Genomic DNA, 144,179 nt, shown 5'->3' with positions numbered 1-144,179 from the left:
GGTGGCTTTTATTGTTCATTATTTATTCGCAGTAAGCAGGAGATGGAGAGTAAACTGACCTCACTCTTGGACCTCAGATGGCTTGAGATGTCAGGGAACTGTTAACAGTTCTCATTACACAGAATAAAGAATTACAGATTATTTCCACTCCTGATACAGAGAAAGCTCAAGATCAGTAGCATAGCGTAAAAGGATGAAAGTAAAAGCAGTTAAAACTCCATAGTTTATTTTGATGTTGTTGAGGGCCAAGCCATGTAAATTAAAAAACAAAAAACAAACAAAAAAATCACCCCTTCTTGATTCTTTCCAACCTATTTTACAGAAACTATTTCTTGCCATGTCCCCTCTGAGTGCTTGAGCTTACTTGGAAGAAATGGCTTTGGGCCAAGGACAGAGGAACTTCTCAAAATAAATACACCCATATACCTGTACCCAGGCACCAATCATTCTAGTTCTTTCCCAGTCTCGTCATCTTTATAGAGCTTTATAGAACATCTGATATCAGACAGGGGAAAATTTTAACCATCCATTTCTTAAACAACACCATTTTTTTCAGCAGACCTTTATATTTAATAGAACCGTTTAAAGATTTTACATTTTACAAAATTACCGACAATCAAATCACTTTCTTAATTTTTAAAACTGTATTTAGACAAGCCTGAAGGCTCATCAGAAACATGTTCAAATTTTGCGACCATTGTCTCTAAAGAGCCATGCACTATGGAGGATACTGAGTATCTTGCTTGCCTGTAGCATTTATGACCCAGGACCAGTGACACACTTTAATGGAAAACACTGAGGTCAATAAAAGGTACAGAGATTTTTCCCATACACCCTCTGCCCCCATATTATCAACACCTCCCATCGGAGTGGTACACTTCTTAAAGCTGATGAAACTACATCGACACAACACAATCACCCAAGTGTATGACAGGGTCTGTAGTTTACTTTAGGGCTGACTCATGGTGGTGTCTATCCCATGGATTTGGACAAATCCCATGTATAATGATGTGCCCCCATAATTATGGCATCACACAGAGGAGTTTCACGGCCCTAAACATCATCTGTACTCCTCATGTTCATCCCATCATGGCCCTAAACATCATTTGTACTCCTCATGTTCATCCCAGCAACCCTTCATCTTTTTTTGTCTCAGTGGTTTGGCTTTTTCCAGAATGTTACAAGTTGGAACCAGACAGGATGCAGCCTTCTCAGGTTTACTTCTTTCACTACCTAACACAGACTTAAGGTTTCTCCATGACCTTACATGGCTTGAGAGCTCATTTCTTTTTAGTGCTAAATAACATTGCAATATCAGTAAGTGCAATTTATTTATCCATTCTCACTTACTGAAGGGTATCTTGGCTGCTTCCAAGTTTTGGCAATTATAAATAAAGCTGCTATAAACATCCACATGCAGGCTTTTATATGGACATAACTCTTTTCAACTCCTTTGGATAAATACCAAGGAGTGTCATTGCTGGACTGTGTGGTAAGAGTATGTTCACTTTTCTGAAAAAAAAAAAAAAATAATATCTTCCAAAGTGGCTGTACCATTTTGCATTCCCACCAGCAATACATGAGAGTTCCTGCTGCTCCACTTCCTTACCAGAATTTAACATTGTTAGTGCTCTGGATTTGGGGCATTCTATTTTTTTTTTTTGTATCTTTTTTTATTGGAGTTCGATTTGCCAACATAGAGCATAACACCCAGTGCTCATCCCATCAAGTGCCCCCCTCAGTGCCTGTCACCCAGTCACCCCAAACCCCTCCCACCTCCCCTTCCACTACAGCTTGTTTGTTTCCCAGAGTTAGGTGTCTCTCATGTGCTGTCACCCTCTTTGATATTTCCCACTCATTTTTCTCTCCTTTCCCCTTTATTCCCTTTCACTATTTTTTATATTCCCCGAATGAATGAGACCATATAATGTTTGTCCTTCTCCAATTGACTTATTTCACTCAGTATAATACCCTCCAGGTCCATCTACATCAAAGCAAATGGTGGGTATTTGTCATTTCTAATGGCTAAGTAATATTCCATTGTACACAGAGACCACAGCTTCTTTATCCATTCATCTTGCGATGGACACCGAGGCTCACAGTTTGGCTATTGTGGACATTGCTGCTATGAACGTTGGGGTGCAGGTGTCCTGGCGTTTCATGGCATCTATATCTTTGGAGTAAATACCCACTAGTGCAATTGCTGGGTCGTAGGGCAGGTCTATTTTTAACTCTTTGAGGAACCTCCACACAGTTTTCCAGAGTGGCTGCACCAGTTCACATTCCCACCAACAGTGCAAGAGGGTTCCCCTTTCTCCACATCTTCTCCAACATTTTTTGTTTCCTGTCTTGTTAATTTTTACCATTCTCACTAGTGTGAGGTGGTATTTCATTGTGTTTTTTTTTAATTTTTTTAAACTTTTATTTATTTATGATAGTCACAGAGAGAGAGAGAGAGAGAGGCAGAGACACAGGCAGAGGGAGAAGCAGGCTCCATGCACCGGGAGCCCGATGTGGGGATTCGATCCGGGGTCTCCAGGATCGCGCCCTGGGTCAAAGGCAGGCGCCAAACCGCTGTGCCACCCAGGGATCCCTCATTGTGGTTTTGATTTGTATTTCCCTGATGGCAAGGGATGCGGAGCATTTTCTCATGTGCTTGTTGGCCATGTGTATGTCTTCTTTGTTTAGATTTCTGTTTATGTCTTTTGCCCATTTCATGATTGGGATTTGGGGCATTCTAATAGGTGTGTTGTGATATCTCATTGTTGTTTTGTGTTCATTTGTATTTCCCTAGTGACATTTGATGTGGAGCATCATTTCATATGTTTATTCACCATCTCTATATCTTCTTTGGTGAGGTGTTAAGATCTCTGGGCAGTTTTTTAATCAGGTTGTTTGTTTTCTTATTGTTGAGTTTTAAGAGTCCTTTGTATATAATGGGTAACCATCATTCATCAGATATGCTTACTCTGATAAATTACATTCACTGCTGACCCAGTAAGTTTGGGGATGAAACTTGGCAAGCTAATGTTATGGCTTGCAAAAACGGTAAGACTTAAGACCTCACAGTTCCTGGCCACAACCACTTTGAAAAACTTGCAGTATCTCTAACCTGTCAAATCTTTTATATGTGTGTATGTATATGGGTTTATACTCAACAAAGTAAACACTACTGTGTACCAAAGGACATACACACAAAAATGTCCATGACAGTTTAAAATATTCCAAACTGTAAACAATCAAAATATCCACCCACATAGAATAGTTTAAAAAAATGTGGTCTAATAAATAAACTTCTGACACCTGTAAGAATATGGGTGTATCTCAGAGATATAATGTTAGTAAAAGAAATCTGACACAAAAGAGAATATACTCTACCATTCCGATTACATAATATTTAAAATAAGGTAAAACTAACGTGATGGTAGCGATCTGAATAGTGGTTGATCTTGGTGGAGTGTATGGATTAGGACAGACAGGATAAAAGAGCCTTCTAGGAGAGTGAGAAAGCTCCATATTTTACCTGAGTGGAGGTTGCATGGGCGTATATATATGTGAAATGCCATATAACAGTGGAGCTTAGGTTTGTATGCTTAATATTCATTATAACTCAAGTTTTAAAAAATCTAAAGTGGAAAACAAAGAAATGAAAATGCAAAGAATGTCCTTGAGGCCCTTTCTTGTCTATCAAAAGTTTACAAGTTTGACAGCCTGCTATTGACAGGCTATGAGGAAGAGACACTCTCACATATGCCTGACAGTGTATAGAACAATCCAGTGGCTGTGAAGCTAATTGACAATGTTTATCACAGTCACAGATGCACATGCATGTGCCTCTTCACCCAGGCACCCCACTTCTGGGAATTTATCATGTATGAAAGGATGTGTATATAAAGTCATTTACTGTTGTATGTCAGCAATAACTAGAAAAGGCCTCGAGACCTCCCAAATGTCCATGCCAGGTAACTGGAAAGACCTACCCTGAGAGCTCCACAAAACAGAATAGTACTCAGATGTTTAATAGGTGGAAAGCTCCCTGCACACTCACATGGAAGAGGATCTAGGAAAAATGGTTAGCTCAAAGCCCTACGTTTAAGCCGCCATTCACATTTAAGAAAGGGAAAATAAGAGTATCTTTCCCTATTTGCTTTGTTTGCACAGAGAAACTCAGAACAACATGGAAGGGTGGAGAGGAGAGGGTACTTGAGGTAAAGAGAAGAACAAGATCACTCAATATGCGTTTTGTAACATTATTCTGATCTTCAAACCATAAGAATGTGTTACCTACTCAGAAAACTAAGCTAAAATTTTTAGATGGTGCTAGCTCAGATGGCTATATGTATTAAAAATAAAATGAAATTAGATCTCTCTTACTGTACTAAAAAAAAGATAAGAGGAAGAAGAAAGAAAAAAGCAACCTTGCAGAAAGAAAACTTTAGGGTTTAAAAGGAAATATAGGAGAACATTTTTATAACATAAGAACTAGGAAGGATTTCTTTAAAATATAATAGATAAGTCAAACATGAAGTACAATACTGCATTAAATTTGAAATACATGCAGAAAAAAAGGCACCATAAATAAATTGAAAAGCACAGATTGTGAGATGGTATTTGCAATGCGAATAAACCACAAAGTATTTTTGTAGAATATTCATAAGCAGCCCCTTCAAACCAATAAGAGACGGACAAACAACCCAAGGGAAAAACAGGCACAAATATGAGCAAGGCAAGAGGGAAAGGAAGGGAAGAGACTTGAATGACCAATAAGCATATGGGGGGAGAAAGATACTAGTGTAATCATCTGGGAAACGCAAGATAAAAGTGAGATACTTAAGACACCTGTCAGCTATGTAAAAATTTTAAATATGATAACTAGAAATATTCATTAGGATGTGGGAAATGGAATTATACTTTGTAAAATAATACCAACAGTTTTGGGCAACTTGACAGTACTAGCAAAGTTAAAGTTGACTTGTGATCCAGCAGTTCCACTTCTATGGGTCTCCCCTAGAGGAATTTTCACACATTGCATGAAGAGACTCCTCCTCCAAAAAGTGAACACAACTTAATCTAACTCAGGAGGGGGATGGATAAAAAAACCCAAGATTTATTCAGTGAACCACTGCATAGTGGTTAAATTAAGGTACTAAACCTACAAGTATCAACATGGATTAATCTTAAAGACATTTTGGGATCAGAACAGAGAAGCCAAGTTGCAAAAGGATATGTAAAATATAGTATCATTTGTGTGAAAATTTCATACTCGGGTTTACATGAAATCTATATGGGGGGGGGATCCCTGGGTGGCGCAGCGGTTTGGTGCCTGCCTTTGACCCAGGGCGCGATCCTGGAGACCCGGGATCGAATCCCACGTCGGGCTCCCGGTGCATGGAGCCTGCTTCTCCCTCTGCCTATGTCTCTGCCTCTCTCTCTCTCTCTCTCTCTCTCTCTGTGTGTGACTATCATAAATAAAAATTAAAAAAAATAAATCTATATGGGTACATAAACATGTAATAAATATAGTAATTTGGAGGTAGGCTTAATACAAATCAATTTAAAAACAGTAATCGATTTTGGAGGAGAGAAAGCTAATGAGATCTGGTCACCCATTCAACAAGTGTGTATTAAGGACTTACGAAGTGCCACATGCATAGGTATGAGGGATGCTGTGGAGAACAAGTCAAATTCAGGAAGTTTATATTCCAGGTCCAGGGATGTGAGAGAGACAAACAATAAATTTGCAATGATCTCAGTTGTTTATATACACAATAAAAAAAAGAGGAGCTGAAGGAGAGAATTTCAGCAGCAGTGCAGGGGATCCATGTGGGAATGTCTCCCAGAGGACGTGCCATCAAGCAGGGATCTGAGGGAAGGAAGGGTGAGGGTTAGTGAAGATCTGGGGAATAAGCTAGCCAGACAGAAGAGCCCAAAGCAGGAATGAACTTGATGTGCTCAGGAAGCAGCAGCTAGGCCGGAGCTGGAGGGGGACAGGAGGCCAGACAGGCCACTGGTCTAGATCATGTTGGACCTTGGTAGCCACTGTGATGAATGTGGATCACTTCTGAATGTGATATGAGGAGTGTCTCAGTCTGTTCAGGCTGCTCTAATAAAATACCACAGACTATATGGCTTATAACCACAGACATTTATTTCTCACAGTTCTGGAGGCTGAGAGCCCAAGATCAAGTTGTGGGTAGATTCAGGGTCTGAAGAGAACCCCCTCCTAGATGGCCATCTTCTCCATATGTCCTCAAGTGGTGGAGGGATCTAGGGAGCTCTGTGGGTTCTCTCTTTAGGGCCCTAGTCTCATTCGTGAAGGCTTTGGCTTCATCCCCAAAGGCCCTACCTTGGGGATTAGGATTAGGCTTCAACATGAATTTTAAGGCACAAATGTTCAGTCCACAAGCTGGCAGTGAGATGATGTAATTTGCTCTTTAGGCAGCACTGGGTTTCTGTGTGACAGACTGACTGTAGAAGGTGAGTAGAAACAGAGGGGCAGCTGGGAGGCCACCAGTGAAATCTGGGGAGGGAGATGATGAAGCAGGGAGGTTATGGATTGGGAGAAATCTTGGATCAACTGGTGCACTGGGCAGGGGAAGGGGATACGAAGCAAAGACAGGAGTAAGGGAGAGATCATGCTAAGCAAGTGCGGGAATGTGGACACCTTTTATAGAGATGGAGGAGTCTGAGGGATGAACATAACTTCATCAGAAATCAGTTTTGTTTTATAAAGTTGATTGATCTGGGGTGAACGGTAGAGTCTCAGCCTAACCTGAAACACCTAATTTCTTAATTTAAAAGTTATTGGGGAAATACCACAGGATAGTAAAACACGTTAAAAATCTCAGCAGTGGGGTCACGAGTATCAATAACCCTCAGTGTTCAAACTATTTCATTTGGAACAAAAGGAATGGTTGAGCTAACAATGGAGTGATGCTTTCCTGGTATGGGCAGCTGATTTACCCATGCCACGGAAAGGTGCATGAACCATAATGCCTTTTCTTTTTTTTTTTTTTTTTTTTTAAATTTATTTATTCATTTGAGACCCAGAGAGAGAGAGAGAGAGAGAGGCAGAGACACAGGCAGAGGGAGAAGCAGGCTCCATGCACCGGAAGCCCGACGTGGGATTCGATCCCGGGTCTCCAGGATCGCGCCCTGGGCCAAAGGCAGGCGCCAAACCGCTGCGCCACCCAGGGATCCCATAATGCCTTTTCTATCCAGGAATTAGGAAGAAGAGAAGGAGGCGGGAAGAGCAGAGAGGAGGGCAAGTAGCCGAATGTGGCTACTCCACCAGGTGCAGTGGGCAGTGGCAAGGAAAGCACGTCAAAGCTGGCGGGCAGAGCTCCTCCACGTGTGCTCTTCAGGGCTACTGGGCAAGGCTTCAGCATGAAGCCTCTCTTGTCCCAGTGTCAGAAATCACACCATCCAGCCCCATGCTCATGACCCCTATAGACCCATCTGTAAAACCACAGGCCTGTTTCCGGTTCAGTCCTGGAGCAAGAAGCCTGACTTCTGCATGGCTCGGCCTTGTCATCTGGAGACAGACCTCGCTCCGAAGGGCTGCCACTGGGATGTGTGTGCCGTGAGGCCTCAGTAGGACGCCCCCACCCCCACCCCCCGCCCAGAGGAAGCACTCAGAGAATGTCAGATGTAGGAACCATTGCCATGAATGATGCTGCACTTGCTGTGTCGCTCCCGTAGCCAACACCAGATCAATAAAATGGGAGAATTATGAGGCCATCTGACCTAAATGTGCCACCAAGCTGCCTCAGGAAAGCAGTCTTGTGGGATCACATCACGACATATTTACAGAGAAGGGGCCTTGAACTCAATTCTTGCTCTGTCTCTGCCGACTCTGTGATCCTGAACAGTCACTAACACGTTCTCAGCACCAGCTGCTTAATCCGGAAATGAAGATACAATCTGCCCCATCTCTTCTCCGGGCTTTGGGTATCAGGAGATAGGGGATATTAAAGCGTTTAAAGAACAAGTGGGAAAGCATGACTGCCTCCTCTGTCAGAGTTTGAGTTTTTGCAACGGAACACAGACAGGTGTGCCCAGAAGTGCCTCAAGCGCATCAACAGCCAGGTGCACACAGCACTGACTTGAGAATCAGTAGCTACAGGTCCAATTCCCGCCTTTCCACAGAAATCCAACATGGCTTAGAAATGCCCTAAACGTCTATCTCCCCACACCATACCCAGCGTTGTGTTCTCTCTCTGCAAAAGAAAAATGTAATTCTCAACATCATGCCAATGCGAGGAGAAACCTGCAGCCATCGGCCCAATATGGCAGGAGCCAAACCTCCATAAATAAGAGGTTTGAGATAAGTTATCAATTGTTTCCAAATTCCATAAATGGGGAAAAGTGAAACTTCACATATAGGAGAGTTGGAGGCACTAAATATAATAGTTTGGGTGGATCGTTTTGGGTCATGTTTAACACGTAGTAAGTTCACAATAAATTTGTGATCCCTTCTCCTGAAAGCTGATTGTGATACTGTCTCTCATCGTATTCCATAACCAGGGGTTTCTCTTTTCTTTAGGTCAGGTAACATAGCTCTGGGAATGCCTTCTTTAGAGATAGATAGATAGATAGATAGATAGATAGATAGATAGATATAGAGATAGAGATAGATAGAGAGAGATAGAGATATATGTGTTCGATTTGTCAACATATAGTATAACACCCAGTGCTCATCCCGTCAAGTGCTCCCTTCAGTGCCTGTCACCCAGTCACCCCATCCCCCTGCCTGCCTCCCCTTCTACTTCCCTTTGTTCGTTTCCAAGAGTTAGGAGTCTCTCGTATTTTGTCAGCCTCTCTAATTTTTCCCACTCATTTTCCCTCCTTTCCCCTTTAATCCCTTTCACTATTTCTTATATTCCCCGTATGAGTGAAACTATATAATGATTGTCCGTCTCTGACGGACTTACTTCACTCAGCATGATACCCAGTTCTAGCCATATTGAAGCAAATAGTGGGCATTCATCCTTTCTAATAGCTGAATAATATTCCAGTGTATATATACCACATCTTCTTAAAATCAAAGTGAAATTAAATGAAGCCAACACACACCTACTGGAACAGCTAAAACTGAAGAGCATGGTAACATCCCTACCAACATAAAACAACTGGAACGTCAGTAAGAGTACTATTGATAAAACTGTTGAGAGATGACTCTCAGGAGAAGTATGAGGTCATCAGTACACCAGCAGTAAGCCATCTTAGCTTTCAACCTGTTTATCACATTCTTTTCTAGCATTTGCCGTGGCTGAGAGCAAAAGCTGAAAGGAATGACGTTTGATGCTTTTGTAGTGAGGGTAAAAGTTCTTCTAGATGGAGCAAGAAAGGCTCAGATCACAGAGAAACAGATGGGTGAAGGGAAGAAATCCTTCATGGGTACCAAAGACAGGAGACAGCAGGTGGGGAGAAACATGAAAATGGGCATAGGCATCAAAAGGGAGGAGGTGAAAGCTGAGAAGGAAAGTACCCAACACCAACTTGACAACCCAGATGATCTATGACGCACCCCCCAATTACAATGATAAGAAAATCAGTATGATACACATTCCTAGGTTGAAAATATTTTTTGTGCACAACCCGGAAAATAAATGACAATTTGAAGAGCTTAATTTACATATGCACAGTGCTTTACAGTTTACAAAGTATGGTGTAATACTAATTTCTGAACGCTCTGAATAATGGTCATTAGTTCAGTTTCATAGATGAGGAAACTGGAGTTTCCGGGGCCCCAGTTACCCATGATCACAGAGTTAGTAAGTGGCAGATATACCCTTGAGCAACCTGCCAATCCTAAACCAGGGATTCTTTCTTCTGTGCCTGTGGTTCTCAACTGGGGGATGATATGGCACTGCAGGGGCCACTGGCAATGTCTGAAGACATTCCTGATTGCCACAACTCGGAGGGAGTGGTGAGTGATGTTACAGTCATCTAGTGGTAGAAGCCAGGGATACAGTTGTTACTCTGACAATGGGTAACAGTAGCCCCTAGAACAAAGAATTATCCATCCCAAATATCAATAAAGCCAAGTTTGAGAAACCTTGCTTTATACAACACCTCACTTCCCAAGTATATGTTGCAAAACTGGTATTATAAACAGCCTTTTCTCCAGCTTCCAAGCAAAAATAATAGAAGTATAACCAAAATATATGAATTTTTGCTTCTTCTTCCCTTTCTTATTGGTTTCACATCACCCAGGACCAATGCTAATCTCTATTTTCTTCTACCTTTAAGTCACAGCTAGTAGCTGCTGTGTGGTTGCACATACTCCCGTGGACTGTGAGTCAGCCCAATGGTCAAGATTAAATGGCAACAAAATAAAAAAAAAAAAACAAAAAACTAAAGTAGTACAAAGATTAATTCCTGATTCACATTATATGCCCAAAAAGTGTTGATGAGATTCCCATTCCACAAATATTCAGGGACACAGGACACGAGAGGCTTCACCATCTGTAGCATATGGGTCCCTCAACTGCATGACAGGAGACAGCCTGAAGGCTGCACACTAGTCTTAAGACTTCGCAGCCCACCACCCAAAACTAAGAGAGTACAGGGAGACTGGAAATAAACACTGGGGGCTGCTCCCCTCTGATACAGTGAATACTTTGGACTCCTTCTTTAGAGATGGAGTCAGAGCCCAGAGTGACACAAGGAAAGGATGTTCTCTCTGGGCCGAGGTGGGTTGTTAACCTAGTGCGTGGGGGCACAGAATGAATCCTTGTCCCTTGTATGTCTATGGCTTGGCCCTCTGACCAACCAGCAATGGCTTGCACCTCACAGAAGTTGAATCTGTAGTTGTGCACTCAGTACAACATCGCTGAACACCCTGTGTGTACAAGGCAGTGTGTGCTTCATAGGAACATACAAGGAACACGGGGTATCCATAAAGTACACGAAGGAACTGGAAGTTCACAACTGCACAGAAATGTGATGATGTGATTTTAGACTATGTGGATAATTGCAACAGGTAATTTAAGTAGGAGCTGGGCATTTCTCGGCGGATTTTAAGCACAGGAGTTCTAGAAGAGGATAAGAGCTGCAAAGAGTTCTCAAATGCAATTCTGACTGCTATAGTGGCTGCCTGTTAGCCTTGTGCTAACAGGACTCTGAGGCTGTGCTCCAGACCAGCAGGTACCTGGACTCAAAGTCCAGTTAAGGGCACTGCCTTCCAGGCCGCGACATCTGTCCAAGACTTCTGCCACCAACCACAGGAGCTCAGCTTCCCTGCTGACAGCCTCCCTGCAGACCAGCTAACTGCAAATTCAGGCATGCCCATGGACTCTCTCAGGTTTGATAATTTCCTAGAATGACTCACAGACTTCCGGAAAACACCGTACTCACAATCACAGGGGCTTTTTATAGCAAAGGGATAACAATCAGAGCCTGCCAGAGGAAGAGACGCTACAATAGACTGTACATCTGTGTCCCTCAAATTCATACATTGAACACTTAACCCCCAGTGAGATGGTATTAGGAGGGAAGCCTTTGGGAGATGACAAGGTCATGAGGGTTGAGTCCTCATGAATGGTTAAGTACTCTCATTAGAGAGGCCCCAGAGAGTTCCCTCACCCCTTTCACCGTGTGAGGACATGGCAAACATCTATGGTCCAGGAAGCTCTCACCAGATACCAAATTGCCAGTACCATGATCTTCGATTTCCCAGAGTCCAGGACTGGAAGAAATAAATTTATTTATTTATTAACACATATATAACACTCTGTTGTTATAAGCCACCCAGTTTATGGTATTTTTGTCATAGCAGCCCAAATGGACTAAGACACATAGGGGTTAGGAGAGTTCCATGTCCTCAGGGATGCCTCACCCTCTTGGCATCTAACTATGGCAGTTTGCACACACAGCGTTAACACCTGGGGTCCCATGAGTTCGGTGTCCATAGTCTGTGCTGGAGTTTCATTAGACAGACATGATTGAATCATTGCCCACATGGCTATCCAAAGTGCCTTCCCTTAAATCACATGGCTGGCCTTTCTGGTTTGGCCAGCCCCCACCCTGAATCATCTACTTAGCATGAGCCATCAGGTGTGGGCAAGGAGCCCACCATAAATCATGAAGATCCTCCTATCACTCTGATAATCCCACAGGTTAGAAGTTACCTCCAGGCACCAGGGACGAGCGCCAGACATCCCTTTGGGTAGAGCTAATTCTTCACTAAGCAGCAGAAAGTACAAAGAATGTTAGTAAGGATTTTATTATTAATGAGTTCACATGTAAATAATTTCATAAAAATTTTATTATCAGTGATACAATTTATTAAGAGCAAATTATATGCCAGGTCCTGTGCTAAATATTTTATGCAGTGATTTCATTCACTCCTCAGAAAAACCTTCGAGATGGGATTATCTGCAAATGAGGAGATTTAGTTTTGTAGGGTAACGTGCCCACCTATTGTTAGAGGAGGAGATGTCAAAGCCACAGGCCTGACTCCAGAACATGTGATCTTAACCACTCTGCTCTGCGGCCCTGACCAATGACCACTGTCCACCTCCAGCACAGGAGTGGCACACAGGGCACACAGCTGCTGTGCCTAGGACAGGTTTCTAGAAGGCAAGGAGTGGATGTGTGAGGCTCAGTGCCCAGGCTCACACCAGCCCCTTGTTTGCTCTCAACTCTGCAGTGAGTCTTCGCCCCGCGACCCCACAGTATCTCAGGAGGCAGCACAGCCCCTGCCCCCACCAGCTAACAGTCTAGACATGCTCAGAACTGATGAGAAGGGGCTCTGAATTGTGTCATACAAGGCAGCCGCTTGGAGGCTCCTTTTTCCTCCGTGCACATGGTCTGTAAACCTCGATCTTTCAACCTCTTTTTCACATGTCCCTGGAACCCCCACCCTAGTCAGTAGCTGGGGTCTGATTTCCTGGCTCATCTCCAGCCCCTTATCTTCTAAGTTCCATTTATCCTCCTCCCTTCATTCCAGGAATTCCCAGAGTGACCCACTCTAATAGAGGGAAGATTTTCCTTCTACCCCAGAAGCAGTGCTCCACCCCCACTGCCAGGCTCAGCCACCACACTGCTCGCTGAATGTCTCCCACTGAATTGAGTCTTCCCTGATGTCACCTGGACGTGATCTCTGCATGCTGCCCCTCCCCATGGCTGCAGTCTGCACGCTAGCTGGCTGTGCACTCCTGGTTGGTTTTCTCCTACCTACCCTTCCCTTATTCTCTCTGTGCCCCGAGAAGCCTTTCTTCAGCTTGTACTGGTTCTCCAGACATGCCAGGGTTTTGACCCCTTTGGAACAGAAGGTGGGTGAGAAAAAATTAAAAGATGAGAATGTTTTCAAATTAACTCCCAGTTTATGCCAGATGCTGGAAAATTACTATAACCATAATGGTCAAAGAATAAAAGGTCTCTTCCTCAATTTCTTTCAGAAGTGTTCTATAGTTTTGAGGGTATAGATCCTTTACATCTTTGGTTAGGTTTATTCCTAGGTATCTTATGCTTTTGGGTGCAATTGTAAATGGGATTGACTCCTTAATTTCTCTTTCTTCAGTCTCATTGTTAGTGTATAGAAATGCCACTGATTTCTGGGCATTGATTTTGTATCCTGCCACGCTACCGAATTGCTGTATGAGTTCTAGCAATCTTGGGGTGGAGGCTTTTGGGTTTTCTACGTAGAGTATCATGTCATCGGCAAAGAGGGAGAGTTTGACTTCTTCTTTGCCAATTTGAATGCCTTTAATGTCTTTTTGTTGTCTGATTGCTGAGGCTAGGACTTCCAGGACTATGTTGAACAGCAATGGTGAGAGTGGACATCCCTGTTGTGTTCCTGATCTTAGGGGAAAGGCTCCCAGTGCTTCCCCATTGAGAATGATATTTGCTGTGGGCTTTTCGTAGATGGCTTTTAAGATGTTGAGGAATGTTCCCTCTATCCCTACACTCTGAAGAGTTTTGATCAGGAATGGATGCTGCATTTTGTCAAATGCTTTCTCTGCATCTAATGAGAAGATCATATGGTTCTTGGTTTTTCTCTTGCTGATATGATGAATCACATTGATTGTTTTACGGGTGTTGAACCATCCTTGTGTCCCAGGGATAAATCCTACTTGGTCATGGTGAATAATTTTCTTAATGTACTGTTGGATCCTATTGGCCAGTATCTTGTTGAGAATTTTTGCATCCATGTTCACATGGATATTGGTCTGTAATTCTCCTTTTTGGTGGGGTCTTTGTCTGGTTTTGGAATTAAGGTGATGCTGGCCTCATAGAACGAATTTGGAAGTACTCCATCTCTTTCTATCTTTCCAAACAGCTTTAGGAGAATAGGTATGGTTTCTTCTTTAAACGTTTGATAAAATTCCCCTGGGAAGCCATCTGGCCCTGGACTCTTGTGTCTTGGGAGGTTTTTGATGACTGCTTCAATTTCCTCCCTGGTTATTGGCCTGTTTAGATTTTCTATTTCTTCCTGTTCCAGTTTTGGTAGTTTGTGGCTTCCCAGGAATGCGTCCATTTCTCCTAGATTGCCTAATTTATTGGCGTATAGCTGTTCATAATATGTTTTTAAAATCGTTTGTATTTCCTTGGTGTTGGTAGTGATCTCTCCTTTCTCATTCATGATTTTATTAATTTGAGTCTTCTCTCCCTTCTTTTTCATAAGGCTGGCTAATGGTTTATCTATCTTATTAATTCTTTCAAAGAACCAACTCCTGGTTCTGTTGATCTGTTCCACAGTTCTTCTGGTCTCGATTTCGTTGAGTTCTGCTTGAATCTTTATTAACTCCCTTCTTCTCCTGTGTGTAGGATCTATTTGCTGTTTTTTCTCTAGCTCCTATAGGTGTAAGGTTAGCTTTTGTATTTGAGTTCTTTCCAGTTTTTGAATGGATGCTTGTATTGCGATGTATTTCCCCCTTAGGACTGCTTTTGCTGCATCCCAAAGATTTTGAATGGTTGTATCTTCATTCTCATTAGTTTCCATGAATCTTTTTAATTCTTCCTTAATTTCCTGGTTGACCCATTCATCTTTTAGCAGGATGGTCCTTAACCTCCACGTGTTTGAGGTCCTTCCAAACTTCTTGTTGTGATTTAGTTCTAATTTCAAGGCATTATGGTCTGAGAATATGCAGGGGACAATCCCAATCTTTTGGTATCGGTTCAGACCCGATTTGTGACCCAATATGTGGTCTATTCTGGAGAAAGTTCCATGTGCACTTGAGAAGAATGTGTATTCAGTTGAGTTTGGATGTAAAGTTCTGTAGATATCTGTGAAATCCATCTGGTCCAGTGTATCCTTTAAAGCTCTCATTTCTTTGGAGATGTTGTGCTTAGAAGACCTATCGAGTATAGAAAGAGCTAGATTGAAGTCACCTAGTATAAGTGTATTATTATCTAAGTATTTCTTCACTTTGGTTAATAATTGATTTATATATTTGGCAGCTCCCACATTCGGGGCATATATATTGAGGATTGTTAAGTCCTCTTGTTGGATAGATCCTTTAAGTATAATATAGTGTCCCTCTTCATCTCTCACTACAGTTGAGGAAGACACAAAGAGATGGAAAAATATTCCATGCTCATGGATTGGCAGAATTAATATTGTGAAAATGTCAATGTTACCCAGGACAATATACACGTTTAATGCAATCCCTATCAAAATAGCATGGACTTTCTTCAGGGAGTTAGAACAAATTATTTTAAGATTTGTGTGGAATCAGAAAAGACCCCGAATAGCCAGGAGAATTTTAAAAAAGAAAACCATATCTGGGGGCATCACAATGCCAGATTTCAGGTTGTACTACAAAGCTGTGGTCATCAGGACAGTGTGGTACTGGCACAAAAACAGACACATAGATCAGTGGAACAGAATAGAGAACCCAGAGGTGGACCCTGAACTTTATGGTCAACTAATATTCGATAAAGGAGGAAAGACTATCCATTGGAAGAAAGACAGTCTCTTCAATAAATGGTGCTGGGAAAATTGGACATCCACATGCAGAAGAATGAAACTAGACCACTCCCTTGCATCATACACAAAGATAAACTCAAAAAGGATGAAAGATCTAAATGTGAGGCAAGATTCCGTCAAAATCCTAGGGAAGAACACAGGCAACACCCTTTTTGAACTCGGCCACAGTAACTTCTTGCAAGATACATCCACGAAGGCAAAAGAAACAAAAGCAAAAATGAACTATTGGGACTTCATCAAGATAAGAAGCTTTTGCACAGCAAAGGATACAGTCAACAAAACTAAAAGACAACCTACAGAATGGGAGAAGATATTTGCAAATGACGTATCAGATAAAGGGCTAGTTTCCAAGATCTATAAAGAACTTATTCAACTCAACAGCAAAGAAACAAACAATCCAATCATGAAATGGGCAAAAGACATGAACAGAAATCTCACAGAGGAAGACATAGACATGGCCAACATGCATATGAGAAAATGCTGTGCATCACTTGCCATCAGGGAAATACAAATCAAAACCACAATGAGATACCACCTCACACCAGTAAGAATGGGGCAAATTAACAAGGCAGGAAACAACAAATGTTGGAGAGGATGCGGAGAAAAGGGAACCCTCTTACACTGTTGGTGGGAATGTGAACTGGTGCAGCCACTCTGGAAAACTGTGTGGAGGTTCCTCAAAGAGTTAAAAATAGACCTGCCCTATGCCCCAGCAATTGCACTGTTGGGGATTTACCCCAAAGATACAGATGCAGTGAAACGCCGGGACACCTGCACCCCGATGTTTATAGCAGCAATGGCCACTATAGCCAAGCTGTGGAAGGAGCGTCGGTGTCCATCGAAAGATGAATGGATAAAGAAGATGTGGTTTATGTATACAATGGGATATTACTCAGCCATTAGAAATGACAAATACCCACCATTTGCTTCAACGTGGATGGAACTGGAGGGTATTATGCTGAGTGAAGTAAGTCAATCGGAGAAGGACAAACATTATATGTTCTCATTCATTTGGTTAATATAAATAATAGTGAAAGGGAATATAAGGGAAGGGAGAAGAAATGTGTGGGAAATATCAGAAAGGGAGACAGAACGTAAAGACTGCTAACTCTGGGAAACGAACTAGGGGTGGTAGAAGGGGAGGAGGGCGGGGGGTGGGAGTGAATGTGTGACGGGCACTGGGGGTTATTCTGTATGTTAGTAAATTGAACACCAAAAAAAAATAATTAAAAAAAAAAAGAATAAAAGGTCTCCTTGGACTTTCCAGCATGCCTATCTCCTAGTCCTATGGGAGATTATGCACATCAGCAGGGCCCTCATTCTGCACAACTCTTTCTTCCACACTTACTTGTCTACCTTTAGACATGTGAGAGCCTACCTTGTAGGAGAGCAGGCTTTCCATGGACACACTCGGACCTCGCAATTTAATTCAGCAAAGAAACAAAAGATCATATCACAGCACATGGAAAAGAAAAAGGATGTTCATATTCTGACATTTTGCTCTAGTGAAATAATCTCCAAATGCACAGGATGGGTATGTTGGAGAAAAGAAGCCAAGAGTGGGCTCTATTGGGCCAAGGATTTCTTCTGTGCTCCCACACCTGTTCAGAGGGTTACCCATGTCATCAGGGATGAGTTTGAGAAATCAGCTCAGGCCACATTTGCCATTATTTTTGATCTTCAGAATTTTCTAGAGGTTGGCATTAGGGACCCTAAGTATTTCTGTCTAAGAGTTGAAGCACTTCTAAGAATCCCTCCTGGCTCAAGCAGCTATTTCAAATCTCCTAAAAGCAGCAAATTTGGCAACACTGTGAAGCAGCCCGAGGTTAATTGTTTACTTTGGACAGATGCATCAAAGATTAATCCAGAGTGGCATTTATCTGTTGTTCATTGGACACTAGTGGTCAAATGTGCCCAAGCTGGGCAAGATACCCACAAGGGGAAGAGATCCCAGAGACCACGAACCACAGTAATCCTCAAAAGAAAGCTATTTTCAGTCAAGACTCAAAAGCCTATCTTTCCCATCCTATTTTTTAAAATCATGATATGCATTGTAAAAGTTGTGCTTTCCTCAAACCCAGGCACAGCCACTCAGAAAATTGTGCTTTTGTTGCATCCTATCCATGGGCTGCTCCCTTCCTCAGAATTTTTCTGATTATGAGAAACTGATTCAGTCATTCTTCCTCAGGATATTGTCAGAGTTTCTTGGAAATAGTCCTTTCCTGAATAACTAACATAAGATTAAAAATTGGCAAAGGTAAAAGATGGTAGGGAAGACATTGGAAATGTGTCTGCCGTCAATTCACAGCCCTGTTCCAACTTGCACAAGACCTATTGCAATGAAGGTTATCTGGGTTTTCTGTATCCAAGATAATGTATGACATGGCTTCACATTTAGTGTTCATTGGAAGAGTGGCAAAAGTCATGATAGAGGTCTGGTCTGGTCGACAATGTTCCCTTTGGATTAGAGGGAAGATTTCCATGGATGCTACTTTCAGTAGAAAGCTGTAAGAAACAGAATGGGGAGCTCTAGATTCAAAACTAGGGCTCTGAGCATCAGAATTAGAACCCAAGGAGGAGGGTGGCCTGGCAAGGACAGTAGTGAAGGGCAAGACAGAAGATGCAGCCCCACTTGGGAACAGCGACTCATTGTTAGGAAGGCCTGGGTCTGAGTGTGTCTCGCATACCTGCCCCTCACACACTAGCTCCTCACACAGTTCTGGGGAATTTGCCCCAAGCTCATAGTTGGCACTTCAACTGGAAGTGCCAGGCTCCTCTGTAGGAACACAAAAGCTAACTCAGGGGGCAGCTGGGGTGGGCCCTGGAGGAAGGAGCTGCAGGAAGACTCCCTGGGCCATTCAGAATTGGCCCTTTATTTCAGTAAATCCTGGGGGATCATGAATGCCTGCCTGAGAGCCCCCAGAGACAGAGACAGCAGCTGGGACAGTCAAGTCACCAGATGTGCAGCTCAAGTCCTTCCAGAGAGAAGTTGGAAGGCTGGGGGGGTCTTCCCTGGAGCAAGCGGAGGATGGGGAATCATGCAGACTGTCAACATCATTGGGGATGTCTGAGGTCTTTCTGCGCAGTGGGGGAGATTTCTCTCCAATGGCTAAGGGATCAATGATGGTAAGAAGAGGACTGAGCAAATGTGCACACAGTGTGGCCATGAAGGAATGGCACAACCACGGTGGTGGGAAAGCCTCCAGGCCCAAGGCTGAGTCCACCTCCTGGGACCCATGTGAGGGAGTGGGAGGGACAGGACAGCCCCAGGAATCCCACTGAATGACTCCCACTGTCACAGCAAAGCACTTTATTTCCCCAGGAGGGCCTCAGTTTGGAGACTGGGCTCATCAGGAATAAAGAGGACAGAATAAGGGTCAGTTAGATCCCAGACAAGAGCTTTCTTTTGATGTGACTCATTGTACATCTTTTATTTCTTTTCCCATGGGACGAAAGGGACACATTTAAAAACTACCATTTTATTATTTTATTTCCAATAGATACCTTTCGTCATAAGCATCTGTAGTGGGTTGAGTTGTGCCTCCTACGAGGATGTGTCCAAGTTCAATCCCCGTGGACTCTCTGAATGTGATCTTATATGAAAATGGGATCTGGGATCCCTGGGTGGCTCAGCAGTTTAGTGCCTGCTTTCGGCCCAGGGCGTGATCCTGGAGTCCTGGGATCGAGTCCCACATCGGGCTCCCAGCATTGAGCCTGATTCTCCCTCTGCCTGTGTCTCTGCCCCTCTCTCTTTCTGTGTCTCTCATGAATAGATAAATAAAATCTTTTTTTAAAAGAAAGAAAATGGGATCTTTGTAGATGTGATCAAGTTACAGTGAGATTGCAGGAGCTTAGGGTGGGCCCCAATCCAGTGATTTTCCTGATAAGGGGAGAAGTTCAGGTGCAGAGACACACAAAGAAAAGACCTGGTGAAGGCCGAGACAGACTGGAGTGTTGGGTCTGTGTTGTTCCCCTGATAAGGGGAGAAGTTCAGGTGCAGAGACACACAAAGAAAAGACCTGGTGAAGGCCGAGACAGACTGGAGTGTTGGGTCTGTAGGAAAGAGAATGCCAGGGTGGCCAGCAACCCCCAGAAGCTAAGAGAGGCATAGAAAGGATTCTCCGGAAGGAAGAAGCAACCTGCCTGACACTTGATTTCAGATTTCAGCCTCCAGAACTGTGAGAGAATAAATTTCTGTTGTCTTAAGCCACCCAGTTTCTGATCATTTGTCATGGCAGCTCCAGCAAACTAATACAGTGTCATTTGCATTTTTCTCAAAACTCATAAATTATAGGGTTATGAAGCAGTGGTTAACTCAGTCATCACTTAGGTGAATTTAGTGCATGTACTTGTCACCCACCGTTTTGTCCATTACTTTACCTCTGTCCTCCGTAATTCCTGTCTCTGACCCAGCTGTCACCCTGGCCTGAGACATGGTACTTCCCTGTGTCTCTGTCTCTCTCTCCCTCTATCTCTCTGTTACTGACTCTCTGTCTCTGTGTCTTTCTCCCTTCTCTGTGTCTCTGTCTCTGCCCCCTTCTGTCTCTCTCTCTCTCCCCCCCTCTGTCTCTGTCTTTCTTTCCCATCTCTCTATTTTTGTCTGTCTCTGTGTCTCTCTCCTTGCTCTGTGTTTGTCTCTGTCTCTCTCCCCCTCCGTGTCTCTGTCTCTCTTTCCGATCTCTCTGTTGCTATCTCTCTCCCTTCTATGTGTCTGTCTCTGTCTCTTTCCCACTCTGTTTCTCTGCCTCCCGGCCCCATGCTGCATGCTGAATGCAGGGGCATGAAAACAGGGGGCTCAGCTCAGCCCTCAAGCAGCTTATCCCTGGAAGTTCTTCCAAGCAATATCTCCATTTGTCAGGCCGGGGGTGGAGCATGAAAAAGTCATTCTGTCTTTATTTCCAAAACAGAAGAGAAAGCATGTACATGACAGTCCTTTTATCAACAGGAAATAGATGCCAATCGCTATCTTTCTCTTAAGATAGCTCCTTTTTAAAAGAAGGCAGGTGAAGAAAGGTTCAGATGAGTAACAAAGGAGTAACGCGGGTCTGGAAGCAGAGGCAGGGTTGGGCATGACTGCTGTGGGCCACCAGCACCTCCCAAGTGTTTACTTGGAGTAGTTTACCGGGCACTGGGCCCAGAGGGAGGAGAGATTCCAAACAGATCAAAAAGTAGCTGATACTTACAAGAAAGTCACCACTAATACAGAAGGAAGAATTCCATCAAATTAAGTTTTTCTGAACTTGAGATGTCCTTGGGGACACAATAAACAAATGAAAAAGAGAACACATGAGAATACTCACAGGAGAAAACCAAAAATAAGCACAAATCAATATGTACAAACCCTTGCTGAGTTGGGCTAACTGAAAGGCCAATATTAATTAGTGAAAGGTCTGAAAGATAGAATCTCACCTAAAAATATCTGTTCATGGCTCTCAGGTTCACCAACCTGTGCCTGCCAATAACAGGAATGAGAAACCAGTATAGTATGCCCAGTGATCTACAAGTTTAACTGGATCTGGGTTCTGAAGAGTACATGGAGAGAGTGTGGGGTGGTCCTGGCAAGAACCCAGGGTCTAGACCGGGAGCAGTGGGATTCCAACAGCCGGGCTCCGGGAACCTCACACGCCTCACAGAATGAACCAACGCCATCAGGCAGTTGAGAGTCCAGGCCAGGAGGCTGAGGTGGGGTTCCAATCCCAGCTTCTTTGTAGCCAGCTGTGTAAATGTGGGCAAGTTGCCTAACTGCTCTTTGCCTCAGTAGATGGCCATGATGGTAGCACCCTGGCCCACGGGGGTGCTGGGAGGCACACAGTAAAGTTAGCCACTTCAGCACCGCCTCTGTGACATCTTTGTAACTGTGGCTGGACAAAGAGATCCAGCCAGAGCAGTGACTGTAGTAACCCCACAGGCCTACTGTTCACAGCCCCCCTTGAGCCAACTGTGATCCCAAAGCCTCTCCATAGAACTGGACTTTCCCCCCCATCCCTGGGACCCTCTCATCCAATCTCCTGGCAGAGTAAGCAACCCACGGTTATCCCAACTAGGGCAAAGCTGGCCCACAGTGTACCATCTGCCGCCAAGTGGCTGGCCCCGAACAGAGGCCACCAGACAGCAGTGGTGGTGGTGTCTAAACCTGCCGTGGTGTGGGAGCCATGCTGACAGCTTGTGTCTGGCCATCATGCCCAATGCCCTGGACGCTCCATTCATAGCCCACTCTAAAACATTGGAACCAAGGACAGAGGCTGGCTGACACCCATGGAGCAGGCCCCCTTTAGGACAGATGTCGTGTCCTCAGTGCTGTGTTCTTGGGCACCATCAGCATTTCACAAGGTGCTTACATATGTTTCTACTGCTATGAGACCACTGACATTCTCTTCCTTCCCTGGTGTGCCACCTGTCCTCATCCTTCGGGTCCTTCACCAATAGCCAAGCCTGACATGGGCTAGAAATCTGCAAACACACTAGTACCTGGAGCATATTCACTTCATCCAAAGGGGATGACTGAGTGCCCCACACTGCCCCTGACTCAGGCCCCAGTGTGGCCCATTCTCTTCTAGCTCCCCAGTATCAAGCCCACTATCTGGGAACTGGGCCCAAGGGTTTCTTAGCCACAGCTGTGAGCTGAGGTGTCTCTGCAACAGAGACACACAAGTGCACGAATGTGTTCATGTAACTGGGCCTCTAGACCTGCTTGGGAGTGATCTTCAATGTAGGATGTGATCCTACACCTGCCTGGCCCAGTGGCTTGACAGATCTGACAATACCCAGGCCCCCACAGACGCTTCCAGCCATGCTTTCAGGCCAGCAACGTGATGCCTTTCAAAGTGGGGAGTAACTCCCTGCTGCAGATGTGCTCTTGCTCCAGATCTTGAGGGGTCTGCACTGACTCTTCCGTTTGGGGATTCCCAGACCTCTACCCAGCACCTCCATCTACCATGGATACCTCTTGAACCATCAGACTTGCTGAGTCATACACTATGATCAACAGAGCTGTTTGCACTGCAGCTGGACCTGCTGCAAACCTCAGTTTTGTTCTGGGAAAGTTTCAAAACTGCAAACATTTGAGTCACCTGATAAATGGGTTGAAACAAGACTCTGCTTCCAAATGCCAGAGAGTCTTACCCAGCAAGATGCCTCCTTCTTAATAGCAGGGAAGGTGAATGCAATCACTTGCCACTGTCATTTACCTGAAAGAGGATAAGGCGATATCCCCCCAGACAATGGGCCCCTAAAATTTCCTCGATGTGGCAGGCCACTGACTCCGCATGGGGTCCATCTCCTGCCTCATGCATTTGTGTCTTCTTGAGGTTTTCCAGGATTCTTAAAGGCACCAGTGTTTGTCCGTCTTGCTTGGGTTCCCATACTACTTTATTGAAAGGTGTGTCCTCTGAGCCCATTCAAGGAACATAATTCTGATGATAGATTTTCTGCTCTCACATAATCAACACATCCCTACATCTTTTCCACCCTGAGCCTCCCTTCTGCTCCCTTCTCAAGACTACACCAAGGCATTTGGAGATCTCTAGGTCATGTCTGTAGTGCGTGATGTGTCTCAGCTTCAAGGGCATACTTAGCAGCACCGCGGGACCTGCCCCAGTGTCTGTGGAAGGATGCTAAATCACAAAGCAAGGCAAATGCTCTCATGCCTGTCATCGTCTCTTACCTGCAATTTATCCCAATTCCTTGTCAGCGCAGCCTTAATCATTGTGATACATGTGATCCAGTTCTAGAACACCATCCCTACCACCACTTTCCCCTGGTCTTTTCCAGAAAGCATACCCAGAGACATACCTCAGTGCAGGTACTACTTGGAGACACATGATATCAGAAACAGAAGTGGGGGCTGAGAAGCACAGAACAGGGAAAGAAAACTAACACACAGCAGTGTTTTTGAGCTGTTCACCATCGTGGACATGAGCTCAATTCCGCTGAGACCCCCTGAGAAATGATGTGGAAAGTGCATCAGGACTGTTCAGAAAAAAGGAAAGCTTATCCACCAGCTCAGACTTCATTTGTCAGTTGTGACCCAATAGGTGTGAACCCCTATACTGTTGGGTTTGCACCTGAGTCCAGGTGCGAACCCCTCACACTGCCAGGTTTACATCTGTGCCCCACACCTCGCCTCAGAGAAGCCATGGAGCAGAAAGAGTATGTCATGAATCCATGTGAAATTTCATTAGGTTACATTGTGTGGAGTCATTTCCAGCAATATGAATGGAATAGAAGATAAGCAAGCAGAGAGGATGTGAGGCACAAGCCATGTCTGAGCTAGGAGTATAGAAAATTAGATATAAGAAAATCAAAGAGGCAAAAAAGATAGTAATAGTTTTTTTGTACCATCCAAGTCTCATAGCAGAAGGAATCTATTCGTGGACCTAGATACAGCAGGTTACCCTCATGTGCCATGAAAATTTGAGTCATGTGACTGACTCCCCTTGCTCTCAATTCCATGCTCACCATGCTCACTGTCTAAATATAATTTGGCCTCCATGTGACTCAGCTTCAGGAGAATGCACTAGAGAGAATGTGATTTTCTTGTCCTTATGGCAATTACAGTCTTCATTATAAATTAATTAGGGCAATAGGATTTGATACATCAGGCTCTTGTGAACTATGAGACTGAGTCAGCACTCTCAGGGCCAAGAACCACAAACAAGATTGACTTTTGAGACCAAAATGCTTTTGCTGTGAGCAGGGAGAGAAGGGGGAAGAGAGAATTTTCCAGGGGTCCAAGTTACTAAGGTTCTAATGAGCCTGGAGGAGAGGGGCTGGTGAAATTGCATCATTTGACTTTATCTGTGTCGGTGGATTGTTAAATCTTAGAAAATCTCAAATTATAACATCCACTAGCTAAAAGCCTCCTTTGATCTTTGTAGGTAAGGCCCAAGAGAAGGTAGCATGCTGTATACAATGACTCCAGAGAAGAATTCTGTGCATGTGTGTGTGCAGAACACTTAACAGAAGATCTACTCTCTGAACAAATTCTTAAGTGTGCTCTACAGCTTTGTTAGCTACAAGCAGGTGGAGCTCCAGGGCTTATTCATCAGGCATCACTAGCACTTTCTACCTGCTGGCAGTGACTTCCAGTTCCCTCGCCCAGGCCCCATATCTACCAACCTACCCTCCTGTTTCAGTGAGTCTGACTACTTTCGATCCCTCAGATCCCTCACGTAAGAGGGATTGGGCTGTTACTTGTGCTTCTGTGTCTGGTTTATTTCTCTTAGCACAATATCCTCCAGGTTCATCTTTGTTGCTACAAACAGCAGGATTTCCGTTTTTTAATCCCCTTTGCATGGATGTACCACATTCTCTTCATTCATTCATCTGTCCATGGATATTTGAGTTGTCCCCGTATCTCAGCTATAGAGAGCAGAGCTGCAAACATGAGAGTGCTAATATCTCTTCAAGGTCCTGATGTCAATTCTTTCAAATAACCAGATATGGAACTGCTGTATGATATGGTAGCTCTATTTTAATTTTTGAGGAACCTCCACATCTGTTTTCCACAGTGGCTTCACTATTTTACATTCCCCATCAGTGCACAAGGGTTTTAACTTCTCTACATTCTAACACTTGTTATCTTTTGCTGTTTTTTTTTTAATGATAGCCATCCTAATTTGCATGAAATCATCTCTCATTGTGATGTTGGTTTGCATTTCCTGACAATTTTCCTGATGATACAGGACCATTGTTTCATATATGTGTTGGCCACTTATATATCTTCTTTGGAGAAATGTCAATTCAAGTCCTTTGCCCATTTTTAAATCAGGTTCTTTTTGCTGTTGAATTGTTGGATATTCACCTGTTATCAGACACATACAGTTTATAAAAAATCTCCCATTCCATAAATGGCTTTTTCACTCTGCTGTTTCCTTTGCTGTGCAGATTTTTAGTTTGATGCAGTCCCATATGCCTATTTTTGCTTTTGTTGCCTGTGTTTTTGATGATATATTCAGGAAACTTAATCATTGCCTAGACCAAAGTCATGAAGCTTTTCCCTAGTTTTACTTGAAGAGTTTTATAGATTCCTGTTTTACCTTTAAAGCTTCAATCCATACTGAGTTGATTTTTGCATATGGTGTAAAAGAAGGGGAAAAAGAATTTCATTCTTTTGCATGTGAATATCCAGTGTTCCCAACACCATTTGTTGACTACGGATGAGGATTCTTGAAGGCTAATACATTGGCCTCCCCTGGCCTTCAAGTGAGTCTTTTAATCGGTGTTTTTACAACCTGAGAATGTGCAAAAACAAGCCAGAAAGGAGTCAGAACTTATTATATGCAAAATACTACACATAAAAGAAGGAAAACACAAGAGCAGAGGGAAAGAAAAAATACACACTGTGAGGTGAAGATGTGAGTATGAACAGCATCATATTGGGGTTCCAGACATTCTGATTTATGTTCAGAATCCTAGGGCCATAGCACATCAGCCTTCAGAGTATAATTTGCAATTCATATAATAGCCATGAGAGCTTTAGATCCATCCTATCTCCCCTTGCTTTCACATTTCCTCCTGTTTCCATTACAAAAGAGTAGCCACCTTGGCCAGAAAAGAAAGAAAGAAGGGAAGGGAAGGGAAGGGAAGGGAAGGGAAGGGAAGGGAAGGGAAGGGAAGGGAAGGGAAGGGAAGGGAAGGAAAAGAACTCATTTCCCAGATCCTGATAAGAGGATTGAAGTTCTTTTGGTAAGTATAGATGTTTTGTCGCTATTACAGAAAAGGGTCCATTTGCCAGGAAAACAACCATGCCCCTCTGCTATCTACAAGCATCCTACACTTCTGGGTATTTGGGCATAAAGGGCTATTTAAACAAGCACTTCTATTGCTTTTAGGATGTGAAGCAATAAACAACAGCTGTGATTATTTAAATGCTGAAGTGGAACTGAATCAGTTTAATTAATCACAAAAGACATTTACTGCAAGTAAGCTGCAGAGGCAAAGACATGACTGTGATTATACCAAATGGGGGAAACCAGAGAACGTTGCTCTTAAATTCCTTGGAAGGGGTTTGAAAATACAGATGTATCTGCCCTTCTCATTTGCCCTGGTAATTTATTGTACATATTTCGAGAATATATTGAATGCAGTCAACAACGTTAACTGGATAGGAATGAGTGAAAATCACAAGAATTTCACGAAGGTAGAGAGTTTCTTCCTCGATAATTCAAAATGAAGAGTAGAGATGAGCCTTCTTAGCAAAGATCTTGAGAAAAATTATGATGGTTAACCTGACAGAGGATGAAGCAGAGAGAAAAGAATCCTTATTGTCAAGATATTCTTAGACAAAGCGTCTCATAGAGTCTGTTTGGGTATTAGCTGTAGAGGTAGGATTGCTAGATAAACTTAAAATTTTAAGGGGCAAAACATGCTGTTTGTTGCTTATCTAAAATTTAAATTTAACTGGAAGTTCTGTATTTTTTCTGCGCTATACCTGGCAACCCAACTTAGAGGTCACTTAGTCTAACTGGATGACTCTCCCAATAAAAGATAACATGTACTGAAAGAGTTGGTACGCTACTTAAGTATTTCGGCCACTTCCAAGAGTAACATGTGTCACAAAACAAGAAGGGAAATATTACATGTGCAGGGTAAATTAAGTGCATCCTGTGGAGCAGTAAATGGAGCGAACCTAGTGGAGTCACCTAATGTCCCCGTGTCTCTCTTAGCTGGAGGATCTTACGATAGTCAGGGTAAGTGGGTTACCCCTGATGTAGGAAGCAGGTGAGGGAGATGTTTATCTCTTATTCCTGGTCTTCATACTCTGGCTCCATAAAACACAACCTAACTGCAAAAAAGTCAGACTCGGGCAGTCTGGCCACATGCCCCTATGGGAGGCAAGCAGGTGACAGAGCAACAGAGAACCTAAGGTCACTCAGGATAAGCTGAGAAAGAGAAAGGAAACTGGGTGCCACAAGAAAATGAGATGGTTCCCATGACATTTCATAGAATAGGCCTTGAAGCGTGTCTGAGAAGTGCCCTCTGTTGCAGCAGAGTGAACAGTTTGCTGTGGAAGGATGTGCAGAGAACATCAAGGCTCTTCTTCCTTTGACCTCCTAAGACACGGGAACTTGGGGCTTATGATTGTTCGCTTGATTCCCTCATAGCTTTGCAAGGAAAGCCTAGGGATCTCCATCTGAGAATCAAAGGCATAGGGCAGGGATAAGATGACTACTCCATGTGATGATGTGACATCTGGAAGAAGTCAGGAGATGAAAAGCAATGGGCCCATCCACAAGACCTCTTGTGACCAGGGAACATAAAGGGGCTTATTTGAAGACAGGCTCCCAAGTCCACGGTGAAAGCCAGTGAAGGCTGATGTTTATTTAACCAACTTCTGTTTCAGGAGATTGCTATACAAACATTTGAAATAATCAGCCTCCTCGCCATAAAATCCCAGAATTTGTTAAGGAATCCTGCAGTTACTGAACTCAAACTAGTCCCGCCCTGACACTCTACAAGCAATCCAGTCTCCCTCTGGCACATTCTCCACAGCTCATTTAATCTAAATATTGTCAGACATCGAGGACACCGTGGAGATTGGCCCAGCCCAGCCCCACTGCAGCCCTGTGCCCCTTCCTCACCCCTGGGAGAGCCAGGTGCCAGGCAGCGTAGGTTGGCTAAAACAGCTAGTCTTAATAGAGTCACAGCGGGGTGGGGGGAAAGGGAAAATACATTATGGAAAGACAGGTAGCTTGGCTTATTCGTTTAATGAAGGAAAAATCAAGAAATGTACCTAAAGGAGAAAATATGCTGAATGGCTGATTCTGTGCATCTTACATGGAAAAACAGTCAAGGTTGTAGCCGACTTGCTAGCCTTGACTTAGAAGTCATTAAAAGGGCTATCCTTGATAAGGCTGGGATTCTCTGGCTTTGGCCACTCCATAAAAGGGCATCACGGTAGCTCTGGCTGTCAGGTGACATGTGGTCTCTACTCCTCGACTGGTCTGGTGAGCAGCATCCCCCCATCCCCCCCAGGGAAAGACAGGCTCCTGTTACCACACCAACTAGAATCAGGCCCTCTCCAGCCTGTGCCAGCCAAGACTGCCCATCAGCTGACACGGCCTGTCTCAGAGTCCCCAGCTCGAACCTGCTGGCTGTAAATTGCTCACATGGCCCAGAACACCTCTGACAGGCACTGCGTCTGTGCTGCAGGTTTGGGGGAAAAAAAAAAATAGGGCAGAAGTAATTCTAAAAACTGCTTGCAGCAATTGCCATACAGTTGGAACTCAGTGTGGATCTGCCCCCCTCCCCTCTTTCTTAATGTGGTCATTATGGAGCTAATGGTCTAATTAGAACATTCATGTTGCCCAGCACTGTGCCCTCCTGGCATTGAGAACTCTAGGTTTGCAAAGCCATAACTTTCCAGAGTCTTAACTCAGCGTTAAATGTAAAGAAGGAGTAGCACAAACTTGACTTGGAAAGTCGGAAGGCAGCTCAGAGCATCACATGCATTTCAGTGACAATCCCTGTAACCTTGGAAGAGTCAGCAAATCCCCATGTCCCTCGCACCATATTGCAGCAGGGCCTTGAGTCAATAAGCGATGAGGTTAGTGATGCATCCTCCTGGGGAGGTGGCGGACGAGGCATCCATCATGTCGCTCCCTCAGCCTGTTCCAAGGAGTGAGCCTCAGAGAGCTGGAAAGCTACTTCCCGGGGCCCATTAGGCTTCTGTCCCGTGGTGAGGTAGCAGCTGTCATCCTGCACAGAGGCCAAGGTGGGGCAGAGGGAAAGGCGGGTACACAAGCTCATACCTGGAGGCGAGGCAGGGCCTGGGCCTCAGAGCACAGAGAGGCTAAGCCTTCCTCTGCTCCTCAGGATTGGCAGGCTAGAGTCAGCCCTGATCGGGGCTCCAGTCAGGTCCGGGGAGGCAGTGGTCATGTATGCAACCCCCTAAACCATGCGGGGATGCTCCAGACACTGCTGCTGCATTTAGGGAATAACCCAGCCGAGTGCCCACTTTGTTACAAATAATGCACTTACAGGATACAAATTATATGATATGAATAGAAGACGAACAATATAGAGGAACAACACACGGAAAGTAAAGATGCACGCCACTGCTTCCCTCTGGCTCCATTTCCTGAGGGGAACAGCTGTACTTTCGTGTTCATTTTTTTCCAGACTTTTCTATGCCATCGAAGCACACACACAAACATGTATCTACACAATTAATGGAGCCTTACTTTTTATATAAATGGTAACATGTCATCAATGCCATTCCGCATTTTTTTTTCACTTCTTAGTTCTTGAATGTTGTTGAGAGATATATCAGTATATGGATGGTGTTTCGGCAAATATAAGTCATTGTAATCCATCTGTCTGAGTAACAGCACTGCATTCATTCCCTTGAATGCATACACCCTCATTCATTTAATCAATCTGTTGGTGGTAGACATTTAGGTTAGGTTGCTTCTAGACTTTTGTTCTTACAAGTGATGTTGTAATAAAAAAATCTTCTCATGTGCCTTTGACTTCTGTGCAAGGATGCAGGTAGGTTAAATCCTTAGCCCTGGAATTGCTGGGTCAAAGGATAAGTGCTTTTTGAGTGCTTGCAGGTGACTAGTTGCTCTGCAAAGAGTTCATACTTCCTCACATCTACCCATGATAGTGGCCAAGCTCACTATTGAAGAGGTGCCTCTTCTGGCCAATAAAAGGGTCTGTATCAGTAAAACGTTAAATAAAAGCATCGAGAAGGTTGACAAACATGCCCTAACCAATAGCAACTGGCTAAATACCTGAATCAAAGCTTAGACTGGACAAGCTCTAAGCAGCAGTCATCTCAATCAAAATGAAACATTTTTGTAGGTTAGAGTAGGGAATGAGAGCCGGGCACATGGAGAGCGGTCCATGGTCTAATCTCAGGGCGTGTTTGCTTCACTGGGATCCAGAGATTCCCCTGCTTTGTCTTTCAGCAATTGTATGCCACTGGCTAGATGGCCCAATCATTATCCATCAATAAAAATGCTTGTTTAATGGGAGATAAGTGCTATACATTGAATATGTATTGAGCATCACAAATATACCCAGGCTGCTCATTGCCTCTATTACCAGGGAGATAATATCTTGCATGAAAAGTTTTTACTACCTTAAGCTTAAAGCCAAGTAGGATAGAGACCTCATGGGGAAGGTTGCATTCATATATACAAGTGAAGACAACAAAGAATTATTCTTTCATTTTCTTTAACTTCTCTTTTGCCTTCAGAAAAGTAGGAACTACTCTAATTAAAAAGTAAATAAAATAAAGTGAAATAAATAAAATAAAATTCATGCCTAAATTTGAATCAGAAGTCTATTTCCTCCTAATATGCTTAACTAGAAATGTAATTAATTTTGTGCTGGACAGATAAGAAGCTGTCAGGCAGACATTTTACTCCCAAGATCTCTACCAAAGTTGTCAAAGAAGGCAAACAGTCATTACTTTATCCACAGACCCATCAAGAGCCCCATTATTTATTTCTTCAGTCATTTCGAGAGCTGAATGCAAATGCTTTCTCCAGTTGCTCCATCTAGCGGACCACGCGGACAATCGCAGCTCTGATTGCTCCCTTGAGGCAAAGCCCCAATACCAGAGAGCAATCTTGATCAGTGTAAAAATGACATCATTTGTTTAATTTTGATAAGTATCCAATAACAAAAGTTACAATCTCAGGTTGAACTAATACCCACCATGAAGATGAGTTTGCATTGCCCTTGGAGAGAAGAGAAATGTTGTTGTCAAGATAGCAAGAAAAAAGACTGCCTTAAGCTTGTGTGGTAACCAGAGTTCCCTAAAGAATCAATCAAGAATGTCATCAGAAAGTGAATATAAGATAGTTGGCATGGTAACTGGGACACTGAGGCAGCTCTTTGTCATCTGCACTCACATTCATTTAGAACCCACGAATCATCATCCCAGGCAAGCAGGAGGAAATGCTAATTAATAAAATGCCGTCCAAATATTATGTATTCCATAAGCACCATGGCTCGTGCTAGCTATACAAAGAGTGATGATTGGATAATTGCCCTGCTTTCTAATCAAATGATATTATGATCATTGCTGCGATTCCACAACCAACGTGTTCACTATTGTCTCCAAGTAGAACAAAATAACAAAATGGGGCAAGTTTGATAAACTCAAGCTACAGGGAAGAAGCAACAGGCTGCATTCCACTCGAAAGTCCTGACACAGTGGATCACAAATGAGATGCAAGCTTTAAGCACACAAGCAATCAAGCGTGCACAGCATGAGTCTAATGATTCCCATAAATGGCAGTTTAATCAAATGCTTTATTCCTGCCTGGAGTGAACTCGTCCACAATTCACAAATCAAATTTCACCAAGTTGCGTTTTTTACCTGGTGCAGCAAGATCTTCACTCTCCTGCCCACTCGAGGCCTTGTCCCCATCAACAGGGTGCACCCCCGCAGAACTATTTTAAACAGGCAGCTGGAATGGGCCCCAAAATCGCCACAAGGAGGATGGACCAAAAAGTCATTGCAGGTAAAAACCAAACGTGAAATGTCCTCTGTACCTCAGTTTCTAACACAGAAGAACCATGGCATCAAAAATACAGACTCACAATCAGTTCTGACAGAAGAGACTTCCTGTTGCAAAAGCATACAGACAACAGCAAAAGGGCACAAGAAAATAACCTCTTTCACTGGTGGCTGATACAACCCTGAGATGCACCTGCAGGCCCTGCTACAGAACAGGACAGAGGGAGAGCTTTCCATGTCTGCTAAAACATTTGTATGCCCACCCTGATGAAACAAAAGAGAAGGCACCAGAAGATTGTTTAGATCAATATATGTCTATATTTTTTATACTATTAAAACTTGAGTTTCTGAGGCCTTGTACGACTAAGGATACTTGTATGTAGAATGATTAAGATAAGCAGAGGATGTGACTCGAAAATGCTCCTGAGCCATAGTATTAGCCTGGGAGAGGGGTCCTGCTGTTACAAAGTACCCCAGATTAGGCAGCTTGAAGGGCACACCCTTGTTCCATCACGCAGCTGGAGCCTGCAGGCCTGAGATCGAGGTGGCCACAGGGATCCTTCTAAGACCTTTTCTCCTGGCTTGCAGTCTTCACTCTGTGTCTTCATGTGGCTTTCCCTGGGTGTGTATCTGTGTCCTAATCCCCCTTGCAAGGACACCAGTCATGCTGGGTTAGGGCTGACAGTGTTCAGAAGATGCCACTTTAGTGTGTGAATTATTTTGAGTTAAAGGTGATGGGAAACCAGAATACACAGAAAAAGCTCTTTACCTCCCCCTAACTGCTTAAAATAAAGCCTGTGTCTCCCCTTTTGTAAAGGAAATTTCCATTAGTCAAGGTGTCTGTTCCAGAAGGAGGATAACTCCCAGAGATAATTTTGTTACCTGAGAGACTCTCGTCTGCAAGGCAAGGTAAACTCTGTCATAATCTCCTCTCCCCCTACAAACTCCAAGCCCCTGTTCTTCACAGTAGCTCAGGGTGGCATGTGTCTCAATCATCTGGCCACCTGCCTCCGAGTCTCATATTTTTGTGAAACTCCCATGAATATGTGTATAATTTAAACTGATTTTTTTTCTCCTGCTCATCAGTTTTATGTCAACTTAGTTCTTGGACCAGCCACGGGATCAAAAAGAGTGGAAGAAGCTTTTTGCTTCTCCTGAAGGGCCCACCCTAAATTAATTACCACTCTAAAACTACTCTCTCCAAATACAGGCGTATTCTAAGGTCCTGCGGGTTAGGATTTCAACATAGGAATTGGAGGGGACATGACTGAGCCTATAGTCGTTCACTCACATGCCCTGGGAGTCTGGAAAATGGAGAGGGGAGCTAACTAAAGATGGTGTGGGGAAAGGATCCCTCCCCAGGAAATGTGGGGTGTAGGCACAGACCATCTGTCTCAGAGAGGGTCCTAGAAAGAAGACTCGGGGAATCTGAGTGGAGCGTGTTAGCACCCTGTCCCCCGGTGCCTTAGATGCAGCCAGGGAAGAGAGGCATGCACAGATGGAAACATGAGGACCTCCTAAGACTCCAAAGGAGTCTGGCTTCTCTCTGCCAATAGGACCAGTACTCCCCCAGATGCTCCCCTATCCCTGGTTGGGGAAATAGAAATAAAAGCAAAATCTCCTCCCAACCCAGAAGCCCTCTCTGCAAAGGTAGAAAGGAAAGAAAACACCTATATTATTGAGTTAACATGAAACCAGAATGTGATGCAGATCATAGCAATCCGCTAAGAGATCCCAAAAAGAGAAAGAAATCTCACCTGGAGCATGGCCAAGCAGATACAACACACTACATAAGTGTTCTCAAGGTAAACGATAACTAGTCCTCAGGTAGAGGACTTGACAGTACCATGTGTCACACAGAGTTCCTCCTAGAGTCCCTGGCCCTGGGGTGACCATCTGTGTTAGGTAGGTGGCTCTAGTTCAGAGGAAGAACAAGCTTCTCATACTTTTATGACAGGAGGTAGCTTTGCAACTTGGAGCAAGCTCCCGCGGGAGTTAGACTCCTAGCCTCCCCCAGGAACTGGGAGATGGGGGTGCTTCTTCCCTTTCCAGTGCTCAAGAAAGGCAATCCTGGGCATTAATGCTGGCCAGAGACCTTTCTAGTCTGTGAAAGGATTTATACACACTTCAAAGAGAGGAGAAAGAATTTATAATGACATGTTTTCTAAGGTAACTGATCTAAAACAAAAAGGAGGGGGTATAAGTCTTTTCCCTTATTTTCAACAGGGAGGCTTAAGCCTCTTCTTTCTAATTTATATTTGTCCTTTGCCAAGTCCCCCCAGGAGGCTGTGGGGGCCATGGACGCTGGCTCCAGGTGTGGGGGGGGCGTGAGGCATGGGCAGGATCTGGTGGGGGTCAGCTGCACCCCCTTGGAAAGCCCTCAGTGGGCACAGGTGGCAACACATCACTGCTTTCAGAAGCTTGAGTAGGAAAGAAAGATGTGACTTGATCAATGATTATTGTGATGTTCAGAGAAATGCCTGGAGTCATTAAATACCAAGTCTTATGCTGATCAACTTAGGGATGCTGAATAAAATAAAACTAGACGCGGTGTGGAGCCAGTGCTGCTGGGAGTCGGCCTCTATCCAGTCTGGTCTGGGCTCTCCCAGGTGTCTGCGGGGTCCTCCATCCATGTAAGGGGCTGCAAAGCTCCTTCTTCCCCAAGGCAGATGAGAGAGGGAGAAAGAGGTAGGGAGAGAGAGGGAGAGAGACAGAGGTGGAGAGAGAGAGAGAGGCAGAGATACAGAGACACAGAGAGATAGAGAGACAAAGAGAGACATAGTGAGAGAGAGAAGCCAATAGATAAAACCAGGAATCAGCTAGAGCATCCTCAAGGACATCAGGGATTGACAAAAGGGTTGTGCTAAATCAAAGACATTCAGTAAAAATTACATATTCTTTTAAGATTGAAGAGGGAGCTTCTGTGGCTCACAAATGTAGCTTTCATTATAAGCCCGTTGAATATATACACACTGGTGCCTAATGTATGTCTTATTCTCCAAACAGAAACCCAGACCCCACATACCTCTTTTAAAATGGTCTTTGCTACTTCTTGAGGATGTTTAAGATAGGAATCACAACTTCTAATTTATTTTGTGAAATGCATGAAAAATGTTTTGTTTTTAAATAAGATTATAAGTTTCTATAGAATAGAAATATAAGTTTCTATAAATAGAAGATATCTGCTTGCTCTTTCCCCAACAAATTCCCACATATTTATCTCGGGACCCACTTAGCATGTTCAGGCAAAGCACTATCAGAAGACCCCATACCACAGCTAGGAATGAGCTGATGGGCTTAGACCCCAGCTCTCTGCTCACGACCACAAGGCCCGGGTCGTGATGTCTTACCCAGCCTCAGTCTTCACAATCTCAGCTATGAGTCAGGATGACAACACAAATCATGAGGTTCTCAGGAGGACTGATTGAAATAGTACCTATTTTATGAATGGTGGGTACTGAAATTATAAATATCCTGTTTATAAAACATCTAGTACAATTACATTAAACACATACATGAGCATCCTTTGAAAATGTGTTCGTTTACCCAAATCCTACCTCAGTGCTGTCTCCATAGATGCTGCTCAGTTTCTATAAGAACTGGAACAGACATACCTTGATGGTGGGGTTTGTTTTTGTCTTTTCTGAAAGTATGTTTTCTTTTCCGCAATTCCACATTTGTTAATCAAATCTCACAGTTTTCTCCTTGCTTTTCCTCTGACCCTCACCATGTATGTCAGTGTTCACTCACTCAAGCAACCACCGTTTATAGGCTTCTTTCTTTGAATCATCCCACGATTTCACGAATATCGAAATAACCTCATCTTCAAAGTACTGCGTGTTAAAATTGAATTCGGATAAACACAGCTACCTAAAATGTAGGTTAGAAAGAAAAGGGGATGATCAAAGGAAAAATCCATGTATTCTGAAACCGTGACGTGGATTCTCTGAACCTCATTGGGAGTGCTTAGCCCTGGGGACAGACAAAGCCATGGAGGAGTCTAAGAGATGGGCAGTAGGGTCTCACCCTCCCCTGACTTCCCACAGACTGGGATGTGAGCAAGGACATGAGGAGGGGCCACCAGTTAAAACATTTACAGGCTGATGCAACCAGAAGGCAGGGACTCTCTCCAGGTTTCCTGCAGCGCCTCCCTCTTTGTGAGGGGAGCCAGGCTCCGTGATGAATGGCCAGGGAAACAACTTCTCAATCTTCTCTGGTAGAGACACCACACAAATACTTTTTCCCCATATCCACTAGCCAACAGCAGATAAACAAAATGTCCCCTTTCAAGTCACTTCAGTGGCTTCTGTTCACATAGACATGGTGGTTTAAGCTCCCACTGAAAAGTTCCCTCTTCTAATAAAACCTTGTCCACTTGAAATAAAGGAGTGTTTGTACCCCCCCCTCCATGTTATAGGACATTTAAATAAGATATTATCTCAAAATGAATTATATACCTTAAAGTAGCAAAACATACTCACTGTTTTTCAAGCCAGCCATTGCATAGAAGGCATCAAGAGTAAAATCAACAGTGACCTTCCCTGAAAGCTTATCATCTGGAAGAGAAGAGATGAACACACAAAAACTATGTCACAAATAGTTAGAGATGACCAAGGCTTTTGAGACCGAGGGACTAGGGAAATTGATCTCCCACTAATAACTACAGACAAGTCAAAAGCAAAGCCTGTATTTTTGGGCAGGAGAGGTGTAACTGGTTCTGTATTGGTGACACTGAGTTGTCCAGTCCACCAGAGATGTTTGCATGAATCCTAAGGAGAGTGCCTGGGATTCAGCAAAAGAGACCAGAGCAGAAACTCCTAGTTTTAGGACAAAGATTATGGATGGAGAAAGAGTTGACAAACAGTTCGAAGAACCAGTGAAATCTGGTGACCAACAAGTCAGTGAAGGAGAGAGCTTTAGGAAGACAGAGTAACCAACTATATGGGGGCAGTGGGGTGGGACTCTGCAGAAAAAACTCCTGTATTTAGTGATTGGGGTCTACAGTCTACACAAGATACAATTCATGGCTTCTATCATCTCAGCGACATCCGCAGCCAAGTTACTGGTAAGTCCTGGTAAGCAGAGATGGCTCAGCACAAAAAGAAATCCATAGAAGGAGCCGGGCACATACCCAGCCAGAATGAACCAGTTTGGCCATTCACAGACTGGGAGGAAAGCTCAGTTTATAGCCAACCAATTTCAGGGTGAAAACATGTCACTAAACAGGGAATGGGGAAGAGATGCACAGTAGTCAACCATCACACAGCACTTCCACCATCCCGACATGAGAGGCTTGAACAACCTCACAAGCACAAGTAACAGTTAAGTGTATTAAAATAAATGATGACCGTCGAGTTTGGGGTATTTATCACTTGTGCGTATTTTTAATACAAGTTTACATTATTTAACATGTGATTAACTGCTGTGATTAAAAAACCAGCTCACAAAATTCCTGGAAAGGTAACAAGCGGTCCTCAAGCGTTGGTACAAGCTGGTCCTGGCACTCCACTGAACAGGACAAAATTGACTGTCAAAAATCAATGTTTCCTTTTTCCTGAGTAAATAGCCACTGCCCCCCAGGGCTTCTCCAGCCCCTCTTAAGAATCTACTGGATGTTCCTTTGATTTACCGACTGAAGAGACAATTCTTGAGAAAGGAAGGGTGTCCCTCTCCAAGAGTGCCACTTGCGAGGGTCCCCGCTGAGTGTCCCTGGCCTCTGCACACTGATCACTACCTACCCTGAATGTCACCTTACATTGTGGGCATACACATCTGTGTTTGTGATGAGAGAAACCCTAAGTACAAGCTACACACACAAAAACGTTGTATTTTCATTTCCCAGCACTCACCTCCTGCTCTGTTTCCTTTAACATGAAAAGTCCCCTGGCAGCTACTTTCATCATCCAGAGCATTCCTTCCCAAAGACCACTGAGTTGTCACTGGAGTCTATTTCCTTATGCTGAGACCAGCTCTTGAAAGTGACAAAGGGAGGAAATAATTTTGAATGGTTTTGCTCAGAAATTCTGAATTCCCACAAATTCTATGTAAGTTACCAGCCAAGAAAATTGTCTCAAGCTACAATATCCGTGGGCCACCGTTAGTGCTGGCTAAGAAGAGTGTAAACAGTGGAGCGTGTCTCCTCGCTCCCAGGGTTCCAGCTTTATGGCCAAGCACCCAAGAAAACCAAACAAATCAGGCCAAAGAATGGTTGAAGAACCAGTGATAAAAATAATTAAAGTTCTTGGTACAGAAGAACTCAGTTATCAAGGGACATGAGTCAGTAGGAAGCTGAAGCCAAAAAAGAAAAAAAAAAAATGTCTGCCTTGGGGCATTACTGGAATTCTTGCTTACTTCAGGAAAGTTCTCTTTTCAAAGAACATCTTGAATCTGTAAAAATTTGAGCAACAAGGAAATGCAGTAAAGAGATCGTTTTGCAAGGATCTCTACTCGTGATAGCCTCAGCAATACAGTGCAAGATGGAAGTCGGTAAGGGAGTAAGAAAGTGGTCAGTGGAGGGATATAATAAGATGGGGGTCTTGTTCTGGTTAAACTAGTGGCTGGCTGAGTAACCCCATGACAATCGCTTCTCAACTCTGGGCCTCATTTTTTCTCAACTATCAAGAAGGAAAGGTGAAGATCCATAACGCAGTGCAGGGTTTATCTGCAATAGAAAATAGTTTTCATTATCTTTAGGATGGGTCCCCTACTGGCTGAAATGAAAGGTCTTGCAGTTTACTTGAGATCAAACAGATGAATCAAACAGGGCAAATTAAGCAAGTGAACACGTCTATGTATACATCCTCCGATAACCAGTCCTAACTTAGCCTCGCAAGACTATATATATTTGAAGTGCTCTAATAATGAGATACTTTATAAATACGCTTATAATAGAGAATATGAACAAGCAGGTAGGGGGAGCAAAGATCCAGCTGTGCAATCAGAAGCTGCTCTTCTCATTCCCAGAGACCAGCACCCCCTTGAACCACTGCAGACCCCTGCTTGGGAAGGCCTCCACCAGAACAGATCCCAGCCTCATACAGTCCACATTTTTATCACTTGTTCCAAACTTGTGTCAACTTGTGTCACTTGTGTCAACCAGGTGGTGCCTCTAAACATCATGATTTGAAGGCATTAGCCCTACTTCACAAAGATTAAATACAACATAAAAGACTTAGTCCTACTTGGGATTTTTTTTTTTTTCTGTTTCTTCATCCAGTGTTGTAATTTCATGGAGTTATCATCTTGAGGCCATAGAATGATGATCCTGCTAAGATTCTTCTATCATTTAGGGAAAGTCAGATTTCACCAAATAGACTTTTAGGAGTCCCTTTCTGTAAGCTTACTCATAAAAAATGCAATTAAATGAGAACAAATGGTCTGTTTGTTCCAAAACCCCTTCGCAATATCAGGTCCTGACAGTAAGTCCAAGGGCATAACCCGGAAGTCTAGTCACCGTACCTGGAGAGCTCTTTCCTGCAATGCCACCCTCTACACCAGCTCAAGGTGAGCCGGGTCCTCCCTGTCTCCCCCCTGGCTCTGTGCTCTGTGCTCCTGTAAAGGCCTGCTCCCACCTCAGGTGAATCTGGGATAACTGGTTGCAGCTGCAGAAGCTGCAGGCAGGTGACCTTGACAACTTTGGTCAAAAAAGCAATGTCCCTGAAATAGTGCTAGGGAAGAGCTTTGGGGAAAGCTGTCTTCAGAAAATGACCCTGAAGCTAGTCATGAAGGAAATCCCTCTTTGCAACAATTTCTTCAAAGAGGCAGGATGGAGGTAAAGGGAGAAGAAAATTAGTCTCTATGCACTAAAGCCAATGAAACAGGTTTAAAAATCTTACACTTACAGCGTATGACTTCTGACGTGAAACTCCTGCTGATAATTCATGGAGAATCATTACTGGCTGAGAAGTAGTGCAAATTAGTTGTTTTCAAAGGAACTTTTTTTTTGAAGTTTGAGTGACTGCAAACTGATTAATATGATCCCTTATGTCTTTTTTTTTTTTTTTTTTTTACCATTAATTCTCCTTAGATCTTCCCTCTGAAACTACATTTCGAAAGACTAAGACTGCAGATCACAGGCATCCTCCATTCTGAACAGATGGTCAGCCAGAAATCAAGTGCTAGAACATGGGTGTTTCTCCCGCATGTTGATGAGAGGACACACACCTCAACCTTTGGAAATGCTTCAAGATTTCCAGAGCTTTAAGCAGGCAAATGACACTGATTCTCTAATAGGGTCGTGAGAACTATTAGACATTAAATTGGCTGACATTGGTAGACCAGACCAAGTGCACATATGGACCTGACACACAAGCACCCAGCACCTCACACTCTTCAAGAGTGCACAGATCGAGGTTGTATAGTAAATTTTCGAGCATGAATTTTCCAGGTCTTTAAAAAAAACTTTTAAGAAAAGTATATTGGGCTTTAAAAGTTTCAGAGAGGATAATATTAATCAGAAACTAAATGCCAGCATAGGTTTCCTGGGGAAATTTGGAAGCAACTCAAGCAGGTTGACATTTAATTTCATACACAAAGGCCTCATTCCAAATGTCTCAAAGCTCATCGCAATGTCAGTGCATGGTGGGAGTACGGGAGATGCCAGAAGATGCTGAAGAAGAAAGGGAAAAATTGCAAAAGGCTCATAAGGGAATGCCTATAACAATCCATGCACTTATATAGTAAGTCACTGATACAAACTTTAGTACAAAATTCCCACTTTTAGAAGAGATTAGTAGAATGTCTAACATATCTGAAGCTCATAAAGACTGAACAGCCAGCTGCCCCAAACTGTGGAACCAGAGGGGGTGCCCACCAGAGCTTAGGCTCCTCCCTTTGTCCTGAGCCATGACACCACCTGTAAGTGTCCCAGCACCCAGCCGCCTGTCGTGAGTGGATAGCTGATGGCGGTGTGGTGGGTAGAACATTGGATCTGGAATTCTAGCACCAGGATCTAGACCTCAAGGCTGCTGCAAACCAGCTCTAACACTCTGTGAAGCACTTGACTTCTATGAGCTGAAGTCCCATTTAGAGAGTAGAGATGGCAAATGGTAGGCATGAGAGATGAAGAATATCCATATCCTGGCACAAGGTAGACACTCAATGTGCTTTAGATTGATAGAATACCCATGTTCTTCTAGGAAGTCAGTTTTTGGCATTAGGGACAGGAATAGGCAAGATGTCATTGATGAAGAACTCTTTCTTCAAAGTACCTCCCAAGCAAAGTTCATCAGAGAAGTCCACAGGTGAGGACTTCTCTCTTGAGGCAGAGAGAAGATAAATAACTTGCTAAAGGTCACACAAGAAGTAAGTGCAAAATCCAGGATTCAAACCCAGGAAGGCTGACTACAGGGTCTAACCTCTTGACAATAATATAGAGCAAATATTATCAAGGAAGTTTAAGATAACCACTCATACCCTCGTACTCAATGACTAATTCTTGCCATAATGGTTTTATTTTAGGTCAACTAAATTATAAATGGGAATTTGGGAGAAACTGGGAATTCTGATAGGAAACAAATGTGATAAATAAGGTATGATGCACTTTTGGAGTCTTTAGATAACTAGATATTCTTAAGAATCTTTTCCTGGAATTTAGCAGTTTGAGCAATTGCTCTGTACCTTTGACTGTGAAAAGCTGTTGATTAACAGCTATTGGGGTCAGAGAAAGTAGGGGCAGCTGTGGACAGCAGACCAGTGAAGTTGACTCATCACCAGCAGAGCACACCTCTTCTGTGGTGTGATATTAATTTGGCATCCAGTTCACTGGATCTTAGGGTGCCAGATATTTGGTTAAATATTATTTCTAGGTGTATCTGTGAGGGTGTTTCCAAATGAGATTGACATCTGAATCCAAAGATTGAGTAAAGAAGATTGCCCTCCCCAGCAAAGGAGGTATCATCCAATATGTTGAAGGCCTGCCTAGAACAAGAACAGAGGAAGGGAGAATTTGTTCTCTCTGCCTGACTTCTTGACCTGGACATTGGTTTTCTGCCATTGGTCTAGGACTTACACCAGCAGCTTTCCTGGGTCTCTGGCTTGCAGATGGCATATTATGGAACTTCTCAGTGTCTGCAAACACGTGATCCATTCCTTATAATAAATCTCTCAGAAGAGAGAGAGAGAGAGCAAGGGAGAGCTATAGCTTGGTTTTGTTTCTCTGGAGAACGCTGACATGGACCTCCATACACATATTTTCTCTTGCCCACTTATAAAAGGACTTTAGAACATTAGTGCATTTACTATAATTCCTAATTGGGGCTGGGGTGGGGTGGGGTATGATGATAAGCATGTAAAATTGCTGATAATCAATTTTTTGGCCTTCAGAAAGTCATATTCATAAGGTTCAACTTGATTGAGGCTCTTTTTGAATTGATCTCTGCCCAGTGGAGTGGAAGCATTCCCCAAGAGCTGAATTCAGCCTCCTCAGGCTCCCCTCCATCACCCAACAATCCCCCAGGAGGCTGCTATTTCTCAACACACCCCAGGCCCCCATATGACCCTCCCATCTGCCTGATTCAAAACCCCTAGTCCTGCCTGGTAACTGTTTCATAAACAGGAGGAGCAGAGCTTGCCAATGTCAATCTGAGAGGAAAAGCAATTTTCTATCCACATGTCTTAAAAAAATAATTCATTCCTTTCATTTTAGGTATAGTTACCTGTTATCTTAGAGCTCTGTTGAAAATATCTGAGTTGTTTATATAGAAGAACTTCTGAGAACTTTTCACATTTGGTAAAAATGTGTCCCTTAACTACTGTCTATTCCTCTTCCATAAATCCCAAGTTCATTTTGTGCTGCACCCAGAGCCTCTCCCTCAGAGCAGTCTTGAGTACAGCCCCACCAACACTCATTAGACAAGACACACTCATAGTCCACTCACCTATCCTTAGTTGGTTTGTTGCCTCTAGTTATTTTAGCTTCTCCCTCTTCATGTGTTAGAGTTCCAGACTGAAAATCTATGGCTAATAAAAATCTGTGAAGGAAGAATTCCTTTTCATGGGTATGACCTTAGTATTTTCTCTTGTGACAGAGGTATCAGCTCAGTACCCCTAAAGACACTGTTTAGGGAAACATTTGGTCCTCTGGCCTCTCATGTGAGACATATGCCAACAATTCTAGCAGCAGACAGAATGCCCTGCCCCATCCCACCTTGCTGGGGAATAATCCCCAGGCCTAAATATGAAATTGGTATTGATCTGATGCCATTGAATGTAAGTCTGCCATTTATGAGAGAAGAGCACTTGTTTCATGAGGCAGACAGTGATCTGTTTCACTTGAACAAGAAAGCAAAACCCAGCAGGTGAAATGAAAGATTTTATTTTCTATTTTTGAAATAAAAATAGCATAGGGCTCTCCATTCCTTCCAGAATCATCTCTACTAGAGGGGGGAAAAACAGAGGGGTAGATTTTCTAGATACAATGGGACTGGCTGGGGTGCAACCCAGGTGGTCCTGTGGACAGGGATCACTATTACAAACTGACTTGAATACCTGAAGCCCAAGAAGTAGGCCACATAGGAAGGAAGCTGTCACAGACTGTGGTGAGACCCCACCCCATACCCAACATTGGGTCTGCTCTATGTATCCTATGAATGGAGATGAGGATAGTGTTATTGGTCCTTTTATCAATCTTCTTTATTCTTTCCCCATCTTGTCAATGGTTTGTTTGTTTGTTTGTTTTGGATTTACAAATGACATTTAATGTCCACTTAAAGGACTCACAAAATTGCAGAAAATGAAATAAAAATAAGAAGAAAACATGATAGCTATTATAGATTGAATAAGGTATATTGGGTCTTAACCCCCAGTATCACCCAGTCTGACCTTACTTGGCTACAGGGTCTTTGCAGAGGTAGTTGAGTTAAAATGAAATCATCAGTGTCAGTCTTTTTTTCTTAAGATTTATTTATTTATTCATGAGGGACAGAGAGAGAGAGGCAGAGACACAGGCAGAGGGAGAAGCAGGGTCCTCGCAGGGAGCATGATGTGGGACTCGATCCCAGGACCCCAGGATCATGCCCTGGGCTGAAGGCAGATGCTCAACCACTGACCCACCCAGGCGTCCCAAGGGTGGATCTTAATCCACTATGACCAGTGTCCTTATAAGACAAGGAATCTGGACACAGACATACATAGAGTTAGAATGCCCCATGAAGATGAAGGCAGAGATGAGAGTGATGCTTCAAACAGAAAGAAATACCAAACGCTGCTAGCTAGCCCCAGAAGCTAGGAGAGAGAGAAACATGAAATATATTCTTTTTCACAGCCCCAGAAGGAACCAACCTTCTGGAACCTTGATCTTGGACTTCCTACCTCCAGAATGGAGACAATGATTTGCTATCCTTTGGACCAGCCAGTCTGTGGCACTTTGTTATGGCAGCCCTAGCAAATTAATAGAGTGCCTATCATAAAATAAAAGGGGTATCCCTGGGTAGGCACATTCTCAATGGAGGAGATATAGTAGAGGGCAATGTATCTTATTCACTCATTGATCAAGAATTGGTTTTGTGTGCTGGGTTGTTGAATACAGCTATGAATAGGACGTCACAGGTCTTCCTTCACGGAGCTTTCAATCAGTCATGGAAGATAAATATGAAACATGTACGTACAATCCACTGCCTATGTCCAAAGAGTTAGTTTCAAAGCTTGCAAGTCATCCCAGGAAACACTGTGAATTTATGACGAATGGTGCCAAATTCCCTGCGTCCATCTTGAATATGAAAAAACAGAGATGATTATTTCAGGATTTAGAATATGATTTTCCTCAGAAACATGTGCCAGTAACTCTACAGCCCTATAATTTCAAGCAATCAAAAGTTATAATTAAGTGTCTGCACTTCCAATTCCAAGGGAGAAAAGTACACAGAGTTCTTGATTTAGTGGTGGAAGCCAGTTAAATGAGCCTCTGGTTTGCATTAAGAAGCTGAGCAGTGTGGCAGCCAGAATCCAGGTCTAGAAGCCCATTTTGTGTCCACCTTCATGGCTTCTGGGTCATGACCAAGACAACTCACCTTCTGGAGTCTCAGTTTTCTTGTGTATAAAAAAGAATTATCTTGAAGATTAAATGCAAAACGTGCTAATAATTTTTTGTAAAAATATAAGCACTTTAATACACACTTTATTTTTATGTTGTAAAGCAACAATTGACAAAGCATTCTCCAAGACATGAACTCATCCAGTCTTACCAGCAACTGTATGAAGACAGCCCCATCAACTATATTCTATGCAAGAAATCTATGGCCCCAATAAATGTCATCATTCACCCAAAGTCAAACAATAAACGCAAGAGAAGAAATCAAACCTAAGTGCCCCTACTTCACATTTCAAGTGTTTCATTGCCCACCCCCTGCTGCTTCTCATCCAATCCGGTTTCCCTCATTCATTCATTCATTCATTCATTCATTCAAGCATTCGTTATTTTTGGTGCTTATTGCTAACCTACAGGGGCTTTTCCCAACATTCTCATGGTCACCCACCCAAAGAAACAGAATCAGGGCATATCGCTAATGATGGAGCCTGAGAGCTCATTGGGAAAATGCCAATCTAACAAGAGATGGATACAAAAGAGGCACTAATCTTGGGAATGGAGCACAGGGAAGCAATAGTGACACAGGCCCTGGAGGCAGGAATTATCCAGAAAGGAGGCTGTTCTTGATAGCTGGAAGAGTTTTGCCTGGCCGCATCTGTTCTTCAGGCAGCATGTCCCACAACTGGGCCACAGAGACGCAACCCCTCTCACCAGCCTACTTGGTTGGGAGTGTTTCTTCACATTATTCTTCTCCTTGACTCTAATATTTTTTTACTCATCAAGCAATCTTCAGATCTGTAATTTGGTCTCTTGAGTGAATTCTGGAAGGAGGCCTTGCAAATGTCTGATCATTTTATCCCTGATTAAAACACTTCAATGCATCCATATCACCCCACAGAATGAAACATTCTCATCTCTCTTTCAAAGGCCATGATGATAAGACCCATCCTCTCTCTCCAGGCTGGTAGCTCCCCACACCCCACCACATGAAATCTATGCTCAGACACGCTGAACACTACCATTCCTCCCAACGCACCATGTTCTCTTCAGACCCAGGTCTCGGGACATACTCTCTTCTCCACAGGGGCTCTCCTCTGGAACTTACCTCTCAACCCCACACCTCCTCTGAAGACCCACAGCACCTGGACATAACTCCACATTGCCTTTGGTTTATCTATCCCTCTGTCCCCCTGAAATGTATGCAACTTGAGGGGAAGAAGGTCTTATTTATTCTTATATCCCCCACACACTTTGTCACCCAGTGTGTAACAGACACTATGCACAAGTGTTTGACAATGAGCAAGCCCTGAGCCAGATCCCTCTCCCACTGTGAATCAACAACCCATCCTAATCCCCCAGACTGCTACCCCCATACAGGCAGACTTCTGCCCTGGCATAACTCGAGAGCCCTGCGGTGGCCTGACAAAGACACAGACACACAAAATGTGAAGCTTGTCCCCAAGCACCCACAGCTGAGCTTCAAAATCAAACTATTGCAACAAGAAGAAATTAAAAACACAAATGGCACAACCCTCAGAAGCCCCTGTGACCACCACAACAGCCTCATATGCAATGTGGAAATGCCTGCTGAAGGTGGCACTGGTGTAGAACCATCCAACTAGAGTGAGCGCAAGGGGCCCCCCAAGTTTACAGTGGGCACTGGCCACCGTTTCATGTTTGGGAGATCTGTGGCTCCTGACAGCAATTCCCCTTGGTGGAAGACAAAGGCAGCCTCTGCTCAGATGCCAGGGCACAGTGCACGTATGTCTCCCAGAGAACTCTGGGGCCTCATGAAGCCCTTTCCTCTTCAGAATACAACTGAAGGCAACACAATCTATCAACGTAACTCAGTTTTCTGACTCATGATACACTTGGATTTGTTTGCAGGATCTTCTACAAAATGATTTTTAGGGATGTGGCCAATGGAATGATTGAGTCTTTGCAAATTATTTTTTTAGATTGCTGTGTTGGTGCAACTATAAAATCTACTACAGTCATGTTTTTGTTCAAGTGCACACACACAAAAATCTAAAACAGTTTAAGTTTCTTTTTTTTTTTTTTTACAGTTTAAGTTTCTACAAGTTAAATACATCCTGTAGTTGGGATGTCTGGGGGGCTCAGTCAGTTAAGCATCTGACCCTGGGCCACCCTGTTGCAGCAGGCATCTGCTGAGTGCGTGACAATTTTCACAGTGCCTCTCTCACCCTTGCAGCCATACTCCAGTGTCCTTATTTTACCAGTGAGACACCTGGGAGTCAGAGGTTGGGTGACTTGTGGGATGTCCCAAGATGAGTCTGTGAAACCTTTGCCTTTGCTTTGGACTCCTGTATCTCCCACTCACCCTTCCCAAGTGTCCCCTTTGTCCCTGCCCCTTCTGCTCTCTACCCTCCTCTTCAGGCAACCTGTGCTTACACACTGCACTGATGGGTTCTCAGGACCACAGGGTTGGGTTCTAAGCAGCACAGCATGGCCCAGCAAGGTTCCTGCCTCCAATCAGTGTCTCAGTCACCTCCTTACCGAGAGAAAAATGTCCCAGTCCCCTTCTTACCGAACCCTGCTTGCTGCCAAGTATACACACACACACACACACATGCACATTACATATATGCACACATGCATGTATGTGTTGGAGTATGTATTACTTTAGTTTTGAATCTTACTATTTTTATAATTTTATATTTATATTTGATGCCTAGTGTTCAATATAAAATATGCTAAACATTGGGCATAGTTTCATATAATAAATTACAAGCTTAGTTATATTTATTATTGTGCCTTACATTTTATATTCTGCTGTTTTTATAAACCATAGGCTGGAACCATATACCAAGTCTATAGATAAGTGTAAAGTCTAGTTCCTGGAATCAAAATTAATCTGGATGGGGGAGATGTGAGTAAGAAGCAACATCTATGAAAAGATACTGAAGTTCTAGTCAACTTCGTGCTTAAGATGAGTCAACGGTGCAAATGAACCCACCTCGGAGCTCAATGGTTGTAATCCAGTATTCATGAGAAGAAGGGAGTCCACTCTGGCCTGAGTGGGTCAGTCCCACCCTGATCACTACCCAGTTCTGGAAGCCACAGTATAGGTAGTAGGCAAGGGATGCCCACAAACTGGGGCACATCCAGGGCTAATCAGCAGGAGTGTGACACGTCTGCAAAACGTTGAAGAAGTGACTGACAATACAAATAATTCAATGGAAAGGATAAGAAGTCAGTGGAGACCTCGTTAAAATACAGAACCATGAGGACATAAATGTATGGGTTCGTGGGAATCCAAAATGTGTTAATGGAAGCTTACCAAGATATAAAAAAACTCAGCTAGCTAAAATAATTTCAACTGAACTTCACATTTTGAAGGCTCTCCTTGATCTGATGTCAAGCCTTTTAAGAACAGTAACTTGACAAGACATTCTGTACCCAAAGTTCTTTGAGCCTAGGACAGCAAAACCATTGATGTAAACAGCAGACCTACAAAATTACTCACCCTAAAAAAGTGCCAATGCCACATAGAGCATCTCCACACTTGAGGAAGTGTGTGGGCATCCCAGATGGTATATGGAAGATCCATGGGGAAAAAAATGACTTTTCTCAAGGGCATGTCATTGAAATGGTAAATGAATCCAATTCCTGTTTCTTCCCAAGCAAGTGTGTGTATGTGTGTGTGTGTGTGTGTGTGTGTGTGCACATGCCCATGCATACGTGAGAGAGAAGACAGGAAATTTATGCTTGTAGAATTGGGTTTTGATTCAAAGACAAGAATTTTGCTCCATCAGTGATCTTTCATATACTGCATTTATACTATTTGTTATACAAGTCCTTCTGAGATGTCACACCAGAAAGAGAGAGAGAGAGAGAGAGAGAGAGAGAGAGAGAATGAGGCTGGTTTGAATTCTTCATCTTGTTCCTCAACATCCACCTCCTTTACATTTTCCTTCTTCTGATGAGAAGTGTCAACCATCTTCTCAAATTCCCCAGCCAGAATTCTGACGGTCACTCTGGACCCTCTACTTCCCTTGCCATGCCTACATCCAACTGATTATAGATCTTCCACTCACTCTCCTGAGTATCACTTAAATCCACGTGGCCAGCACCTGAGCTTAGGCTGCTGACATCTCTCACCGAGGCTGCACTGATCCCCTGGCTTCCAGTATGACCCCTTTCATGCCATTCTCCTCTCTGCCACCAAAGTAATGCTTCTAAAAGGCAAACCTAAACACACCATAGCTCTCATTAAGATCCCTCAACAGTTCCTGATAGTCCTCATGACAAAATCCCAGTTCCTTACAACAGCAAGCAGGGCTGTGTATCAGTTCATCCCTACCCAACTCTCCAGCTGTGTCCCCTCCCCACCCCTGCCCCCTGCTCCAGGCAGACCTCACCACCCGCAGTGTGCCTGTCCAGAACTCCAGGTTTCCAGAAGTCTATCCCTCCCACACCTCCCTGCTTAACCCATTCATTGCTACACTCCAAATAGAGCATCTCAGTGCTGAGCTCTTTCTCTAGAGTTTTGGGCCACAAGCACATGTCAATGAGCGATGGAGGCCATGGTCAAATCTTTGCACAGAGGTCACAACGACTACTAGGGTAGCTATCTGGAAAGGTATAGAGACATGAAGTTGAAAGAAAAGGTTTCTGGAAGCCATCAGTCATCCAAGGAGAGTGAGAAGAGAGGCAGTGGTAGGAGGCTGGTGGATGCCGGCATCTAATGTGCAGCAAACCTGAATGCCTCTCAGAAGCTGGGCAGAATGTGAATCAGGAAGGGGCCTTAACATCAGCAATCAGGCGTTTGTGGGCAGCCTCTCAGAAATTAATTCCAACAGTATTGGAGGGAGTATTCTTTAATATTTTACTTCTCTTCCTTTATAAATAGCATTGTTAATGTCCCCAGTGTCTCTGACCTGTTCGTTTCCACTGTTTGCTATACGCTATTGCAACCTATTACTGAAGATATTTCCAAACAACCATACAATTTCTCGTAAACTCAGCAGAAATAGAGAATTATCTACTTGGGCTCTCTAAATCATGATTTGGCATAATTTACTCAAAGACAGTCTTTCTAATCACCCAGATTATATCTGATTCCCTTTTTATTGCAGACAGTGCTGTTTATTCTTCATCACTGAAATATTTCTTAGGTATCTATCACATTCAGATGACTTCATGAACTTTCTTCCCCACTATTGCCTCTATTAGTTGCAATCTCATCCTGTAAATAAAATTCTACTGACAGTTGCTAACCACAACTTCCCTTATCATGATTTAAATTGACATTTGTGTTCCAAAACTCACAACTTTTCAGTCACTTTTGAAGACAGTTGTTTCTTTCCATTCATCTCTGCAACCAGGGCACTGTATCTCCTAGAGTCACCACTTGCATTTTAAGGCAATGAATAGTATTTGTGTTTGTTGGTTTTTTCCAGTGAGGTGGAATCACCACTAAGTTTCTCTGGCAGGGCTGAGCCTTTCTCCAACTAGTTCTTTAGAAGCTAAAGCATAGCACAAATGTCTTATTTTTATAAATTTCAATTGCCAAAAACATGTCTTACATTTATACATTGACTTGTTCAGCGCCCATAAGTACATATGATCTTGCTGGACAGTTCATGTGTGCCACGATATTGGGAATGGTCCTTTAGTTGAGAGCCTTCTCTCTTATATCAGGACAAAATATTTTTTCCTTTTGTTTCCTTTTCTCATTCCTTGATTCCAACATTCTAGTCCTACTCTTGAGCTTTTCTGCATAGTCCCTGATGTCCACAACCCAGGAGCCCGTGTTTTTGAGCCCCAGGTCTTGCTGCACCTCCATGTCTGGTCTGCCTTCCCCTACCTTCTTCATTGTCTCTCCCTACCCATACTTGACATGATAGGCTGCCCCTCATGCACTCCCACACTTCTGCATTGCGTCTAGGGTCTTTTGACAAGACCGAGTGCCTCTGTCACTTGAGAGATTTTAGTCACACTACAGGATGACTATTATCCCATAAGATCAGCTTTCTCCTCCCTCAAGATCAGCTTTCCCCACTGGCTGAACTCAGGAACTTGAAATCCAGTATACTTTTGTGAATTTTAAATTGAGCTCTCGGGGGTTCTTCCAAGATGCTGGCAAACTTGCCTGTGGAAAGTAGTCTCTTTAAAACCTGCTTTAAATTCAGAGTTTTCTCCATATTGTTGTTTATTGCCTCAAACTATCTTTCAGCAAAGGCATTTTTCTTACATGAATAAAAATTTCAAACACTTTAATGGGAACATTAAATTCTGCTTCACTTGGTTCTCCCCAACTGCAGTAGGTCTTTCGTCAAAAGCCCTGACAGGACCACAACTCTTTTCACTTTTTTATAAGCAACTTGTTTATAGGAATCTGTGAAATGAAAGCTCCCCCCGCCCCCATCACCTGGGTCTTGTGGCCGAGGGTCACCTATATTTAACCATTTGGATTCAGGTTGTGAGACTGTGAGATTTGGGAACCATTCAGGCTCTATGAACCACTACAGTCCCTGATGTCCACAACCAGCTGTGACCAGCTGCTATGAATTCCAAGGTGAACTGGTACCATGGAATGAGGGGTGAGGGGGCAAGGGGTTCATAATCCTTCTGATTGTGCTTGCAGAGAATAAACATTATTCTCACTTTATTTTGGAGTAAGTAGTTCATCATTTTACCTTTAGAGTTTACATTTATGGCCATTACAATTTCTTTTAATTCTAAAATATTAATCATGTCACCTCTAATTCCATTTAAGTGAAAAGTCACAGTTGCTGGAAGAAAAAAGAAAACCTCCTGGACTTCTCATAGAGTGGTGATGGTAGAAGGATTTCTATAAGGAATGTTTTTGAAAGCGACTAGACGTCTTTAGCTCTCCACACAGCCCTAGGAGAAGTGAGGGCCTTAAAAGGCACTTCCACATGCCACACGCAGGGAGCAGGTTCAGCCCTCTTGTGTCCCATCAGACCAGGGGTGCTGCCTTTGGCTCTCCTGGGCATATAGCAGCCACATGCAGGTCCCAGAGAATAAGTGACTAGGGAAATGCGTCATGTGTCCTTCACTTGATAGCACACATTGCAAAGTGGGTGGAGAGCCTGAATACTCAAGAAAATAAAACCTTTAGGTTTTATTAACCTAACCTTGTTAGGTTCCACTTCAGCTTCTTCAGAAATTGTTTGGACTCCATTCTTTTTCTCTTTCTTTTCTAGGCACATCTGCCTACCCCTTGTATTATGTTCCATTCCTACTCCCTTTTGTGAAAGCTGAGAATTTATCTACTCTGGAGTTAAATTCTCTGGCGGGAAAGCCCATTGTGCAGTGGCTGACAATACTGCCAGTACACAAATACCACCGGTATATATCCCTTGAGGCCAGGAGCTCCTGAATGATGGTCTCAGGCTGCCTCGGCAATGCCTGTGGGTAGATCTACAGCCATAAGATGAAAAGAGCCTTCATGAAATCACCATGACAACATTAGTATAACTTGAGGCACTGTTTTTCCCATGAACCATCAAAAAAAAAGTGGGTGCGCACATTTTTTAAGCCATTAACTTCAGAGCTATAAAAGTAGTGAACATGTTTTCCTTTCTCCACCTCTCTTACTTTATCAGCTCAACATGATGGTTGAAATAAACCTGTCCACTAACTCCTGATGTGAAGCAAGAATAAATGTGACTTTTACAAGCTGTCAGAATTTAATGCTGTTCAGAAAATGTAGTCTGGTTTTTCAGGTGCAACGGTGATTACAGACAGCCTTGAAAAAATGTTCTTATTACCTTTTTAGAGTTGTGGCGTCCGTCAGATCTGATCTTTTGCGGCCGCCTATCTTCATGTCAGCTATGCAAATGCCCACAAATAAATGAAACTTCCTATGGACTCCTATCGAAGATAGCAATGCAGAAAAGCTACCCACCCAAACATTGGAGTAACACAGCCCTATTTAGAGGACACGCTGTAACTACTAATAACACTGAAGATAAATCAGAATGCATGAAAATGGCTACACTGTGGTTGTACTGCAAGCAGACAGATGGCAATCACACATTTTAAGGAAGTTCTCAGAGATTCATTAATTGCCTAGAAAAGGACACAGAAAGATCATGTCACCATTGGACTAGAATCTTGTTTGAAATAGAGTTGAGAGGATATCTAAATTAGATCCATCAATGCCATCATGTTACAGATGTGGCTGATATTGGTGAATTCTAATTAATGGACTGTTTCTATGTAATAGCCATGCTCCACAGTTCCCAGTAAATTGTTTGAATGTTCATGCTATTTACTGACAGAAACTGAACTTGTTTTCACAGGGTAGAAGTAGTCTTGATGTTATTTGATATCAAAATCCACTCCCGAGTCTAAAAGCTGCCCTTTACATTAGGAAAGGCTGGACCATAAACCTTCCTCACCCCAGGGACCATGGCTTCTACTCCCTTAGTAACCTTCCACTGGATAAAGGACAGTCCCCCATTCACAAGGTCACTTGATACCCCTGACTTACTCATTGGTTGAGGGATGACAAGAGTTAGTGGTGAAACAATAGGGTAAGGAAGAGGACTATGCACGGGGCAGGGGTGAAGGCATGACATGTCAAAAGCTCCACCCCTGACTGCTTGTAAATGTCATGTCATCGACCACAGCACCACAGTGGAATGAACTGTCCCACACTTACCCTAATTTGCTCATTTGTCTAACTTTAACAGAGCCCTCTAGTTCAACACTGAGGCACATTTGGGTGTTACTTGAGAGTTAAACATTTAACACCCACAGTAACCACTTTGGAATGCCACCATTTCCCTACTAGAGGAAAGCATTTGAAGTGTTATGTGACATGGAGCGGTAGATAATTCCTGAGAAGCTCATTGGGTGCAACTGACAAGTTTTCCATGAGAGGCAACACTGGTTTTAGAGCCAGAAGACATGACATCAAGTCCCAGCTGGCCCACTTAGAAGCTATGTGGCCTTGGGAAAATCATAATCACACTTAGCACCCTTCCTTTTTTGTATGAAGGGATGGTCACTATCCCAGCCCATAGTAAAGGGCTATTAGTAGGAGGATCAATGTGTAACTATGACTGCCCTGCAGGCCACAGAGGGATATGCAACATATAAGTATGCTGTTCATCTTGCTACCCCCGACCACACACACACACACACACACACACACACACACACACTTATTCTGCATGGCAATAACAAGACCACAGGTGTCCTCAACAGGTAAGGAAAGCAGTATCTAGTGGCTGAGAAGCAGGGACACACCACCTGTCATGACCACCAGAGGGTTTCCCCATCTCCAGGATATGCCACCCACAGGACAAATCCAACCCTTGGGCAACTGCTCTGACTTTAGGAAGCCTAGAAGTGTAGAGAACACTATGGAGAACACTCCATAGTTAACACTAATGATGCTCTCTGCACCTGTCCCAGAACTTTCACCTCTCCTTTCTCAAAGGACACGCGTGTGCGAGGGTGGTGTGGTGTCATGTTTACCTAATTACATGAATTAAGTAACATTCTGTAGTCTATAATACTTCCATGAGTGTACTCCCTGCTGGGTAACAACTAGGTAGTCTTCTCACAAGGAGCACTCAAATCAAATTACACAAAAGACAAAATTAGTCAAAGGGGTCCCTCAATAATCACGGCCTTCATGTGATCCAGGAGCTCACACCCTGACTGGGTCTTCTGAGGTGAACACCAAGGGGCAAACCTCTCCAGACCCTTTCTCAAAAGTATGTTTCAGTATGAGGAAGGCACAGCCTCTGAAACATGAGCTGTTACTATGTGCTGGGCACTGCAAGTGAGGCATTGAGAATGCAGACATATATTCCATCTGAAAGTGTTTACCATCTAGCACCCGCAGAGCACACAGGTGCGTGCACAATCAGAGGTGTGAACAGCTGAACAGGTGCTATGAGAGCACAGGAGGACAGGAAGAAATAAGGTTACCAGATCTGGAGGCTAGACAAGATTTCTCTGGAATAAACATTAGAGTTAATCCTTAAAGGGCCAAGGAAAGTTAGCCAAGGATAAGGATTTCTCTCAGCAGAGGGAATAGCATATATAAGACAAAAAGTGAGAAAGAACATGCTGGAAATACCAAGTACAAAGTGAAAAGTGGCAAAAGATGAGATAGGAGATGTAACAGGGACATGCCAAGGAGGATCTTATAGTCTATGGGAAGAAGCTGGAGGTCAGTCCTATAGATCAGTGACCTACCTTTGAGGATTTCAGAGCACCCTGATAATATGACAAAAAGCTCTCGTCCCCATCCCAAGTCAAATGGCTCAGACACTCAAGAACACTCACTTTGTCCCCTGCGTGCCTGCGAGCTGGTGGACCCTGACTGAGTATGGAGCTCGGCCCCTGGAAGCTATTGTGGGGCCTCTAGCGGGGTGTGGAATGCTCAGAGTTGTGTGATGGTAATGCTGGCTCGGGCCGAAGCTGAGGAGGGCATGTTATACTGAAGCAAGTCCAGGACCAGATAGCACAGAGACATTATCTCATCAAAAGATGGGGAGGGGGGCAGCCCCAGTGGCGCAGCGGTTTAGTGCCGCCTGCAGCCCGGGGTGTGATCCTGGAGTCCTGGGATCGAGTCCCACATCGGGCTCCCTGCATGGAGCCTGCTTCTCTCTCTGCCTCTCTCTCTCGCTCTGTGTCTCTCATGAATAAATAAAAAACAAAATCTTTAAAAAAAAAAAAAAAAAGATGGGGAGGATCTGAACAGAGTCCTGACAGGGTGTCTGGAGAGCCATAAACAGACCTGAGAACAAACATTCCAGGAGTGGCTGACAGAATACCTCCAGGAGGCGGGGAAGGAGAGGGTTCCCCTCAGGCTTTGCTCTTTGGGAGCAGGTTTTGGAAAAGAAGCAGCACAGCTCAGCCTGAGTGTGTGTGTAGCTGGCAGTGGGAGCAAGGGATCCCCAGACACGTGCTGGTGGGGAGTCGGGTTGGGAGCTCCTGAGGTAACTCTGGGCTGTAAGACAGAAGTCTAGCTGGGACTAGTCAAGCCATGTGAGCAGATGAGCGTGGCCACTGGCGAAGTGTGCAGGAGCACTAAACCTGCAGTGATAAGCAGAGGGAGTACATCCATGGAGGAGAATGATTTAATTTTAGATTTTAGATATTTCTAGTACTTGCAAAACAGAAGCTGAGAGAAGGAAGGAACAGGTGGATGCATGTGGAAGAAGCAAGACAAGAGTCTGCAGTGGGGACAAAGCAACAGCAGAGGAACAGAGGGGAGGAGGAGATGCTGGAGGAGGAGGAATAGAGTAAACATTAATCTGAAGGTCCCGAGAGCGAAGGTTTAGAGGCTGGAACATGCAGTAGATCAAAACCACGAACGCACGGGATGGTCTCAGGTGGCCAGCAAAGGGATTTCCCAAAGACTAAAAGAAGTGAGCGAAAACTCAATCTTGAAAATATTCTAAAGATACAAGACATGGAGAGGAAAGAGATGCCCCCGTGTCTGCATTGTTCTTTACGGATTTCAAAATGATGCACCATCTCTAGTGGGTAATATGAGATGCATATGCATCTATTAGATAATATTAGAATAATGTTATCGGATCATTGTGCCAATTTTATAAAATTGGAAACCCCCAGGGGCTAAGTGACTGGCCGGAGGTCACACGTGGCCGCAGGGCACAATCACACCGCGAGCCCTGCATCCCTGGGAGGTCATAGCGCATCCTGCTGCCTGCCAGTGGGGCATGGAAACCAGACCGAAACAGTAGAAAAATGATGTGAAGGAGGTAAAACTCTTTCCCTTTCCCTCCCCCCTTTGAAAGGACACACTTCAGTAAAACTTCTAACACTAAAGGAAAAATAAAATATTCTTTCTGCCACTGAATGAAACTGACCCCCGGAGATTAAATAAATACTTGAAGGAAAAGAGAGGAAAAAGAGATGTTTTTGTATTCAAAATCTTTCTGCGGTTACACTTATTTTGTAGTGATGAAGAATATCAACTGTTGGTAAAGCACATTAAATATGCTAAGTGCTCGCCTATGCATAATAGCTCCGAGCGATCTGCCAGGGCTCAAATGAGATGTTGAATAATGATGGCACATCATGCCATGTACTGTCGCTGAAAATAAATCGCCATACACAGTCCTAATCAGAGGGATGTCATACAAGGTTTTGACAAAACAGTATTAACTCTCATAATTTGGACTCCATAAATAAACTTGCAACATGTCAGCTAGGTACTTATTGACTGAGATGAGTAGGGAAATAGTTTGCCCTTTTGGGGGGTTCCTGAAATACCCCATTCTGATTTTAAACCAGCGTCGTGGTGTTTCCATAAAGGAAGAGGTCAGAGACCGTCTGACTCAAAAAAAAAAAAAAAAAAAAAAGAGCAAGCAACTTTGGGTAGCTTCCAGAGACCAACACTCTTTTCACATTACATGAAAATCAATGGTCGAATGTGTGCGCTCTGGTTTTGTTTTTGTGTTTCATCTGAAAGCTAGTCAAGGATTTCTTGATGAGAACCACAGGTACAGGAAACTCAGCATGTTCTCCATCTGGGAACAAGGCTCAGTGAATTAATCTCCACGTGCTAAGGGCTGTAATCAAAGAAAGTGTTCTTCACTAAAGAGTTAGCTTTGGCATAGGACTGAACAGAAGTACACTCTTTGGACTTGCGAGTGTTGTTTCCAAATAAAATCAGGAACTTTTAAAAAAATTTTAAACTCAATTTATCAACATATAGTATAACACTCAGTGCTCATCACATCACATGTCCATTTAAGTGCCTGTCACCCAGTTATCCCATGCCCCCATCCACCTCCCCTCCAGCAACCTTCTGTGTGTTTCCCAGTATTAAGAGTCTCTCAGAGTTTGTCTTCCTCTCTGATTTTCTCCCACTCAGTTTCCCTCCTTTCCCTTATGGTCCTCTGAACTACTTCTTATATTCCACAAATGAGTGAGACCATATTATTTATAATTGTCTTTCTTTGACTGACTTATTTCACTCAGCATCATACCCTCCAGTTCCATTCACGTCCATGTAAATGGTGAGGATTCGTCCTCTCCGATGGCTGAGTAATATTCCACTGTGTATATAGACCACATCTTCTTTATCCATTCGTCTGTTGAAGGGCATCATGGCTCCTTCCACAGTGTGGCTGTTGTGGACATTGCTGCTATGAACATTGGGGTGCAGGTGTCCCAGTATTTCACTACATCTCTATCTTTGGGGTAAATATCCAGCAGTGCAATTGCTGGGTCATAGGGTAGCTCTACTATTAACTTCTTAAGGAGCCTCCACACTCATTTCAAGAGTGGCTGCACCAGTTCACATTCCCACCAACAGTGCACGAGGTTTCCCCTTTCTCCACATCCTCTCCAACATTTGTGGTTTCCTGTGTTGTTAATTTTAACCACTCTTATTGGTGTGAGGTGGTATCTCATTGTGGTTTTGACTTGTATTTCCCTGATGACGAATGATGTGGAGCATTTTTTCATGTGCCTATTGGCCATGTGTAGGTCTTATTTGGAGAAATGTCTGTTCAGGAACTCTTTATTGTGCTTTTTCTATGTGCAAAGCACTATGGCACACACTATAGGTGATACAAAGAAGCAAAAGCTTCCATCTCTATCCTCAAAAAACTCATAAGCAGAAAACAGATGGATAGTTGCCAGAGGCGGGGTTGAAAATAGGGGATGGGTGAAATGGATGAAGGTGGTCAAAAAGTACACACTTTCAGTTATAAAATAAGTCCTGGGATGTAATGTACAGCATGGCAACTAGAGTTAACAATACTCTACTGCATATTTGAAAGTCACTGGAAGAGTGTTTCTTGAAAGTTCTCATCATAAGAAAAGAAATTTTGAGGGAATCCCTGGGTAGCTCAGCAGTTTAGCGCCTGCCTTTGGCCCAGGGTGTGGTCCTGGAGTCCCGGGATTGAGTCCCACATCGGGTTCCTTGCATGGAGCCTGCTTCTCTCTCTCTGCCTCTCTCTCTCTCTCTCTGTGTCTCTCATGAATAAATAAATAAAATCTTTAAAAAAAAAAAGAAAAGAAATTTTGTGACCCTGCATGGTGACCAATGGTAACTAGAATTATTGTGATGATCATTTCACAATATATACAACTATTGAATCATTATGTCACACACTTGAAACTAATGTAATGTTATGTGTTGATAATATCTCAATAAAAGCAACCTTATGAGCATGTTGGAAAAGACATTTGGGTGATGGGAATTTAAGACATAATACCAGGTTCATGGAGAAATGAAACAGTGTGAGAAAGTTCCAGTCATGTTACTGCTGAGCGCCTCTGCTCATTTCCTTTGTGGTCCCACACGTGTGTCCTGGCCTCAGTTTCTCAGCTCCTGGGAGTGGCTGCTGGGAAGCGTGGGTGCCATCACAGCTCCCACCATGGAGCCTGGCGCCCAGCGAGCCCTCCACGAATGGTAGTGTTTGTTCTTGCTGCGCTGTGATTCCAACACTAGTAAGTATCAGATTCCGCTTGATTCCATGCCTCCCCAGCAGGGCCCTAACTGTAATCACATTTCCATCTTCTTCTCATTCTAAGTTTTGGATGGAAGGATGATCGCTGAAGGAAAGAAAGGCAGCAAAGCTGATTCTATCACCCATTTCATGCTCACAAAGCAAGATGCCCTGTGCTCCGAGCCCTGAGTCAGGAACTTGCCCATCCACGTCAGACTGTCACCCTTAATCCATTCATCAAATAGATTAGGAAAACATGCAAAACATGTGTAAAATCCTCTTGTACACTGCAAAACACTCTCACCAAATGTGAGGTGCAGTTTTAGCTGCTGCCATACAGAAAGTTAGCCTGGTGTAGCCCAAAGGACCCAGGACAAATCCCCCATTCTTCTCTGCATGAGCTGTGTGAAATGGGGCAAAGCTGCTTCATCTCAAACAGTATTTCCTTATATATAAATTGGGCTGATAACGTAATCATAAGGGTTAAATAGCAGAATGTTTGCAAAGCATCTAGCATAAAGCCTGGCATAATATAAGTTCTGTTTTATATATATATATAAATATATATATATATATACACACACATATATTCTCTCTTATAGACCCCAGAGGCTTTTGCTCACAGACTTTCTGATTGTCAAAATCTGGCTTTCCAGATGATAGAGTCAGGACCAGTTTTATTTCAGGACCCACCCTTGATAGCACCAACATAAACACAAAGTACTTTTTTGTTAGGCATTGAGGAGTCTAACTGATCTCTACCTAGAAACATATAGAAGGCATCAAAATTAGCAAAGCCCTACCCTGCTCCTTGTGGATCCCACCCCTGTACCTACAGTATAGAATCTTTAGGATGTCTATCTTCTTCCCCAACTTTGGCTATTTTTAAATGAAGAGATAGGAACTTCTGTACTCTGCTTCCCATTAGTGTTTGAACACCTTTACCATGTGAGAGCTAGAATCCCTTATCCTTCCCCTGTCTGCCAGAGATGGATCTTCCTTCTTCGCCTTATCCTGCCCTATGAATGCTGGATCCTGAGAGCATATATGTGGGTTTGAGTGCTACACTTGGTGCTAAGACATCAAGAATACCGTGACAATCTGGGAACTTCTACAGTGTTCAATACACACGTTTCTGAACATGCCAAGAGTACAGAGGAAGAGGACGAGAGCCTCAGTTGGGACTGGAAGAACACCACCAAAAGGACTCCCTTTGTGGAATGTGTATTGGCGTGATGCAAGGTGGGGGGTAAGTTGAAAGGGGTCCTTAAAAGATACCGTGACATGCAAATGTATGCCTGCCTTTAGAAATGCCAAGAACATCTGAGCTGCTGAGCAGAATGTAAGACATGGTAGTTCTTCCTTTCGTGCATCACGAGGTCAGAAACAGTCCCTGGGACTATGAAACCCACTGCCACCCACCCCATGGTACCCCACAGTGTGGGGGAGTCCTGGCCCTGAAGGGTGCTGAGGGAGGAGAGCACTTAAAAATTGATCATCGTCATGTGAATGATCTGTGTGTCCTGGAGGAAAAGTGGCCAGTGGTTCATTCTGTCACTTTAACAGACATTGTTCATAGGTCTACCGATGCTAATTCTGAAACTTTCAGGATTTTGAAGGGTAATCAAAGATACTGGGGAAGTTCTAGCACCATCCCTAATCCCTATTTCCCAGATGCAGATGCTGGTCTCAATCTAATTTGGAAACTTCATTCCTAATTACACACTAAATCAACTCCCCCACTAGAATGTCCGAGTGGCTCCAAAAAAAAAAAAAAAATATATATATATATATATATATAATATATATATGCTGTGGAAATATTGCATATATTATAGGTACAAATTTATGGACAAATGTAAATTGTGAATATATAATTAAAGAATCCCAAAACCAAAGTCTGGCTCTGGGAATAATTCAGTGGAGGTATGAAAATTTCAGTCAGTGTTTAATTTTGTACTTTGTAATCATGTGTCACCATGTATCTCTGCATAATTACTACTTTGTTTGTCTCTTATCATCACCACTGAAAGTCCCTATTCTTTAATTGGATATTAAACACATAGTCACAGTCCATGGAATGCATAAATGCTTTTCATAATGCCGGTCATCTGGAGCTCTGGCATATTAATTTTTGGCACAGCATTTGAGTTCGATTGAAACTATAGAAGCGACATTTGTATTTGGCTAACTTAAGGGGTTTGCAGGAGCAAGGACATTCAAAGTTCGCCTACAGCAATGAGCACTAAGCTGCCTTTCTCAGATGGGAGGCTCCGGGGCAGTCGGAGCACATTTCAACAAAGTGTTAGCCATAATTTGGCTATTTGTGCAAACCAACGATAGTGGGTTAAAGGAATGAGCTAGAAACAAAACTCATTTGAGAACAACAACAACAAAAAATAATAATAAACTGACATATTCTATCAAATGTTTATAGTAAACTTATTTCTAAAACCTGGTTTAGGGGCACCTGAGGGGCTGTTGGTCAGGCATCCAACTCGAGATTTCGGCTCAGGTCATAATCTCAGGGTCATGGGATTGAGCCCCGCGTCGGGCTCTGCGCTCTGTGTGGAGTATGCTTGAGACTCTCTCCCTCTACCCTCCCCCCAAGTAAATACGTTAAAAATCTTAAAAAAAAAACAAAAAAAACAGTTTAGATGTGGTCACAGCACTCAAATGAAGTGTGGATTTGCATCCAGTGAAGTGGTAACAGGAAATAAAGATAGAGCTGGCATCCTTAAAACAGAAAGGCCATCCTTTTACCAGGAGCTCAGAGGACAGTGGAGTCCAGTGAAGCAAAGCCAGCCCCACAGAACGAAGGAGGCAAGAGGCACCATTTCAGAACAGAGAGACCTGCTCACCACTTTGCTGTCTGTGGAGGCCCTGACCTGTCAGGCACTAACAGAAATCTGCTTCAGGACCCTACACATCATGATCTCAGGGTCATGGGATCAAGTCCCGCATCTGGCTCCCTGTTCAGCGGGGAGTCCGCTTCTCCCTCTGCTTATGTTCTCTCTCTCTCTCTCTCTCTCTCTCTTTCTGTGTGTCAAATAAACAAATAAAAACCTCTAAAATATAAATAAATAAAGATTCTACGAAAGCTTATGAGAGCAAAGACTTGCTCTGTTTTGGTCACAGCTGTATCCCTAGCTCTAGAAGAATTGATAGGTCCTCAAATAAATGTTTATTGCATCAATAAATAAAAGTATGAATGACCAAAAATGGGAAAAAATACCAGAATATGATTATATAACATTAAGCAGTTTTCTTTCTATAAGTTTTCTCAGAGCCTGCTAATCCCTAGGGTACACACCACAATCCTTAAGAGGTAATCTGCTTGGCATGTTTCCCAAATATAATTTACCACAGAAACCTTTCTCTCAGATCATTTGAGACTCATGTTAAATGGAGAACATGAGATTAGCAGTGTTTACACTCCAAGGACCGTTCTTCCTTAGGCAAGTACACACATCATTTTTAATAGTACTCTGTTTGCAGTAGTGATGATCAGTTCTAATGCTACGTGTTTCTGAAATAATATCCTCAAATTATCTCACACTGTACATAAGCAATCAATTCCAGTATGGTGTGAGCTATCAATCAATTGATTCATCAATCAACAGAGAGAGCTGTGATCTCGTGCAAGTGTGCATATCACGTATGCCTCTGGCTCTCTGGGGCCTCTCTTTCCGGTGAGTGTCCTGTTTCCTGGCAAACAGTGTTGACCTATATTGGTTCATGGGACGTTGTACAAGTGGTAACTTTATACCTGCCACCAGAAAATAAAGGAAGGGGTCCTGCTGGCTATTCAAAAGCATGTCATCACCAGGGCTTAAGGAGCCTTCAAGATCCTGGTTGATGGGGCAGAAACAGTGGTTACCGAACGTGCTCAGATGATGTAGAAGGTATGTTAGGGCCACTCAGGCTGTGGCCTGATGGCAGCTGGCAGAAGTCCATGGTGACAGGGCTACACCACAGACTGAGCGGGATGGAGCCCTTCAGGATGGGACCTGCTCTCCTAGCTCCCACAGTATGCTGGCTCAGACCCCACCCAGGGGTCAACTATGGGGGGGGTAGTTCCACCAGATGAGCACCCTGAGCGGGCCTTCCATGCCCAAGGCAAACCTGCGGCAGGACAGGGGAGATTGGTGGAAGTAAACAGCTCTTCTCAGTTTCCTCCCTCAAACTGCTTTTTTTTTTGTTTTGTTTTTTAAAGATTTTATTTATTTATTTTAGAGAGAGAGAGAGAGAGAGAGAGAGAGCACAAGCAGGGGGAGCGGCAGGCAGAGGGAGAGGGAGAAGCAGGCTCCTCGATAAGCGGGGAGCCCGATGCAGGGCTCGATCCCAGGACCCTGAGATGATGACCTGAGCTGAAGGCAGATGCTTCACCGACAGAGCACCCAGGTGCCCCCTCCCTCAAACCTCTGCCCTATTTCTCCAAATATCCGAGGAGGCCACCACAGTGTGGCTGCTACCAGCAGAGGCTCACGTTCCTGGTGCTTCTCCACGTATTTTCCAGGCCATGTGACTGCATGAGCAAATGAAAGATGACATCCAATGTCAGACCAAAATGCATCTTGAGAATAAAAGTACAGGAAAGTTCGCCTGTTGTCAGGAATTTAACCGTGAGGAAAACTCTCCCGAAGGGTTTTTTGAGTAAAGACTTCACCCCGAAGGGCAAAGATGTGATTCGCTTCAAGGACAGGTTCCTGGGGTCCAGCAGCATGCTCATGGCGGGGCAGAAGCATGAGTGTGAAACAGGCCCAAGCTGGGCTGGCCGTTGGTCCTGGTGCTACAGGCAGGTTCCTGACACCACCAAGCAGAGGCTCGGACTCTCCCTTGCCACAAAGATGAAAGTAACTAGCTCTTCCTCGCTTTCCATGAAGAAGATGAGCAAGAACAGTGTGCGAAATTGTTTCATCTTGAGCAAGGTTTCCTTTCTCTTAAATCATCCCATGGTAAATACCAAATAATATGTAAGTATGGCATCTTGGCAGGTGGGTATTTAAAAGTCAGTAGTAAGCCTCATGTCTATTTAAAAGGGCAGCCCTTCTGCTCAATGAAGATGTAAGGGAATTGAATTAGCAGTTGTCCATCTGCTGAAGTCAAGAGAATGGTTAGGAGGTGGGAACAGAGCCAAGAGGCAGGGCACACCCAGAGGTGGCAGGATGGGCGGTCTCAGCCCCCACATGGGCCCTGTGGCCCCAGGACGGAGCGGGAAGGCTGCATGCGAAGGCCCACTGGGAAGCTGGGGTGGCACCCGAGGCCGCCTGTCACTGTGCACTCATGATGAGCATCACACCTGCTCCTTTCATCCACTCCCTTTCCTGGAGTGACCTGGCCACGTGGCAGTGGCCTAGCCATCACCCTGCTCTGGCTCTGTGAGACCGAACTCTGATCATGGCTCCTCTTTGCCCCTTGGTGTCGCGACCTCGGGGTATGACAGCCAGCTTTATGGGGTGATGGATTAACAGGGTCTTCCCCGAGTGGGAGCCACATTTCTGCCACCCCATTTGTCCAGACATAAAGGTCTCGTGACTAGAACAATGAGACCCAGGCAGTCATTGATCACTCTAAGTTAGACAACATTCACGTGGGGATTTGGAGAAATGCACCTTCCTGGTCATGTTCACGTATCTTAAAAAACATTCCTAGAAATTATGAACCTTAATGTTTTCCCTCTGTTGCCTATTGATTCATATTTAAAATACCATTTTTTAGGGATCCCTGGGTGGCGCAGCGGTTTAGCGCCTGCCTTTGGCCCAGGGTGGGATCCTGGAGACCCGGGATCAAATCCCACGTCAGGCTCCCGGTGCATGGAGCCTGCTTCTCCCTCTGCCTGTGTCTCTGCCTCTCTCTCTCTCTCTCTGTGTGACTATCATAAATAAATTAAAAAAAAAACTGTTAAAAGACCATTTTTAGCACTCACATTAATAATGCTTCTTGTTGTCATTTTTCTGGTGTAGCTGTACATCCAGAGGTAGAGAAATTTAATTATTTTGCTTAAGGAGAGAGTGGACCTATGCTTGTATTAAAATATTCTGCTTATGCCAAAGAGGGGATTCTTTGGATTCTTCTCCAGCCCCTCCCCAACACTCAGGACTCAAATCTTCACTTTGTACTAAGTGACCTGGGTTCAGAATGGAAACAAAGGTGCAGGCTTTGTGGTTGTTCCTTGCTGGGTGGCGCTCGCTGTCCCAAATCAGATCAGATGTCAGGACTGCTGGCATTACACACACACCCAGCCTGGATGAGAATTACCAGTCTTGTGATGAGACCTTCAGGGTGGCCAGGGGGTCCTCACAGCCTCTGAATCAGCCCCAAGGGGCTTGGCTTTCGCAGTGGTCGAGGTGTGGTCAGGGTGAGGGTCCCTCCCGTCACCGCTAGCTCTAACAGCTCACTCACAGCCCTGGGACTGTCATCTGGCAATGCACTGACATTTAACCGACTTGAAGACAAAGATAGCTTACAATTCAAAGTGGGGCAGGAAGACAGCGGGGGTGATGCTGCAAGGTGTCTGCCATCCAGCAGGCTCTGCAGTGCTCATCTAAAGAGTCACCTCAAATGCCAATTGTCACCAAAATACAACCATCAGACTCCCATCTCTCAGGCCAGATGTCTGACATGCTGCTGCACCAACTCAGTATGGATCAGACCCGTCCACTTCATGATCCCAACCTTGTCATGCACTGATCACGGGCATGTGACAGATATTCTGTTGGAACCACTTCTATCCTGGTACCACCAAGGCAATGCACATCTAGGGAATCAACCACAGGAATTCCTGCCATGGGAAGCGCCCCAGGAGGCCAGTGGCAGGTGGCGGGTGGGCAGGTGAACAGAGAGGGTGTACAGTGCAAAGAAAACCATCCCTCCCCATTTCTTCAAAAACGAGCTGCTCCACCCTCAGACTCCCAGTGAATAACACCCAGGCCTACCAACAAGGGTAGCTTCAAAGCATGTTGAAGAAGTTAGAACCAATGCCACTGCCATGCATCTACTCCCTTTTAATTTCACCTATAGCGGTTAGGCCCACAGTGCCCGGCAGTAGGCAGTACACAGGTGAAGGGATGAACCAAGATCCCCATGAGTCTACCTGAAAAGACGACCGTGCCAACAACACAGACAATGTTAGCACAGCCTGGCTTGTGCTGGGGTAGGTGAGCAGGGCGGCAGGATCCCCGAGGAGAGAGAAACAGGCAGCTGTGCTCAGAAAGGAGGGGCTCTGTCCTTGTGGAGAAGGTAATCTTGATGACAGAAAGGAGGAAGGAAGGCATGCTGCATAGAAGACACAGAGTGAACAGAGCTTTATGAAAAATGACTTTTTGAAAAACAGACAGAAAGGTGGCATTGCTTTACATTTGCAAATTTCCTTAGTGCCGGGCCTAATGAAGAGAGCTATAGTCTCAGGTTTGCTGATGCTCAAGTCTGGCACAACATCGTATGCCATGCAGCTTCTGGAAAATGCCATCATACACTCATGAGAGGATAAGTGGGAGAGGCAAATACCATCTTATTATCATGATGAAATTAGTTTTAGACCCTGGAAGGTGGACCACTGCTATTAGACAGGAGATCCTGGCGGCAAGGAATAAGCCCAAGTCACCCATAGGTCCCCAGACACACACAGTCACAGAGTAGGTACCCAGTGAACCAGTGGGTAGACTGATGTCCCAGCAGTTAACAGTATTTTGCATAAAAACAAGTTATAGTTTCATCTACTCTTTTAAAAACATTGAACACAAAATACCACAGCTGTAGTGATGTGATGAATTGTTCTGTTTCATTCCATCATGCCTTATAAGCCATCAAAAAAATAAAATGATAAATAAAATAAAATAAAATAATAAAATAAAATAAAATAAAATAAAATAAAATAAAATAAATAAAATAAAATAAAATAAAAAAAAAACCAGTGTCTACTAATGAGTAGTGACCAGAGCTTTAGAAATGTCTTCTTTTAAGCTACTGACCAAATGGCAGGATATATGGAGGTCATACAAAGAAAAGCATTGGGCTTAGAAGAAACTGGATTCCAACCCAGTTCTAACTGAGCCAGCTGCGCGGCCTGAGGAAAGTCATGCACGGCGTTTTATTCTCTCGGCTATAAAAGAAAGCAGTACTGCAGCCACTTGACCTCCACTCTTCTGCTGTTCTGACCACGGGTCCCTCCTTATAAGCCACATCTGTGATCAGGTAAAGACACGACCTCTTACCCCTCTGAAACCTCTGCTCTCAGGCTCGCCAAGATTCTGATCAGAGTGATTTTTCTTCAGTAGAGTACCTGCCTGGAGAAAAGGTTTTGTCACATTTTCAAATGTATGTTTGAATCCCTTCAAAATTATTGATCTGAAGAAAATAGAGAAATATTTTTTCAATAGTTTTTAAAGTGAGTGTATCTACAGAGGATCTTCTTTAGAAACAAGGCGATAGCAATATTCTTTTCCTGCCAAATTCAAATGCCATTTTGAAGAGAACAGAGAGATTACCAGCTGATTTCTCAAATTCATTTTTTACATATGAAAAGCCACTTATAAAAAAAATCCGAACTATCTTCAGCTAATTCAAATTTATGGAACCTGCACATTTCATATTTAAAAATCCAAATAAGTCAACCCCAAGAGGAAGCATACACAATGTCTGTACTTGCAATAATCTTAAGGATAACACATAATCATTTCATGGATTCATAACTGTATTAAAAGAAGCGATGTGGGCTGTGTACCAGCTTAAGATTTGGGATCCAGCAAACCGGCCTCATCCCTGGGGACAGAGGGCGCATGCCTGCCCAGCACTGCTGGTTGCTACAAGGGGCTTCCAGGTCACTGGCATAAACTCCCCACCTGGGGCTCTATTTGCTCCCACCTCACTTCCCTGGCTCACCTTGCGTGTCCCTCTGTCGTGCTGGTTCTGACCTGGACATTCCACGTCTGCATCCCACCGGTCTGATGGACCCTGCTGCTGAGTCAGGGCCCTGCCAGGCTGGCCACCATTAACCACTGGAGGTTTTCTATTTCGATTGCTCTGTTACCAACCAGCCTTGTGAGGTCACTTGCCTTTGGCAAGTCATAATCTCCCCAGGCTTTAACTTTGTCGTCCATGAAGTGGGAATAATAATCCACACGCTGACACAGACTGCCTGAAAGACTAAAATGCTTCATTGACAAGGTGACTTTCCATGTGCAAAGCCATGCCACATATTGAAATTATGGGTTTTCCTTCAATCCTTACATAAGCCTTAAAGTAGCCCTCTCATTTAAGGAACTCCTAAGAACTGGGAAACGTGGTCTTTTCTCTTATTACTCAGAATGTCCTGGTTCTTTCCTCCTACAAGGCCAGGTACGGAGGGCAGTGAATGTCATGTAAAACTTTGAGCATCAGTCCCATAGCCTTCAGAAACTGAGGTAGCTTTGAGGTCACTTAAGGGCCTTGTGGACAGCCCTCTAGCAAATAGGGAGTTGGTGATGGATACGTTCCCTCTCAGGTCACACTGCTGGAAGCTGGGCACGAGGCACGGTGACAAGGTGCTGCAATGACACTTCTTCTCAGCAGAAACTCTGCCAAGTGCTGAGACCCGCCAGGTTGGGAATTGCAGGTTACAGCAGTACCATAAAAGTCTGCAGCCGTCAGAAGCATTGCCCTTGCCTGGGGCCTGTCCTCACTGATTAAGAGATTGACAATTCACTATGCATAATGTTTTTCAGACCAAGGGAGAAATCTCTGTATGTCCACTATTTTCCAACTTCTGCCACACTGAGGGCATTTAGAAGTCCCTGACACTGTTTGTAAACACCACTGCTATTAGATGAGGTGAATAAACCTGTCTACCAAGTTTTATTGAAAGACAAACTGTGGTTAGTTAAGTGAAAGAGCTAGGGCTGCAGCCATTTAGAAATCTACGTGCTGCAGCTCTGAGTCTCCACCAGCACATGTGCCCCCTGGGACACATCTCCCAAGTGCACGGCCCAGGTTTAAGAGAACCTATAACAGAAGTTACACAGCCTTTTAGTCTTTCAAAGATCAGAACATTGTACTAATGCCAAGAGATATGGGACCTGGAGACCTTGAAACATTACAACCTCAGTCCCTAAAGGTCAGCCCTACCTCTGATCCCAAAAACTAGGAACTAAAGTTTTGCATATTGTTTGCTGCAATTATAATATGTATATTTCTTTTGTAAGGAAATTCTGGGGTCAAACTTATAAAGTTATAACATCATTTTCCTTCAAACTTCTATGTAGTTTAAATAAAGCTAATAATCTCAGAATGCATCCTATGAAACCAGCTGATTTCACAGCATTGAATTATGTGTAGGACCACAGTATCAATATTGCTTTACATGTTCGTCATAAGTCATGACTTATAAGTTGCTTAAGGCTTCATTCTCTTCTCCTTTCAAACCTACAGTTTGAACTGCAGTGAATTTTGCATTTCAACTCAGAGTCTGTGTTTTGTTTTGTTCTGTTTTTATCCATCATTCCCTTGTGAACTTTGGGAAGATATGATAAAATAAAAAATAACTAGACATTTATGAATGAGTATGATATGATGTCTGATCCTTGAAATGGTTGGTGATGATGGTATGATGATGACTGTAGTTTGCAGGTTACAAAAATCTGTGGGGGCAAATGCTTCTATAGTAAAAATCCAGTTGGATCAAAGTATAGAGTTTCAGTAGAGAAACTAATATGTTCAGGTGAAGCATCATCTATTGCATTGATTGCAACTAATTAAAACTCTTCATTAATTATGTTGCCATTTATATAAAACATGGAAATTTTCATTTTGGGCAGCAAAAAGATGTGAGGTCATAAGTGTTTGCTGTACATGTTCACTATAAATCACTAAAAAAAAATCATAAGTGATGTCATTGGTATTCCCAGTAATAAGAGCCAGGATTTACTGAACATCCCCCAGTTGTAAGGGTACCATGCTACATTCTCTAGGGAGTGCAATGATGAACAAAACAGAAGCTTTGTCTTTGAGACCATTCTAGACTGGAAGATGGAAGAAAAGGTACAATGAAAAAAGTGCTAATGAGACACATCCATTGTATTTGGGATGACAGAAGGGATAAATGAAATTTGACTCTGGTGTGGTAAGAAAATGTTTCAGATGAGAAGAGGACTTCCTGCCATGGAGGAAGAGAGGGAGAAACTGGTAGAGGGGCAGCTCACACAAATCACTCAGTGTGTGCGGGGAACACAAGAAGTCTGTTTTGCTGGAGTTTAGACCAGACTCAAGCTAAAAGGGAGAGTATAAAGTTTCAGTTATACAAGATGAATACACTCTTAAGATATGCTGCACAACACAGTGCCTATAGTTAACAATACTGCACTGTGCACTTAAAAATGTAATAGAATAAATCTCATATTAAGAGTTCTTACCATATGGGAGCATTATTTACAATACTCAAATTATAGAAGCAGTCCAGGTATTCATCAATAGATGAATAAATATGTGATATATATATATATATCACATCTTTATATTCCTATGTGTGATATATATATCACATGTATATTCCTATATATATACATATATATATATATATATGGGAATATTATTCAGCCATTAAGAAAGAATGAAATCTTACCATTTGCAACAACATGGATGGAACTAGAGAGTATAATGCTGAGCAAACTAAGTCAGTCAGAGAGAGACAAATACCATATGATTTCACTCATAAGTGGAATTTAAGTAACAAAACAAATGAGTAAAGGGAAAAAAAAAAAGAGAGAAACAAACCAAGAAACAGACTCTTAACTATAAAGAACAAACTGGGGCTCCTGGGTGGCTCACTTCATTAAGCATCTGAGTCTTGATTTTGGCTCAGGTCATGATCTCAGGATTGTGAGATCGAGCCCCGAGTGGGGCTCTGCATCAGGTGTGGAGCCTACTTAAGGTTCTCTCTCTTCTTCTCCCTCCACTCCTCCCCGCCCCTCCCCCGCCTGTCTAAAACAAAACACAACAAAAACAAAGACAAAAAAATCTGTGGAGAACAAACAGAGGTTTATCAGAGGGGAGGTGTGGGGGGGATGGGATGGGAGAAGTAGGTGTTGGGGATTAAGAGTACACTTGTCGTGATGAGCACTGGGTGATGTATGGAATCGTTGAATCACTGTATTATACACCTGAAACTAAAATAACACTGTATGTTATGTTAACATATTGAAATTAAAAGTTTTAAAATTTTTTAAAAACTTCTCATACAAAAATGAAAAGGACACAAGGAAAGTTACCTTGATTGTGGCAATGATTTCATGGTTCATGCATATGTACAAACTCATCAAACAGCATATGTTACATATGTGCAATTTTATGTATATCGCCTATATACCTTTACTCTAAAAAAAGTAAAGAAAAACCCATGCCAGTTACATCGATCAGTTCTTCTCCAGACACAATGATTTGCTTAGTCACTGCATCTAAAGATGCTTCTAGTCTTAATATATATGAAAAACCAGCATGATCCAATTATAAGTGCCAGGAAAAAATATGAAAGTAAGGGTAGTTTTAATTAGGTTAAAGCTTTATGTTCTGGTATACAAAGGAATCTCTTAAGAAAAATTTGCTCACAGAAAGTGGACAGTTGTCCTTTATTGAGCAAGTATTTAGGGAATGCCCACTCACAGGGGTCCATTTGGGGCACCTGCTACATGGCACAGCTCCAGGCCCAGAGCAAAGGGCACCCCAGATGCAACAGTGCCTGCTCTCCTGATCCCTCCTCACGTGGGACCCTTTCTTCTGAATTAGGGCAGTTCTATTCAGGAAAGAATTCATCCATGTTGTGGTGACCCCAAATCAGTAAAGGGTAGATCAGAGAAAAAAAACCCTGCCCTCTTCCCTTTGGTTGCCCTGTATAGCAGAAAAAAAATGGTGGTGGGGAGAACACAGACTACGAAAGTACTCCTGTAGAGTGGGGGCAGGACTCCAGCCTGCCCTTCCAGGTGGCTTCACTGCTGGTGATGTGCCAGGATCAGCACTACAGTCAGCCGGCTCAGACCTGCCCTCTCAGAAGGGCACCTGTGCATCATGACAGCCTTGGTGTGTCTCCCAGGCCAGTCCGTCTTCCCTCGGCCAGTGGGTGCTGAGGTTTACAGCTCATGGTTAAAGCCTCTCTACTTCCAGCATCAATGTATTCTTTGCCTATTTTACTTTTCCTAAGGTTCCTTCCATTTCTTCTAGGAGTGTTTGAATGGCAGCTCTTGGTGTCCATCTTTTCCAGAATACAGTTTGATCCTGGAAAATCAAGCTTGATGTCAGGTGCTGTCGTGGTCTGTCCCCGTTCTGAGGACTGATCAGATGAGAAGGTTTAAATCAGAGGGGCTCTCAGGGCTCTAGAATTAGTGCCTTCTAAGACCTGCCTCTTGCTTGTATGCTGTGTGTCAAGCACTAGGTGACACCCCAGGGAGACACACTGGGTTATTTTCATAACAGGGGAGGTGGATTTGCACCAAGCTGCCCCAACTTACACACCCCTGGGACAAACAGCACCCATCCCGAGAGCAGAGCAGCAGCCCCTGCAGCAGCCAAGTGATCCAAGAGGAAGGTTCCAGGGGCTTCTCTCCTACCACCCACACCTTTCTTTTCACCTAAAAGTAAATGTTTAATGATAGGACAGAGAGACAGAACATATTTTAAGCACTATTAGAACAAAGAAGCAATCTAAAGGAATCCTATAATTTTAAACCAAGATACAAGAAGAAAACCTAAATGTTTTATTTTCAGACATTACAAATTACTATCATATTTAGGAGCCAGAGGTAAGAATTTACGGTGATTGTTTTATTCGAAACCAGCGGGTAAAGCAGTCAACATCTGCACACCAGAATCTCCCTCCACAACTTTCTAAGAATAACACACCTCAAGTTCTTTTTTTTTTTAATTTTTATTTATTTATGATAGGCACACAGTGAGAGAGAGAGAGGCAGAGACACAGGCAGAGGGAGAAGCAGGCTCCATGCACTGGGAGCCCGACGTAGGATTCGATCCCGGGTCTCCAGGATCGCTCCCTGGGCCAAAGGCAGGCGCTAAACCACCCAGGGATCCCCCACACCTCAAGTTCTATGCATTGCGATTTGTCACAGCACCATGAGGGCCTCTGGGCGGCACAAAGCTTGAGTGAGGGGTGGGGGGGTACGGGCAGTGTGCAGAGCATAACTCAGTGAACAGAATCAGAAGCAGGATCTCTGCCTTCTCTGCTTCTTGGCACCTAAATGCTATTTGTTCCATGGCTGCAGACATCGGAGTTGGGACATAAGACCTAGGAAGACCATCGACAACTAGGTTCACCTTCAGCTCTGCAAATGCATAGGAGGGTGAGCATAAAGGGAAGTGGATGGGATGGGGACTCGGGTAGGCACAGGTTCAGTTAGAGCAGAGGTGGAGTAGGTTATATATCCAACTGCAGGTCAGGATGAAGGGGCCAATTCTAATTAACTTATCTGAAATTCATCCAAGAGACAAATTCGCTGCAGTGCAAGCCCATGGGACCATTTTGTGGGGAAGAAGAAGGACGAATCATGGCATTCAGGGACACGACTGACATGTAGATGGGGCTTCATCACCCCCCACCGTGCACCAAGCCTATGGGTGGCCTTCCACATTTTGAGTTTAGAAAGCAGAGCTGCTGAGAAGTACTATGTTTTGATCTTGATCCTTGGTGGTAGAGATGAGTGTAATTGCGATAGGAGGACCAGCTGCCCCCGTCACCCCAGCACTGGCAGAGCCTTCCAGAATGGAAGCTGTGTCTTCTTCCTCCCCCTGGTCTCTGGCAGGTGCTGGGAGAGTGCAGCAGGGCACAGACCAGGCCCAGCAGGCCCTGGCGTCATTATTTCCTATGACTTTATAAACTCACATGACTAATTTTAAAATGTTTTTTTTTTTTACTTTTTCTTAAATAATACTGTTAAAACCCTATTTAGCTTTTTTTGAAGTGTAAGGCAAATACATACAATGAAATGTTATTCGGCCTAAATGAAGAAGACAGTCGTGCTCCATGGGCAACGTGGGTGAATGTGAAGGACACTTTGCTAAGGGACATAAGCTGGTTCTGGAGGGACAAGCACTGCACACGCGAGGTAAAGGAAACAGACACAGAGACTAGCGAGTCCAGTGTGGTCGCCAGGGACTGTGGGATGGAAAGCAGAGGTTGCTAATCGATGGGCAGAAAGCCTCATTACACAAGATGAAGATGAATACAGTCTGGACGTCGGCTGTATGACACAGTACCTAATATTTAATGATGCTTGCTCATTCGCTTCAAAAGTTATTAAGAGAGAAAATCTCAGGGCACCTGGGTGGCTCAGTGGTTGAACGTCTGCCTTTGGCTCAGGGTGTGATCCCAGGGATCGAGTCCCTCATCAGGCTACCTGCAGGGAGCCTGCTTCTTCATCTACCTATGTCTCTGCCTCTCCTCTGTATCTCTTGTGTATAAATAAATAAAATCCTAAAAAAAAGAGAGTGAGAGTAGATCTCATGTTGTGTTCTTATCACAGTAATATAAAATAAAATAGAAAGTGTAAGGTGTTATCCTATTAGAGAATGAATGGATACAAACTCTGTGGAAGTTATCTACCCCATGCCTGTTAGGTGGGGGGGCCCCTCAGCCCTAGACCCCTGAGCTCTGCTAGGTTTATTTAGCACTGTGGTAAACCATGTATATGTGTTTTTGCCCCTCACACAAATGAAGGGTACACTCTTTAAAGCTGGCTTCACAAGAAGTCAGGGAAAAAAACATTTGGCAGGCGTTGTCCACAGAGTGAAAGCAGCAACTGCTCCTGCCCTGCCCATCCTAAGCCAGTCCCTTCTTTTCAAGGCATGGAACACTTTGGGTCGTTGCCCCTGGGACTTGCCCAAAGCCACCAGTTATGAGATTAAAAAAAAAAAATGTGCCAAGTTAAAAAAGTAGATGAAAGAAAATTATACTAGAAATCACAAATTGAGATAAATCACTGCAATGGAATATAAACTTTAATTCAGAATTGGCTGATTGTCAGAATCAAAAGAGAAACCTGCAAATTATTGCAAATTATTGTCTGGTAAGAGAAAGTAAGCAATTCATGGAAAGGCAAACATTTTCCATCTTACTTGTTATTTTGTTTAGCACATACTTGATGTGGCCATGTGATGATACGCCATGTGATAGGCAGTATTCCAGAAGCTACCTGCCTAAAACCAAAGCTGGTCCCTAGGTTCACAAAACGAGTTGGTAAGTGGGGAAGGGGGAGTCTGAGGGAAAATTCCAACCAGATGAGCCAGTGAGCAAAGCTGTGTGACCCTGGACAAATTACCCAACTTCTCTGAGCCTCCACTGCCTGTTGCTAAAACAGGCATAGCAAGATCTACTCTCCACCAGATCTTAAGAAGTGAAATAAAATGAAATGAAAGGAAGATCTGAAGAAATGACCTAGGGCACCAAGTGCAATGCATAAACCACAGTAGGCATGCTTTACGTTAGTTGCCTTTTTTTTTTTTTTTTTTTTGTACTTTCACTATTGTCACTATTAGCAGTCATTTACCATTTTAACAGGAAAGGATATTCTAGAAGATACCTGGGTGCAGGTTTTAACAAGGGAAGAAAAGTTCAGAACAACAGACTTATCTCCTCACACTTTTGACTAAGGCCAGCTTGTTTGCTGAACAAGCACAGGCTTCTTTTGCTAGTTCTAGTAAATACTACAAAGCAAACAGGGACTCCCTGTTTCTGGGGCACCTGAGCTCATGTAGGGGCCACTCCCGACACCTGGCCTTGCAAACCCTCCAGTTGAAGCCTCACGTGCAGTGCTGACCCACCGACAAGCATGAGAGGTTCTAAGTTCCTTGGTGGGTGGGGGGAGGGAAGAGTCAGCCCCTCTTTTCTGTGACTCTGCTGGGATGATCATCAGTTACCCACACACCTGACCCCTGACAAGAGCAGCTTTCCATCCCCAGCCCCCCGTTCTCAAAACACAGGCCAGAGGGGGCTTCCCTGGCTACAGAGCATCATTGGCTCCCCATGATGCACATTGTCACTTTGCTTGGGAAGTGGAGAACACCTGCCCTAAGGAACAGTAGCTGAATGCCAGCCCTCTAAGACCGAAGATCTTTGGGAATGGAGATGGGCAACAGGATGGGACCCGGGAGTCATTTACTTCTTGCTCTGAAACCCTTCCCGACACCGCCCACCCCACCACCTCTCCCACAGCACCTGAAGTACGTGGATTCTGGTAAAGCACTCGTGACCTCACTTGGTTAATATGTTCTTACATCCTTGAATCTTCACATCCACAATTCCTCCTTGTGGGGAGAAAAATATAAGATGAATTCATTTCACGCCAAGTGCTCTACACAAAGCTCATCACAAAATCGGTCCTAACTCCTTCCTAGAATAAGCGAGTGGACATCTGTGGACAGTTCCATAACCAGTTCTTGTACCCACTCCCTGTAGGCTTCCAAATTCAACTCATTATAGGGTTCTTTTAAACACTTATTCTTTAAAATTATATTCTATAAAATCATTTGAATAAGTGGTTTCCAAAAAATGGTTGGAATTTATAACCATGACTGGTATTAATACCTAAAGGGTAATTTACCCTCTACAGTTTGTTTTTTTTTTTTAAAGCGATTAACTTCAGGGGATCCCTGGGTGGCTCAGTGGTTTAGCGCCTGCCTTTGGCCCAGGATGTGATCCTGGAGGCCCGGGATCGAGTCCCGCATCAGGCTTCCTGCATGGAGCCTACTTCTCCCTCTGCCTGTGTCTCTGCCTCATTCTCTCTCTATGTCTATCATGAATAAATAAAAAATCTTTAAAAAAAAGTGATTAACTTCAACTTTTCATTTTCCCAACCATTTTCCTTTTCCTAAATTTCTGCTTATTTCATTTGCTTCCCTATGTCATTCCTAAATCAACAGTGTTCTGACAACCACTGAATGCAAGTTCATTGTACTGGACATCTTTTGTGCTCCACCTCCCACGCCCACAGCCCACCTCTGCAGCCATGGGTGTAGTAAGTGTATTCACATGGGTGTAGACTGAGGGCAGATGCAGAGCCTTCCTCCAGCTGCCCCTACACATGGCTTGCTTTCTGAAAGTGTCAGGTTTGCTGAAACCCACCCTTGACCAACAGCCCATGGGGGCCAGCAGACACATGATCCCTTTTACATATTTCAGGCTGATTCATTTTGAGGCACATCATCCAAGGCTTCTCGATGAATCTAGCTCTAGCTGTCCTCAACAGTGACCAACATGGTAAAACACCCTGGGATTGGCTTTCCCACCTTCCCCATGCCACGTCCCAGACCCTCTGTCTGCTCCCAGGAATCACTCTCTATAGCAAGCCACCTGTAAGCCCATCCTTGGCTCTGCTCTGCTTCCTGTGGAGAACCCAGGCCAAGACCCTCAGCAACTAGTGAGCTGAATCTCACCCCATTGGGACACAAGTTGCTCCTGCCTTCCTTTTATTTAACAACTTCAGGGCAATTTTTCAATCAAACTCCATTATAAATATCCTTCAGGTAACTTCTCAAGACTTCTTTCTTCCCTATCCTTCCTCACACATCTGGAGTCCCAGTGTAAATTATTTGTGATAAAGAAAAAAAAAAAAAACCTATCCTGCCATAAATAAGACCAAAAGTTGAGAGCTGAGAAGAGACAGGGTATGTTTAGTAGATGATAGAGCAGCAGATCTTGCACTTGAGTGTTAGAAAAATAAAGGAAGTTGAGAATTAAAAATAAATAAATAAATAAAAAGCCATGACCCTATAGCCTGATTGCTGTCTATTAGGGGAAGGGAGGAAGGCACACTAGAGTTGTCTGTTGCATTTCTCCCAGCTCAGCATGGAAGGAACATTCTGCAGCCCTGCCTGCTGCGCCAGCACCTAGAAAAGCCTCCGGGAGCTTGCACAGACTCCTATCAGGTAGGATGACCTAAGTTGCATCGTATCACCCAGTGTATTTTCTAAGGAAAACACCAACCTTGCTCTGTGCTTCCAAGGCCATGTCTCCCAGAGAAAGGAAACTAAAGCACAGGGAAAAGAGAAAGTGGAGACAGAGTCCAACGGAGATACGAATGCTGGGTGGTAGAGCCAAGGCTGTGGACCAGGTCTGGATCCCAGAACAGAATAAAACATGAAGAGCTAGAAATACTCTCACCCTAAACACCTCTTCAGATACCTCCTGGGCTTCTCTGGAGCCAAGTGGGAATGGAATCAAGCCTCTGAAGGAGAAACAGCAGGCAGAGTCACTCCTGTGGGTCGCAGGGTCTGGGGCAGGCTGGGTACCCCATCCAGGGCGCATCTAGCCCACAGCAGACAGTGCTCTGTGGGGTCCCCATGCCCTTGTCCAATAGGATTGCTGGTTATCACTATCCAGTGCAGAAACAAGTCCCCGAAGCCATCAGGTATAGACCAGCCCCCTCCCAGAAAGGGAACTCTGCATACAGTCAATTTCTGTGTTTAAAGGACTCATGTTCCAAAGAAACTTTTAAAAATAAGGCAGTTTTACAGAAACCTGAGCATTCCTTTTACTATTATTATCCCTTTCAGTACATGTGTTGTTTTCTCCATCTTTTCTCAGAACACTGTCTTGAAACAGGGGCAATAGATGTGGATTTACTGCTCACAGAAACAATTATACACTTGGAGTATGAGGGATGTCATGGCAATAAAGAAATGACAGGCTCATCTAATCAGCTCCCTACTTTTCATTCCACCATTAGGCTAAGGGGGAAAAAAAGGAAAGAAAACCAATCCAGTTATTTCCCCACAAATCTAAGGAAAATGGGTCTACTTCAAGGCTATTATGTGTTTTCTGTCCTTTCTGGTACTCAGACCCCACAAATGGTGCTGTGCTATAAAGAATTCAGAAGAATAAGTGATGATCTTCCTATTTATCACCAATTTTCATAACTGAGTTGAGAATAAGAAAGCCACAAAGCATCCTATGTCTTTGCATTTTTCCCTGCTGCCATGTTCACTGTACAGGTATGGTTTGATAATGACAAAAAGTAATCATACATAATCTAAGTTTTTTTCCAAAATGATGATATTACAAATGTAAAGACTAGTAGTTTTCGATTTTTAACATGTTTTCCATCTACTAACTTTGTTCTTCTTAAAGCCTGATCCATTTTTCAAAACTATCTGTAATCTGGGACCTGATCACCAATACAGAAATCCTAATTTTCTTAATGACAAACAGTCTTTGATTTCAACACTCAGAATCTGCTGTTTTAATTAATGAACAGGGAATATAAATAAGCCTGTTAATGTGATTTCCTTCATTTAAATAAATGATGGTAAAATCCACCAGGAGGAGACACTTGGAAACTAACATTTACTGCATTTCAACATAGACCAAGCACCACATGAAGATAGAAGAATAATGTAGGATTTTACAGTCAAGCAGAAAAAAAAAAAAAGACAATCAGGTATAATGAAAATATGATGATCATTATGTGTTGGAAATCCCATCTTAAATGCTATGAATTTCTAAACTAACTGACTTAAAATGCTTAGGGACAAATCTCAGTTGCTAACGGCCAAAGGGAGTGTTTAATCCTGGTGCCCAAAGAGTATCAAGAGCATCAGTAACTTCTGTGTAATAGGAAACCTTTCCCGATGCTGCACCACCTCCGTGGCAAAAGGCAGAGCAGACACATGAGCTCTCCCACCCCGAGGCTGAGGAAGGACCCTCGGTTCAGAGAGAGCCACCACTCTGTACAGATGGAGAGGCATTCTTGTGGAATAAACAACCATAGACCAACTGGCATTCAATGCCCTGATGCAAACAAATAATTATTCCATAATATAATTGCTGTGAACAAAGGGAAGATGAATAGAGAACCCAGAGCCGAGATGATAAAGAAAAATCAACTAGCCTTGGACTAAAATGGATGGTTTTCTCTAGTTTCAGATTTGGGAGGAACTGGAAATTAGTATCAGAGCCCCATGACAGCGCAAGCCTCTTCAGAGCACCTACTACACAGCAGTGGTTGTGTAAGAGTTAAAGCCACTTGTCTTAGATACATACGAACACACACTCGTACATGCGCATTTAGCTAGTCATGCCTGGGTTAACCGAGTAAGTGTCTCTACGTCTCTCTAATCCTAGAGTAGGGTTTCAGTTCACCTCAAGAACATTTTGGTCATCTTTATAGTACTCCAAGTAAAGAATCTCCTTCAGTCTCTGTTTTAGCCATTTTTATGATCTTCACAAATGTAGATTAATATTAGTAATAAAGATTATTTTTTCTTTATTTTTAGAGAGAGAGAGCTCAAGAGAGGGCGATGGACAGAGGGAGACAGAAAGAATCTTAAGCAGACTCCACGCCCAGCACAAAGCCTGACATGGGACTCAATCTCACAACCCTGAGATCATGACTTGAGCTGAAATAAAAAATCAGACACTTAACCAACTGGGTCACCCAGGTGCCCCAGTAATAAAAGTCCTAATAAATAGCACCTTTTTTTTTTTTTTTTTTTTACAAATTTCAATGTAAAGACTTATTTCTTTCCTGAAGGTCCCACCATCCATATAGGAAGAAAGCAAAATCTAAATTAGCATGTGGTTATGAAGATTTGATTTGAAAAACTCACGCTGTGGGCACGTCTCCATTTAAAGCCAGGAAGTAGCAACTGAGGGTCCCCTGAATTCCCTTCGAGCTCCATCAGCCTTACAACTGTGGATCGTTGTCTGGATCCTTCACCAAGTTTTTATGTCACTTTCAGGAACTCCACCAGCTCCCCTTCAAAACCTGGTGAGCAAGTACGGCAGACATTTACAATACGACAATCCACTTATAGGATGATAGGAAATATCATTCTAAAAGTCATTCCCCATACTAATAATCTAAAATTGTAGAATATTATGGAATTGCTGTCATATTTTTAACTAAAGCAAAGAAAGCGCACAATATTATACCATTTTGTTCCTGAGGGGTTATTGGTTTTCTGAAGGGCAGCTGGTGCCTTTCAACACTCACAGAATAAATGACAGAGTACCTCCTATGCCATTCTGGCGATTTGTCCCTTTGTCCTGTGATGCATGTATTCACAAGATAGCAGCCCCAGGAAACCCACGAGCACCGACTGGGGAGAACATGTTGCTGCCATCAGCAAGGAGAGAATAAAAGATACAAATATGAATGTCAAAACCCTAAGAAATAGGGCATTACCCAGATTCATTATGCTTCCTGACCAAGGGCTTCTGTCTAGAAATGAATTCAATATTGATAACCGTGTTCAGACAGGAAAGCATTTTCAAAAGCGACAGGTTAATTTTTTTTTTAACCAGAGCCAGTGGTTGAATGCCCACAATCATGCCCAGAAGGATGTAGATTCTTTCTATTTTGGGGGGCTTTTTTTTGTTTTTGTTTTTTTTTATAAATTTATTTTTTTATTGGTGTTCAATTTGCCAACATATAGAATAACACCCAGTGTTCATCCCATCAAGTGCCCCCATCAGTGCCCGTCACCCAGTCACCCCCACCCCCCGCCCACCTCCCCTTCCACCACCCCTAGTTCGTTTCCCAGAGTTAGGAGTCTCTCATGTTCTATCTCCCTTTCTGATATTTCCCACTCATTTTTTTCTCTTTTCCCCTTTATTCCCTTTCACTATTTTTTATATTCCCCAAATGAATGAGACCATATAACGTTTGTCCTTCTCCGATTGACTTATTTCACTCAGCATAATACCCCCCAGTTCCATCCACGTCGAAGCAAATGGTGGGTATTTGTCGTTTCTAATGGCTGAGTAATATTCCATTGTATACATAGACCACATCTTCTTTATCCATTCATCTTGCGATGGACACCGAGGCTCCTTCCACAGTTTGGCTATTGTGGACATTGCTGAACTATTGGGACTTCATCAAGATAAGAAGCTTTTGCACAGCAAAAGATACAGTCAACAAAACTCAAAGACAACCTACAGAATGGGAGAAGATATTTTCAAATGTCGTATCAGATAAAGGGCTAGTTTCCAAGATCTATAAAGAACTTATTAAACTCAACAGCAAAGAAACAAACAATCCAATCATGAAATGGGCAAAAGACATGAACAGAGATCTCACAGAGGAAGACATAGACATGGCCAACAAGCACATGAGAAAATGCTCCACATCACTGGCCATCAGGGAAATACAAATCCAAACCACAATGAGATACCACCTCACACCAGTGAGAATGGGGAAAGTTAATAAGACAGGAAACAATAAATGTTAGAGAGGATGTGGGGAAAGGGGAACCCTCTTGCACCGCTGGTGGGAATGTGAACTGGTGCAGCCACTCTGGAACACTGTGTGGAGGTTCCTCAAAGAGTTAAAAATAGACCTGCCCTACGACCCAGCAATTGCACTGCTGGGGATTTACCCCAAAGATACAGATGCAGTGAAATGCTGGGACACCTGCACCCCGATGTTTTTGTTTTTTTTTTTAAGAAAAAAGCTTCTTGCTAGATATATAGATTGAACATAATCATGATAAAGTGTTTTAGCAATACATGAAAGTTTGAGTAAGTACGAGTCACCTAAAATACCATTGTCCTAAAAGAACCACCATTAACACTTGGTGAACATATCTCACACATCTTTCTGCACACACACAAATGCCCGTGCACATACATGCACACAAATGGAATTATATCATATCTGATGATGTCACATGTAATTGCTTTCCCTCCTCCAAACTCAGTTGTTTATATCTTAAGCAAAAGACAGAACCTGCTTTGCAAGTGTTTTCCTAAGCCATCGTCTGTTTATGTTGTTTATGTGGTATCCTTATTGTACAGCTTCTGGATTTCTTGTTTCCTTAGAAAGGCATCCTTAATTCCCAGTCATCTAAACCATCTTTTAAGATGTGGGGTTTTTTTTCCCACTTAGTTTTTTAATTCATCTGTTGGTGTATGAGGTAAGAGTCTAATTTTCTTTCCTTCTTGATAGCAACTTTAAAAAAATATAAAACAACTGACTTGAAATACTAAATTTGCTTCATATTAAATTCCCATATATCTGAGATCTGTTTATGATTCTTTTTTCTTTTTTAGAAATAACTTTTATTCTATTTGGGACTGTGTATTACCTTTTGATATCTGGCATTTTCTTGCTTATTCTCAGGTATTTATCTTCTATAGGGGATTTTGATCTAATTCAAAATGTGGGGTTTTTTTTAAGATTTTATTTATTTATTCATGAGAGATGCAAAAAGAGAGAGAGGCAGAGACATAGGCAGAGGGAGAAGCAGACTCCATGCAGGGAGCCCAATGTAGGACTCGATCCCAGGACTCCAGGATCATGCCCAGAGCCAAACGCAGATGCTTAACCACTGAGTCACCCAGGCGTCCCCCCAAATGTGGTTCTATTTAGGATTTAATTACATATAATATGTAAATTCTAGAGGCATTTATTAATGGCTTTCAGTAATTAAACGTTTCCATCCATGGTCAGGTATACCCCTGTGCTAGTTGAAAAAAATATTTCTTAATCCCTCAAAAAATCATATAATTTCTTTGAATGTAGATTCCTTATTAAAGTCATTGCCAAATAATTCATAGCTTTTGTTGCTATTGTGAATTAAGTTTTCCATATTTCTATGTTTAGTTGGTAATTGCCAATAGTTAAGAAACTATTGATTTTTATATGTTAATCTTATATGCATCCTTTAAAGTCAAGCCTTCTGGGTTTTCCTTTTATGAAATCATATCTCCAGGTAAACGAAGTAGTTTGCTTTTTCTTTCCATTATTCAAGAAGCAGGAGTGACCCTGATACTCATTCTAGGGTGTCCCCCTTTTGATAGGAAGCCAAGCTGCACTCAGACTCAGCTGAGACCTTCTCCCACTGGCTGAAGTCACTGCATCACCCCATGGCTCCCAAGGTCCATACTGTCACCCCGATCCGCAGGTGCAAGGCAGTTGAAGTTCCCAGAAACTATTAGAAATCTCTACCATTGCACACCCACGCTGCTTGGTTTCAGTCTTTGTGACCTGCTTCAAAGCTCCTTTCTCATGTTCATCCTCCAGAAGAGAGATTGACAGAAGAGTGGCATCCTTCTAGGACCATGGAACACAGGCCATGTTCAGAAACACCCAGACCCAGGTCAGCTCTCCAGGATGACTTCACTGGGGGACTCCCACATCTCTATCTATAAAATCTGGTCTTTAAACTTTCCCTTTTATCAATAAAACCTATTCCTTATCCAGGACCCTGGGACACTGTGGAATTTATCCTGACTTCCTCCATGATAGGAGGCAGCCCAGAAAGGATCCTTCTGTGAAGATGCTTTATTTTCCAACCTTTATAGCAAATTGTTTCATTTTCTTCTCCTGTGAACTTTAGTATAATCTGCAAAATAATTTAAGTGATTGTTTTTACTTATTCATTCATTCATTTCCAATCATCCATTAAAAAATAAGTAATTTTGTCTCTGTTTAGAATCACTCTACGATTTTACATTTTAGTTATTGACAATAATTTTTGAAAATAAATTTCAATAGGGGATGGGGATGAATGAGTGCACTTGTGATGAATACCAGCTGATGTTTGGAATTGTCAGATCTATACTAGTTTTAAAAGAAGAAAAGAAATTTTAATATATGTAAGTAGTTTTTATTTATTTATATATTACTTTGTGTTTTTATTTTAACAATACAATGAAAATGTCCAAGCATCTTTATTGCATTAAATCAAATACTTTTGATACCTCCCAACATGACCACATTGGTTTTCCCCTCCACTTTTTCATGTATTATGTTAATATATTTCCTGATATTGAACTTTCCTTGCTTTCCTTGAATAAACCTGACTTACATTATAAACCTGACAGTGTATTATCCTATTTATTCTATTTGTTGACATTTTATTTAAAATGTTCATATCTCTTCAAAAGTGACACTGACTGATCTATATTATTTTCTTTGTACCACCTCTGCATGTTTTGGTATTTAATTTTTACAGGCTTCAAAACCTGAGTTGGGAATCCTCCCACCTTTACATATAATCTGGGTTAACTTGAGAATTATCCTTTAAGTGTTATATAGAACTTGGATATCAAACTATCAACTCTTGGGGCTTTTTTAATAATATATGTTAATCCTATTTCTAATATCTTATAATGTCTATTTGAACTTCCTATGTCTTCATTTCAACTTGGGTAATTTATGGTTCACCATAAAATCATCAACTCCCTCTAGTTTCCAAATTTGATGCCAAGGAGTACACAGAGTATTATCATAGTTATCTTCATTTCTTCTGTTCCTAAGTCTTGTACAATTTTTATCATTTTCCATCAAGGGCTTACATATTTATTGGGCTTTTCAAAAGATAAACTACTTTTCATTTATTTATCTTTAGTACATACTTTCACATATATTTCAACTTTCAGTTCGGCTAATTCTGTTTTCCTACTTTCTTTTCTCAATTTTGTTCTATTATAATTTCTCAAAAGAGCATAAATTCCTATGTTCTTGGCCTGTACTCTTATTAATCAAAGCATTGAGGACCAACTTTCACTTATCCCATATATTTTTGTGAGACATATCCTTTTAATTCTTTCTTAGGTTTCTCCACTGATCTCATATTAAGACTATTTCCAAATGAGTGGGAAATATCAGAAAGGGAGACAGAACATGAAAGACTCCTAACTCTGGGAAACGAACTAGGGGTGATGGAAGGGGAGGTGGGCGGGGGGTGGGGGTGACTGGGTGACGGGCACTGAGGGGGGCACTTGACGGGATGAGCACTGGGTGTTATTCTATATGTTGGCAAATTGAACACCAATAAAAAATAAATGTATAAAAAAATACTATTTCCTATTTTTGTTATCTATTTATAATTTCATTTTTTTATCAGAGGATGTGTCCTGTTAAGTTGGTTATTGGTTATTGGTTATTTTGCTAAGGTTTTCCTCGTGGTCATGGAAAAAATTGGCATGACCAATTTTTTAATATTTCACTAAGTAAAGAAGAAAGAGAAATTATGTTCTTGATCCAAAAATATAAATTACATATTCAAATTTGTTTATTATGTTACTCAATTTCTTTCTGCCTATAGCGGCTGGTGTGAATACACTCATGAAACTTCTTTTCAATGAGTGGGTGTTTTGTGCTCTGCTATGTCAAGTGCTTACATTTCACCTCATCTAAGACTGTTGTCAGTCTCGCTCTCCTTCTGTTTCCATCATTGTCCATTTTCTCATTCTATTTTCTCATCCTTTTACTTCTAATTTTGGCTTTATTCCTTCCATCTTGCATTCATTTTACTTTCTGGTTTTCCCTTTTTCTTTTGTTTCAGTCACTGGTTTGGTCAAGTAAACACTCATGTCCCTATTGATTAGTGTTTATGTAAAAGGTTCTGTCCCCTGACACTTTCCCACGAGTCACCTGTCATAAAATTCATTATCAAACATACATTTGTCCTGCCCTGTATGGAAGCCAACCATCATGGATCTCCCTCCACCAGACATTCTATCCTCCTTTCTTCCTCTGCCTCTGCCCCTGTGGCTGTCAGAGGAAATCTTCGGGGCATTTTTGCCCTCTCCTCCTCTAAATGAGAGCCTTCACTTGTTCCTTCTCTTCCGGTACCATCACTCCCAACACTGACTCCCAAATAATGATAAAATTTAATACTTTAAATGCTTTCATTTCTAGGGTGTTAGATTAAAAAAAAAACTTGAATGTAATTATTTATTTTAAAATCAATTTTATTTTATTTTAAATTCTGGTGTAGTTAACATATAGTGTTATATTAGATTTGGGCGTACAATATAGTGATCAACACTTCCATACATCACATGGTGCTCATCACAGGTGCATTCCCTCATGCCCATCACCTGTTTCTCCTCTCCCCCCACCCACCTCCCCTCTGGTGACCATCAGTTTCTTTCTCTATAGTTAAGAGTCTGTTTCTTTCTCTCTCTCTCTATTTCCTTTGCTTGTACTTTTCTAATAACTGCTACAGGATTGTTCTTGCTAACTTCTGCTTTCTCTTCCTTTTAATCCTCTCCCACGTGAATGTCTGTAGTGGTTCATTGATTGTTTAGCTAGAGTCTGTTTTTGTGTATTGTCTACAGATGGGGTTTATGGATGATACAATCTCTGAATCCTGAGTATTTGTAAACTTCACTCACCCTGGCAGGTGATTCTTGGAAGTCTATGCATGTTATCTGGCAAGCATCCAGAACTGCAGATAAGCCATTTCTAATCTTTTGTTTTTCCTTCATAAGTAACCTGCTCATTCTTTCTCAGAATATAAAGGTTTTTCTCTTTATTCCTGAGCATCAGAAAGCTAACTGGAACATGTCCATGTGTTTTCTTTATATCAGTCTTTGATGAGCCTCAGGAACACATTTAACTCTTCAAACTCAAGTCCTACTTCACTCAGGGAAGTATTCCACTATTACTTGCTTAATTATTGCACTTCCTCCAGAAGGTTCTTTCACAATAGATGTTTTTTTGTGTGTTACATTGCCAGGATCTGTCCTCTTCATCTTTCTTTATATTTTTGTTCTATGGTTTGAGATATTCCTTCCTTAGTCTTCTCAGCACTAATTCTCTCCTCACCAGAATTTTTTCTTTAATATCACATTTTTAGTTCTGAAAGTCTTGTGTGCTATAATAAATCTTCTTATATGCTCTAATTACTTACGTCATTTCACTTGTCATCAATTCTTCCTTTCCCTGCTTGTTTGTCACTTTGTTTTTGTCCATTCACTAGGGCTCAGATAAAGCTGCTGAGAAGCTTCAATTGAGAGCAACCACTTCTATAACTGAGTAGGTGCATGGATGTGTGCGTGCATGCATATGTGTGTGCAGAAATCCAGGTCTTCCTCAGTCAGGAGGGAGGTAAGCTGAAGTCTCTTGTCTTTGGTACCAGGAAGAAGCATCTCGCCTCCCTGCTCTCTAAGCTTAGTCCCCTGCCTAGCAAAGGGTGAATGGAATAGAGTTGACCCATACATTCAATAATTCTGCTTTCTAAAAGTGTAACAGAGGGGCCCTGGGCAGCTTAGTCAGTTAAGCTCCTAACTCTTCATTTCAGATTGGGTCATAATCTCAGCATCTTGAGATCAAGCCCCATGTGGGGCTCCTTGCTCAGTGGGGAGTCTGGATGAGATTCTTTCTCCCTCTCCTGCTGCCCCTCCCCCTGCTCACTCTCTCCTTCTCTCAAATAAATAAATCTTTTAAAAATAAAATAATTAAAATAAAAAGTGTAGCAGATCTTCTTAGGGATTCTTGCACATGGGAAATTTCAAACCATTTCTTGAGTAATTCACAAGTCATTAAAAGCTAAGACTTCCCCATGATCTACCAAATTCCCATTCCAGTAATCACTGCTTTTTAATCCCCAGACCCACAAATGGAACTGTTTAGGCCCTGGCAGAGCCTGAGACTCACTCATATCTTTTGGGCCACTCCTTCTGATAAACCCATCTCTGTTTGGCTTGAGACAGGTGGTCTATGGTGAATAGTTAGGAAAAGAAGACATTCAAACTTCCTTCCCAGAATCTTCACAGTGTGTGCTTCTACAAGCACTGTTGTATAGTTAGAGACAGATAAAACAATTAGAGACAGATAGACAAAAGCAAAAATAGAGACAGATTTAGCAAAAGCAAAAATAGATTTAGCAAAAGCAAAAATAGAGACAGTCTCTGTTAGAGACAGATAAGACTAAAGCAAAAATATAAAAGGTCCCAGAAAGATAGTACATATATGTTGAACTATAGAGAGAATATTATAAAAGGGAGGGCAAACATAAAGATAAAAAACCTTTATGAATTACCCAGAACAATTAGGGAAGAAATGCTTAAAAACATATAACTAAATTTTAAAAACCTCTGTAGACTTTGCATTGTCCCATTTGTTTAGGCTCCAGTAAGCCATTGTGAGTATCTGAAATATTGCAAAGCTATGACATATATATCAAGCCTCAAATTTGTAGTGTATTTTATTCAGTGCTTTTAATATTATAGGTGGTTTTTAATTTAGGTCTAAAATGTCAATTTCTTGAAAGGCTAAAATTTGGCTAATAATTGCTAGCAGAACACTTCTCAGTTATCTAACTTGCAAGAAGACAGGAAAGTCAGGAATGTTGTCAGAATGTTTGTTTTTGCTAAGAGACCTCATTTCACTCCTTAATTCTATCTATCATGTCTAAGTGCTTTTTTTATGAGACAAAAGAGTCAACATTTACCTGGAGCTGAAGAACACCTTTTGATTTTCACCTGGAATTGCAAGAGAAGTCATTTGTCATGAAGAATAATTGAAAAATTAATCAATTCAAGATTTCTCACATTTTTTAAGGTTTGAGCTGACATTTTTCCTTCAAATATATGGAATAAAACCCTAGAAATACCGGTTGCAAATGATATTTTATGACTTTTAATAAAAAAAAAATCAGCCCTAGAAGACAACAGCTGATAATAAAAGTGACCTGTCTCCATTTCCATTATTATCTTGATGAGAGCTGCCTTTCAGTCCATAGGAATCAAATAGCCGGAAAGCTTTTTTTCAGATATTCATTTACATTTTTAACAACTGAGAACATTTTCATTATTCATAATAAAACAGGGTTCTTTTTTTACTTGGAAAATAAATCCAAGGACATTCAGCAGAAACCAGAGCAGAACAACGTGGTCCCTGAACTTAACAGAGCATCAACAGATTCAGTCAGTGTAGGAGGAGGTGTGGTCAGGCCAGTAAGGAGCTGAGGAGGTCAAGATTATAATGTAACCAAAAATATCAGTGGCTTGACCAGTGTGATGGGGTCCTGATCAAGAGTGAAAGTAAAATGGATTGCAACTAGGTTAATCACCAAAGCCCAAGAAAAGTGACCAGGAAGTCAATGGAGTGAGCACCATGGACAGCTGAGCTCTCCTTTCAAGACCGCATCTTGGCCTGACCAGCAGCAAAGCCCAAGAATTCTTTCCTCTCTCAGGAGCAAGTATTGCTTCACAATGAAGGACCTATGCCTTATCCACAAAGAGTCTTCAGCTGACAAGTTGGACGGCTGGTTTCTGGCCCAAGAGTTGATGCCATGGTTCTGTCCCTGTCTAGGGCCATGTCATGGGTCTGAGTGAGGCTCCTGCTCTGTTTTCTTTTTGAACAACAAAGAAGCTCATCCAAAAAATGAATGCACAGAAAATTCTGATAAAATCAGAAAATATAGGAAATTGAAGAAATCACAATTGTGAATAATAGACAAAAGAAATTCAGAGGAAAAAGATAAATCAAAGCACTTTTCCGCCTTTAAAATATGGTCTTTACAACAAAGGGGTGCTCTCTCCTTGTTCATCATGACCCAAGACCTTTTTAACATCATGCCTTTGTGTAAAGAACCAATAGACTGCAATGTGTGGGAGGGATAAGAGCCTTATGAAACCACATGGCTGCCCTGGGAGGTGTCAGAACCTGTTATTACCCACCATACTCTATCTGCTGAAACCCAAGGCTTTGCTTGCTTCATCTCATCTATCTGAAGAGCAAGAAACAGTCATGATGAAGACTGGCAATATTTAGGATCCTGTGTCACTGGGGGTTCTGCCCCAAGCCCTTTATTTTGTATGGTGTGGTAAGCATTCATCCCTTCCCAGATAGTGCCATACTACAGTGTTTGTACATGCTGTTGCCTCTGTATGAGTAACCCCTTCTTCAGCCTCCTCTCTACTCATTCCTGGCTGACTCTTATTGGTGTAGAAGCCACTTCCTCTCAGGAAGTCTGTCTTGGTAGGTGCCTCTCTTATGTCAAATGTGTTCCTCATTTGAATATAGGGTAGCATTTATTATATATACTATGTAATTGCTCTTTTAATGGTCAACCTGCCCCACTAGACTGCAAAGTCCTTGAAAGTAAGAATTATACCTTGTTCACTGCTCTCCTCTGAGTACCTTACATTATACCTGGCTAATTGGTATTTACATTTATTGAAGGAATGAACCTGTCTACCTTAAATTATCTTCCTTTCCAAATTAATCATCATTTTATATCCTGTCAATAGTCCCTAGGCAGAAAATGGCAACGAATTTGGCTTCAAATTAAGAGTTGAAGTGAGATTTAGAGGCTAGGACTTTAGTAGATAAAACACATTTGTTGCTGTGGTACTTGGATGCCATCATAATGAGGATTTCTCTACCTACAGCATATTCTATTGCTTTAGCATATTCTAAAAGTTCATATCCCAAATCTATTCCTTCATATCACCTTGACCCCTTTAAATGTTCTCACAATGGTCTTGAAAATACTTTGTACCTTAAGCAAAGCCAAGAAAAGCTCTGCAAAATCTCTAATGGGTCTTTCAGGAAGCACTGACTTTGGAAAGGTAATGTTTTGTGTACCTAAACGTTTTTTAAATTAAAAAACTTTTCATTTCAGATTTATTATGACATAAATAATTGTCCTCAATTGTAGAGTATTTGTTATCCGAAGCACACTATTAGATTAAATGGTTCAGCAAGATCCTCCATGATGTACAGTGAACGCTTGGACAATGTAGAGGTTAGGGCTGCCAACCCCTGTGCAGTCAAAAATTTGCATATAACTTTTGACTCCCTGAAAACTTAACTACTAATAGCTCACTGTTGAAAAAGCCTTATCAATAACATATACAGTGGATAACACATATTTTGCATGTTATATGGATTATATGTCGTATTATTACAATAACGTAAGCTAGAAAAAAATGTTAGGAAAATCACACAATATTATACCACATTTATAGAAGAAAATCCCCATATAAGAAGACCTGTGCAGTTCAAACTTGTATTGTTCTACGGTCAACTATACTGTAGTATCTCATTCCTCCAAGGACGTATTTCAATCTTTAGCCCACTTTTAAGTATAGGTAATACTTCTGAGAAACTCTGTGATACACACATAACAAATCTCTAGACCATCTGCTATTTTCCTCTTGAGCCTCAATCCATCCTCAGAGCCTAACAAGTCCTCTGGGATGTATCAACATACAAGTATTAAACAGATAAAATTGGGGTGCCTGGGTGACTCAGTCAGTTAAACATCTGCCTTCAGCTCAGGTCATGATCTCAGGGTCTTGGGATCAAGCTCCAAATCAGGCTCCATGCGCAGTGGAGAGTCTGTTTCTCCCTCTCCCTCTACTCCTCTCCTGCTCATGCTCTCTCTCATATAAATAAATAATCTTTAAAAAAAGAAACAGAGAAAACCAAGTGACATGTTGTGGATGCTAAATTCTGCTGAGGAGTCTCTTTGGATTGTAAGTGGGGACAACTAGAAAAACTGGAAATTGACATGAGAGAAAAGGATGCATATGAGGTACAGACCGTTGTAGTCATGATAAGCTTCACTGAGAATTATCCTCGCCATAAACACAAGTCCAAAATTAGATAAAACTGAATAAATAGTAAGTTTAAAATGATGCCTATATATCCTTGATGTGAAAGTTTCTACAAACATGAATCAAAGTCCTTCCTTTCCCAAAATTTCTGAGGAAAAGAGCCTCAGTATTAAAATCTGTTTGCTGACTGTAAAGAAACAATTTGTTAAGCCAATAACCAGCCTTTGTGGAGCTTCTGTAATACTTAGGGTCTCATTAAGCAATAACACCTCCACTTGTCTGACCTCCCTGGTTTTTTTGGACTTTTCATTAAAAAAGACAATGTATAATAATGTGAGAATGGAAAGCTCCAATGCATGTATAGTTGACCTCTCCTTGTGGGAAGGTCTCAGAGGAACCTCAGGCCTGTGCACAATAGCCCTCTGTGCATCACCATAAATCCAGCCCTGTTCTCCGTTCAAGTATGCCATCCCTGGAGCCAGAGTGTCCTCCAAAATACAAATCTGGCCATGTCACCTCCATGATGATCCCTGGCTTGTCAGACAAAGACATATCTTGAGTGTGGCCTGCTAGGCCCTCCATTCTTGGCTTTGCCCCCTGCCCTTCGGCTTCACCTCTTCTCGATTCTGACCTTTGTACCTCCCCACATGGACCTCTCTTGGCCTGGGCACACTCACAGACTCAGCATGAGGCTGCTGCATGTGCTGCTCTCCTGGGCTCCTTCTCACATACCTCTGTCTGTTTCTTGGCTTGGTCATTGTTTCATCAGACAACCCTGTCTGCTCTTCTCCACTAGACCAAACAGCTCTCCAGGGTCTCATAAAATCATGTGCTCTCTTGGGGTTCTTGTCACTTACGTGTTCATGTGACTATTTGACTGCCTAACCCATTAAACAATAAACCTCATGGGGATCAGAGACTATTTTTGTTGTTCATCATGAACGCTCAACAGCTAACACTGCCTGGGATGTAGTAGGTGCTCAGTGAATACTTCTTCAATTAAAAAAAGAAGGGGGAAACAGAAAAGAAGAACAAGAAAGGAGAGAAAGAGAAAAAGGGAAAGAAGATACCAGATTTATTCAATGAAACTGGAATTTAGGGTGAAATTGATGAGCACTGGAGGGAAGCCCCAATATTCCCAGCCTGTTATTGTCTATTAACTGACCACACAGGTCATCCACCCTCTTGGGAATCAGGCTGCCTCCTTGGCGGTTCTTTTACAAAGGAAGAAGACCTATATTCCTTCCTCGATGGCTGTATCAAAACCGAGCAATGGAGCTGCCAGCGAACCCTCTGAAGTTGGCCCTGATGCATTTCCGAGCCAGGAGGTGGGTGCCGTTCACGGTCCAGGATCTCAGCTCTAGGGAACAGAGCACTTCCAAGTGGGTCATAGTAAGTCAACAACACGCTCTCCCCGATCCTCCCCACCCCTCCTCTACCTTCTGCGTTGATATTTAATGCTTTATTAATCAGTCTCCCAATCAGTATTATTGACCACTTTTGCAGAATATCTAGCCACCTCTGGAAACCAGAGGCAGGAAGGTACCCTGACTTAGACTGTAGAATCAGTTCTGTCACCAATAAACCATGGGAAAGCATCGTGCACACTCTGCTGCGTGATAGCTCGTTGAGTAACCGTAATGAATATTAATTATTTGCACATAAACGTCTTAGAGCAGTGCCTGGTACATAGTAAGTGCTCAGTACATGCTAGCTGTTTATTTACTTACAAGGACTTCAGAAATTCCGTCTCTGAGAAAGTGATGGCCTTCTTATAAGGATTTTTACTTCTTTTCTCAGCTCAGGGGGAACACTGCTCAAGACATACTACGTTAATTAAAGTACCCTTTCTGTGTTCTAGTTTGGCCATTCTTGCCCTAGCTCCCATGGGATGAAAGTGGCCATGCCTTACACACCCACACCTTCTTCTAATGTGCTAATCAGGGCATAAACCCCAGCAGCAAGTCAATGACTTCAGCTATTTCTGAGGTTGGAGACAGGGTGTGCTTAGTTTCCTGGGTGCTCTTGATGTGTGTGCTGGGATAGGGAGACCTCCATTCAGCTCCACATACTCACCCATTCTCTCTGTGTCTCCTCCTCAGTCCGATGGCACATGCTCACGCCCTGTGGGCAGATGTCCTGCCATCACTTCATCCCAGCACTTCCAGGTGTTCAACACAGGATCTTGAATGACTGAATCAGTGAATAAAAATATTAGGAGGGTTTCTGTTTCCCAGATGTCTTCATTAGGTGTCCACATTTTTAAAATGTCTGCTTTTCAGTATTAACTTCCTCAAGGCATGCTGTTACAATGACTTTTTCTGGTAGACTAACCCACCAAACTTCCAAGACCTAACAAACTCTGGGTCACATAAATTTGAGCTAAAAACAAAAATAAATAATAATAATATCTCATGTGTGACCCCTGGGTTCTGTGGCTCCTTCACAGATAAGGCCCTGCTCATTTAAGCATTTTGGCCCACACTCTTATTACCTCTGACCTCAAGCTGAAGACGTGTGCAGCCAATCGAACTCATAGGTGCTAGTGAAGAGTTTCTTTTATTTGCCTCTCAACATGAAAAGAGGGTTGAGATACAAAGTTATAAAAGCAAAGAAAAGAATCAAGGGGTTTTCATTCTTAGGTAACTAAAAATAAACGTATAAGTTTTAAGATACTTTCAAAATATGAAAAATAGTTAAGGAGAGAAAATGAGTGGGAAAAATCAGAGAGGGAGACAGAACACGAGAGACTCCTAACTCTGGGAAATGAATAAGGGGTAGTGGAAGGGGAGATAGGAAGGAGGATGGGGGGGACTGGGTGACTGGCACTGAAGGGGCACTTGACCAGATGAGCACTGGGTGTTATGCTATGTGTTGGCAAATCAAACTCCAATAAAAATATATACAAAAAAAAAAAAAAACTCCCTCATCCTTGTGATCAAGTCTCTACAATTATCAGGAGAAATTATGAATTTAAATAAATTTAGAGGAGTTAATAAATGAGAAACTGTATTCCTTTTTTTAAAAAAAGATTTTATTTGTTTATTCATGAGAGACACAGAGAGAGGCAGAGTCACAGGCAGAGGGAGAAGCAGGCTCCATGCAGGGAGCCCAATGTGGGACTCAATCCCAGGACTCCAGGATCATGCCCTGGGCCTAAGGCAGGCACTAAACCACCTGAGCCACCCAGGGATCCCTGAGAAACTGTATTCCAAATAATATCTCTCCACAAACAGAAATAAGATATGAAGGGTCAAATATTACATGGTGTTAAAGTATTACAGGTCACGCACATTCATTTAGTGTAAAATAAAAACTATTTGTAACAAGGGAGAAATGTTCCCTAAGAGTTGTCCTATGTAAGGAGGATCTGAAGCAATCTATATTTTAAAGCCCAGTGCAAACAAAACCAAAAGAGACCAAGTTCCTACCTAAATTACACAGACAATAATGCACAGGCCCATAAGAGGATATTTACAATTACTTGCACTATGTAAAGCCAAGGGTTAATTATTCAGAGTGTAAACTGAGGTAGGTATACATTAATAGAAACCATACCTTACAGAGGCCATTCTATTGCTAACTAGTGATAGAGTCATTATACATCCACAGAAAATTTGACATAGACACACACAAAAATGGGTAGGGGATGCAGATGAGATTTATTTGGGAAGCACTCTGAAACAGTGAACAACGGCCAAAAAGTAAGACCAAAAAATGCATGACTATCATCACAGAAAGCAGTAACTAACAGAAAACCTGAGCAATAGATGGAGTCGGTACCCAGGGGAAATAAAGCTGCGTGCTCAAAACTCAGGTCAGATCAGGACTGTAAAACCAATTTTGTATTAAAAATGTTCTCCTGAACCATTTATTCTTTATACATACATCCGCATGAGTAATTAGATAATAAGGCTATGTACGCCATTTTCGTAGATGGGAAGTTAATGGTTAAAAATCACAGGATAAGTTAGAGGAAAATGCATTTGAAACAGTGTCACTACAGAAAGCAGAAACATTTATTCTAATGTCTCCCCCACAACCACCAAAAAGTTTGAATAGATAGATAGATAGATATAGATTATATATATTGATATTGATATTGATATCGATTATATATTTTACATATATATATAATCAATTATCAGAATTAACTGGGTGGAGGGTCAGGGGGTCTCTATCACAAAGAAGTTGGTAATTCCACATCTGCTCCACGAGATGGAAACTCTGCCCCTTGGGGATAGCTACCAAGACCACAGGGCTCTCTCTCCTGAGATCCTAGTCTGGGCCCTGGGGTATTTGAGAGGGAGCCTGAGATACATGAAGTGAAACAGACAGAATTAGAGGGAGAAATAGACCATTCGTGGTAGCCATTGGAGACTTCAATACCCCAATATTGGATGGAGTAATGGACAGTGGATGGAAGAACCAGGTGATGACTGACAAGGAAACTGACGATTTGAGCAGCACTGTCACCAGCCAGATGTAACACATCCATACAGCACCGCACACAGCGCCCACTGATATACTTTCTCCCCCAGTGCACCTGGACCTTCCTCCAGGATAAACCACATATGAGGTCATAAAAACGATCCCCCCACCCCATATTTGAAGGATTGAAATTATATAAACTATGTCTTCTGACCACAATGGAATGTGATTAGAAATGAATAAAGGATTTTTGGGAAAATCACCAATACTTGAAAATTAAACACTCTCTCCTTATGGCGATGGAAATATTCAAACACTGATTGTGGTGATTGTTGCATAACTCTGCAAACATACTGAAAACTATTGAATTGTAGACATTAAATGGATGAGCTGCAGGCCATGTGAATTATGGCTCAAAAAAGCTGTTGATTAAAAAAGAATATCTACTTCAACATGCACATACACATACCTATAGTAATTTAGGTAGATATGTGAAAGGGAAATGTCATAAAATAAAAAGTTTGGACAAACTGATTTGCTCCAAAATATTATTTTAGTTAGTGAGCTCCTTTATACATTCAAAATAATTCTATTCAATATTTCATAACATTTCTGTGACGGATATGCATGTCCTAAATGTTCCAAGGCGTTTCGTTAAGATTATGGAAATCTTAAAAAAGATTCATTCCCATCCAAGTTCATTTCATTTATCCCTTCCCTGTCTAATAGTAGGATAAAAAAAAAAAAAAGGCCTCTAAACAAAGCTGTGATTCAGAAGAGGAGCCCCAATAACTTGAAAAAATTAAGTTGTTTCTAAGTAGATAGTGAAGACTTTTTCTACATCTCAGAAACTCTCAATCTGTGAGCCTGTTATTAGTTATGGCCGTAATAACAGAGCAATTTAAAGCATCATTTTTGCCTTTTCTCCTATCAGTATTTTTAAGATTATCATAAAATTTAAGCAGAAATCTATGCACAAATAAACTCTAAACAGCGATGTCTAATCTCTTCCAAAAAAGGGCACCATACACACCAAGCTGTTTCCATTTAAAATCCTTTAAAATACCAGTGACGATAGGCAGAAAGCATATAACCATAACAATGTAACAGCTGCCATTTATCGAACACTTTCTGCAGGCCAGGCGCTAAGCTCCCATTTTTCACTCATTATCTCATTTCACCTTTAGGGTAACTTTACAAAGTCTGCATTACTAATGTCCCTACTTTCCAGATGAAGGAATTGCGTCAGAGAGGTAAGACAATTTGTCCAAGGCCAAACTTTGGTCAAGATCAAAAGCAGATCTTTCTGTGGGGCGGGCAGCCCATATTGATGGCTACACCCATCAGTGAAACATTGAAATCGTGTTGTGCTGGTTGGTAAACAACCACTTCCCAAGCTCCCCCCAATCCCCTATCCTCCAGTGCCCCTGCCCACTGTCCTAGTCACCCTGACATCTTTCCAGGAGACTCCTGCCTTCCCCCCAACCCAGAACTGAAGACTTGGCCCTACTCCATCTGTACCTTCTGAACGGCTGTGCCCAAGCCCCTGTCTTAACTGTTGTTAAATATTTAATATTACCCCCTCCTGTCAGCCTCCAGAGTCCATGCACCTACATGCTCTCCATCCAGAAACCCTGGGAGAACACAGTGGATGACTGAACACCCCTGGATTTCAGCCTAAGTCAGCTCCCTCTGGGTGTGGTCGTCCTTACACATTAGCAATGCTGACGGCTGTCATAGCAGGATCCCAGCTCCCATTACTGCACAACACAAACTCAACATGCCCCTCAACACTAATTGGTACCTGTCCTTTCCTTCAGACCTGCACAAGCTAGGAAGTAAAATGAAGGCCTCAGTAAAACTACTTCCCACTAAGGTGTCTCCAATATAATTATTATCAAAACTGTCATCAGCAGCAGGCACTTACAAAGACGGTTCACTTTTTTTTAAGATTTTATTTGTCCATTCATGAGAGACACAGAGAGAGGCAGAGGGAGAAACAGGCTCCATGCAGGGAGCCCGTCATAGGACTCGATCCCCGGTCTCCAGGATCACGCTCTGGGCTGAGGGCGGCACTAAGCCACTGAGCCACCCGGGCAGCCCAGCTCTTTAATTTTAACTAAGCAATGGAGATCCTATTCCTTTTTCTCACAAAAATCACATGAAATAGGTTAACATTGCTCATTATAACAGAGAAAGGCCTGAAAACCGCAGCAGGTGAGTGACATTTCCAAGGCATCTGGCAAACTAGAAGAAACTAATCTTAAGTGCTTTCTTTCGTCTGGAAATCCTGCTGCCTTTCTTTATTTGATTTGCAAAAGGAAAGTGAAGTAGTTGCTTCAAATATTTCAATTTAAGAATTGGTTTGGCTTGGAGTTAACAATTGAGGGGAAAAAAGGAATTTTATTTGGTTAATTTAGTTATAATTAGTCTATTGTCCTCCTTATTGTGTTAACTTGTGGTTACACAGTGTCATAAAAAGGATCATGCACACACAAAAAGCTATGAGAACAAACAAATTCAAGAAAGTTGCATGAGACAAAATCAACATACAAGAATTAGTTGAATTTTTTCACCAACAACATGCTTGAAAACGAAAATGAAACCAAGAAAATGATCCCATATCCAATTGCATCCAAAAGAATATAATACATAGGAAAAAAATTTAACCAAAGAGGTGGAAGAGCTGTACACTGGACACTATAAATCACTGATAAAAGAAATTGAAGACATAAAGAAATGGAAAGATGCCATGTTCATAGATAGAAAGTATTAATATGTTAAAATGCCCATACTATCCAAAGCAATATACAGATTTAGTGCAATGCTTACAAAAAATCCAATGACATTTTTCACAGAAATAGAACAAAATAATTCTAAAATTCTTTTTTTTTTTCTCTTGAAATACAGAATTTTATTTAGAAACTGTTTAAAGTAGAAAAAAACCCTGTCAAGAAAGACCAGGTGGAAAATGGGTTCCCAATAAAATGGTATTTTAGGGCAACAAAAGTCTAAAAGGCCACAAAAGAGAAATAGCACCACTGTTATTTGAACAATGGCTAGTTACTTGCATTTTTTGGCATTGTTAATCACTGAATCTGGGTTTTCCTCTGAATTCCACACAGAGCATGCACTACACAACAATTTTATCATAAAATATCTGCTTTCTACACACATTTTAGGACAAGCTACCACCAGGAACAAATCAATACAAATACATCAGGGGCTGAACAATCTCAGTAGTGGGTGACACACATTTTGCAGAATTCTGCCAAACAAAGGAACTGAATAGGCTAGGGGCAAAGCAATGAGGAAGAGTTAAGGAATGAAATATTTTAAATATTAATAATTAATTCAGACACGGTACTGTATCCTCTGCAAAAGAAAATTAACATTTAGTAACACGCTAACGAATTTTATCTCCAAAGAGATTAGTGCACTGGCAAAGTATTCCGATAACAGTGGAGGGTGGTGGACAGCAGGTACCGAGAACACCCAGCCTTGCAGATCCTAAGGTAGCGATGGCCTTCACTGGTCACTCCCTTTGCCAGAGGTCTAGAAAGACTTGCAGCGTGACCACCTGCCTGCTGAACTTACACTCTAAGCAGCAAACTTTAAGGAGCCAAAGAGGAGTCCCCAGTGGGCACAGGGAGCAGAGAAGAGAAACATGTTCAATGTAAACTTAAAAGACAGTAAAATGGGACATGACCCCCATTCAAATCCCAGAGATGTGGGCAAGTCCCCAAAAGTAGTTGTTAGATTTAGAAACTGGACACACCTCATTTCCCAAAAACACAATACATAGAAATTTCAGGGATAACTGGAAAAATCGTCAGAGAAATGTTCAAGGAAATTCAAGCTCTTCAACATCTCAGGGCTGAAACATGCCCTCTATTCATCCAAGCAACAATGCCTCTTGCTTCTTAGAGGAGGGATACGATTGGTCAAGGACACCAAATGGCTTTACAGAGCAACTTTTTAAATTTCCCTTTTGAGCCAAGGTCTAGGTCTTTGAGGATTCAAGCAGCCCTGCAAGGCCTGTGAACAGCAGATTCCAAAGGTCCAGAGGTCTGGCCCTTCCTTCCCAGACACCCTGTCAAACATGTAAAATTCTCCTGTCATGGTACATTTTATATTTTGAAATATGGAAGCATATTTTAAATACTCTTAAGGCATTTATTTATTAAAACGTTCTCTGCCAAGATTTCACATTAGCTTAAAATTCAAATCAGTCTTTACATTTCTCTACTGAGGACTCCACCTCAGTGTATGACATAAAAGCACCTTCTCCAGCAGTGAGTGTTACCAGCATCCACACAGTGAGCCCCATGGTCAGCCTCTCTGTTCCCCAGGTGACCCAACTAGATGTTAATACTGCTCTGCTACAGGGTAAAAGCTCCTAACTCAAACTCATTGGAAAAGGGGTGAAACTTCTGCAAAGTGCACTTTAAGAAGAGGTACTGTTTGCTCATGAAAAGAAACCAGTGAGTCCTCTAAGAATAATAAAAGGGGATATTTTACAGTTAAGCACATGATTTGGAGTGAAGAATTCGGATGTTGCTTTGCTGGTCCAGGCTGTTAATACTCTTCTTGTTCCTCCTGTGGGCCCCCTTCATCAGGTATCACAAAGCCTTCATCTGTGGCATAGAGAATGTCCACGATCCTCTGCAATACAGGGTTGTTTTCCCCTTCGTTCTCCTGGCAAATCAATTCAATGTTTCTTAGCTTTCCAAAGTAGAAATCTCTCTCTTTCTCCAAGTCTTCGACGGTAAGTTTCAATACATTGACCTGCTGCATCAATTCAGCTGCTTCATCATCCCCGTTGCCCACACCAGGATTCTTTCGCACCACACCCGGGCCAGCCTTAGGGGTTGCAGTAGTTCTCTGTGTTGCAATGGGCCTCTGTGGAGCTGCACTGCTAGAGCTAAGAGGTTTCTTCGGTTTGTTCAGAGCTGGAGCAACAAGGGAGGGAGCCACTGCAGTTTCTTGACCTTGTCTGGCAGCTACAGGGTCATAGTCTTTTCCATCATAGTTTGCATCAAAAAACTTCTTGAACCACTGAACAAATTCAAAATTGTCCTGAAACTTTCCTTTTACTAATTTGTCCACAGGAATTATTTTGTCAACACCCATTCTCTTAAAACCTGCTTGTAGTATTTCGAAGTTCTGGATGTATTCATGCTCTAGTTTAGCCTGGAATTTCACTTTCTTCAAGGCAATGGAGCCAGGGAATAGCATGTCCATAAACTGACAATAGGCAGCCCCTGAGCACAACTGTTCAATCTTTGTCAGATTCAGCTGCAGAGACTCATTGATCCAGGCCAGCATATCATGTCGACTTAGGTTATCACTGGTGACGGACGTTGAGTATACGTTCACTGCCATCTTCGGCTCTCTGCGGGACCGCGTCCACTGCCTGTGCCCGGCTTCGATTCCGTCTTCGTCTCGTTCAAACCGCCCGACCTAATTCTAAAATTCTAATGGAACTACAAAAGACCCTGAACAGTCAAAGCAATCTTGAGAAAGAAGAACAGAGTTAAAAGCAACACAGTCCTAATTTAAAATTATTTTGTAAAACTATAGTAATCAAAGCAGTGTGGTACTGACATAAAAATAGGCCCCACAGACCAATGGGATAGAAGAAAGAGCCCCAAAATAAACCCCTGCGCATACAGTCAACAAGTATTTGACAGAGGATCCAAGAATACTCAATGGAGAAAGGATAATCACTTCCATAAATAGTGTTGGAAAAACTGGGTATCCACATTGAAAAGGATGAACTGGACCTTTATCTTATACCATACACAAAAATAAACTCAAAATGACTTAAAGACATATACATAGGACCTAAAAGCATAACTCCTAGAAGAAAACATAGAGAAAAAGCTTTTTGACTTTGGCCTCAGCAATGATTTTTTGTTTGTGGCACCAAAAATTCCACCAACAAAAGCAAAAATAAACAAGTTGACTCATCAAAGTAAAAAGCTTCCACAAAGAAAAAGAAAAAAAAAATGAAAAAGTGACCTAAGGATTGAGAGAAAATATTTGCAAATTATATATCTGATGAGTTAATATCCAAAATATATAACAAACTCGTACAACTATATAACAATAGAAAAAAAAGATTTAAAAGAGGGCAGAGAACCCTAATAGACATTTTTCCAAAGAAGTCATAAAAATAGTCAACAGGTGTCTGAAAAGGTGTTCAACATCACTGCTCATCAGGGAAATGCAAATCAAAACTGCAACGAAGTATCACCTCACAGCTGTTAGGTTGTCTATTATCAAAAAAAAAAGAAACATCAGTGTTGGCAAAAGTATGGAGAAAAAGAAACTCTTGTACTGTGTTGATGAGAATATAAATTAGTACAGCCATTATGGAAAACAGTATGAATTTCAAAAAAATTAACATAGAAATACATTGTGACCCAGAAATCTCTCTTTCGGGCCTATAACCAAAGGAAGTGAAATTAGTACCTGGGAGAGATATCTGTGCCTGCATGCTCACTGCAGCATTATTCACAGTCACCAAGATACATAAACAACCTAATTGTCAAAGAATTAATGGAAAAAGGAAATGTTGTCTATACATACAATGGAATATTTTTCAGTCTTAAGAAAGATCCTGCCATTTGCAACAACATGGATGAACGTCGAGGTCATTGCTAAGTGAAATAAGCCAGGCACAGAAAGAAAAATCCCTGAATGTTCTCACTTACATGCAGAAACTTGAAAAAGGTAAATAAATAGATGTAGTTACCAGGAGTAGGAGGTGGAGTAAATAGGAAGATGTTGGTAAAGTGTAAAAAAGTTACAGTTACATAGGATGAGTAAGTCTAGAGATCTAGTGTACAGCCTGATGAGTATAGATACAGTTAACAATACAGTTAGAATTAATAATAATACAGTTAATAATACAGCTAATATTGAATACTGGAAATTTGCTAAGAGTAGATTTCAGCTGCTCTTACCACATGCATACAAAATGGTAGCCATGCGAAAAGAAACGCAGTGATCTTTTCATTATGTATATGTACATGGAATCATCACATCGTGCACTTTAAATATATACAATCTTCATTTAAAAAATTAAATGAAATAAAAAGGAGGATGTACAGTAAATATAGCAGAGAATCAAGGTTAAAAATAAACAAATATAGGAGCCTGGAAAATCTTTCACACACACACACACACACACACACACATGCCTAAAACATGTTTCTTTTTTTAAAAAAAGATTTTATTTATTTATTTATAAGAGACACAGAGAGACAGAGAGAGAAAGTTCCAAAGGTAGGCGCTAAACTGCTGAGTCACCTTGGGATCCCCTAAAATATGTTTCACGTCATTACAAGTATGCTACTTACTCTACATGGTTGAATATGACTCTACAAGCAACACCTCGCATTGCACCAGGCATGTGGGATTATTCCCACTGTGTAGCAGAGAATACTGAGGCTGAAAAGGGCAATGACTTGCTTCAGAACACTCCAACCAGCAATGGTGAAGCCACGACCAGTGTCCCAACAGTGGGTGCTGGAAGGGAAAGAGGAAAGCTAATGCCATGATTTCCAAGAGCCCCCCCTCTCCTTCCTTTCCAATCCACTGCCAGTTATAACTGTCCCATCAAGGTCTTTGGTAGGATGGACCCAGCTTTCTAGACCTCACTGTGCAGAGTCCTTCCCATTACATTACAGGAACCTCCAAGATGCCCTCCCTTTCTTACCCAGAGTTTAAATTCTAAACCCCAAGAGTGACTACTTCAGACTCCATCCTAACTGTACCAAGAAACTGAGAGTTATTTCACTGTTGGCTTTGAGCATGTCTCCCTCAGTGTCCTGATTCACAATCTTGCCCAGCATGTTATTCCACTCACCAGAGCTTTATGGCCCCCATCCCATAACTTGATAGAACCGGAGCCCATCCTTGTTTCTTGAGAAGAAACAAGCCAGCAGATAATGTGAAACGGATATGGGAGCCGGGTCCAGGATCACAAAGGCTGTGTGCATATTTTGATTTTACTCAGCAGAGGTGCCCAGGTAGCTCAGTGGTCAACCTTTGTCTTTGGTGTCCAAAAAAGCATTTGAAGATTAGTTTAAACATCAAAGGTAGATCACGTGAAGAGAGTGCTTCCCATTTCTGCCAACTATTATGATTTTTTAAACCCTGAATCAGTATTTCAACTGAATTCACATTTAGGATTAACTGGCCTGCCCTTCTTCAAATTCTTTAAATCTCTGTTAGAAAACTCTAAGCTGTTTAAACCTTTAAATCAAAACAGGGTTGACTTTTAAATACCTGAAGCTAAAGTAAGCTCTGAAGAATTTAGAAAAACCTCTGGTAGCACATAGCTTAGGCTTAGTTTTCATTGGAGCTTCCAAATTTTTCATTAAATTATCAACTGGCTTTTTCTCCAGAGTCTTTGTGATACATTTCCTGGATAAAAGCCTAAACCTTAAATTCAGATTTATTGAAGCTTATGTACAGCTATCTCAACAAATACACACATGCACACACAAACACACAAAGAAGTCCATAGTCATGTTCAAATTCTTAGCCATGGTTTTAATGAAAATGTATGGCTTTGATTCTACTATATCTGTATACATATTTAATATTCTTTTTTTGAATTTTATTTATTTGAGAGAGAGAGATTGAGAGAGAGCATGAGCAGTGGTGAAGGGGAGAGGGAGAAGCAGGCTCCCCACTAAGCAGGGAGCTGGGACTCAGGTCTCCATCCCAGGACTCTGCAAGATCATAACCTGAGCCAAAGGCAGATGCTTCACCAACTGAGCCACTCAGGTGCACCCACATTTAATATTCTTAAATATACTACATAATTGGGCACACATTCAAGTAAGGGCAATAAATACTGCTTTAACTTTAGTTTCAGTCATCTTGGTCAAAATAAGATTATGCAATAATTTCTAAAAATTTAATGTCCCTTTCCTCAGATGATCTCTTTGGGATCACTAAATTATTTAATCTTGTATTTTAATCTTCTTTTCTTCCTAAACTCCTGGATTAAACTATTATTTAATAACACAGAAATTATTCTGTTGTTCTGTTCTCAAAGCAGGACTGCATGAAGCATCTGTCTGTATTTGAATGCCTAATACAGTGCCTGGCTGAGAGTACACATTCAGTAAATGAATGATTGCAAAACAAATAAACAACTTTAAAGGACTGGTCTTGGTGGGGGGGGAATAAGAAGTTCTTTCAAATGAAACTATATAATAAAAGAGCTTCAAGTCACTTTTCTGATGCGTATGTAAGAAACTACATGTTTAATGGAAAACATGTAGATATAAAAACATGTGCCAACTTATTTAGCTTATGTATCTGGTACATATCAATGATAAGAAAATATTTTTTGAGTAGTGGATATGCTGCCTTACCCTTCAATATCTTCAAACGTCAAACAAGCAAAAACCAGGAAGTGGAGATTGAAAATCTGGGAGTATGTGAAAGCATTGAGTTGGCAGGGTGAGCTTGAGGTGGTTGAAAGGAGATCGCATTTTCTGAAATAAAAAAATACAATCCCCAAAAAACAATAGCAGCACTGATGCTATTGCAGAAGTATTTTCAAAAGCAGCGGTTTATTGTCAATTATGGCATGAAATTGCTGGTGATAGGTGAAGGTCCGGTGTATTCATTTGATATGTGATTGGTCAATTATCGCCCTCTCATTTCACAATATTGAGCTCAGATCCTGTAGGGAGATAAGGAGCCCTTCATTTCACTCTTGAATGGTTTCTTTGATCATTCAAAAGAAAGATGGTGTGCTCTAGAAAGAGACAGGAGTTGGTCCTCTCAAGGAGGCAGGCTGACGGTCTACACAGTGATGTCCCCACACTCCACGTTCCTCAAATTGCCCAGTTCCGTCTCCTTGCTCCATCCCATCCTTTCCCACCAAAGGAGACAAAAATCAGTGAAGGCTGTCAAAGAAATCTCCCAGATTCCAGTGTCAGCCACTAATCCCAGAGCTACATAGTCCACACCAGCCAACCAGGCCCAGACCTGCAGAAGTCAGCCATTGCCTGCTGTCTCCTCAAAGAGACTGTGATTCAGAACCTGTAGCATTGTCTCCAAGGCCTGGGCAGGAATGAAGCTCTCAGCACAGTACCTGGCAGGGAAGGGGCATGTAGTATTGAACCTTGTGTCCTTGCTGTAAGTAAACAATGCACTTCCCTTTGAGAAAGAAGAGTAATAAAAAAATTTTTTAATTAAATTTTTTTTAAAAAGCCAAACATGTACAGCCCCCATGAGAAGGATGGGTCTTTGTTTCCCTGGAGACTGTGAGACAAGTGTTGAAAGGTGATGAAGTGGGGAATAGGACCCAAAAGGCAGACTGGGTAGGGGCAGGGTCTGCGGGCGGTTTGGCAACCCTCTCCTCAAGAATCCGAAGTGACTCCCGAGGCCACTCCTGACAGCTGCAGGCTCTCGGGTCTGCAGGACCCCCGAGGCAGAGGCAGCGCATCCTGGGAAGGGCCGGGTCTACAATCCACCCGAGTTCTGGACACCCTCGGCTCAGGGCTGAGGTGCCCCAGGCAGGCAGCGGGGAGCCCTTCCAGCCTGTGCTTCCAGCCGGGCTGGGCTCGGCTGCCCGGCACCGGGAACCTGCGGCTGGCCCTCGTTATCGGGGTATTCCTGAAGTGCTTCTGCCTTCGGGATGCGCTCCTCTCAAGAGTTACTTGGTGCAATGGTTTGAAAATGGCCCCTTGGAGATTTAGAATAGATCTGAAGGATCTTAAAAGTTCTGCAATAAAGGAACTTGTTTTACTTTGTTCAACAGAGCATGTTCCAAGTGTCTCTAACCACAGAGCTGTTTTAAATCCTAATACCTATTAACATCCCACAAAACTCCATTTTGTGAATACCTAAGGAGGCTGCGGAGAGAACATATCGGGGCCTTCAGATGGGAAAAGTTCATGTCTTTATTTCACTCACCGCTAATGAAAATTTAGCATTTACTCCCATGATCAGTGCAGGCAGCCTACCCAGGTGAGGACCCCCGCAGTGTTTCATTTTACATAGGATCGCTGCAAATGTCATTCATCACTGCTTCTAATTATCTTAGTCATCGATGCACATCAGATGTCCTTTCATTCATTAATAAAGTACCTAAGTTAACGTTATCACAAATTCATTCTTTCATAGTAGATAACTGCATTTGTATATAATTTGTTTCCTTTGTAAACATAGTGCTTTGCACATTTAGAGAGGTTATTCTAAGAGGGGGTCCAAGGACTTCACCACATGGACTAAGATCCAGGGACAGAGAAGGGAAAATGCCTATTCCACATGCCTTTGTACAGGCTGGCTAGGCAGGCCAGGTTGGCCATGAGGTACTATTTTCTTAAGAGTCTAAGGCTATGTCACAAGCTGCCCATGAAAACATGAGACCAGCATGTGACTAGTAAACAATGACACTGGGGCTATAAAGAGCTAGGAGGTTCCCGTGTGATGAAGGAAGGGCATACCATGTGGATGGAGCTCAGAGACCACACTGTTCCCTCCACTGCTATTGCCAAGAGCGCCTTGGAGGTCCCAAGGTCCAGAGCTGGGATGCTGACAGCTACTGGCTACCATATCCTGCATAAAAAGAAAATGTGCAGAATCCAGAAAGGAGGGGAGGAGCCCTTCTTAGATTGCATTTTTTTTCTATGACCAATTCTAAGTTAAACAGAACAGTAAGGTGCTCAAAGAACATCTGAGGGCAATTGTTAGAAATGCATGATTATGGCATTCACACCAGGGAATGTATAAGATGACCGGGCCACTGGCTGCAGTGAGATTTTCCTTCTGTGGCTTGCAGGGTAAATGCAAATGTCTGGCACGAAGGGACTTGGGTTCAAGTTCTCCTATGGTATTGGCAGGTTAAACCTTACAGTCATTTTATCCCTGAAGATGAAATTGTCATGAATGTGATGGAAACACAGGATATAAAGTCACCAAAACATCATGTAATCATGTGACAAATAATTGTTGAGAAGTGATTATTACATAAATCTGGCATAAGGTGGAGAAGACAGCTGGCAATAACCACAGTTATTACACTAAATATATCCACTGGAAGAAGGAAAGAAAATTCCTCATCCCAACGCAATGGTTTTTCTTTTGAAAATAGGTATTTTTTTAAATCACCAATGTCTGGTCCACCAACACAGAGCAATTGAGTTAGAAAGGTTCAGGATTCTCAGATTTGTCAAAGTTCCCAGGAGATTTTAATTCACAGCCAGGAAATCATGCCCTCAACTTACTATTAGCTCAACCCACCGATGGTAAGCAGGATTCTCAGTTCAGAGGCACCATGAGAGCCAGGACGCCAAACAAGTTAACCAGCCCGTAATGAAGGAGTTTGTGTTTAATCCGGCCATTCATTTAGCAGCTAAGTTGTCTTTACCAATAGGAGTATCCAAACTATTTAACTTCACCCTTGTCCCCCTACCTGCTCACACTTGCTTCCAAGAGCCTGACTACTGATCATGCTGTACCCCAGCCCAGGGTACCCTGGGAGCAACATTTGCTGATGGAGGAAAAATCCTCCTGGAAGGGCCCTGGGAAAGGAGTCCAGAGTCCAGAGATCCAAAGGGCAGATTTCCATTTTAAGTGTGGACCTTGGGACTCCTCTTCCCCTAACTTCTTGGGGCCTATTTCTTCATTTACAAAACAGAAATGATGAAACCAACAATGTTGGGTGGGGAAGATTAAATTAGCACATTGTGAGAGGTATATTTTCTAGTAAGAAGCTCTTTCTCATCTATTGATTTTTGCTATAACTGAAGCCAATTTCGATGTAGATTATATTTGCTGAAAATTGGGAATATTTCATAAGAGTTTACAGTTACATGCATCAGGGACTAAGTACACTGCTCTCTGGAAAAAGGAACTGAGATGCAGAGGCCCAAGCCGAGCCGAGGCCGAGCTCCCACAGCCAGATTCTCCTTTACTCAGCACCACTTCCAAGACAGTCCTAGGTGGACTTGTGTTTTGATGCCCATATCCGTTATTTCACTAGGTCATCACAGATACCTAAAGTATAATGTGCTGTGGCTTCACAACATAATTACTTAGGAGGAAAAAATAGTCACACCTGGAAAACCACAATTTCAATCTTAATGCCATGTGGTATATTTCATTTTTTTCCCTAATTATATTCACTTAGTGACTTAGAGCAAAATAATTTCCTTAACAAATAGTTCTTTTTTCCGAACTATATCTGTATGTAATGAGGATAGAATAAAAATAAAAGTTCTCTTCCAATTTATTCTATTATTATCAAATGCTAATTGAGAAAGATAAATTTGCATATTTTAAAAGACTACTAAATGAATTAGCTAATGATAAAGTGCTTTCAAATTTAAAAACTAAATAATATTAAGAGGGAGTAGAAAGTACGTTAACAATTTTCTGCTTCATATTGTCAACCCGATGGGAGGGAGATAAATAAAAGAACATGAGGGTTATCCATTAGAAACAGAAGTAATGGCAGCGTCACAACAGATTCCTGACGCTCCTCCACTCTTTGCTTATAGGAATTATGCTAATGACCGAAATCTGTGATGTTGATATGGTAAATAATCAATTATTGAACCGCTCTACCTTCAAAAAGTGTTTTGTTCCAGCTTCTATTGCTGTGTTCAAACTATCCCAAGAGTAGGGACTTAAAACAACCATTTCATTTTGCTCATCGTTTTGTGGGTTGAGAATTCAGGAAGGGCTTGTGTAGGCAGTGGGTTCCTCAGTGTGTGCATGTGATCCCTCCTCTCTCTCTCTCTCTCTCAACACACACACACACACACACACACACACACACACACACACACACCTTCCAGAGCCTCTCCACCTCTCGCATGCCTCCATGGCAGCCTCAGGGCAATGAGATTTCTCACCTAGTGGCCCAGAGCTCCAAGGTCAAGTCTCAGAAGGCTCACGACATCACTTCTGCAGTATACTTTTGGTTAAAGTGATCACAGATTTAAGGGAACACAGACTTTCTCACGTCTCAAAAAAGTAGAACCAAAGAATTTGTGGCCATGTTTAATCTACCACAAATCTCTAGGGCAGTGTGGCTCTCAATCAAAGCAAAGCAAATTTGTCCCTTCGGGGCTAGTTCATTATCTGGACACATTTTTAGTTATCACAACCAGGGAGGCAGGTGGTGCTACTGGCACCTAGTGGACAGAGGCTGAGAACGTTATTAAACACCCTGCCACTCACAGGACATTGCCCAACAAGAATAATCTGACCCAAGACATCAACAGTACCAAAACTGAGAAGCAACACTTTAAAGTGTTTCTGCAGAATAAAAGTGAGAAGTTATTGTTATGCATCTCTCTCTCCAAATGCCCCTGGGAATTTTCTAATCCCTATAGTTGGGATCAGAACAGAGATAGCACCATAGGGCAGCATTACTCTATAATTTCAGTTCAGCAGAAGCCCTGACCCTGATGTATGCTCGGTGCAACATGAAGCCAGAGCTCAGTAAGACCTGGATGCCTGACCTCAGGAAAAGTATAATCCATGGTGAGGCAAGTGGAGAGCAGCAGGACAGGTGCATAAATTATTATCTGCAATAAAGGGAAGAGTGAAAGTAATACTCGACAGGATGTAAACTCCCCAAATTCAGGAACTTCGGCTTATTTTCTATTGCCAAAACTTTGATCAGTTTCAGACACACTACAGTGGATCAATAAGTATTTGTTGCATGAATAAATGGAACTGAGTTCCTAGATAAGGAGTAGAATTTGAGAAAATATCCAGCAGAACTCCTTGTTGGAAAGGTCAAATGCACTTAGTGTTACCCAATGCAAGGTGCCACTTGTCTTCCCAAGCAAAGAAACATGACATTTCTGTCTTTGTCCCCTGAGAGCGGAATCAAAGCAGCTTAGGGTGTGGAGGATAGGAGAGGCACATACAGGAGCATGGGTCTCAATGGGAAACTGGGACCCAGGGTCACAGGCCACGGCTTGGAAGGCTGCATAGCTTCCCTTTGTCCACAGTCTGGGTGAGTGCTTGGCTATTTCCCCACCAGGAAGCAGTCTAACTCATATAAAAGAACAGCAAGGAAGGGGAGATTCGACAAAACCTACTCCTGAGTAGCCAAATGATGAGGCAGAGGAGAAGAAAAGGGGAAAGAACTCAGAAGAGCATCCAAACTGGGGGTACCTGAATTGTACTGGGAAGTAGCTTCAAATTTGGAAGCTGAGGTCCTGAGGTCTCAAACAAGGGGATGAGGGGCCCATTTGCACTCAGAAAAGAGTTTGCAGTGTCCTTGAAGGAGGACATACCTTCTTTGGATTAGATCAGACACCCCATGCTGCCTGGATGGCTGACTTGGTAAAGGAAACCTGGACAGAATTTTCAATAAATAGGGAATCAGTTTGGGTCAACTTTGATTGTTTCCTTCTTAGGTAGATTCGATTTTTCATCATAAATATAATTAGTAGAAGGAAATATAGATGAATATTCCCATACCTTTGTGGAGAACTGTTGTTTAATTCTGATAAAAACACAGAGGAGAAGAAGACGGAGAGCCTGAATTCCTGAAACATACTGACCACATACAAGGACAGCCCCTGTGGGTAAAGTCCTTATAGTCAGACACCAGAAAGAGAACTGGAATAAGTCTATAAAAGGTATGCTGTACAAATAATCAATATGCTTCATATATGTTTTAAAAGCGCTTAGAAATAAATAATACTACAGATGACTACCCTGAGGAAAACATAGGTAAAGAATGTGAACAGACTAATTATAAAAGAATTTCCAGGAAGGATGTGAAAATATGTTCTCCACTAATAAACAGTACAAACCAAAACCAACAGAATGCAAGAATTATCTACTGAATTGCCAAATAGTAATAAATACAGAATACAAATTGCTAGATATTTTTAGAGCAATTTAGCAAAGGCTTTAATAATATACAACTTTTTGACCCCAAAATTTCAGTTATAAAAATTCATCCTAAGCAAATTACCACATAGTAAACAAAGAACATAGATGTATATCATGCCATTTATAAAAAGAAAAATTATAAGCAACTTCAATGTTCAAAACTGGCAATTAGTTGAGTAAATTATGGACAACCTATGTCACAACTATATTTTCATCTATAATGATAACAAATATGTATATTTATTGAAATGAAAAAATGTTTATGATACATTAATTGTGAAGAGGAGGATACGGGAAAGTCTTTATAATATGACCCTGCTTTGTTTTTGAATTGATAGTTGGAGAGAAAACTGTAGAGTCTGAAACATCCAGAAACTTAATCACTGTTCTGATTAGTGAGTGAGATTATGAGGGTATTTTGTTGACTTATTTGAATTGTCTCCACAAACATTACTTACGTAATTTTTTAAGAGCTTAAAAGGAAAAAAAAAATCCTGATTATATTTTAAAGGTACAGAAGACGTGCATTTTAAGATTGTTAACGTCAAAAATAGATACTGAAGATTATAATACCAGTTAAAGATGGCTTTGTTCAGGAATAAAAGAGAATTGAAGTCCGGGACAAACAAGCTGCTGCAAAACCACAGGCGAGCCAAGGGAATGGAGGAGAGGCAGGCTCTTTTGAGTAGGAAAAGGGGTAAGTTGGGAGGAGTGTTACAAACCGAAGTCCTTTGGAGGGAACTGAGAAAGAGCTGTTGCTGGGGGTGGGAAGAGGATGAGGAGTATCTATGTCCAAGGTCAAATCTCTATAAGGTCAAGTCTAGCTCTTCCTGTTGGGTCTACAATTGACTGCTGATGTTTCCCATCATTAATTTTCACAAGTTTCTAAGCACTGAAGGAAAACCAAGAGCAGGTAAGAACCTGTGCCGACCTATGACTGCGGATCCCTAGAGGGGAGAAAGCAAATCCTTTCCTTCTGTCCTTCTAGATTCTCAGCTGGGATTCCTGTGACAGCAGACCGATCAACAAGAGAAAAACAAACTGGGGTTTATTAACGGGTGTATCTCCCATAAACCTAGGAGAAATAACTCAAAGAGGTGACTAGAGCTTGGGCTTCGGTACCACCCTCAGCTAAGTCAAAGGAAGAAGAGTGTGGGAGTGGGGAGTTATAGGAAGGTGACCAGAAAAAGTATGGTAAACAAGGGTAAAGTTTGTTGTGTAGATTTAAGCCACTCCATTCTCCACTGGTCTTCTTTCCAGATTAGAGACTTCCTCCTCCTCCTGGGAGGAATTGAGCTTTCCTGTGTAAATGTAAGTTTCCCTTTCAAAAGGGTAACTTCTACTCTCTTCTCAGAGTTTCCTCTGTGTCTGCTGTTTCTCAAAATAATCCTTATGCCAAAAAAGGCCTATTTAGGGTGACAGAGTCTGGTCATCCACACCGGTGCTCCTTTAATAAGCCAAGATTAAGGTTCAGTATAACACATCCCTGTCACTTTGGGTTCCAACCACAGGAATACTTTAGTACAGATGAGTGTTAACATTTATAATTTCTAACATTAACTGAGCTAAAAACACATTTCTCAAGATAAACATTTGGTTTGTGACAATCTAAGCCATTAGTTGATCTTGATTTTTATATGCACAAACTGTCAGTCATGGTCCCCAAGGACAGTCTAGAAAGAAGGTAAAACAATAGCAAGTTTTATATTTTTTTTTCCCAGAGGGTATTCGGTTGTTGAGTTTTGTTGCGTTTTTTTATTTGAAAAATTCTACAATTTATTTGTCAACCTTCATGGCACCATGTTGAAAATTCAACAGGGATAATGCTGACCTCTTTTCCTTTGCAAGGAGCTTAATAAAAACTAAATAAAATTCACATTTTAACAGCAATAATGTCTTAGCATCAGAAAATGACTATCTTCTAAATCTGCAAAATCCACCTGGGTATTTTTTGGCTTTCATTTCTAACTAGATTCAATATTTGAGAACTCATCCAATGCCTCAAAAAATTTAAAATTCTTGTTAAATAATTGAAATGGGTCATGAATTATATAATTCTCTTCCACTCTTCGAAGGTGATGGTGCCTGATAGGTGGCTGAATTAGGAGTTTAGGAGATCTAAGAGCTCTCATGGGATTCCTGTGATGCCTCCTTGAGATTCTTACCTCCTTCCCAGCTTCATGTGTTTAATTTGAACAATGGGAAAAAACAATTTCCACTTCTTTCCCAACATATAAGGATTAACTGGATAATTCATCAACAGCAAAATTGAGAATACGGACATTTGTAGAGTCAGCTTTCCATAGATAGTAAATGAACAAATTGAATTAAAAGTACGACCTGGTGTTTAGGGAAGGGCAAAGCCTCTAGGGAAGCTCCTAGTACAGAGGCCACTTCCTACCCCTCTCATGGACTGGAAAAGTCAAACAAGGCAACCTTCTCAAGGCCATGTTTTAACATAAAGCCATGTCTAATAAGGTACCATGTTTTAGTTTTTTAAATGCCATTTACCCATTGCTTGTGACTAGTACCTTGACAACGATGGACCCAAACCTAAAGGATGGGGGCGGGGGGGGGGGGGGGAAGGTAACTTCCTGCAACAGGAAATGAAAACAGCTATTAAACTCCTCCTAACACTAGTTTAAGGCCTAGTTCCTGCCTCCAGGGAGTTTGCAGTTTTGTCAGACTGCATGTAGTTTAAACAAAGGAGCACAGAGAGAATGGTCCATCAGCTCTGCGTATGAAGGGCCCACGCATCATCCTGCACTTCTCCAGGCCTACCCAAAAAGGCAGAAACAAGATCAAAGGTTGTAACCCCCAAACTGAAGAACTGCCTTCCCACGTATTTTACCTTTTCCTCCAAGGAACAATTTTCCACTAATATACCTTGCCCAACCTACACTGAAGAACAAGTGGATTTGAAATCTGTGCGCGCACACTTGGGCACACACGTTCTGTAGGAATTGCACAAAAGGCCAAAAGAGAAGCAATCCATCTGAGTTTACATTTATTGTTTCTTTGTTTTCTTAAATATTTTATTAATGCCTTGTGACTTGCTAAATGCAAATATATGAAAGGAAGGCGCTCATAGGAGAGGAAATGTTTGGTTCAAATAAACTATGACTTCAATCTATCATTTATTGCATTTGAATAAACAGAAAAGCCATCTAAACCTTTTGAATTTTAATCCTTTTTTATGGCCTCTTTATATTCATCCAAAGTGCCTCCTTACTTATATAATATAATGAACTACCCACCTGATTCAAATTCTTTCATTGCCTAGTTAGGGGTGGAATTTGAGTTAGCAGGCCAGCTGGATAGAATAATAGCAGCTGTTGTAAATTCAAATGCATTTTATAGGAAAAGATACAAACTTCATACTGGATACTTTATTATGTTGTTTATTGCACACCTGGGGACTGAGTTTCATTACCTGCCCACGTTAGTCAGAAATAGAAGAAAATGTCCATGAATCAATTTGTGTGAAGGAGGCATTTGATTTGTATCTTGGTTGGGGAGGACCCGCTATTTGTAAAATTAGTTCAATCTGAGCAGTGCACTAAAAGGCTAGCTGAAACAGAGCCCTCCCTTCACTGGGTAGCACCAATTCCCCAAAGCAAACGCCTTTTACTTTCCCCACGTTGCCTGGGAAAGTGCTGTGAAACAGGGGGGCTGGCGGCCAGGGACTGGATGACATTGTCAGTGCCAAATCTGATGGACAAGTGGGAGGCTGAGTTTGGTTCTAATAATAGAAAGAATTTCAGAGAGCCTCTAAAAGAGATCACAGTAGCATTTCCTGAAAGAAAAACACAAGAGCAATGTGTCTTCCACACTTTTAGAGATTATTTTAAGAATATGTTGAAAGCTAAAAGCTGTGCCTTTCAAGGACACCCTGCAGAGTGTCCTGACCCAGGTTAAGTTAAGCTGTGTGAAGGGCGACAGTCACTTCTGATGGACCCATGAAGCCCCCCGCCCTCATTTTAAGTACAGTGCAGAAACTCCTACTGAAAGTAGCTTTGATGACCTCAAATTTATATCTTTCTATCTTCTGAATAATCCTTATTATAACCATGCAATGGGTATTATTACCCCCACCTCAGAACGGAGCAAACAGGCTGAGAGACAGTGATTCTGTATTGGTTCTTTTTCTTTTCTTTCTTTTTTTTTTTTTTAAGATTTTATTTATTCACGAGAGAGACAGAGAAAGAGAGAGAGGCAGAGACACAGGCAGAGGGAGAAGCAGGCTCCATGCAGGGAGCCCAATGTGGGACTCGATCCCAGGGCTCCAGGATCAGGCCCTGGGCTGAAGGCGGCGCTAAACCGCTGAGCCACCTGGGCTGCCCTCTGTATTGGTTCTTGATGCACAGCTGGGAAAGGACAGGAAACCTACCTCAGAGGCCATGGTGGGGTGGCCCTCTCTGTCATGCATAGAGTAGAGGGTGGTTCTTACTTTGGCTTGGATGATGAAGGAACATGATTTCAATGAATCCAGCTAGCAAAATAGTGGCTGAAAGTACATGGTGAGCCCTGGGCCTCTGACCCCACTGAGGCTGAGACCGTGAGTCTCAGGACACCTCCCTCAGGGAATGCACCCTGGACCCTGCACACCCCATGGAGATGCAGTGCTGGGCCTCAAACCCCTCCTGGCCAAGTCTTTACAGCATGATTTAGTACCTGCCCTCACTCTCTTGGCCATAAATGTAACAGGGAGTGGGAAGATACAGTTTTCATAAGCATCTGGGGACAAAGAAATACTTGATTCTCAGTTATTTTGAACAAATAACCAAATCCATTATTCACATTCTATTTACATATGGTCCAGAAATAACTGAAGGCAACTGTCCAGGTTTACTAATTCAACCCCTGGAAAGATTTTTGATAGTTTTGTTTTTATTAACCAGGTTGGCACTCTCGACAGCCTAAAGTTATACCATGATTTTTATGCCTCATCATTCAGTTTGGATCATGTGAGCCTACAACCTGCGAATGAAACAAGTGTATAAGTAATTTATGGGAGCAAAGAGAAGTAGCCAAGAGGTGGTGTGAGTCACGGGTGAGGTGTTAGGCAGAAATCCTGTGGCCAGGCTTGCTAATGGCACAGTCTTGGCAAGGGGCAAGCTTAGACATATGCGTGTGTGTGTGTGTGTGTGTGTGTGTGCAGGTGTATGTTTTTTTTTTTTTTTTTTTTTTCAGGTGTATGTTTTAATTAGGCTCCTTGAGTCTGCGGGAACAAGAGCAGAATTTACAATGGGAAATGAAATTTGCCAGAAAAATAAATAGAGAAATAAGGACCCATGGGCAATCCCTCTGCAGGTAGACAAGGAGACCCCTGAAGAAATGGGATCAGTTCAGGACACATAGCAATCTCCCAGCTTCCATGCTCTGTTTGCCTTTGTGATTGTACCTCCTCTGGCACCTCTGTGGTCTCTGACTGTCTGGAACATTCTGGCTGGTTAAAGGTCTAAATTTCAGAGATGCCAGTCCACTCAGTTTATCGGGGAGAGCCCTCCTCACCAGGCTCCTTCAGAAACTACAACAAATGGACTAGGAATGTACTAGATAACATCTTCAGTCAGGCCCTGCCCTGCCAACCCACAGCAGGGACTATGTTCCCTAGAAGCCACTTCTCCGTAGATTCCAGGAGAGGAAGCACCTCGAAACACTAACCATACAGTTACCATATGACCCAGCAACTCCTAGGTATGCACCCCAAAGAACTGCCAACAGGAACCCAATAACCTGCATGCCAGTGGTTGTTGTAGAATTATTCACAGCAGCCAAATGGTGCAACAATCCAAACATCCAACCATGCATGACTGGATAAAGAAAATGTGGTTATCCATGCAGCAGAGTGTTATTCAGTCATGACAAGACCTGAAATACTGACAAGTGCTACAAATGAGTGAACTTTGAAGGAGTATGCCACGACAAAAGCCAGACATTAAAGTCACATAGTGTAAGATTCCACTTACATGAAAGTCTGATTTGGCAAGTTCATCGAAACAGAAGTTGATTGGAGGTGACCAGGAGCAGGAGGAGGTGAAGGGGAGTCACTGCCTCATGGTTAGTTTCTGTTTGGGGTCAAACGAGAGGTTTCAGGAACAGATAGAAAGTGATGGCTGCACAACAACATGTGAATGTGTAAATGCCACTGAGTTATACCCTAGTAGTAGTTCAAATGACAAAAGGTACATTCTATTATGACACCAGGAGGAGAACTCGTGTGATTGGATGATGGACAGTGGGCAGAAGTCACCACTGCTAGGATGCTGTTGCCATCACAGGGGGGCAGGGACTGCAGAGGTGCTGGGGGCCTGATGGTCCTCGCTCTGCCGCCAGCCACTGTCAGGCCCATCTTCCTGACTGACTAGCAGGGCTCCACAGTCCCTGGTGGGGAGGCCCCCACAGTCCCTGGTGAGGAGGCCCCCACAGGGGTGGGCTCGTTTCCGCACAGCCCCACTTGGACTCCAGTCCTGCAGCTGGCCACACAGCCTCCTGCAGGCTGCCACCAGCTCTGGCCTGGCTACGTGCCCCGGGGGTGATGCTTTCCAGATCCTTCCCTCCCAGTCCCTCCTGAGCTGGGTAAGCTCCAGCACCCACATTTGAGGGCTGACTCCCAGAACACAGAACACACGGAGGGGCTCTCTTCCTGGAGAAGAGAATCTAAAGTTTTCCTTCAGGGGGAACGGCTGATGAGGGAACTTCCCGGGGGGTGACGTCCACCACCGTCTAAGGAACACTTCAGGTGGGAAGCATTTTCCACATCTCATCTCATCTGCACCGCTGACAGTGAGGCATGTTCTCACTTTGAGAAAAGGAAGCAGATTAAGAATTACTAAGAGGTGGGGGGGCAGGCCTGCCTGCTTTTCCCTGGGGTGTCCAGTCGTTTCTCTAGCGACACCAGGCCCAGCAGTGCTTCTCGGTGACCCACACAGGTGGCCCTGTCCACTCCCACCCCAATTTCCATGCTTAGCCTTCCTGGGCATTCAGGATGCATATCACTCCCGCCCCCTCCGCCCCAGGAAGCCTGCAAAGTTGGGACGTGTGTTACTAGCGGCTATTATTGAGCTCATTAGTGTTATCCTATCTGTCTTTCACTGTGGTTATTGATTTTCGGACTCACCCATCACAGAACATCTGGGCACAAGCCCAAGACAGATGCTTAATTAAACTCTGAGCATCCCCACTTTTGTTCACCACACACTGGTCCCTGGATAACAACCCGGACGAATGCCAAGGCAGTCAGAAGGCCCTGGGATCATGTGTGGTAAAAGTGGCCAAGCTCCAATAGGTACCTCTGACTGGGAAAGCTCGCCGCTGGGCCCCCCTCATGTCCCTTCAGCGTTCGGTGACCACCGTGAAAGCCGGGCCCCAGAGCACTGGGCCTCCCACCTCCTTGGACCTGCAGAAACACACAGCATCACCAGGGAGGGAAGGCCCTTGTTCCAGAACAGAGTTATTGGCTTTTTGGCCAGACCAACAGGTGCATTAACCCCAGGTCCATGGTACAAAAGTCACTGTTTAAGCTGAGAGGCCACTGTGCAAGGCTGACATTGAGCTGGTACTTTATCATGTTCCACAGGGCTCTGGAAGGCTCCATGCAGATACAGGGCTCCTGAGGGCAGCAGCATGAAAGTGTGCCCAATTTCTGTCCGTACGTGGTGGCTGATTCCCCAGCCTCCCCCCTGTGGAAAGGTAGCATATCAATCCACCTTTCCCAAGGGTATAAATCTCACTCAGGGTCAAACTTATGACTGGAATAGAGCTCCTCACCAGCAGCCACCCCCAAGGGACATTTGGCAATGACGTTTCGGGGAAGTTCAGAGCTGGAAGGTGTGGCTACGGGCATCTAGTGGGCAGAGGGCTGGGATGCAAACCATCCTATTTGGCCCAGGCAGCTCCAGAACAATGAGTCATCCAACCAAACAGTCAGCAGAACCCAGCACTCCTACTGCGTACTTACTGTTCTAAAGACTTCTACAGGGTTAAGATAATCACATTTGCACCTCTTCATCCATTTGGGCTGCTATGACAAAATACAAAAAACTGAGTGGCTTATAAACAGCACACATTTACTTCTAACAGCTCTGGAGGCTAGAGGCCAAGGTCCAGGTGACAGTTGATTTGGTGTCTGGTGCAGACCTGCCTCCTGGTTCACGGAGAGCCACCTTCTTGCTGTGTCCCCATGTGGCAGAGGAACAAGGGAGCTCTCTGAGGTCCCTCTGTAAGACATCAACCCCATTCCTGAGGGCTCTACCCTCAGGACCTGATCATCTCCCAAAGGCCCCATTTCCAAGACCCATCACACTGGGGATTTGGCTTCAACATATGAATTTGGGAGCACGCAAACTTTCAGGCCATAGTTTACAGGTCGATCATCCTTATTTGAACCTTCAAAATAATCTGTTTATCGGCACAGATATAATCTCCAATATATTTAAAAATATTTTTTATTTACGCGAGGCTTTTAAATATTTTCTTCCTTATTGGGACACCGGGAAGCTAGTCACTATTTGTGCAGAAGTGCATTCCCGGAGGGGCACCTGGTAGACAGAATATGCTTTTTCTCCCAAAGAGGACCAAGCCTCCTACCTTCGGGAGTGTGCAAGCGCATCTGCACATGGAAATGACATGTGTATGCAAAGTTATCTGCTCTCTCACCAAGTAGACAGCCAGAGCCATCAGCACATAGAAATCATGATGGGTTGAAGGAAGACTGCCCTGGGGTGGTCTGACTTGGTTTGGACCGTCGGGGAAAGGTTGGGGCTGGCAGGAGAATAGGACCACACACAGCACCGAAGGTTTTGCTAAGCAAATCTAATTCGGGTCAAGAGAACAGAGTGGCATAAGACTCCTACTGGGAGCACCAGAGCTTAAATGTGGAAAGTAGGTTGGGAACCAGATTACAATCTGCCAGGAACCCCAGGCTCAGGCTACTACAGAAGATTTTTGACCAACAGATCTATAACATGAAAGAAGTGTCTTCATAAAACTAATCGATCACTTTGATGAAGTGAGAGCAGACATCAGACCAACAACCAGGAGATACTGCAGGATGTCCGAAGCCAAGAAAAAGGCCTTGATTAGGAGTTGTTTGTGCTGTTATCATGAAGGAGAGGTCACCAAAGGTGACAAGGGACAAAGGAACAAGGGAGGGATGAAGGACTGTGAAAAGCCCTTTGGGGGAGGAAGAAGCAGAGGATGCGATCTGTATCGCTTCTGAACTTTCAGTAATTTCTCGCCTCTCTACACCTGCTTCTGCTTCCCTCTCTTCATTGAGACTGTTCCTAATATAGAAGTCATGCTGACCTCATCATTGGCCAATCGAGTTGCTTATTTTTTCAACCATTATCCTACTTGATTTGCCTATGGATTTTCAGCTACTTGAACGTTTTCATTTTTTAATGCACATTCAATGTGCATTGTCTTTAATTTGTTTTGATGCAAATGGTTTTAAGCACATTCATGGAGTGTTAAGCTTCAGGGGTAAGATGAACATGATTCCTTCTCTCCATAAACTTATAGCCCAGTGGGAAATAGCTATTAAACAAGTAATTTTGCATATATTCCTGGCACAAATTGTGGTAAGTGCTACTAAAGAGAGAGAGAGAGAGAGAGAGAGAGAGAGAGAGATGCTCTAAGAGTTCATCCTATGGAACCTCCCTTGTCCTGGAATAAAGGAAAACCTCCCTGAAGAAATATTTTGGCGGGGACTTGAGAGGCATGTAGGAGTTGGCCGAGTAGGACATGCAGAGGAAGCCATGTGCACACGCCACGGCCCAGGAGGGAAGGAGCCTAGCATGGCCCCATTCACGTGGGATGACCAAGGGAGAGTGACAGCATGGAAGCATTGGTCACATTAGACCATGCCCCCCGACAATCATGATTTTGAATCCAGGGTCACAACAAACCACTGACAAGAGAATCAGGGCTGCATTTTTACAATACGTTCTTCAGCATGGATCGTGGGCTGCCGGTGGGCAAACGTGCTGGCTGGAGGGGAGTGGGGTAAGACCAATTCAGAAGCTGTTTCAGGAGCTCCTCCTCAAGTCAGGGTGATGGCAAGGAGAGGGCTGGGGGTTTATCTAAGAAAGAGGCAGAGAGGCCTTGGTGAGTGACTGGATGTGAAGGGGTCCTGGTGAGGGAGGAAGATTCAGTTTGGCCCCAGGAAGCTGAGCTGTCCTGCAGATGAGCTCAGAATCAGTCTGGGGCAGGACATGATCTTGCCCTGCCTGCTACATGCTCTTTCCCTCCTCCCTCTCTGAATATCCCTCCCCAGGCTCCTCCTGGGCCTCCTTCCCCTCCAATGTCCTCACCCAGCAGCAGAACCCCAGGCCCCTGTCCTGCTGATCTCTTCCTCACTGGGGTAGCTGCCCTCACACCTGTCTGCAGTTCTGTCCAAATGCCAGGCCCCCAAATCTCCATCATGTTCTCCTGCAGCCCAGACCCACAGTATGTCTATCCCCTTGCTGCCTCCTCTCTGGGTTCTTGCTGGTACCATAAGCTTAACAAACATATACCTGAGCTGGGAGAGAGGGAGGGAGGGAGGGAGCAAGGAAGGGAAGAAGGGAGGGAGGCCGAGAGGGAGGAAGGAAGGGAGCTCTCCTCCTCTGTGTCCAGCCTCTGTTAATGGCAGTACCCTACTCAATGCCCAGCCCCAAAATATAGGAGCCAGCCTCCTTTGCTCCTGAAAAACAGTCATTCATAAAGATGTGTTAATTCCCTTTGAGAGCCCAGCCTGCCCGGTCCTCCACCCTCCCCTTCCCGTTACCTGGACCCCCATCACCTCGCTGACCTCAAGGATGCCAACCCCAGCAGAGCCCTCACATCATGCCAGGGGCATTATTTTAGCACAAAGAACTGACCCCATCCTGGCTGTGCAGCTTCCGATGTGAGGACACGCACCTGAGCCTGGCCCCCATCCTGCTCCCAGAGGCTCCTTCTGTCCATCCACTGCAGCCGTCTCCCTGTAGCCCTTCCCTTCTCCCGCCACGTGCTGCCTGGTACCTCCCTAGATACCGCACCTGCTGCGCCTGCAGCTCCTTCCGCTAAATGGCTCTTCCCTGAAAAAGCCTTGAGCGCCTCCAATGCCCCAGCTCCTGGGGCTGCCCTGCTCTCCCCAGGGGGTGCTGTGCATTCCTACCTCTGGGCTTCCACAAGCAGCATTCACAGATTTGTTGCCACATATATCTCGGTGTTTGTGGAACTTACCCATTTGGCTCTCTCTAGTTACAGAAGTCCCAGTCCCTCCTGGGAATCGTTAGGATGAGAGAAGCCAAGGGTTTAGCCACGGGTCAGTTCACCTGTCCTGAATCCTGCCTGCATGAGGGAGCCACCTGGCACATATCTTAGACACGGCCCTGCCTGGGCACCATCCCGATGGGGGGTGCGGGAGGGGGCAGGACTCGACCAGGAGAGGGCCTGCAGGTGAGGATACCTGCCGCCCAAGCTGAGAGCCTGAGAGGCGGGGAAGTCACAGGCAAAGCTTGTACCACAGAAGAGGAATTTAGAAAACGTGAAAGAGGGGAGGGGCAGGAAGACACCCCCACACTCACACTCACACTCACACTCACACTCACACTGTACGGGAGGCTAGTCCAGTCCACGGGCCGGGCGGCGCTGCCAGGCAAGCTAGCAGGAGATCCTGCTACGTGTCTCAGGGGCTGCGATTCGCCTAGATGTGCTCAGACCAGATGGAGGAATGGGAGGTTAAAGGACCACGTAGTGAGCAAGGACAGGGACGGGAAAGGTGACACACAAATTCTCCTCCCACTGAAGTCTGCTCCCAGGATCCACAGGCAGGAAGGCGCGGGTCGTGTGAAGCATGGTGCACCCCCACCCAGTGTGCTTGGAGGTGCCTCCCGGTGCTTGGAGGCATCTCGAAGCACGTGGGGCTGAGGCCCCGGGTTAGCAGCTCACACCAAGGGCCCCGGTGGAGCTGCTCAGCTGCTCCCGGTGCCAGGTGACCTCATGCATTCTGTCCTGGGGACAGATTCCCCGTGGACTCTCTGCCAAAGCAAACCGATCCGTCGGTGGGTAAACAGTGGTCTCTGCCTTCCTGGGGTGGAAACGGCTCTGGGCTGGCGCGGCGGCCACCGGGGGGCCCCCACCCGGCCGCCCGGAGCCACCGCCGGGAGCCACTTGCCATCCTCACCCGCGGGAAACGTGCGTGCGTGTGCCAGCAGAGGATGACATTTGGGAGAGAACAAAATAGCACAACATGTAGGAAGTTGCGAGAGAAGATTATTTAATCCTCTTCCGAAATGCTGGCGGGGCTCCAAGAGCAGTAGGCAGAAGACCAGTTTAGAAAACCGAAAGCCAATCTGAATAATGATGAGAGAGCTTGTGTCAGGAACCGGCCCAGCAAACTCATTTATAGCCTCGAAAATGAGGGAATAATTGAATCTTCCGGGGGAAATGAACACGGTGCAGAAAAAAAAAGAAAATCAAATTGGCTTTCTCTCCCCAAGTCCTCGGACTCATGTTCCTGCCCTGCGCAGCAGGTGAGCAAGCACATCACCAAAGAGGAGAGTATCCGCCGACTTTGTGGCCCTTACAGCGAAGACACGAAATTCGGTTCTACAGAGCGGAGTCCACTTAAACCAGTTCCAGGTTGTGTGGTCTACACCCAATTTTGTTAAGTCCTAACATAGTGCGGCCTCTGAAGTCACGTTCTGGAAGATCTAGTCTTTCGCCAGAAGCGGAAAGAATGAGTAGCCTTCCTTAAAACTATCTCTCAGGTAGTGAGAGGCCAAAGGGAGAAGCCTGGGTACCTGTGCCCAGGTGAGCTGGCCTGGCCCAGAAGCACACGCCCGGCCTTCCTGCCTCGGCAGAAAATGGCACAACCGGGAGGAGCACGGGGATCTGGGTCTGGCCACTTTGCTGGGACACTGCCGAGAGCTGTTCCTACATCCAGGAGAAGAGGTTGCGCCCAGGGCTGGGGAAGCGAGGGGTCTGGGCTCCTGGGTCCCGCGTGTCTGGCAGGCAGCGGGAGGCCTCGCAGGGGGCGGCGGGCCAGCACGAGCCCCAGTAACCTGGCTGGTTTCACTGTCAGACTTGGTCTCTCCTCCCCTCCTCTACTGCCTTTGCCCCAAAATACTGTTTTACAACTGAAATAGCTCACTTGTCTCAGCACCCCCATAAGAAACTGACAGGCACTGTGTAAATAAAATACACAGAAATTATTTGTAACCAGAAAAAAAAAAAAAAAAAAAAACCCAAGCCTCAAAAACCATCAAACTGAAAATAAGAAAAGTGCGGGATCAGGGTTTCTAAATCTGGACACTGGTCATCACATGGGTCTTCTATGAAACCAAAGTTTGCTCCCAGGGTTAGTATCATGGTGATAATCATCCCAGTGTTGCCACCACTTGTTCCTTTAAGGCCGCGATGGGGTGGGAACTGCACTTTGTGGGGAGTTGCTGAGGCATAGAGAGGTTACTCGTTTTATTCGTGATCACATAGCTTGTAAACATCGGAACTAAGACAGGAAGTCAGGCAACCCAAGGCCACAGAGCATCCACCTAGCCGCTGTGCTATGTTGATATTTATTAGTACTTCATGAGCCAAAAACTGCACTGGACTTTTTAGGGACACCATCACATTTGGGGCACACTCACTACAACCTCCCAAGGTGGATGGATATTTGCAACCCCAATCTACAGATGGGGCAAATGAGGAACAGTGGGATTTAGGGCAATACTGACTCCAACACCCAGGCATTTAGCCCCAGGCATTGGAGGGCAGGGAGCACCAAGGTGAGCCCCCTGGTGTAAAAGTTCTTTGTGAAGCTCTCACACCCCAGGGTCTGCACCACAGGTGGTCATTGCTGCTACATATGAATCGTTCCAGGCTCTCTCCAATCTGTGACTTGGTAATCATCCCCCCAACACATGTTACTGCCCCTCCACAGTCCTTCTCAAGACTCTGAAAATCCATGTCACTTCAAAATGTGGCCTGTGTACACATTCTCCAGGACATCAGTTATATAGGCCCATCACACATGCCTGAGCACACACGTGTGCACATGCACCTGCAGGAACCCACAGAGGTGCACATACCCACGCGGGACACACATAGACTGATCATTTGCCCACTTTAGAAATTTAATACACCATACCAGATGACAGGCACTACTCTAACCATACTCTTTACCAGGCAAGTCGTGAGCACGTACCCTATACCACACACCCACCTGGTGACAAGCACCTACTCTACAGCATACACTGTTCCAGGTGATATGTTAGGTTTGCAGATGCAAAAAAAAAAAACTAAAACAAAACAAAAACAAAAACAAAACAAACATGGTACCCTCCCCTTGCAGCGCTTGGTGTCATGAGGAAGAAGATGGTGACAAAAGTACATGATTCTATCCAATACGGTAAACAAAGACTCAGAGCACTGTGAGCTCTCTAGCAGGGTGACCTATCTAGCCTGGAGGATAGGAGAGGTTTTCCTGAGGAGGAGAACCTGAGCAGAACCTGGATAGCTGAGCAAGAGTTAATGAGGATAAGGAGTGCAAGAGCTTCCCCTGCAGGGGCCAGAACCAATACAATTCCCAGACGCCAGGGAGCTCTGCAGATGACACTTAGAGACACTGGGGGTAACCACTCCACTGGGAGTGAAAGTAGGCAAAAGGCACGCAAGCCATGGTGAGGATTTTTCTTCTCATCTACGAGTAATGGAAATGACTCGAGTTTTAAGCAAGTTTCCTTGCACAGAATGGAAGAGATGAAGGAAAAAAAAAAAAAAAAAAGGCCTGTATGGCCCAGTGAAAAATGGAAGTAAATTGGAGACAGACGCTGAATAATTTTTGTCACCAAAACCCACAGAACTTTGAGCAGAGCTTATGTTTTGTTTAAAAGCCCCTAAGGACAAGAAAAGCAGAGAGGGGGTTCCTATCCCATTCATCCCTCTCTTTAGTGCTTCAGACTTGGGTTTCTTGTCCATCTAAAGGTCCATCTGTAATGTCTAAGGTCTGCCGATCATGGCAGCTCCACTCATCACTTAACGAGCTGCACCACGTCCAGTTTAGTCTAACAGCTACAAAATGTTCATTTTTCTCCTTGGAGTTTCTTGTTTCAGTTCTTCCAATCGAGGAGATCACCTCTTGCTGACTTTGAAGGTTACCTCCACCTACCAGAATGCCATTAGCTGTTGCTCACAGGATACACAGGCTCCCTACGCACACTATGTCCTTACTCAAACACATCTCTGCACACCCCCAGGTGGCGGGGTCCTCTTCATCCCCCATCACCGTTGTTGGCTCTGCTACCCCCTCCCCGGGCACAGGCTGACAGATGCCCAGAAGAAATAGAGCCTTCTACACCATTACAACTTCCATTCTCTGCCACTTTCTTGTCCTCCCTTCATTAATCACTTGCTCTGCCCTGCAAAATGCCCGTGTTTGTTGACCCCAACAGAGAAATAACTTCATAAACTTTAATATACATTCCAAAGCTTCCTCCCCGCACACCTCCCCCTGAAATCATTCCCCGCATTGGCTCCCCATCAAGCAACCTCCTCCACAGACATTTTCAGAACAAATGAATACACACAGCCTTTTTTCTTTTCTTTTCTCTCTCTCTCTCTCTCTCTCTCTCTGTTCTTCTCTTTTTTGGCCTAGGCAGAGCACAGATCCCTAAAATAGAAGAAAATATATTCACTAAAGAACATCGAATCCAAGATATATAACTTATAATGTAAGGCTGGACACTAAACTGAGAAGTAATCTTGCCATAAGCAGAAATGATGACTGTCTTTCCCAAATGGAAAGGCCCCGACAGGGAGACTATAAAAATCATATTACTATTGTTACATATTCATGTGACTAGAAGTGCATCAATAAATAGATATGAGAGAGGCCATAGATTCTGTACATATGGAGACCATATGCCTCAGGTTTTCTGGGAAAGAAATATTATGTCCTGTGTACCCATATGTATAGTCATCCCGGCTGGCCATGTGTCCCAAATTTTGGCTGAGAAAATGTGGCCACCGTGGCTCACGTACACAGATACGGTGAAACTCAAGCAATGTCACGAGTGATGTGTGTGGCCACACAACTGTGTGTTGTGTGTGTGTGTGGGGGGGGGTTGTTGACAGAACGTGAGGCATCAGAAGCAACTCTAGGGTTAGAAGGTGGAAGGAGAGAGTCTCTCCCAATTACCGCAGGATGTGGAAGAGCCAACAGTGTATTTTATAAACTCGTCAACTATAGCAGCACAGACAAGAAACAATTAGAAGCAGTCACAGGCATTTTGCGGAAAGATGTTTTGTAACAAGCATTTTCCAATCCATATGCATTGGAGGGAAGTCTCACCCTGGCACTGTGGAATTGGCAGTTAGAGAACAGAACGCGCTAGAACATTAGACATAAATGAGGGCTCTCGTGGCTGAACACAGAGCAGGTGCGGCCACAGGCTGCATGGAGTCACAGACTGGCAAGTGTGGCCGAAGAGGGGGCATTCCCTTGTCATTCTAGAGATGAGAGGCGGCTCCTTAAGACCAGGATTATGCTGACGGCTTATTTGACCATGATTTGTTTGGTATCATGTATAGTTATGCCTAAATTAACCATTTCATCAAGTACAGAGGACTTTTTCCTGGATATATACCTTTGGAAGAAATTGTAGTTAAAATATAGCCTCTGGAGTTGTATTCTGCTGCTGGCTTCGGGACCCAGTTTCCCCAGCTACACACTGTTACTTACCTGTTTTAAGTTTTAGTTTTCTCATCTATAAAATGAAACATAATTGCAGTAGCTGCCTGGCCCAAGAGTCAGGCCCAGGGCGACAGCTCCTGGGGACTCTCTTGTCCTGCTGATCTACTGCCTGACCAAAGTGTCTATGTTTCCCTGGGGGCTGGGGGCAGGTTCTCGGGTCACACAGGGCAGTCTGACAGTGTGATTTAAGGAGAGGGCTTTGTCTCACAGGTATCAGTTCACACTTGCGGGGCTGGAGACTCAGGTCAGCAGCATGGGCTGTTGGTCAGGCCTACATGATCAAGCCCCAGGTAAAACTCCAGACCCCCAATCTTAGGTGAGCTTTCTCTGGTTGGGAGTACTCTGGGCACACTGTCACCCAACACCGTGGGAGAGGCTGGCGTTGTCTGTGACTCCACTGGGAGAGGACGACCGGAAGCCCTGCATTCAGGCTTGCCTGGACTCACCCTCTATGCCTCCTCTCCTTTGCTGGTCTAACCCATGACCATGAGTATAACAGCTTCCAGTGAATCTGTGAACCTGAAGGTGGGATCTTGACTACATCAGAAGCTGTAGTCAGAGTCAGAAGGGGCTGGTCCCCAGCTTTACACCATCTCCTTCATTTGTTGTGAGGAATAAGTGAGACAATCCATACAAAGTGCTAAGGACGGAGCCTGCCACCAAATAATGCTTAACCATTATTGGGTTTTCATTGTTGTTCTTAAAATCCACGACAGGGCCATGTGCACACATTGTTAAAGAAAGCAGTCTCCCAGGGGTCAGAACTACACAGCATGTCTCATTCTGATCCCCATTCCCCTCAAAGAGACCAAGAGAGCCTTACAGTTCCCCTACACTTCCAATGGTGACTTACTCTGATTTTAGGCATTGGCATTCCTCCTAAGATTTCCCTTGAAGAAAGCATTCCATAGGTAAAAATTATCATAAGAACAATTCTTCTAATTGAATCCTGCTCAGAGTGGGCTGACTCGGTTTTACACAACCAAATTCTGTAACCTAGTGTTGATGCATATAGACGAGAGTACTGATGCCTTTGATAAACAACCAGATAGACCTTCACCTTCCATAGCTCAAACTGCTTTAGAGGGAAATAAGCCAACACAACACCAGTAGGTGAGTCCGGTTCCTGATCCAAAACACCTTGCTGCAATTTGAATGAAGACCCAAAGATAGGAGGACAGTGTAAACTGACCTGCCAGTCTGGGCAGCCTGTCTCTCCTGCCAATTCCCTGTAGAGAGTACAAAGGAATTTTAATGTGAAAATAGCGAAATGAAATGTAGCCGTTAAATCTGCTGAATCACCAAACCCAGCACATTACAGACCAAATAAAAAATTATCTAGCACTGACTCCCTCCCAAGTACTGGATGATCAAGAATCACACACACACACACACACACACACACACACACACACACCACCCACAACATCTGTGATAAAAGCACAGCATGAGGTGCCATTTGGCACAGGTGCTTCAGCATCATGGGCTTGATGGTGGATGTCAGGAAAACTTCAGGTGGGAGGTAATCCATGCATCACTCTAAGCAGAGAATTTCTGACTGCAAATTCAGGATGTTCTATAAAAATCCCTCTGACCTGAGCTGACCCGGCTGACCTGCAGATAGCTCTCACCAGATAAAGCATTTTGCAGTTGTCTTTAGAAAAACACAGAAGTGCTGCAGGAAAGGCACAGCTATGTGAATTTTTTAGCTGGATCAAAAGAAATGTTAGTGATGAAACCTTTGCATTTAGGCAGGGGAAATGTTCCATAAAGACTATGCTTTGGGGGATCCCTGGGTGGCGCAGCGGTTTGGCGCCTGCCTTTGGCCCAGGGCGCGATCCTGGAGACCCGGGATCGAATCCCACATCGGGCTCCCGGTGCATGGAGCCTGCTTCTCCCTCTGCCTATGTCTCTGCCTCTCTCTCTCTCTCTGTGACTATCATAAAATAAAAATAAAAAATTTAAAAAAAAAAAAAAATTAAAAAAAAAAAAAAAAAAAAAAAAAAAAAAAAAAAAAAGACTATGCTTTGAACAATTTCAGGTAGAAAAACTGCTACTTCTGTAATAAGAATACCAGCCACAAGCAAAGAACTCCATAGTTGACTATGTTTGAGAAATGCCCCCTTGTGTATTGTCCTCTTGGAAGGTCATCATGTAGGCAGAGTCCAGCTCCTGGCCAAAATCCTATGTGTGAGTTTTTGGGCTTGACCATGGGCAAATCCAAAGGTTTTAGTTTCACAGGGGTGAGATGCCAGTGTGCTGCAGTCTCTGGTGGGAGTTACCTGTCAAGGACTCACCCCCAAGGCCAGCCAAGCCCATGTGCACATCTGCATTCCTAGCCCAGGTCTCTCCTTTCAGAGTATCTTTACTGGGGCCTTCAACAGAAGCCATCAATCTCTGGGAGATTGGCTTTTAGGGGGTCAGGGGAGGGAGCCTCAAAGACCTTTTCTCTGCCAGACTCAGCCATGAGAACCCTTCAACTCCCACCTTTTCCCCTCTGATTCCTCTTAGCCCCAAGTGCTCAAAACTGCCAGGGTCTTTGTTTGGGGTTCCCTCAGCAATGACATCTGATAGATCTGTGCTGACCCACTTGACCCTTGGGCAGTTGCCCTTCCATGATGGGAAATGGAACAGGAATGAGTCACACCGTCTCTGGTTTGGCCTCTTGTTTGTGCCATTGTAGTAAGTGAGTAAAGGCTTGACTGTTATTTTCATTTTGGCTGGTTGTCTTAATCAGCTGGCAGCCTAGTTCTCCTCAACGCTGCTGAGCCTCTGTCACTACATATTATAGTATTAGAGACTCTAAGAAATCCCACAGTAAAGAAATTTATCTAACTAGGCATTTTATGAGCCTATTTGTATGGAGGACTCTTGTTATATGGTGCCTAGCAATAACATTCTTGGTGAAATATGTAATTTTAATATAAACTCAAATATAAGGAAATGGCTGTCCCTTGACTTGTTGCAGACCGGCATAGGCCACAGAGAGACATTCAGAACAACAAACAAAAATACATATCAAAATAGAAACTGCCTAAAACATCCCTGGCTATGTAGTTCATAAGTAATTTAATTTGAAAGGATGAGTTTCAATACCAGGACACATTAAAGTTAACTATTCTTGTATATTACTATAATCAGCTCTATCCTTGGGTATATCATTAAAGAACTATACAGTTAATTATAAAGTATGGATTAATGCTGTTGACAAATACTTGAGTGGTTTATATGGAGTCCAGAATCAAAATAGCCCTTCAGATTCTAGACTCGATCTAAAAAGTTCTAGGGTAACTAGTAGTGTAATTGGTGATCAGATCAGAATACCAGGCCAATGGCCCCTTAACTGAATCCAGAGTCAATGGGAACTCTTTCTGGTGGATATGCTTCTCTTTTTAATTATACACTGAAGCCTAAGAAGGAACAAGATGCCCTGCACTCTGACACTCAGGCCAGTGTCTACTGACAGTGCTCATTGCTGTGGGAGGTGCGAGAAGGGTTTTAAGTGTAAGTGGCAGACCCTCTCATGACAGAATGTGAAGTCCTGGTGTGCACACAGAGCATTCATACGTGAGATGTCAAAACATATGAACAGGAATCAGACTGGAAAGTACCAAGTGAATGGCCCAGACACTAGTTTGGGTTCAAAGAGACAGATGTCATCATGGCCTGGAACATGTTTCTAAAATAGTGTTGTGGGATCCCTGGGTGGCTCAGTGGCTTAGCGCCTGCCTTTGGCCCAGGGTGTGATCCTGGAGACCCAGGATCAGTCCCACATCAGGCTTCCTGCGTGGAGCCTGCTTCTCCCTCTGCCTGTGTCTCTGCCTCTCTCTCTCTCTCTCTCTCATGAATAAATAAATAAAATAATAAATAAATAAATAAATAAATAAATAAATAAATAAATAAATAAAATAGAGCATTGTGCCTTCAAATCTATGGAGAATGGAAACTCCATGAGATCGCAAAAGGAAGGACATCTATGTATTTAGCCCTGAAATTCCTTCTTGAAACCAACACTCCAGCGTGGCATAACAGGAAATGGTTCTGGGGCGAATACTGTGTTTCAGAAAAGATCCAGATGCCAGGTCCCCATATCACAGAGCTGAGAGCCATTGGAATAGGTGTAAGTGCATCATTAAAATGACAGCATAAGAGATTTAGTAGCAACCACATAAAATGCAAGATAAAAGTTTATTGAGACTATTAAACTTCATAGCGAAAAGGGAAAAAGAGCTGGAACCAGAGTTTATAAGAAGGGAAGTGAAGGAAGGCATGCTCGCTGGCTGAGACCGAGATGAAGGAGGGGTGCTGACAAAAGCGCCCTCCCTCATGTTGGAATATGAAGGAACTAATGATTTATTAAAGAATTATGTAGTATAATGAGGACACACAGCCGTAAAGCTAGCTAAAATGTAGTGGACAACCTGCTAACTTTGGTATCCAGTACCTGTCAAGGGTCCACTACGAACAAGGTGTGTGGTGGGTGTTGGCTCAGGAGAGACAGTGTGTATACAATGTTCCTTACCAAACACTTCTGCTATAATCTTTGCTGAATTGGTAATTTCTCTTAGTTTATGAAGTTCCTCAGAACACAAGGCTCCCGTTGGTCACAGACCTAAGCGTGTCCTCTAATGCCTTCTCTACAATTAAGTTAGAGTGCAGATGCAAATATTCCTTGGTAGGCAGAGAATAAAATGTGCTCAGTCCACAAACAGAGGGTCATGCCAGCCCTAGCTTTAGTCCTCAAAATGCTGAGGACCATGGGTACTTCTCTCCATTTGCTCCATTCTCATACGAATTGGTGCTCACCTACCTCCTTCCCAGGAATTTGGGGAACATTACTATAATAGTAGCTATGAAGGGTTTGAGTTCCTCAGAGGAATTTTATATGGTCAAGGAAAGACCAAAACACTCCTCAGTATCCTTTCAGTGTCATGAACACCCTGAGCAGCAGTGAATGGAGTTGAGAGTGCATTTGCACCCAGCAAGAGATGCCCTAAGAAGGTGTTTCCTACAGCCTGAAACATTCCTCCTTATGGAAACCCTGCACTCACGGTTTCCCAAAAAGCTCAACTGTAGACTCCTGAGCTGATACTGGCCGACAAGACTTGCCCACATCTATCGGATGGTTGCCTCTTTCTGTAGGGCTGCTCTGTGAGGCAGCATAATGGGCTGCAGAGGAAGGCTGAATTAGATTTTGAAGCCTAACACTGCCACTTAAGTAATTATCCAAGTTCAGGAAGTTTACCTCAGGTTCCCAGTTGAGTAGACACAAAACAACATTTTTCAGAGTTGCTCTGAATATGAAATGAGATAATACGTTTATGCATTATTCCTTGAACCCTGTTTATTGAGTGGTTTTAGACACTGGAGATGCACAGAGGTTCAAGGTTGGAGTCAATCTAGAACCTCATCCCCCCCAGACCTCTGTCTCTGTGTTGGGGGTCTTCTGCAGGAGGATATTCTGCACCTGTCCCTGATCCCTCATTTTCCTCTGACAGGGACCAGCAGCTTACCTGATGGGTGAGCTAGAGAGGAGAAACTGCCATGAGCTTAGTGCTCTCTCTGCAAGCTCCTGGGGGAAACTCAGTTCCTACAGGAGAGCTGCGGATAATCCTGCTGATTGAGAGCAAATGAAATGGGAGGGGTCCCACATTCCCCACTTGCACTGGATCTGCTCAATGCTGATATTTGATCCATCTGCTCAGGAAGAAGCATGATAGATTATCATGTCCAAACCCCCAGCCTACATCAGGTCCCCATACTCACAGAGTTTGCATTCCAGGAAAGTGAGGAAGAAAATAAACAAGCAAGACATGAAATGAATGTGAATGTTTCAGATGGTGGTAAATTCCATGATGAGAATAGAACCAGGACAGAGAGGGGTGGATAAGGGCTACCATTTTAGACAAGGAAAAGGACCTGCCCTACAGAGGCATTGGCCCAACATGGGTCTCACTGGGTGAAATCCAGGTGTTTGCAAGTCCGAATTCCTTTCTGGAGTCTCTTAGGGAGAAACTGCATCCCTGACTTCTCCAGTCTCCAGAGGCCACTTGCAATCCTTGGCTCATAGCCCCCTACCTCCATCGTCAAGAAGCCAGCAACAGCAGTTTGAGTCCCTCTCGTGCTGCATCATCCTGACCTCTTCTGCCTCCCCTTTTCCACTTTGAAGGACCATCATGATTACACCAGTTCCACCCAGATAATCCAGGATATTGTCATCTCAAAAGCCTTACCCTAATCACATCAGCAAAATCACTTTACCATGTAAAATAACATATTCACAGGTTCCTGGAATTAGGAAATGGACATTTTGAGGGGACAATCCTGCCTACCACTCGTGGACCCATGGAACTTCATGTTCATGAGAAATCTGTTATCTGATGTTTCTGGGCCAACTCAGCTCAGCCTGGTTGAACCTGGTTGGCATTGCAGGAGGAGGCCTGGCCCTTTGGTTGTGTGTCACTGCCAGAGGAGGGCATGCATGGGTTTCCTCTTAGGAACAGCAGGGAGAATGGAGGTGCTTGCTGAGCTCACATTTGCGGCAGGAGGAGATCACAGTAAATTAAAATATAAATCCTGCATCATTATCCTTTATCAAATCAATCTGTTACGTAAACTGACTTCTCAACACATAGGATTTAAGTTCAGGATTCTAGTTAGCATTCATGAGTGAAACTTACATGGCTAATTCATTACATAAAATATTTACTCCTTGAGGTTCTTATTACCTTAATTGTCATTATGCATAAATTATGCTATTGCGGATTTATTAGTGAATCATTCATAGTTCTAAAGGGTGAGCCAGAGTAATTACCATCAACCACTCTTTGGCCCTGGCGGGAAGCATTAGAACACTTGTTTTGTACAGTTGTGTCTGCCCCGCTGTCTCAAATTTCATGATCAACAAATAAAGTTCCCAGAGTGAAAATAATCATTATTTGGCCCCAAAAGTCAGTTATGGGATGAACAGAACATAAATTAAAAAGTCCACATTTTGACTGGGACTCTGAAATGAGGAGGGAAAATACCCATATGGTCTTAGCTAAGGTGAAAGTCTCTGCTGGATGAGAAAAGCTAGGAGTCTTACTCCTTCAGAGCCTGTGCCATACCAATCACACCCAAAATCCCATTTTGCCAGAGCATAGATGGAGCTCAGAAATCAAAAGGGTCCAGATGGGAAAGGTGCCTGACCACAGGCCATGCTATCGTTGTGTCTGTCCCTTCCTGACCATAACTGCACATTCGGCTCACATTTTTCCACCGAATGTTTTCCAGAACAAAAGAATTAGACTGGAGAAGACTGGAGAAGGCCTCTGCAGCCATCACTCTGGGTATAATGTTTCTAACGGTTCTTGAGAGGCTGTGCTTCTGTTCTGGGCAATCACAGTGGACCCTCAGCCCTGGAGATGCATCCCAAGGGATCTCTGTACTGATGGTCATGTTGCTTGCACTCCTCCACTCTGTCTTTTCCTCTCCTCTTTATCACATCTCTTGATCCAGTTTACTGAGCAGCTAATGAGAGTCTGAGGGGAATTAAGTGCCCCAAACATCCCTTGACAAATAGTCATAGAGGTCTCCATGGGTTTGCTGTGCTGTTTTGCATTTAGCTTCTCTTGCTTTCCCTCCCTTAGTATATGCGGTTCTGTGCTCTGAAATCTGTGTGGATTCCATTCATCCTCATCTTCCCAACCGAGTTTATTGGCCTCTGAATCTGTGAGTTTGAATTATTTTCTTTTCCTCATTTGGGAAACTTTCCAGACAGAACTGTTGAATCCTTCCTGCTTCTCCAAGTCTATTCCTCTCTCTTACAAACAATTCTATTTCTGGACTATCTCCTTTTCCTAGAACTAATTTCTAGCATCTTCTAGGAACATGTGGCCGAGAAGTAGACTTCATATCAACCTTTTTTTTTAATTTATTTTTTATTGGTGTTCAATTTACTAACATACAGAATAACCCCCAGTGCCCGTCACCCATTCACTCCCACCCCCCGCCCTCCTCCCCTTCTACCACCCCTAGTTCGTTTCCCAGAGTTAGCAGTCTTTACATTCTGTCTCCCTTTCTGATATTTCCCACACATTTCTTCCCCCTTCCCTTATATTCCCTTTCACTATTATTTATATTCCCCAAATGAATGAGAACATATAATGTTTGTCCTTCTCCGACTGGCTTACTTCACTCAGCATAATACCCTCCAGTTCCATCCACGTTGAAGCAAATGGTGGGTATTTGTCATTTCTAATAGGAGTGGGAAAGAAGCTTCTTCAGTGAGCTGTTGGATCACTGAGATTTGGGTCTATTGTTATCGGTGCTGAGGCCAGGGGGCTCTTGCTAATTTAGAAGCCATTCATGAATGTTTTCCCAAGTGACATACCCGTGAATCCCGCTATGCTTCTCTTGGGACAGTCCCAAGACTGTGAATCCCCCATAGCGGGATTCACGGGTATGTCACTTGGGAAAACATTCATGAATGGCTTCTAAATTAGCAAGAGCCCCCTGGCCTCAGCACCGATAACAATAGACCCAAATCTCAGTGATCCAACAGCTCACTGAAGAAGCTTCTTTCCCACTCACACAACAGAGGGACTGCAGGGTGCCTACCCACATGCCACTCAGGATCTAGGCTGCACTTTAGTCAATGTGTGGCACCTATGTTGCTCCTATAGGGAAAAGAACCTATAACACTTGGACGTGCTCTTAAACACCTCCCACTAGGAGATCCCTGTGTCACTACCGCCACCCCACACCCATGCTCCATTGTCTAGAACCAGCCACAGGCCCCATGCCAAATCACTGGAAAAAGCAGTGCCTTGGTGAGCACAAGCCATCTGCTGCCTTAGAGTAAGAAAGGAAAGTGGTAATGACAGCTCCGACAGGAAGACACCTTGACCTTCCCCCAGCACACAACTTCAAGGTGGTTTTGTATGTGAATGTGGCCATGAGAGCGGGCCAAGAAGCCCAGCACAGAGCGGAGAACATGAAGACACAGTCAGAGTCCTTGGGCAGTAGAAGGGCTGTGAGTGATCTAGGAAGGGAGCCCACAGCAAAGCAAGGTAGGGGGCAGGGGCAGAAGATATGAGGCAGAGGAGGAGCAAAAAGCCAAGAGAGCAAGGCACCCCACTTTCTGACACTTTGAGCAAAGTAAAAGACATGCAAACTGGGCCCTCAGAGGGGAGGCATGTGTGCAGACCCCAGACACCATCCACGGACTTCATGCTCATATCAACTTTGGTTAATTTAGCTTTTTCATAGTCCTATATAATAATCACTGGTAAGTAGTGTGAGAACCTGTTTGTCCCATTTTCTCTGAGATGCTGGAAAAGGAAGTGCCACCCAGGTGGTCTTCTCATAAGTGAGAGTCTGTTCTGCTCTAGACCTTTGAAATAGAGCCATTCCACCAAGTAACATGCCACAGAGGAACAGGTAGAGGTTGCACCTGGGCAACAGCCAAGAGCACAATCAGACCAACAGCCCAGCTGGGAATTACAACAGAGCCCTGGGGGAGGCTGCACTTCCCACTACTGCCAGGCAGCAGGAGAGCAACTTGCCAGCCACTGTGGATTTGGCCACCCAGTTCACTGTGCTCCTTTATGTGCAACATGCCTGTATGGAGCACACCTCTGTTTTCCTGCACCTTCTGCCACAGAAGTATCTTGTCAAAAAGGATAACTAGAAGCATCTTAGGACAGCCTCCAGTTCACAAAGAACAGAACAAGGTAGTGAGAAAGAACCTTGTGGTCTTCTTTCAAATATATTGGTACCACTCAACTGTGTCGAAAGCTAGACATCCTTCACCTGTCTACGTGTGGGCAGTAAAATAGTAATTGTCCCTATCAGCCTGAAGAACTCTTGCTTCTTTCTTCAGCAAGAACTGAGGCCCAGGACAGTGGGTTGCACTGGTTGGATGCCCACTGGATTAGAATACCTCTAACGTAAGGTTTGAGAAACGACCACAGGTGGCTGGTGCCATTAGACCAGCCTGTGGATGGTTCCTTCTAGCTGATGCAGCCACCCCAAGTCAACAGTAGCAGCTGGGTTTGCCTACATAACCAAGCAATAATTACAAGAATAACAAAAAAAAATTTAAGAGATCAGCCATCACTAAAAAGTTATTATGTGTGTAGTGGTTTCTGAAGCTTGATGCACTCAACCTTGACCCACCCAACAGATTGAGGTAATGTGCCAGATGCCCAGGAAGGAAATTAACTGCCATACAGAGAACATGGTCCCTGCCTTCAGGGTCTTCCATACCTCCCCTTTCACCAGCTGAATAGTTTTCTATTCATTAATGAGATGAGATGACTATAAATTCACATTCACCCACATCCAACTGATAAATCTACCAACAGCATGCTTATTCAAATTATTTGTTTCCATATGTGTCAGAATGCATTAAAATTATAATTAATCTCCCCAGTATTATTCTTCAGAATATGTCCTAAGAAAGGACATGTCATCATTACTACCAAGACACAAACCATTTCTTGCTCCTAAATGACACCCCGTTCTTCTATGTGGACCTGTTCTCTGAACCCAGAGCAAATCTCCCTATTCTCTGAAGCCTTCTCAGACCAGCCAGATAGTCTTTCCTCTGAACTCTGACAACATGGACTTCTGGAGTATGTCCTAGCCTTCCTTTTCTGTGATTATATCTTACCATGCCTATTGGAATATAAAATTCTCAGGGGCAAGAAGAAAACATATCTATCCATAGAACCTACCATAACAATTTACCAAGAGCAGTTTCTTTGAATTGAATGTTTGTCCCCCCACCCAATCTATACGTTGAAGCCCTACCCCCACCCCTATGTGATGATACTGGGACAGGACCTTGGAGAGGTGATGGGATTGGTGCTCTTATTAAAAGAAACCAAAGACTTCTCTCCCACTCCTGCCCTCCGTGTACCACCCCCGCACCCAGAGGCCATATGAGGACACAGCAAGAAGGCAACCACATGTAAGCCAGGAAGAAGGCCTTCACCAGAGCCTGACCACACTGGCACCTTATCTCAACTTCCAGACTCTCAAATTGTGAACAATTCCTGTTGCTTAAGCCACACAGCCTATGGTATTTTGTCATAGCAGTCCAAGCAAACTAAGACAGTAGTGCTCAAAGTATCGTTGTCAATTAACTGAATCAATTAGGAGGAATCTATGGCCATTAGCAACTATATGGTTACTAGCAATACCAGGATGGAACAGGAGAGACTAGAGTTCAATATTAGGTCTTCCATTCACCAGTGTGACCTTGGGCAAGTGAACCTCTTTATTCCACACTTACAGAAAACAAATAATAACATCTATGTAAGGGTAGCTTCAAAGGTCATATAGATACTAACATTTTTAAAGATGCTAGTAGTTACCTAATCCATATTTATTCTCCTTCCTGGCAAAACCCCAGTTTTGTTCACTATAACAAGACACTTGGTTCTAGCTAATGAGACATAAGCCGAGGGTCGATAGGTATTTCTGAATTTTTTTTATGTTTCTGAAATGGATACTGCTCATTTCCTCTTCCTCCATCTTCCCCTCTTTCTCCTCCCAAGTGAAGTAAGGAGCATAGTCATTAGCCAAGAATGAGTAGTCGAACAAGGTGTCAAGAGGTTTGAGGAGAAAGTGGGACTGTGAGGTAAAGTCACATGCTGAGTGTGGTAACACATATAGTCAAGGATCTGGAACTTTAGTGACCTCACAGAGCCACCATACCAGGTGTAAGCCATGAACTCTAGACTTCTTGTTCATGTGAAAAAAACACGGAACTCTCATTTAGCACTTAAATTTCATTTGCCCATAGCCCAGTGAAATATCTAACTTATACCACTATGAAGTTTTTGGTACAGCGCCCGTGTGTGCCACATCTGGAACAGCAAGGGCTTAATAATGTTTGGTTGTGGGGGTCTTTAATCTGGTCAACACTGACTGCTACATAAAAGCAGCATTATCATGGTTCTAAACAAAGGCAAATAACTTAATAAAAATTTTGAAGAGTCTGAGATTTCACCCTACTTAAAAGCTGGCAAAGACACAGGACTCCCAGTCAAAATCAAAGGATGTTATTGCTCATAGATTGAGCAGTAGCCAGAACTTCCTAGTCTCATTGGTTCCCATGCCCCATGTCCCATACAGGTGACAACTGGCCTAGATAAATCTTTCACATTGTGGAAGATTGTGGAAAACCAATGCCCAGTACTTTTGGAACAAATAGAAATACTTCAACAAAAAACAAACAAGCCAGTCCCCCATCCTCTAGGGAGTAAGCAATGGACTTCACTTCCTAGGTGACTAGCTCTAGAAATGGAGACAGATAAGTCTTGCAGCCCAGCACGCTCAGCAAGAATGTGCAGAACACTCAGGGCTCTTGGCCAACTGCCTCCTCCAACACTCTCTCAGATGTAAATTATTTTAATATTATCATATTAGATATTCCAGAAACCTCTAGATACTAAGGCATATCCAGCCAAACTGCAATTATGGGGTTTGTTTAGGGAACCAAGCTCAACGTGCAGCAATGTTATGATATCGACAAAAGATTTACACTTCTTCAAGATGCTGTCAGGGTTATCACCAACTATCTTGCTGCTAACTGACGCCCAGAACCAGCTCTACTCATGACTTGGAATTATCTGAACCATTCACTAAGTTGTATTATAGCCAGATGCTTGCCTTTCTGAAAAAACCAAGGCACTTTTGCTGAGTCAGGACATGCTAAATGTGTCACTCAATGCTCATGAGGTGCAACTTGTTCCTGGTTGCTTATTAATATTTCTAAGAAAAGTGCATAATGCTAAACAATATTAGAGCCAGTATAAAATATCCGTAAGGCTTAGAAATAAAACACACTGTCAGTTTCCAAACTTAGAGCCAAGACCAACAGAATTCAGAGTGCTGAATCATAAGAGAAATCCCATGTTTTTTTCCTAATATTTGACCCCTATGTTTATCTACTTATTTATTGTTTTATTTAAATTCAAGTTAGTTAACATATATTATTAGTTTCAGGGGTAGAATTCAGGGATTCATCAGTTGTATATAATACCTAATGCCCATTACATCATGTACCATCCTTAATGTCCATCACCCAGTTATCCCATCCCCCCATCCACCTCCCCTCCAGAGACCCTCAGTTTGTTCTCTATAGTTAAAAGTCTCATGGTTTATCTCCATCTTTGTCTTTATCCTATTTTATTTTTTCTTTCCTTCCCTGTGTTCATCAGTTTTGTTCTTAAATTCCACATATGAGTGAAATCATATGGTACTTGTCTTTCTCTGACTAACTTATTTCGCTTAGCATAGGATCCTCTAGTTCCATTCATGTCATTGCAAATGGCAAAGAATTTCATTCTTTTTGATGACTAAGGTATCTATCTACCTACCTATCTGTATATATATATACAGATGAATGAATAAAGAAGAGGATACCAGATGTGCATCAACAGATGAATGGATATCTTCTTCTTTATTCATTCATCTGTTGATGCACATCTGGTCTCTTTTCATAGTTTGGCTATTGTGGACATTGCTGCTATAAATGTTGGGGTGCATGTGCCCTTCCAATCAGTATTTTTTTGGATCCTTTGGATAAATACCTAGTAGTACCATTGCTGGGTGCTAAAGTAGTTCTATTTTTAACTTTTTTAATTTAATAATAAATTTATTTTTTATTGGTGTTCAATTTGCCAACATACAGAATAACACCCAGTGCTCATCCCCTCAAGTGCCCACCTCAGTGCCCACCACCCAGTCACCCCCACCCCCCGCCCTCCTCCCCTTCCACCACCCCTAGTTCGTTTCCCAGATTTAGGAGTCTTCCATGTTCTGTCTCCCTTTCTGATATTTCCCACTTATTTTTTCTCCTTTCCCCTTATTCCCTTTCACTATTATTTATATTCCCCAAATGAATGAGACCATATAATGTTTGTCCTTCTCCGATTGATTTTTAACTTTTTGAGGAAGCTCCATTCTGTTTTCC

General features: G+C 43.1%; 1 protein-coding gene and 2 long non-coding RNA genes across 3 annotated transcripts; all 3 read right to left on the bottom strand.

The window, feature by feature from the left end:
- Positions 1 to 72,393: 72,393 nt before the first annotated feature.
- On the bottom strand, positions 72,394 to 82,300 carry LOC140610792 (uncharacterized). The gene is made up of 4 exons (XR_012012314.1): positions 81,864 to 82,300; positions 81,459 to 81,616; positions 77,071 to 77,159; positions 72,394 to 73,474 (listed from the first exon to the last, which is right to left on the bottom strand). It is a non-coding gene; the product is annotated as an uncharacterized lncRNA (long non-coding RNA).
- Positions 82,301 to 90,040: 7,740 nt separating this feature from the next.
- LOC140610758 (uncharacterized) lies at positions 90,041 to 119,642 on the bottom strand. Its single transcript, XR_012012294.1, has 3 exons — positions 119,460 to 119,642; positions 95,233 to 95,349; positions 90,041 to 90,072 (listed from the first exon to the last, which is right to left on the bottom strand). It is a non-coding gene; the product is annotated as an uncharacterized lncRNA (long non-coding RNA).
- LOC140630251 (microtubule-associated protein RP/EB family member 1) lies at positions 100,473 to 103,049 on the bottom strand. Its single transcript, XM_072820078.1, has one exon. The coding sequence runs from the start codon at positions 102,970 to 102,972 to the stop codon at positions 102,166 to 102,168; it is 807 nt and encodes a 268-aa protein (XP_072676179.1). The 5' UTR covers positions 102,973 to 103,049; the 3' UTR covers positions 100,473 to 102,165.
- Positions 119,643 to 144,179: the final 24,537 nt, after the last annotated feature.

This window comes from Canis lupus, chromosome 1 (genome assembly GCF_048164855.1).
Source record: "Canis lupus baileyi chromosome 1, mCanLup2.hap1, whole genome shotgun sequence".
NCBI lineage: Eukaryota > Metazoa > Chordata > Mammalia > Carnivora > Canidae > Canis > Canis lupus.
This window is presented reverse-complemented; position numbering and strand designations above follow the sequence as displayed.

Excerpts from the sequence above, each read along its gene's own strand:
- LOC140630251 (XM_072820078.1), bottom strand. The coding sequence starts at position 102,972 with ATGGCAGTGAACGTATACTCAACGTCCGTCACCAGTGATAACCTAAGT.